The following is a 144,179-nucleotide window of genomic DNA, read 5'->3' as shown; positions in this document are numbered from 1 at the left end:
TCAATTTTTTATAATCTATATTTTTGCTATGAATATTTTTTTCAATAAAATACTTTTTGAGTTATCTTCGAAAAACCGTCCAAAAACATGTTTTTTTTTGTTAAAAATGAACATATTCACTCGCAAATAACTCGAAAATTTTTGACTAAGCGAAAAAACTCTATAGAACAAAAGTGGTTTTGAATTAGGTAGTCATTTTATTAAATTCCGGTCTTATTTTGAATGTATATTTTTAAACTTTTTCTTATATAATGATAGACAATTTCAACTACCTATTCCCAAATTTTCATCCTTCCTTTATATTTTTTGGGGTCAGATTGTTCTTTGATCAGGCTACCAGGCCTAATACATTTTAAAGTAGTAGTTGTAGTAATTTGCCTACAACTATTTAAAAATTGTTACATTACAGTCCTGTGAATTGTGGGTGCAATTAATGGGAATCTCGTTTTTTTTGTGGGAAGGGGGGGGCGGGTGCATTGAATTTCGCCAAGGGCGCACGAATGGCAAGATACGTCCCTGAGTATAAAAATATTTTCAAAACTGAAGGCGCGAAAAGTGAATTGTTTATAAAATAACTTTTCATGATTTAATAGAAAATGGTTGAATGCTCGAATATATGAGTTTTATGAAAATAATAGGCAGATATCGAGTACTGAATTTATTAAATCTTGCCCAACTACCTACACTGTTGCTTCTAGAGCATCATCGGGGTGTTTCGTCAAATTATAAAGGTATCTTTGTACCTCCATCTTCGATATGTACAGTTACGATCACTGAATAGTTTACACCTTAATTTTTAGATTGTAATACAAACAATGGTAATACTGTAAAGTTGCAGTGTCGTACGGATCTGATAAATTTCAAAGTCAAAAAATTTCAAAAAGTCAATACTTGTCAACAATTTCGCGTGTTGAAAAATAAAATAAATCGATATCAAACTCCTCCAAAAAAAACTTCTTTGTATACTTTCCATTTTGTTATTTTTTTTTTATTTAGCTTAATGCCTCGACAACTTATGACCCTTGGCATTTTTGTTAAATTTTGTAAAATATATTTATATTATTTTGATTTTTTAATTTTAATCAACCTATTCTAGGTACACCACTGGTAACGTCACTTTGACGTGAAAGGTGCGTTTAAACGAGGTGAAATTTAAAAAAATTGGCTCCTAGATACGTAAGCCTGTAAACTATTCAATGATCGTAACTGTACCTAATGTAGTACCAGCATTTGACTCTAATATGTTTGTCCTTTGTCCAGTGTGAGCTGTATATTAATTTCTGCCATTATTAATTTAAACAAATATTACGACATTCAAGGATATCTTCTAATTTGAAGAAACGCCCCTAATGATGCTCTAGGAGCGAAAGTATACTTGGGCAAGATTTAATAAATTCAGCGCTCGACATCTGCCTTTTATTTTAATAATACTTCATGTTTACCTACATCTTTACTTTTTTTGCTGTTACGCCAAATATTGTATTTTTATTTAATTATTTTAACTTTTTTTATTTTCCTATTGGATGTGTGGGAATTTTAAATTTTTTCCTTTGGTTACAATAAATAATAATTGTTTATTTTTATTCACATTGTTTTATTTAATGAAACGATTTTTAAAAAATTGCCTATTTTTGGGCGCCATTAAATGTTTGGACACAGGCGCTACCACGTGCTGACGCGGCACTGCCATGGACTATAATTGGACGTACTTTGGACGTCCCACGTTGGACGTCCTTCGGAAGGAATAAATATGGACGTCCGACGTTGGACGTCCTTCGGACGGAATAAATATGGACGTCCTTTGGACGTACGACGTTGGACGTTCTTTCGGATGGAATAAATATGAACGTCCTTTACACATCCATACTGGACGAAATACGGACGTTTTATGAACGCTTATATTGGAAACATTATACCAATTACGGGATCAAATTTTAATAGCAGAATAATTCAATAAAATATTAACTTATTTACGTTAATGAATTAGAGTAAAACCTGTCAGTAACGGCCACTAAAAATGAAAGAACTATTGGCCGATATAGAAAGGCGGCCGGTATTGCCAGTTTTTGTAGTCTAGATATATGTAATTAGTTTGGGGAATTTTTAAACTGGCCGTTAGTACAGGTGGCCCGTAAAACAGGTTTTACTGTAGTTTAAATCGAAAAGATTCAAATTAAAAATTGTATATACAATTACTTACTACAATTACAAACTATATAGTTTAATATCCAAAACATGTTTTTGTTTTTATGAGTAATGTAATAAAAATCTTATTTGTAAATTATCGGTTACAAAGTTCAATAATAGGAAATATTTAAGAATAAATAAAATAAAAGTTTAACCCTAACAACACAAAATGTTCCAGGAATTTACCTACTGTCAAAGCTCTATTAATGTTTGAATGTCCTGGACATTCAAGGAACATTCGGTAAACATCTGATTAAATTATTGGTGGAATGTTACCACAAGATATCTATGTAGCGTCGCGTGGTCATTGGTCATCACATTTCATGATAACCTAAAAATTTTGATTGGAAAATGCATAGATAAGGGGGTGGGGGAAAATGGAAATTAGTGGCTTTTTGCTGTTCTGTCTGTTAGTTTTACTCTGGCTGGATGTAAGTATTATAAAATCCGTTTTCAATTTTCTTTATTCTTTATGAAACGAATTATTTATGCATATTATTACCTGTAAATAGTACCTATTTCTTTCGATTTTTAATTGTAAAGAATAGAAAAATTACCATTCATTTTAATTTTTTTAGAATCAGCTGAAAGTGGTCTACAAAACAACCAGGAAGGAAACGTATAGCCTTGTGGCTATGAAAGGCAAAAGAAAGATATAAAAAGTGTATTGGCTAGTTGGAAGAAACTCCACATTGTCGATGCATAATAAGTTATTACTTTATACACAAATATTAAGACCTAGGAATTTAACCTGGATATAATCATCAAAAAGATGACAGGAAGTCACGAGCAACAACTTCATAAGTACGAGAATATTGAGGAATTTCAGCTCCTAGATACTACTGGGCAAATTAGAAGATTGAAGAGGACAAAGTCTTTTGAACTAGTTTGAGTGATAGCTGATAGCAACCCATATAGCACACAACGTCCGATGTACGTCCATATAACGTACATTTAAAGTCCAAACGTCCATGGACCAAAACTGGACGTACTATGTACGTACATTACGGGACGTCCATTGGACGTTGGATTTCAACGTACATTGGACATCCATTTGTGGTCCATGGATATTTTACACAAAACGCGACTATTATATTAAGTCCCAATACAAACTAAATGAGAATCTTCTTGACAACGTTGTCGCTCTTCGCGCTATCGGTCGTGAAAGGTAGTATTATACAGGTACTTTTAGGGGATTATCGCTGTTAATTGTTGTGAAATACTGAAGGATGGTTTATTTATGATAATTCACAGAATGGCAAACGCGCTTGTAATATACAACAACGGTACTGACTCTAAAAATAGTTTGGAACAGAAACAGAACAGAGATTAAACCTCTTTTAATGTGCATGCTTCCTAGGGCGTCATTATCTGAATCTCGTTTTTATGAAAATACATCCTGTGATATATTTGTGTTTTCTGTTTATCGTGCAAGTGCAGTCGTGCATTAATGAAGTTCCTAGTTCCTATAATAAAGTATATATTATAATGAAGTTATAGTAAAGAGAAATAAAAAGGTCTTTTGTGTAATATTTTTAAGTATAAGTTTAGTATTATAAGGAACTACATATTTCCTATAAAGGCTTTTTGCTATGTATTCACAAAATTATAGATACCAGATTTCTTTCTGAAAAGTGCCCTACAAATGTCCATAAGACGTACATTGAATGTACATAAGGTGTACACTGAAAGCTTCAATACAACGTACAATGTACGTTTGTAGCGGACGTTCTATGGACGTCCAATTTTGTGAACTCTGGACATTCGTTGGACGTCCATCGGATGTCCATTGTACCTTAGCGGGACGTCCATTGGACGTTCCAATGTACACAGATGTACGTCCATTGGATGTCCATAAAACGTACTTGTGCTATCTGGGAAGTGATAGTGAAAAGCAGAGCATAGTGCTTGTGTGCCTGTGTATGTTAGAATAGTGCACGATCTTGTTAGATTAGATAAAATACGCTATGGGGTAAGCTCTTCATTTTAAGGAACAGTAGTAATTTAAGTTAAATTAAAATCGCTCATTGGTCAGTTATGACCAGATTGTAATGTACAATTCAATACAATGGATCATCATCTTAGTGATGATTATGGAAATAAATATATGACAAGATTTTGTGCAATAAAAATGTTTATATTTACAGTTGAGTCCGGGAATCTTTACCCGTGCGTCATAATTTAAAGCATACGAAATAAGTCGATGATACGTCGGAAATTGAAATTTACTAAACGCAACAGCAAGTCACTTACTGTCACTTGCTGTTACGTTTAGTAAATTTCAATTTCAGGCTTATCATCAATAGTAGTCATCGAATATATAAGACAATAATTCGTCCCACAATAACGTATGGAAGCGAAACATGAACTCTGAATCAGCGGGAAACGACAAAATTACTGGTACTTGAAAGAAAGATACTGCGGACTATCTATGGGCCTTGCAGAGAAGAGACAACGGGAGAATGGAGAAGAAGGCACAATGATGAACTCCAGACAATATATGGAGATGAAAACATAGTACGCTACATTAAATCAAACAGAATAAGATGGGCGGGTCACGTGCTAAGATCAAGTGACGAAAGACTTCTGAACGCCACATTCTGGGAAAGGCTCGATGGAAAAAGGTTAGTTGGTCGCCCAAGAAAGAGATGGAAGGACGCAGTAACCAGTGATCTACGCAAAATGGGAGTACAGCAATGGGAAATAGCTGCTCAGGACCGACAACAATGGAAGAAAATAGTAAACGCGGCCAAGACTCACATAGAGTTGTAGAGCCAAATGATGATGATGATGATGATGATGATGACTTATCATCGACTTATTCCGTATGCTTTAAATTATGACTCACGGGTAAAGATTCCCGGACTCAACTATATCAAGGATGTATTATTTGGTATGGCCACATATACTTCTGGTATATCGTCGGTGATGTGAGAATACCTCCTATCTGCTTTTTCATGAATTTTGTAGAAGACGAAAACCATTTTTAGGGTCATCTCCTGTTTTTCACATGTAAATTTTGACATGTTTTGTAGTAAATAGATAGTTGAATTTACTACAAAACATGTCAAAAATATCATATGAAAACAGAAGGTGACTGTAAAAAAAGTTTTTAATCTCTTTTACAAAACTCATGAAAAAACAAATCGGAGGTATTATGTCGCATCAGCGACTATATCCAGGGAATGTCTAAAAAATATACTTTGAATTCCTAAGAACATTTGTGGACATTCATGGAATGTTCCAATAAGACATTCAGGGAATGTTCCTGGGACATTGAGACATTCAGGGGACGTTCTTGTGCTTTTGAGGACATTCCAGGAATGCTTTCAATGCCCTGTGTGTACATTCTAGGAAAATACATGGAATGTTTGGTGTTATTAGGAAACTTTGACGCCCTGTATTTCGGTTATTATTAACTTTCGAACTAAGGTAAGTTAGCCTAAATCGACCTATTTTAACCTCAGAAATCTAAGGTTAAGCTATGGCACATTCTTTACCAAACACCCTGTAGATATATAGCCCATTACGCCCACCTTAAAAATTGGGCATTTTTGATGTCTCGAATTTCCTAAACCTGTTGTCTCATCTAAGTGTTTTTTTATATAATATTATAGCCTATGCCCTAGGCTATAGGTTACCTCCTTATGCTTCTCATGCACGGAGAGCTACTGTAATATAAGGTTTGTTCGTAGTACCAAAGAATACTCCATCCAACAAGAAGCGAAAGCATCGACTATTTCAGGATCCAAATTTCTTTGCGCATGTACGATCCGCCATGTTTCATGTATTATTTCTTATTTCTCAACCTAACCCCTATGCCACATTATGCGTTTTGACCGGATGCGTTGAAAGCGCATCCGTTTCCAACGCAACCGGACCGACCTGTCACACTATGCGTTTAGTCTGGTGCAGTTTGTAAGCGCGTACCGATGACTCAAAACGCATCCGTTTCCAACGCAACCGGACCGATCTGTCACACTATGCGTTTTCACCGGATGCGGCGGAAACGCATCCGGTCAAAACGCATAATGTGGCATCGGCCTAACAACTGTTTGTTGAACCTAACAAATAATGTGAATGTATTTGTATAATTATTATTGTGTTGTTTAATCTTTTCTTATTGTAGAAAAAAGGATAATACTATTAAATATATCTATTGTTAAAATAAACTCTCATTGTGATGGCTACACGCAAAGGTGGATTTTCTTGTGTGGTTCGTAGTTCGTACTGGGATGCCCCACTAGATCGTGAACAAATAATTCTCTTTTCAGTACCGAGAAATCGTAGCAGGTAAACGATCGTAGGGCAATGAGAGAAGTTCCTTTTAAACATTATGTGATTCATTTTCAAACATTTATGTGATTTCATATATCTACGTACCTATCTATTAAAATTATTTATTCCCAGATTTTTAATAAAGAATAAAAACAATTTAAACATAGCTATTTTATTAGTGTTTTATGTAATTTGCAATAGTATTATTTTATTTCCAGTTAACAAACATTTGCTTAATTTTGTTCAGATCATTAAGTATTTGTCTTAGCACCCTATTCAAAATAAGTTTTCGTCATCGTAATACATTTGAAATCTAACAAACTTTAGTGTGTACGGTTCTAGAAATAAAAGTCATTTTGAATTTATGCAAGGCAGGTCCACAACATCAATTTTTATTTTATGTCAGCTGAGGGAAACACTTACGAGTGGAAGAGAAAGACTTGCACATAGTGTTTATTAATCTTGAGAAGGCATATAGCAAAGTTACCAGAAACCTATTGGTACGAAGTAGGAACGGAGTGTCAGCTGCATATGTGAGAGTGGCATAAGAGATGTGTCAGACGGTAACAATTAGAGAGCAGCTAATATGCAGCTGAAACTGGAAAATTTTGTGTGAAAGCAGAGCTTCATTAGGGTTAGGTTAAGTTCCGTATTAAACCCGCAGTTATTAATAACTAGAACTAGCGAATAACTAAAAAAGATAATGTTAGGAATCAGTATATACGATAAAATTAGGTGTGTATCCTATTGGAAACAAAATAAGAAACAGGTTAAGGTGGCTAGATGCTAGATCTGATATCTTCTTTGTTTCATATAGGCAGTACTGCCTGTTTTTCTTCAACGGTGCATTTCATTCTGTCCCTAAATTGTCATTACAGCTTTTCCTTGGGCGTCATATACTTCTTCTGCCTAACAGTGACCTGTCCCTGGCTATTCTTACTATCTTTGATTAAAACATCCTGCTTATATGTTGAGTCCACTCTTCTTTTCTGTTCTTTACCCAGGTATTTATATTGTCTACCCCACATATATGCTTCTGATTTCCTCACTTCTTACCCTGTCCTGTAGTCCTTTTCCAGCAATCCTTCTTAAGATCTTCATTTCGTTGGTCTCCAGATGTCTGTGTGCTTTGCTTGTATCTGGTCTTGTTTCGGCCGTATAAGTCATAACGGCCTAATAACTGACTTATTGGGGTCTTTGTTTGCACTCTTACGTGTTTGTTTCTCCAAATTGTGTCATTTAAGCATCGGGCCGTTCTATTGGCTTTAATGATTTGTTCTTTTACCTCTTCTTCGATATTGTTGTCAGCTGATAGATTAATTCCCAGGTATTAGATGCTAGATGTGATGGAATAATTGTTATATATCCAGGCAAGTTGAATTTGGTACAGTACAACCAGAGTTTCCAGAAACCTCAGATACACAGAAAGAAATCGAAGGTGAATAAAGTCATTCTAGCCTCAGCCGCAGAGTTTCCTCGTGCAGCGAGAATATGGTGGTGTTGGAGGTCAAGAGACATTCAAAGAAATTTCTCAAAAGGAAGCAAAAAAGTTATCAACATAAGACAAAGTTAATAGAAAATTTGAAAGTATAATTCTGTACTAAGTTAAAAGGTCTTGGGTCAAAAATATCTATTTTGACAAGTTTTTTAGTACGAAAAAATGTAATAGAAATCGATAGAAATTTTAATCTCTATTTTGAAATTAACTATTAAATTCAACTATGCATTAAAAATCCATCACGTTTATATAAGTTTACAAAACTTAGTCAAAATCGATATTTTTAACTTAAAACCTTTTTACTTATCAGTACAAAATTGATATATGGGTTATATTAAATTATACATAAAAAAATACAATTCATATTAAATAGATCAACTTAAAAACACTATAGTTTTAATTATTACTTTGTTTCTCAGTGTAACTCAAATTTCCTACTGTTTTGAACGAATTCTTCATTACTTTTCTCAGTGTGGTGTGAAGTATTACCCCTAGCATTCTCTGACGGATATTTCTGTCCCCTGAATATCAAAGGAGCCGACAGGTACTTTCGCTTCTTGTTGGATGGAGTATTCTTTGGTAGTACTCTCCAAACGATTAGCAACCGTTGCCAACCATCAGACGCATGAGCAGTTACCAGTTAGCGCTGCGCAGTTACCAGTTAGAGATCGTAGACTACGAACACGCATGCGTCTGATAGTTGGAAACGGTTGCTGATCGTTCTACGAACAGACCTATATATTCAGTCGTGTGATGGATGACCGAAGTTAACTTTAACGTTTGAGTTAAAGTTAAGATAACTCTCAGGAATAACGATGCCCATAACTATTTAGGTAAAATTCGGTGTGATGTATCGGTCAGAGTTATGAGATAGTTATTTGATCAACGTTATTTTAGAAATAAGGTTTGAGGAAAAAAGGTTGAAGAAACAAAGAGAACCTTATGTAGAAATAGTACAAGTTGCAGTAAACGCGAGAGATAGTTCGGAACATAGTAGATGACCGTGAAAGTAAATCTCCATCGTCGGCCACCGTCGATGACCGAACAGTGCCGAACAGCAAACAGCTGTTCGGGTTCGGTGTTGTTTCAAACCTTTCAAACAGTAAATAGAAACAGGGTTGCCAGATTGGTGTATTTTCTCACAATTTTGGGGTAATTTGAAAGCGTGGAAATTTTTGTAAGCAGAAATTGTAGTGGGATTTTTTGGGGGCGGAAAATTATGGAGTATTTTAAGGGGTCATGGTAAATTAAATTTGCGAATATACATAGAACTGCGTATATTATACCGGTGATTATACTCCCATAAAATGAAGACCATAAGAACTATTAATTATTTCCAGGGCCCTCGTTGATAAGTTTATAATTTTGGTGTCCTGTTCTCTTCATTTGACTACTAATTTATTAAAATGCGGCAAAAATTTAAATGAGGGGTATTTGAGCTTCAATTTGAGGGAATTTCCGTTTCTAAGTAGGGGATTTATAAAATATCATCTGGCAACTCTGGATAGAAAGCTCAGTAGATACTTAAAATAAAATTTCAACTTGTATCTCTCGATTTGATTTTTGTATCATTTTTAAAATTGTATTACCCTTCTATTCTTATTTATTAAATTATTAGCTTCTAAATTCACTTGATTTCTGTCTAAAAACAAGCCAAAAGATGAACCTAACCTTACATATCCTTACATAACTACAAAGTTATCTCATAATTTGAAGTTTAACGTCGCGTTATAAAGTGACAGTTGATATACCAGATAACTCAAGAACTGTCAAGAAATAACGCAAGTAGTTAAGTTACGTATGATACATCACACCAATTCGAGGATTATAACATAACTACAGGATAACTTTACGTTAACGATAACTTCGGTCATCCATCACACCGCTGATTATATCTAAGTGTTTTTTATAATATTATAGCCTAGGCCCTAGGCTATAGCCCTAATAGCACACGACGTCCTATGGACGTCCAAAATAGGTCCATTTTTGGTCCTAACGTCCATGGACTAAAAACGGACGTCCTTCGGTGCACCAAATATGTACGTCCTTCGGACGTCCGGTGTTGGACGTCCTTCGGGTGGAATAAATATGAACGTCCTTTGGACGTCCGTACTGGACAAAATACGGAAGTTTTCTGATCGTCCATATTGGACATATTATGAATTACGGGATCAAATAGCAAAATAATTCAATAAAATATTAAGTTAATTATGTTAATAAAATGGTTTAAATCGAAAAGATTATCATATTTAATTCAAAATTGTATATATAGTTTAATATCCAAAACATGTTTTTGTTTTTTTGTAAAGTGTGAAAATCTTATTTGTAAATTATTTGTTACAATGTTTTATTATTCTAGTTACAAAGATAACATAAGTTTGCTAATTATGTAATTCTAATAAGCAAAAATTTAATTTTTATCAATGTATCAGTACTACAGATGAATCTTGAGAGCATCTTTTTGCAGTTGAAGATACGTGCCCAAAATAGGTCCAGTTTTAGTCATAATGTCTATGGACTATAAATGGATGTCCTTCGGACGTCCGACGTTGGACGTCCTTCGGTGGACTAAATATGTACGTCCTTCGGGTGGAATAAATATGAACGTCCTTTGGACGTCCGTACTGGACGAAATACGGACGTTTTCTGGACGTCTGAAAATCGCCCCCACTACCTGGTTTCTTTGTTCAAAAAACTGAAACGATAGGCAATAGATTTTCGATTCACCGATATCAGTTCGAAGTTCGAGAGCTGATCTCTCAGTCGTTGTCGTCGTTAGGGCTCCCGCCTAGTGTTTTCTTCATCAACCACTTATTTTCATAATTTAAGAAATTATATTATATTTATACGAATTGTATAATATTATAAATATACTACATATTATTATGTAAAGAAATGAAGACGCTGTTTCACAGCATAACACAGCGTCCGGCCGCCTCATCGGGCTATTTAGAGCATCAATGCATAGATCCATCCAATGGATTATAATGTGCCCCTATGACATAGGCGCATAACATTTTAATCAACTACGCTGAGGATTCCTGTTCCTGGAGTTTTTCTGAAGTGCCGAACCAGTCCATGTTCCTGATTCCTCGACCGGATGAGGTGTTTTAGAAGTAATCAACCCCATACAGCTCATGGAGTTTCCCGGGGTAGCCAGTAGCCAGTAACTTTCTGGTAACTGAACGCCGAAGAAGAAGCATTCAGACTCTGCTACCACCACACCGTCTGGATATAGCCTATGGTAAACATTTTAAACAGTGATATTTTTAATTTTTGTGTTGTGTTGTCGAAACCTTATTTCAATAAACAAAAAATTTCTTTACAATTTTATCATATATCATATACAGTCGACTCTCGTTAATTCGAAACTCGAGGGACTCTTAAAATATTACGAATTATTGAGTGTTTGAAATATCAAATGGTTCGAAATGTGTGAGAGAAAATAAATAAAAGTTCGAATTATTAAGTGTTGATCAATTATTATTTATTAACTGCTATTCTATAACGATGACAAAAGTTTAGTGGTACATTCGTGTACATACATGTATGTATTCATAATGTGAATTAATAAATCTTTTGAAAGAACTCTATTATACTGCTTTGCTTCAAAGCACATTGCTGCTGCTTAGACTGCTCAATAATTTTTTTTAAGAGAAAAAGTGCCTGAAATGCTTTTTTTATCACTTTCGTTCTGTAGACAAAAGGTTTGTAAGGTATCGATTGAGAATCTTGCTTCTTTAACTGAAACAAAGGCGCGTTGAAACAAGTTTGAAAACTGTACTTACTGTACAATCTTTCCGCCTCTTTCTCTCTGCAGCTTTGAATTGTCGAGTGTTGGACGCCGATGAGTTCGAATTAACGCGTCGTTTTGTCATATAGCAATGATTTTTTTCGTTCGAATTACCAAGTGTGTCAAAATGTATTGATTTAGTTCGAAATATAAAGAGATTTTGTAGGGAACTCGTAATAGCTTTGAATTATAGAGAGTTTCGAATTATCGCAGGTTTGAATTAACGCGAGTCGACTGTAGGTACATATTTGCATTTTACCACATTTCTCGATTATTGGATACTTTTTTATACCTCATGTATATTTTCTATCCAATTTTATATATTTTTTTGATAATTTACGATCTTCACGCAGTTTCGTTGAATTTTTAATAATTTAGTTCGATATTTAAATCTCACAATATGTTTTTCCTATTTTCTGACTAAAATCTTTTTACCTGAAAGCAATGTATATTGTCTTAGTGCAAACATTTCTCGGTATTTCTGATGGAACGACCTATCCCTAATAGCACACGACGTCCAATGGACGTCCAAAATAGGTCCATTTTTGGTCCTAACGTCCATGGACTATAAATGGACGTCCTTTGGACGTCCCATGTTGGACGTCCTTCGGAAGGAATAAATAGGGACGTCCTTTGGACGTCCGACGTTGGACGTCCTTCGGACGGAATAAAAATGGACGTCCTTTGGACGTCCGACGTTGGACGTCCTTCGGAAGGAATAAATATGGACGTCCTTTGGACGTCCGACGTTGGACGTCCTTCGGACGGAATAAAAATGGACGTCCTTTGGACGTCCGACGTTGGACGTCCTTCGGAAGGAATAAATATGGACGTCCGACGTTGGACGTCCTTCGGAAGGAATAAATATGGACGTCCTTTGGACGTCCGACGTTGGACATTCTTCGGACGGAATAAAAATGGACGTCCGACGTTGGACGTCCTTCGGATGGAACAAATATGGACGTATATATACTGGACGAAATACGGACAATTCCCTAATAGCACACGACGTCATTTGGACGTCCAAAATAGGTCCATTTTTGGTCCTAACGTCCATGGACTATAAATGGACGTCCCATGTTGGACGTCCTTCGGAAGGAATAAATATGGACGTCCTTCGGACGGAATAAATATGGACGTCCTTTGGACGTCCGACTTTGGACGTCCATACTGGACGAAATACGGACGTTTTATGAACGCTTATATTGGACACATTATACCAATTACGAGATCAAATAGCAAAATAATTCAATAAAATATTAACTTGCGTTAACTTTACGTTAATGAAATACAGTCAAACCTGTCACTAACGGCCACTAAAATGAAAGAACTATTGGCCGATATAGAAAAGTGGTCGTTATTGCCAGTTTTTGTAGCCTAGATATACAGTACATTCTGTGTTACTGGCCACCTGTACTAACGGCCAGTTTAAAAATTCCCCAAACCAATTATATCTAGACTACAAAAACTGGCAATACTGGTCACCTTTCTATATCGGCCAATAGCTTTTTCATTTTTAGCGGCCGTTACTGACAGGTTTTACTGTAATTAGTGTGGGGAATTTTTAAACTGGCCGTTAGTACAGGTGGCCGGTGTTGGCAGGGGGCCGGTAACACAAGTTTTACTGTAGTTTAAATCGATTAGATCGAAAGATTAAATCTTAATTCAAAATTGTATATTAAATTATTACAATTATAAAACTATATAGTTTAATATCCAAAACATGTTTTGATTTCATGTAATGTAATGAAAATCTTATTTGTAAATTATTGGTTACAATGTTTAACAACAGGAAATATTCAAGAATAAATAAAATAAAAGTTTCCCCTAACAACAAAACATTCCAGGAATTCTACTATCAAAGTTCTATTCCGTGAACATCTGATTAAATTATGGCTGGAAAGTTACCACAAGATATTCTATGAAAAGAGTACAATGTCCTCCTGGAGGGGTAAAATTTTCCATACTCTAAAGAGAGGCCATTTACTATTCAATTTGCGTTCATTTTCAAATTTGCCGCGCGAGTATCTATGTAGCGTCGCGTGGTCATTGGTCATCAAGTCATCTTATTTCATTTTCATCATAAGATAACCTAAAAATTTAGTAAAAATTTTGATTAGAAAAAAATGCATCGATAAGGGGGTGAAAAATGGAAATTAGTGGCTTTTTTTTGCTGTACTCAACTGTACTGTTTAGTATGCTAGTTTTGGCTATGGCTGGATCTCTTAAACAATTATGTAAGTATTATAAAATCCGTTTTCAATTTTCTTTATGAAACGAATCATTTATGCATGTATTACCTGTAAATATTTTTATTTTTAATTGTAAAGAATAGAAAAATTACCGTTCATTTTAATTTTTTTTAGAATCAGCTGAAAGTGGTCTGCAAAAAACCAGATATAACCAAAATAAAGATATAAAAAGTGTATTGGCTAATTGGAAGAAACAACATTGTCCATGCATAATAAGTTATTACTTTATAAACAAATATTAATACCTAGGAATGGAACCTGGATATAATCATCAAGAAGATAGCAGGAATCCCGACAAACAACTTAAATAAGTACAAGAATATTGAGGAAATCCTCCTCGATACTACTGGGCAAACTAGAAGATTGAAGAGGACAAAGCCTTTTGAACTAGTTTGAGTGATAGGTGATAGTGAAAAGCAGAGCATAGTGCGTGATGTGGCTGTGTATGTTAGAATAGTGCACGATCTTGTTAGATTAGATAAGAGACGCTATCGGGTAAGCTCTTCATTTTAAGAAACATTAGTAATTTAGGTTAAATTAAAATTGCTCATTGGTCAGTTATGACCAGATTGCTTTTTTTATGTTTGGCAAAAAGGGCGTAAGTCAGAATTGCACATTGCTAATGTTTTGATGATTTCTGGACCAGCAAAAAACTGTTGTAGACGTAAACTGTATGTACCAATAAAAAGAGCCGATTTTTCTGGTCCAGAAATCATCAAAACATTATCGATGTGCATTTCTGACTTAAGCCCTTTTTCCCAAACATCAGAGAATTGTAATGTACAAATTCTCCTATCTGATTTTTCATGAATTTTGTAGGAGACGAAAAACCATTTTTAGGATCATCTCCTGCTTTCACATGTAAATTTTGACATGTCTTGTAGTAAATAGATAGTTGAATTTACTACAAAACATGTCAAAAAATATATGAAAACAGGAGGTAACCATAAAAAAGTTTTTAGTCTCTCTTACAAAACTCATGAAAAAACAAATCGGAGGTATGTCACATCAGTGACTATATCCAGGGAATGTCTAAAAAATATACTTTGATGTCCCAAGAACCAAATATAACCTTTATATATATACAGGGTGTAACAAAAATACAGGTCATAAATTTAATCACATATCCTGGGACCAAAAATAGTTTGATTGGACCTAACTTACCTTAGTACAAATGTGCACAAAAGAAAAGTTACAGCCCTTTGAAGTTATATATTAATAGCACCAAGGGCCTTAGAGGCCCATGGCTTGAAAAGTTTGTTTTTTCTTCATTTTCACGTTTCTTTATGTACTGAGATCTTCTCTGGCTTGATATGTGATTTTTCTCCATTCCTTCCTCTTATTCATTTTTCTTTTCTGACCCTGTAACACCATTCTTTCCAAATCTTTTTCGACCTCTTGCTTCCATCTATTTTCCGGTCTTCCTCTTCTCTTTCTTGAAGCTATAGTGTAGTTTAGTACCCTTTTCGGAGTCCTCGTTTTTAGCATCCTTTCAATGTGACCTCGTGATCTAAGTCTCTGTGCCTTTATCACTCATTTGAAGTTACAAAATGAAAAGTGATTTTTTCCAATGTATCGAAAACAATGTGCTTTTGTGCACGTTTCAATTTAATTATTATTGTAGTACCTACCATTTAAACAACGTTTTAAAAACTTTTTTGCCTCTTATTGCTTTTTCGAAAAGTCAATTTTTATCGAAATATTGTGAATATTTGTCAAATCCACCACATATTTGTATATGGTTAAGTACGATTATGGAGACTTGGTAATAATATGCAAACTTATTTATGCTTTACATTTTTAGGTATATTTTGAACCATATTAAAAAAGAAGCCAGACTCGATAAAACGTGCCTTATCGAAAAAATACAAAGAGGCAAAAAAGTTTTGAAAACACTCTGTTTAACTAATGGTACCTCAGTAATAGTTTAATTGGAACATACAACATTTGGGGGGTTTAAAGGAACAAAACCCCCATAAAATTTTTACGTGGACATATTAAAAAAGAAGTCGCAACTCGATAAAAACTGCCTTATCTGAAAAATACTAAGAAACAAAAATATTGAATTTAACTAATGGTACCACAATAATAAAATTGAATTGGAACATACACAAAAGTTTGGGAGGATTTAAGGGATCAAAACCCCCATAAAATTTTTATGGGGTGCACAAATTTCACCATAATTTTTCTTTAAGATATTCCTGCCATAATAATGCCACATGTCACATGTCCATTTTCAATAAAAAATCGCTAATAGTTTTCGATATAATCGAAAAAATCCATTTTCATTTTGTAATTTCAAAGGGCTGTAACTTTTTATGTGCATATTTGTACAAGGTAAGTTAGGTTCATTTGAACTATTTTTGGTCCCAGAATAATGTGATTTAATTTATGACCTGTATTTTTGTTACACCCTGTATATACAGCCCATTACGCACCACCTTAAAAATTGGGCATTTTTGATGTCTCGAATTTCCTAAACCTGTTGTTGCATCTAAGTGATTTTTTTTATAATATTCTAGCCTAGGCCCTAGAATATGTTACCTCCTTATGCTTGTCATGCACAGGGAGCTATACTGTAATATATATTATATCACATTACTATAGAGAGCGATATGATATAATATACATATATTACAGCATGACAAGCTTAAGGAGGTAACCTATAGCCTAGGCTATAATATTATAAAAACATCACTTAGATGGGACAACAGGTTTAGGAAATACGAGACATCAAATATACCCCATATTTAAGGTGGTGCGTTAATTTCTTGGAGAAGTGTATTGTAATTTAATGTAAATACTGTAATATCCAATAATTGTAATTTGATATAAGATGAAATATAAGTTCCTTAAAAAATATATTTTTTATTTCCCACAATACATTCTCCACAGGTCTAAATATCGTCGCTAGACGTCCACCGAATGACCTTCCAGGACGTTAGATGGATGTTCAGCAGCAAGACATTGGACCAAACTGGGACATCCTATGAATGCCCAAATGACGTCCACCGAACGTCCCCTCCGACGTTAGGTGGACCTCCATTGGACGTTTAACAACTTGGCCTTTGGACCAAAATTGGACGTCCTGTTAAGGTCCAATTCACGTCCCCTAGGACGTCCGATTAAGGTCCAATTCACGTCCCCTAGGACGTCCGATTAAGGTCCAATTTACGTCCGATTAAGGTACAATTTACGTCCGCTTAAGGTCCCATTTACGTCCGATTAAAGTCCAATTTACGTCCGATTAAGGTCCAATTTACGTCCGATTAAGGTCCAATTTACGTCCGATTAAGGTCCAATTTACGTCCCCTAGGACGTCCGATTAAGGTCCAATTTATGTCCGATTAAGGTCCAATTTATGTCCGATTAAGGTCCAATTTACGTCCCCTAGGACGTCCGATTAAGGTCCAATTTGCGTCCGATTAAGTTCCAATATACGTCCCCTCGGACCTTAGATGGACGTCCAATGGACGTTCGGTAGCGCGACATTTGGACCAAAATAGGATGTATAAAGGACGTTCCTCGGACGAAAACGGACGTCCAAAGGACGTCCCTAAAGTCCGTGAAGGACGTCCAATGGACGTCCATTGGACGTCCTTGTGCTATTAGGGATCGTTCATACAATACAATACCCATCGGTATTAACTGTTATTTATGTAGGTATAGAAATTTGCGAGAGGGTCGCCTCTTAACTCGGAGGTATAATAAATTAGTACCATTGTTTAAACAATACTATTTTAAACAATGTAGGTACATTATGTCGACATGGTGTTGTTTTGACTACGTTTAATGCAATTATTTTTTTAGTTGGATTATTCAAATTTTTTATATATTTATTATCATTGAAATATGGACACATTGTCTTTCAAACAATTGAAATATATCAGATTTTTATAGCATTCAAATTACTCTATTGCACAGTTACTCGTACTCGGAATATTCGAAATTTTTACATAGTGTTCAGTAAATCACGTGATTTAAATCACTGTTCATTTGGTCATTAGATTAGATATATAAATACAGGGCGGTTACTTCAGATGATTTGTTACAGTAGCAATATCAATAGCTTTAGGTACTATTTGAAGCAATAAATGCAAAACGTTACATTGTTTAAATAAATGTGTACTTTATTGTATTATTTTATTTTTATTTATAACTTTATATAGATAGTAATAGGTAATAATTGTATATTATGTATTTCTTTAATGCTGCATTCATGTATAATTTTGAAAGTTTGTTTGTCCCGTTTGTTATTAATAAATAAATATCAATAAATGAATATATTATAATGTAATTTAATGTAATTTGTAATAAAAGTTCCTTTAACATTTTTATTTTTTATTTACCAAAATTAAAAATACTTCTTCATTGAAGTCCACCGAAGGTATTTTTTGGACGTCCGATGAACGTCCAAATAACGTCCTCTCAGGAGGTTGGACCAAACTGGGACGTCCTATGAAGGCCCAATTGACGTCCACCGAACGTCCCCTCGGACGTTTAAGGTCCAATTCACGTCCCCTAGGACGTCCGATTAAGGTCCAATTTACGTCTGATTAAGGTCCCATTTACGTCCGATTAAGGTCCAATTTACGTCCGATTAAGGTCCAATTTACGTCCGATTAAGGTCCAATATACGTCCCCTCGGACCTTAGATGGACGTCCAATGGACGTTCGGTAGCGCGACATTTGGACCAAAATAGGACGTATAAAGGACGTTATTCGGACGAAAACGGACGTCCAAGGGACGTCCTTAAAGTCCGTGAAGGACGTCCTATGGACGTCCATTAGACGTCCTTGTGCTATTAGGGAGGTGGCCTCCTTATGCTTGTCATGCACGGAGAGCTATACTGTAATATATATTATATCACATAGCTCTCTATAGTAATGAGTGAGCCTGCACACTCGGAATCATTAGTTCCGTGTCTGCAGGCTCACTCATTACTATAGAGAGCGACATGCTATCATCATCATCATCCAACCAATTTACGTCCACTGCTGGACATAGGTCTCCCACAATTGTTTCCACACTTTACGGTTTTGTGCTGATTTTTGCCAGTTTTTACTAATCCGCCTGATATCATCTGTCCATCGTGTAGGCGGCCTTCCTCTACTTCGTTTATCTTCTCTTGGTCTCCACTCCATCAGCCTCCGTGCCCATCTTGAATCTTTCAGCCTGGCGACGTGTCCTGCCCAGTTCCATTTGAGCCTGGTGATACGTTCTACAACATCTGCGATACCGGTTGTTTGTCTGAGATCTTCATTTCTTATTTTATCCCGTAGAGTTACGCCCAGCATGGATCTTTCCATGCGCCTTTGAGCAACCCGCATTTTCGACGCTGTTGCCTTGGTTAGAGTCAGTGTCTCTGCTCCATATGTCATTACCGGTAGCACACATTGGTCAAACACTTGTCTTTTTAAACCGATCGGTATACTGCTCCTAAATATGTCTCTCAGAGCTCCGTAGGCTGCCCAAGCAAGAGTTAATCTTCTTTTTATTTCGCATGTTTGGTTATCTCTGCCAATTCTAATTTCATGACCCAAGTAAATGTACTTTTCCACTAGTTCTACTTCTTGTTCGCGTATAATCAGCTGTCCGCTAGGAATCAGATTAGTCATAAATTTAGTTTTAGAAAAGTTCATTTTCAGGCCTATTTTCCAGCAGATAGCGTCTAACTCATTTAGCATTTTCTTTACTTCTCCTAGGTCATCAGTTATAAGGACTATGTCATCTGCAAAACGAAGATGATTTAACTTTTCTCCATCTATTTTGATCCCTTTATTGTCCCAGATGAGCATCTTAAAGGCATATTCCAGAACAGTTATGAATAGTTTTGGCGAGAGTGTGTCGCCTTGTCTTACGCCGCGTTCTATGCTTATTTGTTTGGTTTTATCATGTAACTTAACACTCATTGTTGCCTCTTTATAAATATTATAGATGAGTGTACTGTAACGGTAGTCAATGCGGCATTCATTTAGAGCTTCTAAAATGCTATCCAGCTCTATCGTGTCAAAGGCTTTATGAAAATCCACGAATGCTAGGACAAGGGGTTTATTATATTCTATTGACTTCTCAATTAGTAACTTGACTGCCTGCAGATGGTCGTTTGTCCCAAAGTTTGATCGAAATCCAGCTTGTTCTTTTGGCTGGTAAAAATCTAGCTTCTTTTCTACTCTTGATGTCACTACTTTTGTAAAGAGTTTGTATAAGTGGTTTAGCAGGCTAATGGGTCTATAATGTTCTAAGTCTGTCTTATCTCCCTTCTTATGCAAAAGTATTGTTACTGCGTTTTTCCATTTTTCAGGTATCGACTTTTGATGAAGGCACAAGTTGAAGAGATTTTTTATTTTACCTATAAGAATGTGGCCTCCGTTTTTAATGGCCTCTATTACGACTCCATCTTCACCTGGTGCTTTTCCATTTTTCATTTTTCTCAGTGCTTGATGGATTTCGCTAGTGGTTATCTCTGGTAGTATTTCGGAGCCTTGGTTTATTATTTTCTTTGAAACCGCTTCCCTCAGATTATTTTGATTCAGCCTTTGGCTCCTATTTATAGTTCCAAATAAAATTCTTCTACGATATTTAGTAAATCTTCTCTGTTTGATGTTATTTCGCTGTTTTTATTTTTTAATTTATGTATTTCGCATTTTCCGTTGGTCAATCTCCTTCGTAAAACTTTCAAACTTTTATTTTCTTCTATGGTTTTCTGGATGCTTTGAGTTTTATACTTCCTTAGATCTTTTCTGATTTCCTTTGACACTTTCTTGTTGATGTCTCTTAACGCACTTTTTCAGTATTTTCGCTTCCTCTCATTTTACTTCGCGTTTTGATTAGTTCTCTAGTTTCTGGGCTTATTTTTTCATCTCTCTTCTTTTTTGGGCAGTTTTTTCGTTGACTTTCTTCAATGGCTCTAATTATGTTTTCATTTAAGTTATTTATACTTTCATCTGAAGTTGTATTTCTTTCCAAAGCAGCGTTTATATGGTGTTGGTATTTATCAATATTTAATGGGGGAGTCCAGGCTTGCAAGGTTTTCTTTTTTATCAAACGATTTCGTTCTTTTTTGAGGTCTATTTTTATTGTGGCTCTTACCATTCGATGGTAACTTCCTGTAGTAAATTTATTTAGGACGCTCACGTCTGTGATAATCTGTTTTTTGTCGCTGATAATGTAATCTATTTCATTTCTTGTTTTACCATCAGGACTTTCCCACGTCCACCTTCTATGTAGTTTTTTAACGAAAAAACTGTTCATTTGGAACAAGTTATTCTGTAGCAAAAAGCCTAAGAGTGTTTCTCCCCGCTCATTTCTACCTAGAGTTCCAAAACTTCCTAGTGATGTCTCTGCTTCGTCTTCTTTAAGGCCTAATTTTGCATTAAAATCCCCACACAGGATTGTAAAGTGGGTGGGTGTGTCTTTTAGAGCTACAGATATATCATCATAAAAGTCTTCAACTTCTTCGTCTGGATGTTGTGTTGTTGGAGCGTATACCTGGATAATTTTCAGTTTATACCTGTTGTTGAGCTTTAGGGTGACATAGGCAACTCTTGTAGACACACTTTTTATATCAACTACGTTTTTCTTATGTTTTTTATGGATGAAGAAACCGACCCCTCCAACTGATTCGGTTTCGGAGCCAATGCTACAGAAGAGGTGTCCTGATTTCAGCGTCTTTAAGTTTTCACCACGGTGTCGTATTTCGCAGACTCCTATTACGTCCCATTTAATTTCTTTGATTGCATCTTCCATTTCGAAGAATTTTTCTTCTGACAATAGAGTTCTGGCATTATAGGTGGCAACGTAGAATGAAAAGGGTTTTCGTATTTCTCGTTTCGTCAGTTTTTTGTCCCCCCCAGAATCCTTGGGACAGACTGATAAATCAGTGTGAGACTCTGGATTTATCCTACTCACCTGGGGTCTTTCCGTCTTTGTTTTAAAATCTGACATTTCGATTTATTTGAGGGGATGTTGGCAACATAAAACACCACGCTTGCCGAACGGGTTGGTGAGTCGCAGTCTAGAAGCCAATCAAACTGCTGCAGTCTTGCCTTCTACTATCCAATATTAGGCCGGTCCTGGATAAATTTCCATACGCCCCAACATGGTACTGGAAATGCTGCTTACCATTTTCAGGAATATTTATCGACCTTCCGGTCTAGTTCCGTAATGTTCTGCGTTAACAGGGGCACCTCGTGTAGGATGTGGCTCTTCACCACGCATTACGGTCTTCACTAGAGAGAGGCTAAGGCTCCACTTGGAAGAGCTATATTCGCTTCATCTAGCCCTGTGAGCTTGTGAGGACCAGTGTTCAGTCAAACCGATACAAAGGTACTGCCTCTCCAAGCTCACTAACCCCCGATAGCACGATATGCTATAATATACATATAATACTCTGTGAGCTCGTACGTAGAGGGAATATTTAAAAGTTCGTGAGCGCCAGTAGTAACAAGTCAGTGAACTTTTTCTGGAAATTTGACATAAACATCAAAGTGATTAATTTAAAACGTTAAAATTAAAAACATTAATAGGAAAAAATATTAGTTGGTCAAAGCTGTGGTATATATTTTTACCTTAAACGTACTTACGTTTTAAATACTGAATTTAAGTTTTTTTAATATTTCGTGATATGTGATATGTAATAATAAATTAATCTATTAATCTAAGCGCCATCTACACAATAATTGTGAAAGTATCCGAAGTAAGAAAGTAATATTTCATCAATAGAGCGTCAAAATGATTAGCAAAATCTCAAAAAAATCGATTACAATTTAATTACTTTTTTGCGTTTTAAATCGTTAAAAATTGCGTGACAGGATAAAAATTAAATAATAAATTTAAAAATTTTCGGCGAAAGTTGCATTAGTAATCCACTAGTTAACGACAACAGCGAAGCTCAGAGCGTGTAGCTCCCCGGGCATGGCAAGCTTAAGGAGGTAACCTATAGCCTAGGCTATAATATTATAAAAATTCACTTAGATGGGACAACAGGTTTAGGAAATTCGAGACATCAAAAATGACCCATTTTTAAGGTGGTGCATTAGTTTCTTGGAGAAGTGTAATTGTAATTTAATGTAAATAATGTAATATCCAATAATTGTAATTTAATATAAGATGTAATATAAGTTCCTTAAAAAATACATTTTTTATTTCCCACAATACATTCTCCACAGGTCTAAATATCGTCGCTAGACGTCCACCGATTGTCCTCTCAGGACGTTCGGCAGCACGACATTGGACCAAACTGGGACGTATTATGAAGGTCCAATTGATGTCCACCGAACGTCCCCTCGGACGTTAAGTGGACGTCCATTGGACGTTTGGCAACATGGCATTTGGACCAAACTAGGACGTCCTGTTAAGGTCCAATTTACGTCCGATTAAGGTCCAATTTACGTCCGATTAAAGTCCAATTTACGTCCCCTCGGACGTTAGGTGGACGTTTGGCAATGTGACTTTGGACCAAACTAGGACGTCCTGTTAAGGTCCAATTTACGTCCCCTAGGACGTTCGATTAAGGTCCAATTTACGTCCGATTAAGATCCAATTTACGTCCCCTCGGACCTTAGATGGACGTCCAACGGACGTTCGATAGCGCGATATTTTGACCAAAATAGGACGTATAAAGGACATTCCTCTAACGATAACGGACGTCCAAAGGACGTCCTTAAAGTCCGTGAAGGACGTCCATTGGACGTCCTTATGCTATTAGGGAGTAGCTTACCGAAATTTTGCGCTTACACTCTTAAAAAAGTATTAAAGTATTTTATAATTTAATCATTACTTCAAAATTGTCATACCTACTGAGAAAGTCTTCCTGCAGACTACAGAGGATGCATGGCAGCAAAAGAAATGCAGAAGTTAAAAGACAATCGAAATAAGAGAACTACAATATATAAATTGCCGCAAAGGGTGCAACAGCAGAATTCGATATACAAAACCAACGAAAACAAAAAAACCGCCCAAGCCGCTAGAGGTAATCTAGAAATTGAAAGTAAAAACCCAAAACGCAGCTGTAACATTGAGAGCGCTCTCCAAACAAATACTGAAAGCATTGACCAAAATGGATGAGCGCATTACTAGATTAGAATATAGCACCAAAGGAGCTATTCCTATAAGAACTTTAATGTCAGATAGTCTGAGGATAATGGAATGGAATGCAAATGGACTACTGCAGCATCAACAAGAATGGCAGACTGTCCTAGACATTAAAAAAATTGACATTTGTCTCATTTCTGAAACACACTTTACAAATGAAACCTACATTAATTTTAAAGGGTTTAAAGTATACCATACCTTATAAAGTTATGTGTGTGTTTTGTGTTTTATTGGCACTGGTTTTCACAACCAACTGGCCAGGCAATTTCATAATGATTTTTTAGACTATAACTTATCACTAACTCAGGGGAGTAATGTGTAGTGTGTGTGTGTTGAGTAAGTGTCTTGTTACTTTGCAAAGTCGACGTCATTGTCTTTGCAAAGAGACGCTAATTGTATCAGAACGTCTGCGGTCCCTCCGGTGAGTACCGATCCCACAAGGACAGAAACTATTTTCATTTATTAATTTATAATAAACGAAAAATTTCTGACCCTGGTGAGATTCAAACTCACGACTATTCGGACCTTTCGATCCAAAGGTAGGCGCTCTTACCACTGAGCCACAGAGGGAGTTTATAAAGTTATCAATACTTTATAAAGTTATCAAATTACCTCATATACCAAGAGTGTAAAATAAGATATATCTATGAAATTTTTATGAGACTAGGAAACCCTAATATTTTATTGATAAAATTTATTTAATATAATACATAATATGGTATTAAAAATAGGTATATATAAATATTAAAAATACTCCATGTATTTAATTAATATTATATAATACCAGTATAAGAGAACAAATTTTACATAGAATCTGTGACATACGAGAGAAAATCATTTAATTAAATGATTTTAAAAAGTTTTTTCTTAGAAAATATATTTGGAGAATGTTTTGATATAGTCGGTAGCTTATTGAAGAGTCACTAAAAACTTGTAATAATATAAGATTTCATTAACCCATGCCTATTTGTACCATAAAAATATCTATCTGGTTGATCTGATCTAGTGATATGTTCATGCAAATCTGAATTAAAATAAACAAATTCATCAAAATAAGATAGACACATAAAAATTATTTATTTATTGGTTATAAACTGTGTGTGGTTATAGTATTATGGACTAGTTCTAAATTCGTTCGCGGTGTAAATCAATCATAAACGTATTCTGAACCGCGCTTGCGTACAAACCGAGTACTAATAGAATTCGTAACTAATCCTGGACTCTGGACTAGTCTAGGATCGTTACCGCGAACGAAACTCATAAATATATTCTATCAGTTCTTAAATTGTGTTTTTATAATTTCAGTTGCATCATTGTAATTTCGTTTTGTGCAAGGATTAATTTAACATTTTTACTGGAATAATCGATAATATTTACATGTTTCATGTCTGTTGTGTTTTGAAGTGTGGAATGCGAAGTATTCGTGATAAAGTTAAGTTTTATCGGTTATCATCAGTGCTACATTTTAAGCACAAGACCAAGTGAACTAAATAAGTTATGATCTGAGAGACATAAACAATGGTTAAATATAGTATTAAAGCTATAAAATGTATTATAAAAATGCTAAATAACTATCTACTGTACCTGCTAGCAACATCTGCCAACAACTTTCGAAAATATTCACTCATCTTTATTTATTCACTGCTAACTAAATAAAGTCTTTCAAGTACTTCTACAACTAAAAACTACATAAAATCAGCAACAAAATGTTTGCAAAATACAACTGAAAAACTATTAAAGGGGTAAAAAATTTAAGAAACACAATGTCAAAAAATATAAACACATAAAATATGTTTTATACACATAAAATACGTATCAAAAATGAATAACCATTTTCAATTTCGTTGCAACACGAAACTACAGCCGCGTTATTATTCCATTTCAATCAGACAGTGCAGCAAGCACCTCTACCGGTTTCGAAACTTATTAGTCTCTCATCAGGAGGCATATATGCTGCTCTCCCTGACCCAACTAGGACAAACCCCGGCGTACAGTTACGGATTGCAACGAACGAAATAGCAGGGATGCCCTAGCGGCAACTGCGAGCAAAAAGTTAAGTTTTTAATCTAATATCACATAAAACAACATTAAAAAATGTTACTCTACATCCTACCAGATTAAAAACAATGGGAACCTTCTCTGGTAATACCTCCGAGGCTTCTACAATTTGCAAGCCATAACGGATGCTGAGACTAAGGAAGATGAGGGAATTTTACAATATAATTCACGTCCCCATCTGCTCAGCGCCGTAAAGTTCCAACGAGAATGGTTTCTTTCGTACTAAAATCAGAGTAAACATGTAAATCAAAAATGAATAACCATTTTCAATTTCGTTTCAACACGAAATTACAGCCACATAGTTATTCCAGTTTAATCAGAGAGTGCAGCAAGCACCTCTACCAGATTCAAGACTTATTAGTCTCTCATCAGGAGGCACATATACTGCTCTCTCTGACCCAACTAGGACAAACCGGGCGTACAGTCACGGATTGCAACGAACGAAATAACAGGGACCCTAATAGCACACGACATCCTCTGGACGTCCAAAATAGGTCTAACGTCGGACGTCTCTTTTTGGTTCTAACGTCCATGGACTATAAATGGACGTCCTTTGGACGTCCGGCGTTGGACGTCCTTCGGGTGGAATAAATATGAACGTCCTTTGGACGTCCGTACTGGATGAAATACGGACGTTTGCTGATCATCCATATTGGACATATTATACGAATTACGGAATAAAATAGCAAAATAATTCAATAAAATATTAACTTAATTATGTTAATAAAATAGTTTACATCGAAAAGATAATTATATTTAATTCAAATTTGCACAGTTTAATATTCAAAACATGTTTTTGTTTTTTTTTTTTTTTGTAAAGTGTGAAAATCTTATTTGTAAATTATTTGTTACAATGTTCTATTATTCTAGTTATTCTGACATAAGTTTGCTAATTAATTCTAGTAAGCAAAAATATAATTTTTATCAATTTATCCGTACTACAAATGAATCTTAAGAGCATCTTTTTGAAGTTGAATATACGTGCCCAAAATAGTTCCAGTCTTAGTCCTAATGTCTATGGACTATAAATGGATGGCCTCTGGACGTCCGACGTTGGACGTACTTCGGGTGGAATAAGTATGAATACGGTGGACTAAATATGCACGTCCTTCGGACGTTCGATGGTGGACGTCCTTCGGGTGGAATAAATACGAACGTCCTTTGGACGTCCGTACTGGACGAAATACGGACTTTTTGTGGACGTCTGAAAATCACCCCCACTACTTCAGTTCGAAGCCACCGATATCAGTTCGAAGTTGGAGAGTTGATCTCTCAGTCGTTGTCGTCGTTAGGGCTCCCGCGTAGAGTTTTATTCATTAACCACTGATTTTCATAATGTAAAAAATTACTTATATTATATACGAATTAAAGTATAATGTACTTATACATATACTATATATTACGTAAAACTATGAAGACGCTGTTTCACAACATAACAGAGTCCGACCGCCTCATCGGGCCATTTAGAGCATCAATGCATAAGTCTATCCAATGGATTATTATATGCCCCTTTGAGATAGGCGCACAACATTTTAATCTACCACCCTGAGGATTCCTGCTCCTGGAGTTTTTCTGAAGTGCCGAAACAGTCTATGTTCCTGATTCCTCGATCAGATGAGGAGTTTTCGGAGCCATCAACCCCAGACAGCTACTGGAGCTCCACGTTGTAGCCAGTCACTTCTTGGTAAGTGAACGCCAAAGAGAAAACATTCAGACTCTGCTGCTACCACCCTCTGGACATAGCCTATCGATTCCTGATGGCCTAGAGGACAAACTCGCCGAGAATGATGGACAAAACCACCAGCCAGGACAACTGATATCCAAACATTGGTATTATTTACGTTTTTTATTACATTTACATATCTTTTCATGCTCTTTGATATATTTCTTATGCTTTCTGGTATATTTTTCATACATTTTTCAATCTTATGGGTGTTTGGTAAAGAATGGGCCATAGCTTAACCTTGGATTCCTGAGCTTAAAATAGGTCGATTTAAGCTAACTTACTTTAGTACGAAAGATGATAATAACCGAAATACAGGGTGTCAAATTTAAACCTTTATTTTATTCTTGATTATTTCCTGGGCAATACATCATTTTTGGTGTTGAATTTAGATTTCTTGTCCCAAAAAACCCCCGCTTACCAAATTTCGTGATATTATCCCATGCTTGTTAGGAAATATTCAAGAATAAATAAAATAAAAGTTTAAATTTGACACCTTGTATTTCGGTTATTATCAACTTTAGTACTAACGTAAGTTAACTTAAATCGACCTATTTTACCCTCCGAAATCTAAGGTCAAATCTATGGCCTATTCTTTACCAAACACTCTGTATAAGTACATATTTGCATTCTAGCCAATCTTTTTGATTTTGTATAAAGTATAGACTTCCTTGAATTTTTACTGCAATGTAAATAAAATCAACCTTCTTGGATTTGAATTACAATTGTTATAGACGGAGCTAGAGGCGAGAAATCATCGTCATAAGTAATATGGAGTTTGGCATGTGAAATGTGTCTATTGTATATTGATAACTATGACCCCTTTCAGGCTGACACCTCAGTGGATACAGGAAGTAGCAATAAGGGATGAAAGGGGAAAGTTGGTGCAGTCATTAAATGTTTTCACCTTCTATTATGTTAAACCTCCATCGATTTGCATGAAAATTGGTGAGTAGTTAGAGCATAACTCAAGAAACAAAGCTGATATGGTGCCAACGTGCGCTTTTACCCTGGGGGTGGATGCCACCCCTTCTCGGGGGTGAAAACTATTTTATTAAAAATAACCCCACTAATCGATAGAGGGACAAATTTTAAGCAAAATTTGTTACTTCTAATTATTAAAATAAATCAATACTTTTTGAGTTATTAAAGATTAAAAATTTGAATTTTTCGTGAAATAAATGCATGATGTAAAGCGGTTTTTCGTGAATAATTCAAAAACTGTAAGTTTTATCAAAATAGTTATGATTAGCAAAATTGAAGATAATAAAAAATAAAAGAGATTTATTATTCGAAAAACCTTTGAGAATTAATAAAAAGTGAGTTATAGGTGATGGAATGTATATTTTTTTCGGCTAGTACCCAAATCCAAGTATTCAAGCTCAAATAACGGGAAAACGGTGCATTTTATAAAATATATTTACTGAACACTTGTCAAAGTACTCAAGAATACCTATCAAGTGAGCTCCAGATGAAGTTTATAACATCAAAGCTAAGCAAGTGATGATGAAAATCAGAAAACCCTTTCGAGTTTTTAGGAAAAATTGAAAATTAAAACATTCGCTATTTATATATTTATTTTGAAATTTGTTTGAAACAGAATAATTTTTAAAGGAATTTCGGGAATGAAGTTAGGATTATGATTCATTATCTAGTTCGTTTTATTACAATTTAAATATAACAAGTTAAAAATGCGAGCATTATTATAACGAAAACTTTGTTTTTTATGTATTTAAATTCCTAATATGGAAAATTGCTATTATGAAAAGTTGTTTACAATTAAAAATTATGTTTAATGTGCAATTATTAGTCCTGTCGCCAGGGGGGGTACAACGGCCTCGTTAATTCAGATGGACTTACTCAAGTTTTTTTTATGTATTTTGACCCGTAGAACACGAATTTTTTGGGTAACAGTTGATCCGGATGTCGATAAGATTGTTATAGACCAAGAACTTGAGGAATCAAATAACAGCGATTTTTGGCAAAACAAAACAATATTTTGTATTTTTTGGGCCATTTTAAGTAAAAAATATTTCTACAAGTTTTTTCGTAGGATGCACAGTTTTCGAGATAAACGCGGTTGAACTTTAAAAAAATCGAAAAATTGCAATTTTTGAACCCGAATAACTTTTGATTAAAAAATAAAATAGCAAGTCTGCTTACCGCATTTGAAAGTTTAAGTCAAATTATATCGGTTTTGATTATTTGCATTGGTAAAAATTTATTTTTTTATTGTTTCACAAAGCTATAAACACGTAGGGTTTCCCGTGCTTTTACATGCGTTTTAACGCATGTAACGTAGAAATAGTCTTGATTGCACTAGTACCTATTCTACCTACTCGTTCGATTTTAAATGAGAAATCATAGAAACATCACTCACGCACTAGTTGTTTGTAGCTTTGTTTAGCAATAACACAATAAATTTTTAGCAATGCAAATAATCAAAACCGACATAATTTGACTTGAACTTTCAAAGGCGCTAAGCAGAATTGCTATTTTATTTTTTAATCAAAAGTTATTCGGGTTTAAAAATTGCAGTTTTTCGATTTTTTGAAAGTTCAACCGCGTTTATCTCGAAAACTGTGCATCCTACTAAAAAACTTGTAGAAATATTTTTTGCTTAAAATGACCCAAAAAATACAAAATATTGTTTTGTTTTGCCAAAAATCGCTGTTATTTGATTCCTCAAGTTCTTGGTCTATAACAATCTTATCGACATCCGGATCAACTGTTACCCAAAAAATTCGTGTTCTACGGGTCAAAATACATAAAAAAATTTGGGTAAGTCCATCTGAATTAACGAGGCCGTTGTACCCCCCCTGGCGACAGGACTATATATCCTACGCTTTAAATATTGTGAGCTATAAAGGCAGTTTACTGAGCGAATTTCTTGAGCAAAATTCATATTTTTTACACATCGACTAAAATCGATACAATTTTATATAATCTTATGTTTATGATGCATCTTGGATTTTAGACCGTGCAGATCTTTTTATGAAGAATAATTTTTGTTCGTAAAATTAATAATAAAAGAGTTATAAATGAAATTGATGATTGGTAGGTATCTCTAATTTGAGAAAAAAATTAATTATTTTCTTTTTATTAGAAGAATGTAGATAATAGTTACATTATTATAATAATTATTAATTATTTAATTATAATAACAACAACTATTGCATATATTAGAACACAGTCTTTAATTCCAAACAATTTTTCGTAGTAACAATAATTTACAACAGTGTGAAAAAAGGTACTTTAATCTTGAGCGAAATTCGTATTTTTTTAAAATACCTCCTATAATATAGATAAAATTTGCTATCTGATGATTGAATCGTAGGTTTTAGACGATGCAGAACTTTTTATGAATTATAACTTTATTTCGTAAAATTAAAAATAAAAAAGTGTCCCGTAATATATGTGTCCAACTTAAGTAGACACACTGTATATTATACAATATAATATACATAATACATAAATCATTGGGTAGACAGCACCAAAAATTTGTAACCTGCCATTTAACATTACTTACATTAAAATTAATAAGTTATATTTATTTATTTGATATTTCAATTCTTTTACAGTTTATATGAAGTAATATATTTTTGAAATAATATGAAATTTTCATTAACATTTTTACGTACAGTGTCTCCATTGTAGAATTATCTCGTTATCTAAAATTGCTAAAAAATCATAAATTGCTGTCCCGAGATGCAATTTGTCTTTGAGGTCGGTTATCTCGAAGACGGTTTGAGATATCAAAATGCCGTTTTCAGATTTGGATTCAGGAGACAAAACTACATTGACATCGGTACATAAGCTCCAGATATTGCAGGGGTGGCAACGCAGGAACGAACGAACGGACTTTGCGAATTTATAAACGAAATCAATACTATTTATTTTTCACTTTCGCTGTCACATTCACTAAAATCGCTATCCTAATTATTTTCATCACCTTCGCTATTATGAATGTCATCATCAGCTTGCTCATCATCCATTTCATCGTCTGTTTCATTCTCAAAAATAATATCTCCAACAATCTCTGGCATTTGAGGCCCTTCAAACCATTTGAATTTATATGTGTTATCTTCAGCAAGTTCCCAACCATTTTGTTCAATAACCAGATCTGTTGGATTTTTTTATAGGCGTTCAACCAAATACTTGTAATGTATCGTGCTCGTAAAAGATGTTGATATAGCTCAGATTGAGATGGTGGTAAAGTTGATGCATCAAAATTTTTCAGATATTTTTTAAAAAATGATTCATTTATGTCTTTTAGCTTATATCGACGATTAAATATTGTAAGCCGTATGTCATTGACTTTTCTTTGGAGAATTCTTTTTGTAATCCCTGTACCGTATATGTGACAAATATATGTTTCTAGAATTTCAAAAACCGTCTCTTCGTCAAAATCGATATCTCCAAGAGCATAAAATGCTTCCTTATATTGCTCAAATGATTTCATAATATTGAATGGTCTCTTTTTCCCTTTCTATGAAAACATGGATTATAGTCACAGCCAGTTAGAGCGTGGAAACCAGCTAAAGCTTTGCATATTTAATCTCCAAAATGTTCATAAATTTTACAGATATCAATATAATGTTTTTTCCTGCGGTTCCAGACTGTATCCAAATGTGTAAATTACTGTTCAAGTGATGCATATTACTTAACATAATAACCAGAATATCTGTATCTCAGCACTTTATGATTACTTTGGCATCTTTCTGTAGTTGACATACGTGGTATATTATTTTAGTGTCTGCCTCCTCATGAGCTGGACAACTAAAATATCAAGCTTCGTCTTTCTGCACTTCTCCATTGTTACTAACGAAAAACTTGTGACACTCAACAAAATTAACATATATTATTTTACCTTGCAGAAAAGGTGCTATTTCGTTATCAGCTCAATAAGTCAAAAAAATCGAACCAAAGCCTCTTTGAATTTGTTATTTCGTAACTCTTTAATAAAATCGACTGGTCTCTTTTGATTGGGTCCTGATATACAGAAAACGCGATCGGCTTCTTTGTTACCTCTTGTAGATTTTTCATAGTCTTTAATTGACGGTTGGAAATATTGATCAAATATCAAATGTATTTCAGTTGCGTTGGTATTTTTATAGTATTTATATAGTACTTTTGTACTATAATTTTCGTTAAAAAGGCACGTTATCTTGTTTATTCACCGGTTGTGTTCCCTTGCCCCCCACTTTTTTTGGTCCAGAACCGCCCCTGTATAAACTGAATATGTACAGAAACAGAGGATGTCCAATAATGGGCACATTTGACATAATATTCAAATAATTTTTTGCTATATTTTATATAAATGTCTTAAAATAATTATAAAAACTTATATAAATAATACAATAATTAAGCTCCAAATTTTTGGAGCATAAACTTTAAAAAATGTTTGTAGCATAATGTTTAATGGTATCAACTTTTCCGGGAGCTCATTTGATACATATTTCTAAGTACTTTGACAAGTGTTCAGTAAATATATTTTATAAAATGCACCGTTTTCCCGTTATTTTAGCTTGAATACATAGATTTGGGTACTAGCCGAAAAAAATATACATTCCATCACCTATAACTCACTTTTTATTAATTCTCAAAGGTTTTTCGAATAAGAAATATCTTTTATTTTTTATTATCTTCAATTTTGGTAATCATAACTATTTTGATAAAACTTACAGTTTTTGAATTATTTACGAAAAACCGTTTTACATCATGCATTTATTTCACGAAAAATTCAAATCTTTGATCTTTAATAACTCAAAAAGTATTGATTTATTTTAATAATTAGAGGTAATAAATTTTGCTTAAAATTTGTCCCTCTATCGATTAGTGGGATTATTTTTAGTAAAATAGTTTTCACCTCTGAGAAGGGGTGGCATCCACCCCCAGGGTAAAAGCGCACGTTGGCACCATATCAGTTTTATTTCTTGAGGTATGGTCTAACTACTCACCAATTTTCATGTAAATCGATGGAGGTTTAACAAAATAAGAGGTGAAAACCTTTAATGACTGCGTTAACTTTCCCCTTTCATCCCTTATTGCTACTCCTTGTATCCACTGAGGTGTCAGCCTGAAAGGGGTCATAATTATCAACATACAATAGACACATTTCACATGCCAAACTCCATATTACTTATGACGATGATTTCTCGCCTCTAGCTCTTAGACTATTAAAGGAAAGTTCCGCTACCTCGGTCACCCTTTGTTCGTCTTTCTACTTACCTCTACTTGCCACTACCCATAACGGTTCTTTTGTCAAATAGATTGGGTTGGTTTATTGTACCTAGTAACATTGATTATAAATATTCCTCCTAGTAAGCAAAAAGTATTTACCTCAGTAATTTATAATCTATATAATAATGAAATATCTAAAGAGAGAAAGCGAAGGCGGATAAAAAAAATTAGACAAAAATTGAATGATTATTATAATATTATAATATAATATTACACTATATAATAAGTATACATAGATAGAATACCTTCTTTTTAAGAAATTGTCCATTATCTCCAAATGAGCAAGGTGTCGATTTGAAATATATGTATAATATACAGCCCATTACGCACCACCTTAAAAATTGAGCATTTTTGATGTCTCGAATTTCCTAAACCAGTTGTCCCATCTAAGTGATTTTTTTTATAATATTATAGCCTAGGCTATAGGTTACCTCCTTAAGCTTGTCATGCACGGGGAGCTATATACTGTAATATATATTATATCACATCGCTCTCTATAGTAATGAGTGAGCCTGCACACATGGAACCATTAGTTCCGTGTCTCCAGGCTCACTCATTACTATAGAGAGTGATATAATATAATATACATAATATATTACAGTATAGCTCCCCGTTCATGACAAGCTTAAGGAGGTAACCTGTAGCCTAGGCTATAATATTATAAAAAAAAAATCACTGAGATGGGACAACAGGTTTAGGAAATTCGAGACATCAAAAATGCATCATTTTTAAGGTGGTGCGTTAATTTCTTGGAGAAGTGTAATTGTAATTTAATGTAAATAATCTAATATCCAATAATTGTAATTTAATATATATATATATATATATATATATATATATATATATATATATATATATATATATATATATATATATATATATATATATATATATATATATATATATATATACATAGAAAAGAAAAATCATTGGCAAATAACTCGCAATGTGAATGTGAATACAAAATTAAACATATAAAAAGATGGAATGCAACTGCAGACACGTGTTTCTGACTCATTAGTCGTCATCAGTACAGTATAGCCAAGTTAGAAGAATAATAGTTTAACTTGGAAAAAGATCACTACAGGAGCAATATTACCATTTGTGACAACAATGTCAGAAGACCCTGCCTTTCAGGGCGACGACCAACACAGTCACGGAGGTAAAGCTACCTGAGGAAAGAAAAGCCAAAACCTTATACAATAAAGGATGTTAAGTAAGCGAGTACAACTATAAACATAGAAAAGAAAAATCATTGGCAAATAACTCGCAATGTGAATGTGAATACAAAATTAAACATATAAAAAGATGGAATGCAACTGCAGACACGTGTTTCTGACTCATTAGTCGTCATCAGTACAGTATAGCCAAGTTAGAAGAATAATAGTTTAACTTGGAAAAAGATCACTACAGGAGCAATATTACCATTTGTGACAACAATGTCAGAAGACCCTGCCTTTCAGGGCGACGACCAACACAGTCACGGAGGTAAAGCTACCTGAGGAAAGAAAAGCCAAAACCTTATACAATAAAGGATGTTAAGTAAGCGAGTACAACTATAAACATAGAAAAGAAAAATCATTGGCAAATAACTCGCAATGTGAATGTGAATACAAAATTAAACATATAAAAAGATGGAATGCAACTGCAGACACGTGTTTCTGACTCATTAGTCGTCATCAGTACAGTATAGCCAAGTTAGAAGAATAATAGTTTAACTTGGAAAAAGATCACTACAGGAGCAATATTACCATTTGTGACAACAATGTCAGAAGACCCTGCCTTTCAGGGCGACGACCAACACAGTCACGGAGGTAAAGCTACCTGAGGAAAGAAAAGCCAAAACCTTATACAATAAAGGATGTTAAGTAAGCGAGTACAACTATAAACATAGAAAAGAAAAATCATTGGCAAATAACTCGCAATGTGAATGTGAATACAAAATTAAACATATAAAAAGATGGAATGCAACTGCAGACACGTGTTTCTGACTCATTAGTCGTCATCAGTACAGTATAGCCAAGTTAGAAGAATAATAGTTTAACTTGGAAAAAGATCACTACAGGAGCAATATTACCATTTGTGACAACAATGTCAGAAGACCCTGCCTTTCAGGGCGACGACCAACACAGTCACGGAGGTAAAGCTACCTGAGGAAAGAAAAGCCAAAACCTTATACAATAAAGGATGTTAAGTAAGCGAGTACAACTATAAACATAGAAAAGAAAAATCATTGGCAAATAACTCGCAATGTGAATGTGAATACAAAATTAAACATATAAAAAGATGGAATGCAACTGCAGACACGTGTTTCTGACTCATTAGTCGTCATCAGTACAGTATAGCCAAGTTAGAAGAATAATAGTTTAACTTGGAAAAAGATCACTACAGGAGCAATATTACCATTTGTGACAACAATGTCAGAAGACCCTGCCTTTCAGGGCGACGACCAACACAGTCACGGAGGTAAAGCTACCTGAGGAAAGAAAAGCCAAAACCTTATACAATAAAGGATGTTAAGTAAGCGAGTACAACTATAAACATAGAAAAGAAAAATCATTGGCAAATAACTCGCAATGTGAATGTGAATACAAAATTAAACATATAAAAAGATGGAATGCAACTGCAGACACGTGTTTCTGACTCATTAGTCGTCATCAGTACAGTATAGCCAAGTTAGAAGAATAATAGTTTAACTTGGAAAAAGATCACTACAGCAGCAATATTACCATTTGTGACAACAATGTCAGAAGACCCTGCCTTTCAGGGCGACGACCAACACAGTCACGGAGGTAAAGCTACCTGAGGAAAGAAAAGCCAAAACCTTATACAATAAAGGATGTTAAGTAAGCGAGTACAACTATAAACATAGAAAAGAAAAATCATTGGCAAATAACTCGCAATGTGAATGTGAATACAAAATTAAACATATAAAAAGATGGAATGCAACTGCAGACACGTGTTTCTGACTCATTAGTCGTCATCAGTACAGTATAGCCAAGTTAGAAGAATAATAGTTTAACTTGGAAAAAGATCACTACAGGAGCAATATTACCATGTGTGACAACAATGTCAGAAGACCCTGCCTTTCAGGGCGACGACCAACACAGTCACGGAGGTAAAGCTACCTGAGGAAAGAAAAGCCAAAACCTTATACAATAAAGGATGTTAAGTAAGCGAGTACAACTATAAACATAGAAAAGAAAAATCATTGGCAAATAACTCGCAATGTGAATGTGAATACAAAATTAAACATATAAAAAGATGGAATGCCACTGCAGACACGTGTTTCTGACTCATTAGTCGTCATCAGTACAGTATAGCCAAGTTAGAAGAATAATAGTTTAACTTGGAAAAAGATCACTACAGGAGCAATATTACCATTTGTGACAACAATGTCAGAAGACCCTGCCTTTCAGGGCGACGACCAACACAGTCACGGAGGTAAAGCTACCTGAGGAAAGAAAAGCCAAAACCTTATACAATAAAGGATGTTAAGTAAGCGAGTACAACTATAAACATAGAAAAGAAAAATCATTGGCAAATAACTCGCAATGTGAATGTGAATACAAAATTAAACATATAAAAAGATGGAATGCAACTGCAGACACGTGTTTCTAATGGTGTTTCACAAATGGTAATATTGCTCCTGTAGTGATATTTTTCCAAGTTAAACTATTATTCTTCTAACTTGGCTATACTGTACTGATGACGACTAATGAGTCAGAAACACGTGTCTGCAGTTGCATTCCATCTTTTTATATGTTTAATTTTGTATTCACATTCACATTGCGAGTTATTTGCCAATGATTTTTCTTTTCTATGTTTATAGTTGTACTCGCTTACTTAACATCCTTTATTGTATAAGGTTTTGGCTTTTCTTTCCTCAGGTAGCTTTACCTCCGTGACTGTGTTGGTCGTCGCCCTGAAAGGCAGGGTCTTCTGACATTGTTGTCACAAATGGTAATATTGCTCCTGTAGTGATCTTTTTCCAAGTTAAACTATTATTCTTCTAACTTGGCTATACTGTACTGATGACGACTAATGAGTCAGAAACACGTGTCTGCAGTTGCATTCCATCTTTTTATATGTTTAATTTTGTATTCACATTCACATTGCGAGTTATTTGCCAATGATTTTTCTTTTCTATGTTTATAGTTGTACTCGCTTACTTAACATCCTTTATTGTATAAGGTTTTGGCTTTTCTTTCCTCAGGTAGCTTTACCTCCGTGACTGTGTTGGTCGTCGCCCTGAAAGGCAGGGTCTTCTGACATTGTTGTCACAAATGGTAATATTGCTCCTGTAGTGATCTTTTTCCAAGTTAAACTATTATTCTTCTAACTTGGCTATACTGTACTGATGACGACTAATGAGTCAGAAACACGTGTCTGCAGTTGCATTCCATCTTTTTATATGTTTAATTTTGTATTCACATTCACATTGCGAGTTATTTGCCAATGATTTTTCTTTTCTATGTTTATAGTTGTACTCGCTTACTTAACATCCTTTATTGTATAAGGTTTTGGCTTTTCTTTCCTCAGATAGCTTTACCTCCGTGACTGTGTTGGTCGTCGCCCTGAAAGGCAGGGTCTTCTGACATTGTTGTCACAAATGGTAATATTGCTCCTGTAGTGATCTTTTTCCAAGTTAAACTATTATTCTTCTAACTTGGCTATACTGTACTGATGACGACTAATGAGTCAGAAACACGTGTCTGCAGTTGCATTCCATCTTTTTATATGTTTAATTTTGTATTCACATTCACATTGCGAGTTATTTGCCAATGATTTTTCTTTTCTATGTTTATAGTTGTACTCGCTTACTTAACATCCTTTATTGTATAAGGTTTTGGCTTTTCTTTCCTCAGGTAGCTTTACCTCCGTGACTGTGTTGGTCGTCGCCCTGAAAGGCAGGGTCTTCTGACATTGTTGTCACAAATGGTAATATTGCTCCTGTAGTGATCTTTTTCCAAGTTAAACTATTATTCTTCTAACTTGGCTATACTGTACTGATGACGACTAATGAGTCAGAAACACGTGTCTGCAGTTGCATTCCATCTTTTTATATGTTTAATTTTGTATTCACATTCACATTGCGAGTTATTTGCCAATGATTTTTCTTTTCTATGTTTATAGTTGTACTCGCTTACTTAACATCCTTTATTGTATACGGTTTTGGCTTTTCTTTCCTCAGGTAGCTTTACCTCCGTGACTGTGTTGGTCGTCGCCGTGAAAGGCAGGGTCTTTTGACATTGTTGTCACAAATGGTAATATTGCTCCTGTAATGATCTTTTTTCAAGTTAAACTATTATTCTTCTAACTTGGCTATACTGTACTGATGACGACTAATGAGTCAGAAACACGTGTCTGCAGTTGCATTCCATCTTTTTATATGTTTAATTTTGTATTCACATTCACATTGCGAGTTATTTGCCAATGATTTTTCTTTTCTATGTTTATAGTTGTACTCGCTTACTTAACATCCTTTATTGTATAAGGTTTTGGCTTTTCTTTCCTCAGGTAGCTTTACCTCCGTGACTGTGTTGGTCGTCGCCCTGAAAGGCAGGGTCTTCTGACATTGTTGTCACAAATGGTAATATTGCTCCTGTAGTGATCTTTTTCCAAGTTAAACTATTATTCTTCTAACTTGGCTATACTGTACTGATGACGACTAATGAGTCAGAAACACGTGTCTGCAGTTGCATTCCATCTTTTATATGTTTAATTTTGTATTCACATTCACATTGCGAGTTATTTGCCAATGATTTTTCTTTTCTATGTTTATAGTTGTACTCGCTTACTTAACATCCTTTATTGTATAAGGTTTTGGCTTTTCTTTCCTCAGGTAGCTTTACCTCCGTGACTGTGTTGGTCGTCGCCCTGAAAGGCAGGGTCTTCTGACATTGTTGTCACAAATGGTAATATTGCTCCTGTAGTGATCTTTTTCCAAGTTAAACTATTATTCTTCTAACTTGGCTATACTGTACTGATGACGACTAATGAGTCAGAAACACGTGTCTGCAGTTGCATTCCATCTTTTTATATGTTTAATTTTGTATTCACATTCACATTGCGAGTTATTTGCCAATGATTTTTCTTTTCTATGTTTATAGTTGTACTCGCTTACTTAACATCCTTTATTGTATAAGGTTTTGGCTTTTCTTTCCTCAGGTAGCTTTACCTCCGTGACTGTGTTGGTCGTCGCCCTGAAAGGCAGGGTCTTCTGACATTGTTGTCACAAATGGTAATATTGCTCCTGTAGTGATCTTTTTCCAAGTTAAACTATTATTCTTCTAACTTGGCTATACTGTACTGATGACGACTAATGAGTCAGAAACACGTGTCTGCAGTTGCATTCCATCTTTTTATATGTTTAATTTTGTATTCACATTCACATTGCGAGTTATTTGCCAATGATTTTTCTTTTCTATGTTTATAGTTGTACTCGCTTACTTAACATCCTTTATTGTATAAGGTTTTGGCTTTTCTTTCCTCAGGTAGCTTTACCTCCGTGACTGTGTTGGTCGTCGCCCTGAAAGGCAGGGTCTTCTGACATTGTTGTCACAAATGGTAATATTGCTCCTGTAGTGATCTTTTTCCAAGTTAAACTATTATTCTTCTAACTTGGCTATACTGTACTGATGACGACTAATGAGTCAGAAACACGTGTCTGCAGTTGCATTCCATCTTTTTATATGTTTAATTTTGTATTCACATTCACATTGCGAGTTATTTGCCAATGATTTTTCTTTTCTATGTTTATAGTTGTACTCGCTTACTTAACATCCTTTATTGTATAAGGTTTTGGCTTTTCTTTCCTCAGGTAGCTTTACCTCCGTGACTGTGTTGGTCGTCGCCCTGAAAGGCAGGGTCTTCTGACATTGTTGTCACAAATGGTAATATTGCTCCTGTAGTGATCTTTTTCCAAGTTAAACTATTATTCTTCTAACTTGGCTATACTGTACTGATGACGACTAATGAGTCAGAAACACGTGTCTGCAGTTGCATTCCATCTTTTTATATGTTTAATTTTGTATTCACATTCACATTGCGAGTTATTTGCCAATGATTTTTCTTTTCTATGTTTATAGTTGTACTCGCTTACTTAACATCCTTTATTGTATAAGGTTTTGGCTTTTCTTTCCTCAGGTAGCTTTACCTCCGTGACTGTGTTGGTCGTCGCCCTGAAAGGCAGGGTCTTCTGACATTGTTGTCACAAATGGTAATATTGCTCCTGTAGTGATCTTTTTCCAAGTTAAACTATTATTCTTCTAACTTGGCTATACTGTACTGATGACGACTAATGAGTCAGAAACACGTGTCTGCAGTTGCATTCCATCTTTTTATATGTTTAATTTTGTATTCACATTCACATTGCGAGTTATTTGCCAATGATTTTTCTTTTCTATGTTTATAGTTGTACTCGCTTACTTAACATCCTTTATTGTATAAGGTTTTGGCTTTTCTTTCCTCAGGTAGCTTTACCTCCGTGACTGTGTTGGTCGTCGCCCTGAAAGGCAGGGTCTTCTGACATTGTTGTCACAAATGGTAATATTGCTCCTGTAGTGATCTTTTTCCAAGTTAAACTATTATTCTTCTAACTTGGCTATACTGTACTGATGACGACTAATGAGTCAGAAACACGTGTCTGCAGTTGCATTCCATCTTTTTATATGTTTAATTTTGTATTCACATTCACATTGCGAGTTATTTGCCAATGATTTTTCTTTTCTATGTTTATAGTTGTACTCGCTTACTTAACATCCTTTATTGTATAAGGTTTTGGCTTTTCTTTCCTCAGGTAGCTTTACCTCCGTGACTGTGTTGGTCGTCGCCCTGAAAGGCAGGGTCTTCTGACATTGTTGTCACAAATGGTAATATTGCTCCTGTAGTGATCTTTTTCCAAGTTAAACTATTATTCTTCTAACTTGGCTATACTGTACTGATGACGACTAATGAGTCAGAAACACGTGTCTGCAGTTGCATTCCATCTTTTTATATGTTTAATTTTGTATTCACATTCACATTGCGAGTTATTTGCCAATGATTTTTCTTTTCTATGTTTATAGTTGTACTCGCTTACTTAACATCCTTTATTGTATAAGGTTTTGGCTTTTCTTTCCTCAGGTAGCTTTACCTCCGTGACTGTGTTGGTCGTCGCCCTGAAAGGCAGGGTCTTCTGACATTGTTGTCACAAATGGTAATATTGCTCCTGTAGTGATCTTTTTCCAAGTTAAACTATTATTCTTCTAACTTGGCTATACTGTACTGATGACGACTAATGAGTCAGAAACACGTGTCTGCAGTTGCATTCCATCTTTTTATATGTTTAATTTTGTATTCACATTCACATTGCGAGTTATTTGCCAATGATTTTTCTTTTCTATGTTTATAGTTGTACTCGCTTACTTAACATCCTTTATATATATATATATATATATATATATATATATATATATATATATATATATATATATATATATATATATATATATATATTGATGTGATCTTGATTATTGATATGAGATAATATTCTTATATGTTACTTAATTTAATCAATGTATTAATACTAATCTAATTAATTAACCAGATCACATATCAATATGTTTTCAATCTCAGGGCGAATTATAAATTAATTACTTACTTCCGTGGCTTCTAAATATTTCTTAATGGTTCCTAATCGGGATAGAAAAGAAAAGAGTAAAAAAAATACACATATGGGTTACAATTATAATCAAAATATTTTTTATTTTATTTAAAAGGCAATCAATGCTTAATATTTGCTATATCTTATTATTCTTAAACATAACATTTACAAATGGGAATCTTATTTCCTTTTGGTTTTCAATTGAAAGTTTTTATTAACATTTAACTATTAGGAGTTATTAGGAACAACTCTATTTAAGTTTGATGAAGCTTTTCTGATATTATTGATTATGTTATTCAATTTTTTATGTGGAATTTAATACGAAAAACCCATACATTCATGTCCAAACAAATGAGACTGACCTTTTCCTGGTGAACTGAAAATGTCCTCACACAAGACCCGTTTCCTGCTATCCTTGGCTGCGATCAAACCTCGTCCTGGCTTCCAGTAATGTTCTCCTTTGAAAAACTAGCTCGTATAGCTCTCGTTCCTGCGTCTGTCGTGATGCTGTGTTCTACCTTTCTCGAAACTGCTATCAGCTACCGGGACACTCTTGGCTCAAGGAGGTTCTTTTACTCTCGACCTGGCCTACTTCTCGTTCCACGATAGATACTCCACTTCTCGACAGCTCAAAACATTCTGATCTCACTTTCTCATTCATTCCCCTACTTTCTAAATATCCCTTCCAAATTCACAAATCAATCTTCCACCACCAACTCTCATTCGTAATATTCCTCAAAACCAATTTTTAATCTTTCTAAATATGCTTAATGGATTTCAAAAGAAAATATTTAATTCCCATTCTAAAATACTTTCTAACTATTTACAAATTTTAATGACCTATTCTCTCTTTCAAATGAGTCTTATTTAGCATAGGCTAATGATCGAAACCTTCCGCGAAAAACGATAATGAACTATCATCTATTTCACTATCTATTTCTAGTTTTATTTAGCATAGGCTAATGATCGACCTTCCGCGAAGAAACGATAATGGTACGCGTCATTCACTTTGTTTATTCTAAGCACATTGTTCCGAGTTTCGTACGCTTATTCTAATCACTTCTTAAAATTACATATAACAATTTGTTGTATACAGGTTGTTTTAAATTTATATGCCCGTGGTTGAGAAAATTGAAAATATTTTATATTAAATTGAATTTTGTTTATAATTATCAAAATTTAATTTTCATATCCAATAGAAATATAACAAATCCCCGCCTTGTATTCGATAAAATTTATCTGCATTTTTAAATAAATTTTCTCGAGGCAAAACGAACTCCCTGTATATTTCCTTACTTTAATCTACGTCTTATATCCTAACTTACTATCTACTTCATGTAATTCTGTCTTTTATTCGTGATATTTGTATACATCGTGAATATTATAAATTCCTCGGATCTTTTCCGAGTTCCTGTGCCTCAACTCATAACTATTTATCCCATTTTCATTATTCACGATGTACGGGCCTTCGAAAACAGGCATCAACTTTGCGCAAATGCCCCCAGGAAGATTTGATACTCGTAATGCCCTCACGAGTACTTTTTCACCCTTTTGGAAAGTCACTGGTCTTCTTTTTCTATTTTGTTCCTGTCTTTGGATATATTTTTCGTTGCTTCGCCGTAATCTTCTCTGTACGGTTTCAATCACCTGTTGATATTCTTTTGGCTCTTGGTCTTCCCATGGCCTTATCGGCAATACACCCTTCATGATGTATTCTGGGGTCTCTTTTGATACTGTGCTCGGAATTGTATTTAGATACCTTTCTATTTCCGCCATTTTCCTGTCCCAGTGGCGATGTTGACCATCTGTTGCAATGCGAAGAAATTTCGTCACTTCCTGTATGAATCGTTCCGAAGGATTACTCTGTGGATGCCTGATGCTGACAAAATTTGTCTCTATTCCTCGTTCTCGAAGTTGTCCCTTGAAACGATCATTTCGGAAATACGTTGCATTGTCCAGTAGGATCTTTTTTGGTGTTCCTACTATGGCTATAAAATTGTCGATTTTTCTTAATATTTCCTCCCCCTTTGTGGTGCGGCAACTATATAATTTTACGTATTTTGAAAACACATCCACCATTACCAGAATATGTTTGTTCCTTTTAGTGGTCATAATTAGATCGCTTAACATATCTATTGCTACAATGTCTAGTTTGTTTCGGGCTTCAATATTTTTGGCAACATTTTCGTTTTTGAAATTCCGACTCTTATATTTTTGACATACATCGCACTTCTGGGTAATTTCCTTTGCAATGCGGTAATCCTGTCGGCTGATGTAATTTTCCCTAAAAACGAGCCAAACTTTTCTGCTACCGATATGCCCATTGTCCTCATGTAATTTCTTTATTATCTTTTCGGCCAATGTCTGTGTCACTAAATATAGTTCCTTTCCGTCTATTCTCTTAAAATATATGTCATTTTCTACTTCCGCTCTTCTTTTCTCTCTTTCCTCTAGGTCTTCTTGGTTTGTCCTTATCTCATTTAACGAATATATCCCTTCTTCTTGTATTAATCTATTTAGTCCCACCTGTAGAGTAATTGTTTCCTTTTTTCCCGTGTCCTCATCCCGTGTTAGAGCGTCGGCTATTATGTTGTCTTTTCCTTTTATATATCGGAACTCAAAATCATACTCCTGTAATAATAGAATGCCTCTATGTATTCTATTATTTACTAATCTATTCTTCATGATATGTACTAAAGCTGCATGGTCTGTTTCGATTGTGAATTTTGCTCCCAATAAGTAAAACCTCAATTTGTTTACGCAATATAGTACACTGGCAAACTCCAATTCTGTAACACTATATTTTCTCTCATGTGTTTTAGTCACTCGCGATATAAAACATATCGGCACTTCTTGGTCGTTTTGTATTTGAGACAGAACTCCTGCAAATTTTTGTATGGACGCATCAGTTCGGAGTATAAAAGGTAGATTGTAAATGGGGTGGTATATTTTCGTTCCTTTTGCGAATTCTCGTTTTAATGTTTCGAAACCTTCCTCCTGTTCTTCTTTCCAATTCCATTTTATTCCTTTTTTAATCAACTTTATCAGAGGGATTTCCTTTTGGCTCAAATCGGGAATCAGCTTTTTAAAATAATTAATCGTGCCAAGAAAACCTCTCAATGTTTTCAAATTCGTTGGTCTTGGGTATTCATCTATGAGCTTGACTCTGTCTTCGGATAATCTTACTGTTTTGGTGTCCAATTGAAAACCCAAATAAATGACTTCTTTTTGAAAAAATTGACATTTTTCAATGTTTAATTTCAATCCCGCTGTGTCCAATTCTTCCAGAATTATTTCTATGTGTTTCAGATGACTCTGAGTATCTTGTGAAAAAATTAATAAATCATCGATATAATGAACTATGAAATCTTCGTGGCGATTCAAAATGGTATGTAGAGCTCGGACGAGTGCAGCACAAGCACTCTGCAATCCAAACGGCACTACCTTAAACCGGTAGACAATACCATCAATAGAAAAAGTGGTGTAGTTTCTACACTTTTCAGCTAACGGTATCAACCAAAAACTGTGTTTTAAGTCAATTTTCGAAAATATGTGTGACCCGGTGATTCTTCCAAAAATGGCCTCGATGTTTAGAGGTGATTCATATTGTGATACAGTGTGCTGGTTGATATTCCTGGCATCTAAACATAATCTCAATTCTCCACTGCTTTTCTTTACTATCACAATCGGGTTAACATACGGTGAATCACATCTTTCGATGATTTGATCTTCCAACATTTTATTTATTTCTTCTTTCACCTCTTGTCGATACTTGTATGGAATCGGGTAAGTCTTTGATCGAAAATTTCCCAAGTTTTTCACCTCAAATGAATGTTCGTACTTTTTAGCCACTCTGTTTTCCTCATTGATCAAATTTTCGTAGTTTCTTAACATCAACCGCAATTCTTTTTCTTTCCCTTCTCCACATATCAATTTTCTGTCTTTTTTCTCAGATTCTTCACACATGTTTACCGTGCATTCTGCATCCTCGTTTGCATATACCTCCTCTTCAAATACCACTGTTTCAATCATATTCTTTTCACTTTCATTTTTTTAGCTTTATTTCTTCTTCTCCTGAGCCCGTCTCTTCTTTTGAGGAATCCCAGGTTTCCTTTGTTTCTGATACTCTCAAATTTTCTTCTTCTGGGCTCAACTCTTCTTTTGAGGAGCCACAGGTTTCATTTTCTTTTATCTTTTTCTGACCTTTTCTCCTTTTTCTTCTTTGTCCTTGCTTCGCTGCCAAATTCATTTCCACTGTTTGTTCTTTATCTGATTCGTCCGTATTTTGTTTCTCATGTTCCTTGTCCTGTTCTTTTTCTTTTTCTTCTGTTAGTTTCATCGTATTATTTTTAAAATCTATCACTACATGTTTTTCTGCCAATTCGTCCACTCCTACTATCATGTCATGTGACATGTTTGGCATTATTACACATTGTAGTGCATACATATTCTTGCCCAGTCGTACCATTACTCGTATGCCTTCATTTATAGTTGCCAATGTCCGTTTGTTTGCGCCCACTAAATTTACCCTAGGTATTTTATAAATTAAATTTGTTAAGTTAACTTCTTCTATTAGTTTTCTGTTGACCAATGTTATTTCAGATCCAGTGTCTATCATAATTTTAATTGGTTTCTCGTTGATAAATCCATCCACAAATTTTAAATTAACTCCATTTTTCTTTTCGTTGTTTCCTGCCAATTTAATAAACTCCTTGGGGTGACAAAAGATTCCTGTTTGATTTTTGGTTTTTAGTGAGCGCCGTCGTGAAAAGACGCCGGTTGCTCATCGTTGTTTATATTTTCGTCATAATGTCTCTCTCCGTCATATTCATCTGTCTGGGTATTATTTACTTCTCTTCTATTTTCTCTTGGTCTGTCGGATCTGTTTCGGTTTTCTCGATATCCCTGTTCATTTTGTCTACCATTATTTCTGTTTTCTTGATTTGAGCGTGTGGTGTTTCTATTCTGGTATTCTCGATTTCTGTCCTCATTCCATTGCCTATTTCTTTGTTCATAATTTCCTCTTCCGTTGTCTCTATTTTCGTTTTCCCTTCTGGGATTAAAATCTCGTCTTGTATAGTCGCTCCTATTTTGATTTCTATCTCTGTAATCTTGTGTTTCTCGGGGCCTGTAATCTTCTCGCGACCTTCTTGATTTTCTTTCTCTTAGACGTGATTCTCTTATTTGTAGGAATTGGCATAAACTATCTATGTCTTTGTAATTTTGCAATGTGATATGGTCTTCCAGCGTTTCCTCGAAATGTCTTGCAATCAGTTCGACTAATTGTTCCGATGAGTAATTATATTGTAAATGTTTTGCATTATTGTAAATTTGCAAAGCATATGTCCTTTCTGATACACCCATCCTATCATTGTATTTCCCATTTTGCAATTCCTTGTTAATTTCCAATTGTTGGACCTTTCCCCAGAAATAATTCAAAAATTTTTGTTCAAATTGTTGCCAATTGCCGAATTCTTCTTCTTTACTATCGAACCATAGGCTTGCTTCATATTTGAGATGGTTTCTGATAGTTTCTTTTGCTGTATCGAAATTTCCGATGTGTTGTATTTTCTTTTTCAGGCTATTTATGAACGGCACTGGGTGTAATCTTCTTACATCCCCGCCAAACCTTATCTTCACGTCATCTGTGCTATGTATAACCATTTCTCTTCTTTCTCCGACATTTTGTTGAGTATTGATTTCTGCAATCTTTCTTTCCACTTCTTCTATGTCTGCTTGAATAGCGTTTTGCAACTTGTTTTCCAAACTTTCCATTTCTTTTTTCTGGCAATTCGTTATCTCCTTTATTTTGCTTTTGATTTCTTTAATCTCTGTCTCTTGTTGTTGCATGTGATCTTTAATTTTCACTTCATACTTTTCTATGCGTTCCTCCATTTTCTTGTTGTTCTCTTCTATTGCTTGTTTCATTTTTTGTTGTGTCTCATCCATTTTTTGATCCAATTTTTGTTGTGTTTCATCCATTTTTTGTTGTGTTTCATCCATTTTTTGTTGTGTTTCATCCATTTTTTGATCCACTTTATCCATTTTTTTTTATGTTTCTTCCTGATTTTTATCCATTGTTCGTTTTGCTTCATCCATTTTTTGTGACTGGAGTTGCATAAGTTGTAATAGTTTATCTATTCCTGATAATTCTTGCTGTTCTGATGCCATGATTGTCGTGTCTAAAATATCTTCTTGGTCTGAATGTTCTTTTTGTTTTTTGTTGTCCTTGCTTTGGCTTCTTGTCACAGACATTTGTTTTCAAGAAGTACTGTCCCCGCCAAATATGAAATTTTACTAGTATGTTACCAAGACGACTTTTTCTCACCCAAATATTATAAATTGTCAATAAATATATCAAATGTAAATATCGTAAAAATAAAATATTAAATCAGTTATGTAAAACTTGTACCTAAAGAGATCTAAAATTTTATGTTATCAAATGTAAGTATCTCACTTTTTACCACAGGCATATAAATTTTCAAATACCGGCTTTACTCTTTCTATCCTTCAAATTTGCCACTAGAAATACTTTACAATGCTTTCCACGTTGGACGACAGTTGATGTGATCTTGATTATTGATATGAGATAATATTCTTATATGTTACTTAATTTAATCAATGTATTAATACTAATCTAATTAATTAACCAGATCACATATCAATATGTTTTCAATCTCAGGGCGAATTATAAATTAATTACTTACTTCCGTGGCTTCTAAATATTTCTTAATGGTTCCTAATCGGGATAGAAAAGAAAAGAGTAAAAAAAATACACATATGGGTTACAATTATAATCAAAATATTTTTTATTTTATTTAAAAGGCAATCAATGCTTAATATTTGCTATATCTTATTATTCTTAAACATAACATTTACAAATGGGAATCTTATTTCCTTTTGGTTTTCAATTGAAAGTTTTTATTAACATTTAACTATTAGGAGTTATTAGGAACAACTCTATTTAAGTTTGATGAAGCTTTTCTGATATTATTGATTATGTTATTCAATTTTTTATGTGGAATTTAATACGAAAAACCCATACATTCATGTCCAAACAAATGAGACTGACCTTTTCCTGGTGAACTGAAAATGTCCTCACACAAGACCCGTTTCCTGCTATCCTTGGCTGCGATCAAACCTCGTCCTGGCTTCCAGTAATGTTCTCCTTTGAAAAACTAGCTCGTATAGCTCTCGTTCCTGCGTCTGTCGTGATGCTGTGTTCTACCTTTCTCGAAACTGCTATCAGCTACCGGGACACTCTTGGCTCAAGGAGGTTCTTTTACTCTCGACCTGGCCTACTTCTCGTTCCACGATAGATACTCCACACTCACGGAACTACATCGGCTTTCTCACTCTCCGTACACTACCGTCTACTACTCAACTTCACTTCTCGACAGCTCAAAACATTCTGATCTCACTTTCTCATTCATTCCCCTACTTTCTAAATATCCCTTCCAAATTCACAAATCAATCTTCCACCACCAACTCTCATTCGTAATATTCCTCAAAACCAATTTTTAATCTTTCTAAATATGCTTAATGGATTTCAAAAGAAAATATTTAATTCCCATTCTAAAATACTTTCTAACTATTTACAAATTTTAATGACCTATTCTCTCTTTCAAATGAGTCTTATTTAGCATAGGCTAATGATCGAAACCTTCCGCGAAAAACGATAATGAACTATCATCTATTTCACTGAGTTTTATTTAGCATAGGCTAATGATCGACCTTCCGCGAAGAAACGATAATGGTACGCGTCATTCACTTTGTTTATTCTAAGCACATTGTTCCGAGTTTCGTACGCTTATTCTAATCACTTCTTAAAATTACATATAACAATTTGTTGTATACAGGTTGTTTTAAATTTATATGCCCGTGGTTGAGAAAATTGAAAATATTTTATATTAAATTGAATTTTGTTTATAATTATCAAAATTTAATTTTCATATCCAATAGAAATATAACAATATATATACAATAGCACTAAAGGCCTTAGAGGTCCATGGCTTGAAAAGTTTGTTTTTTTTTTCATTTTCACGTTTCTTTATGTGCTGAGCTCTTCTCTGGCTTGATATGTGATTTTTCTCCATTCCTTCCTGTTACTCATTTTTCTTTTTTGGCCCTCTAGCCCCATTCTTTCCAAATCTTTTTCGACGTCTTGCTTCCATCTATTTTTCGGCCTTCCTCTTCTCTTTCTTGAAGTTATAGTGTAGTTTAGTACCTTTTTTGGAGTCCTCGTGTTTGGCATCCTTTCAATGTGACCTCGCCATCTAAGTCTCTGAGCCTTTATCACTCCTATTATATTAGGTTGGTTGTATAAATGCTTTAACTCATCATTTGATCTTCTTATCCATAAACCGTCCCTTATTTTTCCTCCATATATCTTCCTTAGTATTTTCCTTTCCCAGTTCTCCAGTAAATTTTGTTCATTTTTTGTCATTGTCCATGTCTCACTGCAGTATGTTACTATTGGCTGTATAGTTGTTTTGTATAGCTGTACTTTTGCCCTTCTTGATAGAAACTTGCTTTTCAACATTGCATTAAGCGCATGTACACTTCTATTGCCTGCCATTATTCTAGCTTGTATTTCTTCTTTAATGATAGGTTTACGTGATATTATTGCCCCTAGGTATGTAAATCTTTCTACCATTTCGAATTCGTATGATGTTCCTTCTTCTACTTCTACTTTAAACATTTGTCCATTCCTAAACTGACCATCTGTCCACTCCATACATTTTGTTTTAGTTGAATTTATATACAGTCCCATTTTCTTCGCTGCTTTTACTATTCTTTGTACCATCTCCTGTAGCTCTTTCTTTCCTCTTGCCAGTAACACCACATCATCCGCAAACGCCAAAACTTGGTGTCTTCTTTGATATATGAGTCCTTCTCTATTGATTTTCGCTTCTCGCATTATTTTTTCTAGGCATAAGTTGAAGAGTAAAGATGACAGAGGATCGCCCTGTCTTAATCCTTCGTTTACTATAAATTTTTCTGATGATTGATTGTTTATTTTGACTCTGTTTTCTGTATTCTTCAGAGTAAGATGTACCATGTTACGTAGCTTTCTGCTAACTCCCAATTCCTCAAGCGCCTCTTTTAATTTCTTCCTCTTTATTCTATCGTATGCTTGTTGGAAGTCGATGAATAGTGCTATCGTTGGTAGGTTGTGTTCATAGCTTTCTGCTTGTAATTTTCTGATTACGAATACTTGGTCCGTTGTGCTTCTCCCTCTTCTAAATCCGCACTGATATTCGCCTATTATATTTTCAGCTTCTTTTTCAAGTTTGTCTTTTATGGATTTTCCTAGGATTTTGTATACGGTATCATTGATTATAAATATTCCTCTAGATAGCTCACCTCTTGGTAACCGAAAGACGTATCAACAACTAGATGGCGCTACTCGAAAACCGTATCGAGATTTCTCATTCCCTCTCTGACTTGCGAGGAGGTAGGAGTAGTGTCAGGGCCGAACTTACCCTATAGGTGTATTATCTGTGACAAGTGTTGTGACAAGTTATAGCAAAATTAAAAAAAAAGGACTCACATTTTAGATAAAATGGACTCTGTAACGCATAAGTGTGTTTACGCGGGATGTTTTGAAAGAAACGATGGAACAAATAATAATATATCTTTCTTTAAATTTCCCCTGAAAGACGTATAGTCCATTCTTTCACGGTTTTTGGTCTAAATTTTAAAGAACCGCTTGGATTGACATGAAATTTGGCATACGTATAGCTTACATGTCAAAGAGAAAAAGTGATATTGTGCCGATGTGTGCTTTTTCCCTGGGGGTGACTTTCACCCCCTCTTTTGAGTGAAAGGATATATGTCCAAAATAAGTCCGGAAATGAGTAAACTGACTAATTTTAAGTAACTTTTGTTCTATAGAGCTTTATTATTCTATTAGTTCTATTAGAGAATTATGACAGGTGATAAATAGCAGTCTGATTTTTGCATGAGAGTTTAATCTCTGTTCGGAGAGTTTAAGTCTGTTCTGTCGGACAAAATAAATGTGCCGTTTTCGTGGTCTGACCGTTCCAAATTTTTAAGCTGTTCCACAATTAAAACTGCCCCTGTTCCAGTGTTCCCATATATCAAAGTTTGTCCGACTAGACACCCTTAAGCTATTAACAAATTTTCAGCTTGCTATTAATCAACTTTTTTTTCATACGCGGGATCCAGACCTATAAGTATTTTGTCGAAAAAACGTTCTTAGCAAAAATATAGCCTATAAAAAAGTAAAAAAAATGTTGTACGCGTTGGGTCTCTGGATCTCGTAGAACTAGAGTTATAGCCAATGAAAAATGGATTCATATTCACCAAATTTCAAATAGAATATTTTGACGAGAAATATCCAAAAAATTAAGCACTTCTTGGGGAAAACCCATTATAACTTTTTTAAAGTGTTTAAAAAAAGCTTTATTTTTGTTTTTACAAAAAGTTTCTAACATTAAATTTCAGCAAGTTACGCTCAAAATAAAGTTGGTCCCTTGTGTTTTTGCAAAAAAAAAATCGGGAAGACCACCCCCTAATTAGCAACTTAAATGAAATTAATCGTCACCGCTCCAAAAATTATTTTACTTATGTTGTGTTTATATGATCTGTAAAGTAAAATTTTTAAAAATTTAAATTTTGAAAAATATACTTTTTTTCAAAATAACTTAAAAATTGTTAGAGATACCAAAAATCTCGAAAAACAAAAATAGTCAGATTTGCTTTTCTGAATATCATGTATTTTTTTGTTTTACTGTTAGACAAAAATTGATTAAGATTTGGTGTTTCTAAATTTGCATACATTCGTGATCAGTGACTCGTTCAACCCCTTTTAACTACAGCCCTTTCAATAATAAGGACTTTGAACCGATGAAACTTACAGATCATATAAACAATATATACACAGGTCAAGAAACTTGTGAAGTCGTAACGATTAAGTTCATTTAAGATGCTAATTAGGGGGTGATTTTCTCAATTTTTTTACCAAAACCAAAAGGGACTAACTTTATTTTGAGCGTAACTTGTTTAATTTTGATGCTAGAATTTTTTTTATAAAGCAAAATGAAGATTTTTAAACACTTTAAATAAGTTGTAATGAGTTTTCCCCGAAATATGCTTCATTTTTGGTTATTTCACGTTAAAATATTCCATTTTGAATTTGACGAATATGAACCTATTTTTCATTAGCTATAACTCTGCTTCTACTAGGTGTAGAGAGGTGATATATACACCATTTTTTTAAAATTTTTTACAGGCTATATTTTTGCTAAGAATGTTTTTTCGACAAAATACTTACTATTTGAGTTATTTGCGAAAAACCGTCTAAAAGCGTGCGATTATTTTGTTGAAAAAATGAACATAGTCACTGCCAAATAACTCGAAAAGTATTGACTTAGTGAAAAAACTCTATAGAACAAAAGTTACTTAAAATTAGCCAGTTTATCCATTTCCTGACTTTCTTTGGACGAATATTTTTTCACCCATAAGAGGGGGTGAAAACCACCCCCAGGGCAAAAGCACATATCGGCACAATATCACTTTTTTTCTTTGACTTGTTAGCTATGTGTATGCCAAATTTCATGTCAATCCAAGCGGTTCTTTAAAATTTAGAGGTTTTGCAATATTTTACCGTTAAAGAACGTACTAGTAGAGCGCACAAAAATTTGGCAAAAAAACTGCGGAAATATTGATATTATATTGATGGATATCAGTGACCTGAAACAGAGGGTAATTTGCCAGCATCATTATGCAGTGGAACATATTTACCAAAGTGGCCAAACAAAGTTATTAAGGAAAAATGCTGTTCCTCTAAAATTTGCACAGTTAGCAACTGATTTAGGTGAGTACTCAACTTTGGAAATATTTTTATGTTTGCCTAATGCTCTTTGCCAATGAGAATAATACTATTAAAATATATTTTATGTAAAATCAGTTGATATTGAGTGATTTATATATTTTTTATACAATTAAATCAAAAGAGATTTTTTTTAAATATGAATGCGTTGTTAGTATCACTCCAGAAATAACGAAGATGCTTGTTTTGCTTTAATTAAAATTATTACACATACATTTCAATCATTACCTATTTTAGGTGATACCCCACCAGCATTATGCTCGACATACGTTTATTGCGGTACGAAACGTAAAAAATCTACAAGTGGCGATTGTATGGTTAGGTCAACTCTATCGCCTAAGAGATCAAGTAGTAGTCTCAGTGATATTTCCAGTTTTGATATTAATTTGCCCACAAAACTTAAAACTGAATTGACGGAGAAGGTAAAAAAATTGGAGTATCAAGTAAATGCTTTAAAGAAGAAGTGCCATCAGAAGAACAGTCAGCGTTGTAGAAGAACAACAAAAAACAGAAAATCTGCAACCAAATTCATGATAGAGGTACTGTTAGAAAATAAAAGCATATACGTGCACACTTTTGTTAATATGCAGTTTTCACACAAAACTCGTTCACAATGGAGTCACAATGAAAAGGATTTAGCTCTGGCCATTTATTATAAGTCTCCTAGTTGTTAAAAATTTGTAATTAGATCTCTTAACTTAACCTTACCTTCACTAAAAACAATTCAAACTTGGTTGCGTGTCATAAAATTAAGAACTGGTTTAAACATTTCCTTAATTGACAAGTTGAAGAAAAAAGTAGAGACAATGGATGAGTGGGAAAAAATTTGTGTGTTAATGTTTGATGAAATTTCTTTGAAAAAACAATTGGAGTACAATAAATTAGATGACATTATAGAAGGGTTTCAAGATTTAGGTGCTTTAGGAAGAACAGAACAAACAAACTTGCCAACACAGGTCTGGTTTTCATGATGCGCAGCTTGCTACATAAGGCTACGCGGCTTGCTACAGGTGGTCCAATACATAGCGACAACTTAAAAAAGATTGTAGTTGAAGTTGTTTCAAAATTACAAAATATTGGGTATATACCAAAAGTGTTGTGTGATCAAGCATCTAATAATAGAGCTTTATTTAAGCTGTTAGGCGCATGTAAGGATCAGCCTGAAATAGAAATAGGAAATCAGAGGATTTTCACTGTGTTCGATACACCCCACTTATTAAAAAGTCTAAGAAATAATTTTCTTAACAAAAAGTTGACGTTTTTTGCCGATTCTAAACAAATATCGTGGCAAGATATTGAATACACATACAACATCGATAGAATCAGTGTGAGAGCACAATGCATGGTGAAAATGACAAGCGTTCATATAAACCCTAATAATTTTCAAAAAATGCGTATAAAATTAGCAGCACAAATTTTTTCCAACTCAATTGCCTCAGCAATATCAACAGCAATATCTGTAGGGCAGTTACACACCAAAACGGCTTCTCTTACTGCCGAATTTTTGAAAATTATAAATAATATTTTGATGGTCTTAACAGCAAATATTGTAGTCATAGTAATCCAAACAGAAAGCCAATGTCAACTTTAAGCAAGTCAACTGAAAACTTAAAAGCAAGTTTAGAATATTTTAAAAAAATTAAAGTTTTTGAAAATCAAAAAGAGAGAAATAATATTCACTGTCTACACGGCTTTCAGTGGACCATTTTGTCAGTTTTATGTTTGTGGGAGGAACTTCAAAAATAATATAATGTGTCATATCTTTTAACATCTTTTCTGAACCAAAATCCTCTAGAAATTTTTTCTCTATTTTGCGCAATAGAGTTAGTCTAGTGCGTTTATAAAAAACATGTGTTTTTACTTAATAACAGGCGGTTGCTGGTTTGTCTTTAGTTTCATGCGTGGAAGAGAATGATGCTAGATCAAAAGTATGTGTTTTATCTCGTCAGGTATTAATGACGCACGGGTAAATAATCGTGGACTCAATTGAATGTTAAACTACACTATTAGCTTTAGTTTATATATACAGTAGATATAGGGCTTTTCATCGATTGTCATTTGTTTCGAGCTTCTGTCATGTGTCACATAATATTAATATGTCTACGTCATACGTCTCTGGTTTGTATCATTGTTATATACCAATAACGTATGACGTAGATATATTAATATTATGTGACACATGACAGAAGCTCGAAACAAATGACTGTGAATGAAAAGCCCTATTAACAAGTATTTTATAATATCAGGAAAACAATGTCAGTATGTCTTAAAACCTTGGAATCATATGGAAACGTTTTTATTCAGTTTAGGGAAAAATGTATTATTGATAAAAACTTGCACGTCCTAAAACTCAAAATGAAAGAATCAGATGTCAAATATTATGAGTCGTATACCAAGTTTGTTAAAAAATATTAATTCTTCTCAAGAGTAATATACCTTCATTTTTAAAGTACTTTCATATAAACATGAACGTGGTTTTTAATTGTTCTCGAGTTTTAATAATAAAATGTTTCGATATTGTCAATAATGAAAGTACTTCTTGAGAACAAGAAATAATAAATATCTTTTTTTCCTAAAATTTTAATTTTACTATCTTAGTTTGAAAAGAATTAACATTCAAATATACTTATTTACTTTGTTTTGAAATATGATCTAATTAGTGATGTTTTAAACTTTCTAATCCTGTCCGTTTATCAGCTTTTACCTATTGTTCCTAGGCAGATGGCCCTCAACTATTTATATGTTGGAAATTCCCTGTCATTTTATCAAGATATATGTATACCAAATTTCATGCCAATCTAATGGATTCTTTAAAATTCGGAGGTTTTGCAATATTTTACCTGGGGTGAATGAGTAAGATCTAGAAAGAAATTCTGTATATCAACTTCAAATAGTTTATTTCGCATAAGTTCTGAAAATATCATTCTTTTAAAAAGTGCAAAAAATAATTTACATGTGAATTATCACTGCTAATTTTATTATGTATTTTCTATTTTGTTGTTTTTTTGTAGTGTATTAATAATTAAATAATTTTTAAGACACCTCTTCACTATTTTTATTAATCAATTTTTAGCGTTTTATCTGAAGTAAAATCGGAATTCCAAAATAGAGATTACAATCGCGTTAAAATTATTTGTTAAAATGCTGAATACTACCCTTATATCGTTGTCTATTACGCCAGCCAAGCGACTCAAATTTATTTTTCAATCTTGGCAAAAATTTAAATAAATGTCGCCACCGTCCAGCCAGTTAGTACTTAGACTTGAGGGGCAAAGAGGTGTATGTGGGCGGAGTTTAACACTGAATTCGGTTTTACCTAAAGGTGAGGTATCTAGGTACTTATTAATCAATGACGGTATTTAGTAATGCTATTCCTCTGTAATTACTGCATTCTGTTTTGTCGCCTTTTTTATGTAATGGGCAGATAATTGCTTCCTTCCAGTCCTCTGGTATTCGTTCTTTTAACCATATATCTTTTATGATTTTGTGTATCCAATCATTCAGCAATTTTCCACCATATTTCATCATCTCTGCTGTTATGTTGTCGCTTCCAGGGCATTTGTTGTTTTTAAGATTTTTAATTATTTCCTCGATTTGTTCTTTGCTCGGTGGATTATCTTCTATGTCTTCTACCTGTTCATATTAGAATAGAATAGAATAGAAATATGCTTTATTGTCATGAAAAATTGTACAATTTTATCGACAAAGCTTATAAAAAGTCAAGAAAACAAAACAATAACAATCCAATTTACTAAAATTACATAAATCGTCAATATATTTACAATAATAACAATAATAATGAAGTTAAACAGAAGTAATCAATTGCAAAATTTAAGTAAATTGCAAATGCATAGTCTACATAGTAATTAATAAGTTTAAAAGTTAAAAGTTAAGCTGCTGCATATGACACCCAAATATAGACAAAAAAAATGATAATAAAAATACTACTTGTGCAAAGGGTACTGTAATTTCTTAGTTATTGATTAAGAAAATCTTCTACTGAATAATATGGTCTTTCAGATAGGTAGGCTTTTGTCAGTTTACGGAATTTGGGGAAAGATGCTGCAGATTTAAGTTGTAGAGGGAGATGGTTGTAAAGTTTTTTTGCGGAATATAATATAGATTTCTTTACTAACTCAGAGGACGGGGTCGGCATATAAACGTCAAACGTAGAATTTCTCGTGAAGTAGTCATGATTAGGTCTTGGTGGAAAGACATGTAGATGTTTACGAATTAAGCAAACAGTTTCTAAAATATACAAAGATGGAAGGGTTAAAATTCTGTGATCTTTGAAGTAACTTCTGCAATGTGTTGTTCTTCTGAGGCCAAACAGATATCTAATTGCTCTTTTTTGTAATTTGAAAATAACATCGAATTGGGCAGCTGTACCAGAACCCCAAAAAGGAAGACCATAACGAAGATGTGACTCGAACAAAGAAAAATATGTTATTTTGGAAGATGCTAAATTGAGTTCATTCGAAACAGATCTTATAGCATAGCAAGCTGAGGATAGTTTCTTCCTTAACAAACCGATATGGTGGGACCATTTAAGGTTGCTGTCTAAAAAAATACCAAGAAATTTCACAGAATCAACGGTACTGATCTGGCTGTTATTAAGAGGTAAGGGTTGAAGGACTCCTTTATAAGACAATGCTACTGTTTTATCTACGTTAAACGAGAGTAAATTAGAGTCAGACTAGGTTTTTATTGTAAGTAGATCAGAAGTTATAGTAGCATGAAGAGTTGCAATATTTGAGTTGCTCCAAGTGATACTGGTATCATCAGCAAAAAGAAGGATTTTTCCATCGATTTTTAAACTAGTGATGTCATTAATAAAGACAAGGAAAAGTAGAGGACCCAATACTGAACCTTGAGGTACCCCACATACAATGTTTTTGAGACTAGAGTCTGTAACCAGTTTGCTCTAACCAGTTGTTTCCTATCATCCAAGTAAGATTGGAACCAATCTAAAGAAATACCTCGAATTCCGTAGAAATTTAGTTTTCTTATCAAAATGTTATGATTTACACAATCAAAAGCTTTGGCGTAGTCACAAAAAACGGTGGCAGTGTGAAGATTATTGTTCAGTGCTTGATAAACCTCATGTAGTACAGAAAAGATGACATCAGTGGTGCATTTATTATTTAAAAAGCCGAACTGATTTTGTGATAAAATGTTGTTTTCAACTAGAAAGGACATAAGTCGGGCTTTTATGAGTCTCTCAATAATTTTGGAGAGTACCGGTAGTAGTGCAATAGGTCTATAATTGCAGGTATTAGATATTTCATCACCCTTATGAAGAGGAATAATGATGGCTGTCTTCAGGCACTCTGGAAATTTACCTTTCTCAAAGGAATCATTAATTAGTGAGATGAGGACTTCTAACACATTTTCTGGGAGATTAGAAAAAAATTTTTATCGATAGACCATCAGTACTACAGGAGGATTTGCTTTTGATACTATTGATTGTTTGGATCAGTTCAGATTTATCGACTGGTTTTATAAAGAATGAATTCGAGACCTTTCTTGAATTAGGGAGATAAGCAATGGGATCTTGTTGTGGCAAAATAGTTAATGTAATATTTTTACTCACATTAACAAAGTATTCATTTAGATTTTCAGGGTATGGAAGGGAAATTGTTTTAGCAGTGTGGGTTTTATTTCGAAGATCGTTTATTATGGACCAAGTTTCTTTTGCAACACTTTTTGAGCTTCCCAAACGGTTATGGTAGTAGTCTTTTTTAGCTGATTTTATAAGTTTAAGATAGGTTGCCCTGTACTTGGTGATATATTCAGTGATAGAAACGTTGGTAGTAAATTTCCTGATATAGAGAAGAGAACGCATATTCTTGGAAGATATTCGGATACCTTTAGTAGTCCAGGGTTTGCGATGTTTTGGCTTAATTGCAATTAAAGGAAATGCTTTATTGAAGATACAGACAAGCTTATCCAAAAAAGCACTGAAATTATTATCCACGTCCATAGCAGGAAAGCGCCACTCAGATGTTAAGCATAAATTTTGGAAATTACGAAAGTTCCGGGTGGAAAAAATCCTGCCTAAACGTCGGGTTTTCGAGGAGGGTTTGCTCAAGATATTAAACTTCGTATAAACTGCTTCATGATCAGATAGTTCAGCATTAATAATTGTAGAGTGGACGTCAAGGGGTGAAAAATCTGAGACAGTATAATCAATTATGGTAGATGAAGTTTTTGTAATCCTTGTAGGAGAATCAACGTGCATTGTTAGACCATACGATTCAAATATGTTGACCAAGGATATTTGTGTAGCACTAGCAGCAGCATAATCAATGTTAAAGTCCCCGCATAAAATTTTTCTACTTTTATGGGGCAGGTCATCTAACAAATTTAGCAGGTTCTGAAAAAATAGTTCCACGGAAGAGTTAGGTGATCTATAAATGCAAATAATATAAAGATTAAGATTCTTATTGTAAATTAACGAAAACTCAAAGAAGGCTTCACTTAGCAGAAAGTCATATTTTGTTACCGAAGAAAAATCATTGCTCGTAGATAGAATTAGGGTGCCTCCGTAAGCTGAGCTTGGACGATCATACCTAGCAATTGTGGTGTATTTTTCTACAAAAAAAGGCTCGTTGACTTCAAGCCAGTGCTCTGTAACCGCAACTACCGGAGGAAATCCTAATTCCTCTAGGAACAAAAATAATTCATCAGTTTTGTATCTTATAGAACGAATATTAATCAGAACCATGCTAAAGTTGTTATCACTAAAACAATTTGAGGATTCTAGTCCCTCAGAACACGTCGTGATGTTTAAAAATTTCGTTTTGGAGAGGCAGCGGAATAGTAATTTCGGTGACATTCCCTTGATTTTTGCAGGTGAATAATTCTTTCAGAAGTGAGAAAGGATCTGTAAGCATCAAGATCAGCTTCCACCTCATCTGGACCAATCCCATAGGCATTGTTAAATTCCAGCAGAATTCGTCGTAGATCTTCAGTCTTAGTGGGAAGTCCCTCGGAAGCCAAAAAGAGCTTAACGCTTGTATTGGTAAATCCATCGTAAAACACTGAAGCTGGTTGGTCGTGTAGATAAGCAAGATGAAGTTTAATGGCTTTTAAGATATCCGGTTCCCTTAATCTGGCTAGAAGATATCGACTATTCGAGTTATTGGTTAATCTAACTCTTGGTGGAGTCAAAGGATCCAGATTTATCGAAGGTTCTAAAGTATCCTTCTTAATGAAATTTACAGGCGAATGGAACGGATTCTTAGATTTACAAACTTCGATGGCCTGCTTGTCTGTACGTATGTTTGTGTTTTCTACTTCATCTTTGTTCTTGCGAGAATTATTAATTGGATTTTCCAAGGTGACAGGACTTCTGAGATTCTTCGGATTCTTATGTGACTCAGATGAAAGCGTTGGTTCAGAATTGGAAGACCATTTGATGTTAACACCAGGTGGCCAAATTTCCTTATTAAATAATAGGTTAATAGCTGTTCTAGATTTTATACCTATTTTGAACGAAGAGCCAGTTGCTGTGTCGGCATCTTTAAGGAGTGTGTAACATCTAATGTATTCCTTAATGCCTAGCCTCTCTTTGATATAGTGCACAACTTGTATAGGGGTGTACGTTGGGGTCAAGTTACTAATAACTACAAAGTGACATTTATCTTCTGTAATTTTTGGCTTTTGCTCTGGACTTGGTTCGAGATGTCGGGGCTCTTCAGTTTGGGTACTTGCGGTGGCATAAGATGTATTTTTCTTCAATATCTCTTTTTTAGTTGGTATATTAGATAGATTTTTTGTAAGACTGCTCATTTGATTTGAAATTTCACCGATATTTGAAGAGAGCCTTTCTAATCCCAACTTAATCTCAGTTGAATTTGTGTCTTGGATTTCAACCTTGATAGTCTCATCTGAAGAAGAGCCGAAAAAAACTGACGATATGTTAAAAATGTCGTGTTCCATCTGCCTTACAGATTTTAAAATCTTTTCAGGATTCAGCAGGTTGTTTAGTTTGTGGATCTCGTCAATTTTTTTCGTAATATAGTCCAGTTTGCCGTCATTTTTAGTTAATAGGTCATAAGTCTCGATGAAAACAGGCAAATTGTCATTTAGTTTTTTAGTAACTTGAATTAAGGCCTCAAAGTTCTCTAAAGGTATTTGATTTTTTGATAAATTTGTAATTTTGTCATTTAAATAATTTAAACTTGGAGAGTCACATACGGTACAAAAGAATCTAAGATGAGAAGACTTTTGGTCCAATAGGGCTTTAGTGATGGTCTTGTTTAATTTTGTACATTTCATACAGAAGTTTCTTTGGCAATCTCCATTACATCTTAACTGGTTGTATTTATCCGAGTCAGAATATTGTGTAAGACAATGTTCACAAGTATACGTCATTTTCAAGGTTAGATGTGCAAAAATTAACTAGGTCGATGTGATGATGGTAATAAAAATTGAAACACTTACAGCTAGTATTCACAACACATAAATCAAAACAAATAACAAAACTTCTAAATACAAGAAAACAAATCAAAACATACATCCGCATACTTCCACTGCTGGAGAACGAATGATATTCTGTCTCTGCTTCTATGGATTCATTTTGGTTTGGCTTATTCTTGCCATTTAGTAATTCGTCAAAATACTCTTTCCATCTGTCTACTATTTCTGCTTCGCCGCTTATATTATCTCCAGCTTTGTTTTTAACGAATATGGGTTTTTGCTGGTATCCTCTTTTCTCGTTTCTGGCACCTTGATACAGGTTTTTTATTACTTTATTTCTGTAGTTCTCTTCTATTTCTTTTAGCTTATTATCTAAGTGTTTTCTCTTCTTTTCTCTCAACAACCTCTTTACTTTTTGTCTTTGTTCTATATATCTATTATGCGTCTCTGTTGTTTCTTTCTTGATCATTTCCATCCTTAATGATTGTCTTAGTTCTATTTCTTTTTGGCACTCTATGTCGAACCACTCCTTTCTCTTTTTAGTCTCTTGTTTATTACATTCTTTTGCTGCTTTGTTCATTACTTGCTTTATGATTTCCCAGTTGTTCTCCGTTTGTTCTTCTATTTGCATCTTTTTTAGTTCTCTTTCCATTGTTTCTCTGTATGTTTCTTGCTCTTTTTTTGTTGCAAACCGAATTGGTTTATTTATACATTTCTTTTCTTTTATTTTGTTTTTGTTTTCAGGTATCAGTTGCTTCATTTTGATACCCACCATGTAATGGTCGGAGTCGGCATCTGGTCCTCTGTATGTTCTAATCTTCTTTATACATTGCTGCTCTTCTTTTTCGATCAGCACGTGATCTATTTGGTTTTTAGTCTTTCTATCTGGCGATATCCATGTTTCCTTGTGTATTTCTTTTCTTTCGAAATATGTGCTCATTATGATCATATTTTTTTCTCTTGCAAAATCTATGAGGAACTGTCCGTTTTCATTAGTTTCATTGTGTTTACTATGTTTTCCTATTGTCGGTCTAAATACTTCTTCCTTCCCTATTTTGGCATTTGCGTCGCCTAAAATAATTTTCATGTCGTATCTGGGTATCCTTTCGATTGTTCTATTTAGTTCACTGTAAAAAGATTCTTTGACATCATTATCTTTTTCTTCAGATGATGCGTGAATATTTATGAGAGTGATTTTTTGGTATTTTCCCTTGATCCTGATACTACATATTCGATCTGATATTGGTTTGAATTCTACTATTGCTTCCTTTAGTTCTTTTCGTAGCATAAAACCTGTGCCTAATGTTCTATTCTTTCCGCCGCTATTAAAAAACACTGTATCTTCTATTTCTAATATATCATTTCCCAGCTGTTTCGTCTCCTGCAAGGCTACTATGTCAAATTGGAACTTTTCGATTTCTCTCGCTAGATGTTTAAGTTTACCTTCTCCATATGTGCCTCTTACATTCCATGTTCCTAAAAGTAAGTGTTCTTTTCGACATGTTCTCTTGTGTTTTTGTCCGGTTTTCATTTTTTTTCTCTTTTGTCCTTTTTTTGTATTATCGTTATCCTTTTTCTGTACTTGTGTCGTCATCGTTATTCCCATGGTACAATTGTCTGCTAGTTTTTTGATGTTGTTTTGATTATTTTTCCTTCTTTATCGTTCCACTTCCATCCGTTGTTGTTTACCCATATTTTTTTTTACTCCGATCTTGACTTCATTTCCTTTGTTTCTTTCTTCCTGAGCAATGTTTCTAATTGTTTTCTGTATTTCTCGTTCTCTTATGGTTGCATCTTCGTTAATATATACCTTCAGCCCTCTTATTTCTTTTAACTTATACTTTTTTCCATTATTTTTCTTTTTTCTTCTTGGTTTTCTAATTCAATGAGGCATGTTTTTTCTCCTAGCTTGTGAGCATTCCTTATTTTAACCTCTACTCCTAAGTGTTGTTTGATGAAATTGTTAGTTGTTTCTTTTAACCCTGCTTGCTCATATGTGTCTATCCTTAGACCGCTCATGACTACGTTATTTATTCGTCGGTGTTTTTCCATAACTTCCATGTGGTTTGTTATTTCTCTGAGTTCCTCATTGATTTCTATATTCTCTTGTTTTAGTTCCGTACTTTCTTTTCTCAGCGCTCTGTTTTCTCTAATGAGCTTTTCTATTGCTTCCTTGCTTTCTTTTTGATTTCTTTTTATTTCCTTAATGTCATCGGTGAGGTGGCTCACCATTATTAATAATTGATCAATTTTTGTTTCTTCATTTCTTTTCTCTTGATTTTTTGTTGGTGTTCTCGAGAACTTTTTGCTCTTTCTAAAAATATCATCTTCCTCGTTATCCATATATCTGTCCTTCCTTTTTGACCCTCCTTCTGACTGTGTGTCATCACTGTCTAAATTTTCCAGATACCTTTCCATTTTCCGGCGCCAAACACTGTCTTCCACCTCAACAGTGCAGAGAAGACAGCGTTTACCGTATTTATTTTGTATGTTTATTATCGGTTGTTATTTTCTGTGGTTACCTGTAAAATCTACTCACAACGGCAACGTCGCAATTTCATCGGTCAGAGTTTCGTGACTACGTTTTGTTGTTAGACAGGCTTAACAATTTTAGCGATCTTACTTTTTGTATGTCCTTGGCTCTATTTTGATGTTATTTCACCGATTTTAATGTTTTTAATTATCACTAACCTTAACTTAATGTCTTATATTGTTCACTGGATACTTTTAATAACTTATTTCCCGTTACAACTCTCAAAAATTGAGTTTATTGCAGACGGTAAATACAATATTTGTTTTCGTTTTGACTACCGTGTTGCCGCTCACTACCGTGTTGCCGCTCATTTAATATAAGATGTAATATAAGTTCCTTAAAAAATGTATTTTTTATTTCCCACAGTACATTCTCCACAGGTCTAAATATCGTCGCTAGACGTCCACCGAACGTCCTCTCAGGACGTTAGATGGACGTTCTGCAGCACGACATTGGACCAAACTGGGACGTCCTATGAAGGTCCAATTGACGTCCACCGAACGTCCCCTCGGACTTTAGGTGGACGTTCATTGGACGTTAGATAGACGTCCATTGGACGTTTGGCAACGTGGCATTTGGACCAAACTAGGACGTCCTGTTAAGGTCCAATTTACGTCCCCTCGGACGTCCGATTAAGGTCCAATTTACGTCCGATTAAGGTCCAATTTACGTCCGATTAAGGTCCAATTTAGGTACCCTCGGACGTTAGGTGGACGTCCATTGGACGTTTGGCAATGTGGCTTTGGACCAAACTAGGACGTCCTGTTAAGGTCCAATTTACGTCCCCTAGGACGTCCGATTAAGGTCCAATTTACGTCCGATTAAGGTCCAATTTACGTCCCCTCGGACCTTAGATGGACGTTCGGTAGCGCGACATGTGGACCAAAATAGGACGTATTGGCTGTGAGTTTCGACGGTAGCGCTATCTCGCGGTTTGAAACTTACACTTTTCTGATAAAATTTATGTATGTGAAATATACAAAACGAGAAAAATAGATACTTATCTAGAAAGACACAAATTATGAACTGAAATATTATTGTAACCTGATTACTAAACGAATACACAGAATTAATAGTAAAATTAATTATGTTTTTTTATTGTTTTATTCATTATAATTTTAATATTTAATATATAAGTTCGTGCGACTGGATGACTGCTTACGCAAGAGACCATTGAGAAAAAGAATAAGTTAATATGAATTATTTAACATTTTAAAGGTTACCTCTGTTTATTGTTGTGTGCTTACTGCTTTGCTTATTAAAATTTGTAATTTGTTTGAATTCTATCAAAATGGATATTAAACATTATACTGGATTCAAGTCTTATTTCCCATAATATCCAATTTCAATCAGCAACACCAAAAAAGGAAAGGATTTAGTTGATGCAGGACATGTACGCAATGTTTCCGAATATAATAACTGCATTCAGTACTGTTATATTCAATATTTTTACATGAATCAATACAACAGCTGCAATATCTTGTTTTCTTTTTGAAAAATTCATATTATCCGCCATTTCAGTTTATGAAGTTAATCAAATACACAAAACAAAACTGCCATTATCACAGCGTTGCCACATTTTATTTAGAAAATCTACTGTAAGTTTAGCTTACTAAAATCTACTTATCAAAAACTAAAATATACTATAAAACTTTATTAGCATATTTGTATATAATTTAGGACTTTTTATAATAAAAATAACAGCTGACTAACTAGAAATTTTTTTTATTTAGCTAATGCCTCGACAACTAATGGGCATTGGCATGGTAATGGTACAGTGGATTTTACCAATTAGGTAGCTAGTGTTATGTGTAATGTGTGTGTTAAGTAAGTGTCTTGTTACTTTGCAAAGTCGATGTCATTGTCTTTGCAGAGACGCTAATTGTATCCGAACGTCTGCGGTCCCTCCGGTGGGTACCGATCCCACAAGGATAGGAACTATTTTCATTTATTAATTTATAATAAACGAAAAATTCTCTACCCTGGTGAGATTCGAACTCACGACCATTCGAACCTTTCGATCCAAAGGTAGGTGCTCTTACCACTGAGCCACAGAGGGAATTTAACTAGAAATTAATATGACTGTTTGTAAACAAAAACCAAACTTTTTTATATCTTAACTGGGGAACAAAATGACCAACTATAATTAATTTTTATCAGTTTCATATTTAATATTTGTATATAATATTTTGTCATCCACTGATTTTAACATCTGCATGTCTGGATCACATTCTTCAAACAATTATTTCGCATTTTACATTAGAAACACGCAAACACAACATTTGTTGTTTTGCAAAGTTACATAATATATTATAATTAGGTCCGGTCTTTTCACCTCCGAATAAATATTTATTTTTAAGTTTATCCGGCAGATTACATGTAAATCTGTCAAATAAACCTCCGAATAACTTTTATTCGGAGGTGAAAAGAAGGGGCCTTAGATATTTTAGTTTTCCATCGTTAGCTTCTAACAGGCTCACCGAATGCCAGAACTCTTCAATAACACCTGAAATAGGTACTGATTGCACTGCTACTTGAAATCTCCAAGTTTGTTATACCAGAATCCAGTTTCATTTCTGTTTAATATCCATCATCTACGTCCTGAATCTTATTTTCGGTAATGACATTGGGAAATTGTAACAAAATGTCTAAAAATTAATTTAGAAATGGGGTAAATACTATTAAAAAGCAAATTTTATTTTAGTCATAAGAAAATGTTGAAATATACCAAAAATCTAGTAAAAAATATTGCCTACTAGAATTTTTTAAAAAATATCAAAAATCTACCAAAAGAGTAGAAATCTACTAAATGTGGCAACGCTGCACTAACAGCGCTGGCAAAAACCGTCAAATCCCCTCTCCTCTACTCATGGCGCGCCATTTAAATTTATCAGATAAATGCACAACACTGCCACTAACAGCGCTGGCGAAAGCTGTCAAATCCCCTCTACCCATCGGCTCATGGCCAATAAAGGACGTTCCTCGGACGAAAACGGACGTCCAAGGGACGTCCTTAAAGTCCGTGAAGGACGTCCTATGGACGTCCATTGGACGTCCTTGTGCTATTAGGGGATGCTATTAGGGATACATAAAACAACATCCAAAAATGTTACTCTACATCCTACCAGATTGAAAACAATGGGAACCTTCTCTGGTAACACCTCCGAGGCTTCTACAATTTGCAAGCCTTAACGGATGCTGAGACTAAGGAAGATGAGGGAATTTTACAATATAATTCACGTCCCATCTGCTCAGCGCCGTAAGGTTCCAACGAGAATGGTTTCTTTCGTACTCCAATCAGAGTAAACATGTAAATCAAAAATGAATAACCATTTTCAATTTCGTTGCAACACGAAACTACAGCCGCATCATTATTCCAGTTTAATCAGAGAGTGCAGCAAGCACCTCTACCGGTTTCAAAACTTATTAGTCTCTCATCAGGAGGCACATATTCTGCTCTCTCTGACCCAACTAGGACAAACCCGGCGTACAGTCACGGATTGCAACGAACGAAATAACAAGGATGCTCTAGTGGCAACTGCTAGCAAAAAACTAAGTTTTCAATCTAATAGCACATAAAACAACATCCAAAAATGTTACTCTACATCCTACCAGATTTAAAACAATGGGAACCTTCTCTGGTAACACCTCCGACGCTTTTACAATTTGCAAGCCATAACGGATGCTGAGATTAAGGAAGATGAGGGAATTTTACAATTTATAATTCACGTCCCACATGCTCAGCGCGGTAAACGTCCAACGAGAATTGTTCCCTTCGTACTCTAATCAGAGTAAACATGTAAATCAAAATTGAATAACCATTTTTAATTTCGTTGCAACACGAAAGTACAGCCGCATCATTATTCCAGTTCAATCAGAGAGTGCAGTAAGCACCTCTACCGGTTTCGAAACTTATTAGTCTCTCATCAGGTGACACATATGCTGCTCTCTCTGTCCGAACTAGGACAAACCCCGGCGTACAGTCACGGATTACAACGAACGAAATAGCAGGGATGCCCTAGCGGCAACTGCTAGCAAAAAACTAAGTTTTCAATCTAATAGCATATAAAACAATATCCAAAAATGTTACTCTACATCCTACCAGATTGAATACAATGGGAACCTTCTCTGATAACACCTCCGTTATGGCTTGCAAATTGTAGAAAACTCGGAGGTGTTACCAGAGAAGGTTCCCATTGTTTTCAATCTGGTAGGATATAGAGTAACATTTTTGGATGTTGTTTTATGTGCTATTAGATTGAAAACTTAGTTTTTTTCTAGCAGTTGCCGCTAGAGCATCCCTGTTATTTCGTTCGTTGCAATCCGTGACTGTACGCCGGGTTTGTCCTAGTTGGGTCAGAGAGAGCAGAATATGTGCCTCCTGATGAGAGACTAATAAGTTTTGAAACCGGTAGAGGTACTTGCTGCACTCTCTGATTAAACTGGAATAATGATGCGGCTGTAGTTTCGTGTTGCAACGAAATTGAAAATGGTTATTCATTTTTGATTTACATGTTTACTCTGATTGGAATACGAACAGTGGCGGCTCGTGATTTTTTCAATATGGGAGGCTATACCTAACTGTAAATTATCTAGAGAAATTTGCACTAGCAAAAAAAATCCGCCAAAAAAATCTAATTTAAGGCCCCATTTTTTTCACCATTTTTTATTTACATTTTATAATATCATCATAATTCATAATTATTTCATAATATCACATATCATTTTAAAAATAGTTAAGGCTGTATGACACTATGCATTTTCTTGTATCATTTCTAATATCGTTTCTGATATCGTTTTTTGTATACATTTTCTTGTATCATTTATTGTATGTACATTTGTGCCCTGTATGACACTATGCAAGTTCTTGTATCGAAAACTGTATGAAATTCGGCACGTGATTGGTCGAAATTTTGTTTGTCACCCTGTCACCTTACATTGGTATGGTAGTACTGCGTCTACAGCTGATTTTAAGGATTTTATAAAATTTATAAACTTTTAAAAACAAATATTTTATTGTTATAATAACTAGAATTTTTACGTTGACTGTTGATTATTTGTGTTTTTTATTTTGTTTTGATATTTGTGCTAAAATATTTGCATTATAATTATCTTCAGTTTGATCCAAATTGGAACTATTGTATTTTCCTCTATTAAAAAATTATGCAATATGAAACCCAAAGTTATTCTAAATATATGGTTATTAGTAGAACAGTAGTCCATACCAAACGGTATATTAAGTATCAATAAAATATTTATAAATAATACCTACAAAACACAAATAAATTTATCAAGACATAAATCATATGATCTCATTTTCAGCCGCCATTATGAGATTTAGAAGTTTTACCAGCAGGTTTTACGTTTTTGCTCTTTGCGCAGAAATTGGCGCAGTTATTGTACAAGAATCTGTGCCTGACACAAATTCTTGTATCGTTTCTGATATCGTTTCTTGTATCTGTGTATGACACTATACATTTTTTTGACATATCAGAAACGATATTAGAAATGATACAAGAAAATGCATAGTGTCATACAGCCTTTAGTATAATTGTAAAAGTGTATTACCAAAGTTTGTGTCGTTTATTTGTTAACAATTGTATCTCTGTAAGTAATTTATATATATAAATGAGGTCTTGCATAAGTGGCGCAAATCGTGTTCTGGAATGGGGATACAGCTAAACGACGACTCAACATTATACACACTGCATTTTGCTGACGATCAGGTGGTGATTGCCCAGGATAAAGATGATCTAATATTTATGACAAACCGGCTGTTTCGAGAATACAAAAAATGGGGCCTATACGTTAATATGAAGAAAACCAAATATATGTGTATAGGAGGACAGAAAAGTGAGTTACATCTAGAGGATGATATGGTTATCGAGCCAAGCTCTGATTATGTATACCTTGGAACGAGAATCCAACAAAGTGGAAGGACAGAATTCGAAATAGAGGAAAGAATTATGAAAGGAAAGAAGGTAATAGGAGCTTTGAACTCGCTACTTTGGTCAAAAACCATATCAAAAGAAAAGAAAACACAGCTTTATAATAGCATCTTTAAAAGCGTGGTACTGTATGGATGTGAAACCTGGCAACTGAATAAGCGAACAGAACAGAAGTTGCTTGCACTGGAAATGGACTTCTGGCGAAGATCGGCCTGCATCTTCAGAGTCTCACATATAACGAATGAACGGGTACGAGATGTTATGAATAGAAAAACAAACATAATTGAAGAAGTCCAACAAAAACAACTTTGTTGGTATGGCCATGTACAAAGAATGGAGGAACATCGACTCCCAAAGCTAATAATGGAATGGCAACCCCCGGAAAGAAGGAAAAGGGGCAGACCGAAAACAACCTGGATAAGTGGAATCCAGAAAGCCATGTCTGAGAGAGATCTCCGACCAGGAGATTGGACAGATCGACGCGGCTGGAGAATAGGAACCGGAAGGCGCAGGACGCTATAAACCGGTGTTATATATATATATATATCCTCTAAGGTAACAGCTGATCTGGTAGGCAAGAAGGGGTTGAAGTTATTGGGTATGCAGCTGATTGAAAGCCAAGTGATACTCTGTTCAACAAATCATTATATTTCGACAATTTTCATTGTCATCATCAGATGAGAGCTACAAATATTTAAACATGGTACATTTTTTTTTTATAATACAATTTCTTTGTTAATTATGTCTTACTTGATTGAGGTTAGTGGCAATGATCTTCAACATCAAGTACTTTGCAGTATGAGACCGTGTGGGTTACAGCTTTGGTTGGTACTATATCCATTGAATTATTATAAATATTGTATAATTTACTGTCACAATAATAAAAGAACGAGCACAATACACTTTAAAATCAAATTACACTCTCACTTTAAATTACCGTTCATACAAGACTTAACACCGAAACTTACACGAATTTTTAAATCAGTTGACGAGAATATAAAAATAGCCAATTACACAGTTCTAACAATCGGTTCCATTTTCACTAAGATCAAAGACAAAACACCTACAGACCAGTTATCGAATATCGTCTATTGTATTCCTTGTGCAAGTTGCAACAAACAATACATTGGACAGACAAATAGACATCTTAAAGGCCGTATTGCATCACATAAAAGTGACAGTAGACTATACCCTGATAGATGCTCCCTTGCAAAACACGTACATGACGAACAACATATAATCAACTATAATGAAACAAAGATCCTTGCAATGGAAAATAACCTCAACAAAAGACTCTTCCTTGAGATGGCATTTATCACCCAAACTGATTACTTGATAAATAAGAAATCAGATGTCGAGCATCTGAGTGAGATTTACGCTTATTTACTAAATCTGGAAAAACAACATAAATTAACACACATCCCAAATAAATAACTAACATAACATAAAATATAATAATAAATTTCAAAACTAAGAGACAACCGGTATAGTAAACTTCAATTAAATAAGCCTCTGTGACATTAGTGACATGGAACTAATTATTTTCTCACATAAAATAGCAACATTCGATATTTGATATTCTGGTACTTAACCTTAATGACAGTCGATTAACAAACGTTTTTGTTTTGATTTTAAAGTGTATTGTGCTCGTTCTTTTATTATTGTGACAGTAAATTATACAATATTTATAATAATTCAATGGATATAGTACCAACCAAAGCTGTAACCCACACGGTCTCATACTGCAAAGTACTTGATGTTGAAGATCATTGCCACTAACCTCAATCAAGTAAGACATAATTAACAAAGAAATTGTATTATAAAAAAAAAAAAAAAATGTACCATGTTTAAATATTTGTAGCTCTCATCTGATGATGACAATGAAAATTGTCGAAATATAATGATTTGTTGAACAGAGTATCACTTGGCTTTCAATCAGCTGCATACCCAATAACTTCAACCCCTTCTTATATATATATATATATATATATATATATATATATATATATATATATATATATATATATATATATATATATATATATATATATATATATATATATATAACAGGTATATAATATTTGCTGAACAGTTAGGAAACAAGGCTGAAATATTGGGGTAGCAGCAATCTCAAAGAAAACTCTTTATAATAGTTCCAAGCTTTCGAAAATGTTTATTTTCATCATCAGGGAAACTACAATCATAAATAGACAGTATTTAACAAATAGGCTAACTGAAATCAATAATAATTGCTATCTTTGTGTTACCAAAAATCCAGAACACCATAGTTTCCTCTCACTAAACCAGGTGTCGAGGATCCCCAAAAACACAAAAACAACAAAAAATTGTTTTGAGAAATGCAGAGTCAATACTTTCACTAAAAACACTGCACATCACAAAACAATCTTACTAAAGAGTTACTTATATGTTTGTACTTACATTATTTGAGGATGTTGAGCCTAGTTGTTAAACACTGACATATAAAACGAAATTTTGTCCTGGTACAAATCGTATATAAAAATTAAAATTAAAAACTATATATAAAAAATTGTTCTAAAAATCGAGTATAAATTGAAAAATGGTAAAATATTTTAAAAAATGATGTATGTCAAATGGCATTTTTGAAAATGTCTAACAAATGTTATATCGATTTTTATTAAATTTTGTTTGAATTCATACGGAAACGTCACTACCACTGAACCAATTATAATTATTTAATAAATGTTTTTTAAATTTTGAAATAGGAAAATTCCGAAATGAGAATAAAACAGTTTTAATCAATGCAAAGTTTTTTAAAAAGTAGATGTCTTTTTTATTATGTGATTTATATTGAAAAAATCTATAAATTATATATTAAATGAAAGAAGAATTTGAATTATTAAATTTAAATTGGTTATTTTTATCTAAGGTGAGTAAATAAGAATAAATTTCACTGAGATGTCTTACATCTGATTTTTTGTTTATTGAATTTTCTTCTTGAAAGATAAAAGCCATTTCCAAAAAGAGTCTTTTGTTATATGAGTTCTCAGAAGCTAGTACTTTAGTATATTGATAATCCATTGTATGACCCTCTTTGGAAACGTGTTCTGCTAAAGCACAACGTTCAGGATGTAGTCTAGAATCACTTTTATGTGATATTATTCGAGATGATAAAGTTCTCGAGGTGATACCTATATAGTTCATATTACAACTATGACAAGGTATACTATAAACTACATTGGAACAAGATAATGCAGGAGTTTTATCTTTCAGTCTAGTAAAAATTGAGTTTATAGATAATGTGATACTATTAGCTATTTTTATGCCACTAATTTGATTAAAGATTCTGCATAGCTTTGGTGTGATGTTTTTAATGTAAGGGAGTGAAAAATATTTAAAGTTAATGGGTTCCTGGTTTTCTGTAACATTAGGAAGATTATTTAAATTTTGGTTGTTAATACTATTATTATTTGTGTATGAGATGTCAGATGTGTTAAAAAGTAATTTCTTTATAAGGGTTTTTGGATAGGAATTGTCAGTGAATATATTAAATAATATTTTTAGATTTGTATTATGAAATGAGCTGTCTGATATTTTTAAAACCCTTGATTTCATTTGTTTTATTAAATTAACTTTTTGAGAAAATTTATGGTATGACCAATAATTCATATACCTACCTGAGCTTATTGGTTTTTGGTACCAGTCAATCATTAAGGTGTTTGTAGTAGTATTACGAATAAATTTAGTATCTAAGAAGGGTAGAGTACCATTTTCATCTTCTCTTTCTAAGGTAAATTGAATGTAAGGATCATAACTGTTGAAGATGAATAAGATTTCATCCAAGGCATTGGAAGGTAGGCTAAGTATTATGTCATCAACATATTTCTTAATAAAACAAAGGTCAAAAGGTAGTACTGGTATTACTACGTCTAACAAATCGTCCATCACATAACATGCAATAATAGGTGAAATTGTCGCTCCCATAGGAGTACCAAATTTTTGTGAATAATATTGATTATTAAAAGAAAAATATGTGTTATTAAATAAAAAGCTAATTAAATTTAAGAAGGTGTCTTTCTCAATGTTACAGAAGTTACGAATAGAAGACCATTTTTTATTAATAGCTCTTAGAGCTGCATCTAAGTAAACATTACTAAAAAGGGACACGACATCTAAGCTTGCAATAACATAATTAGGTGGAAGTTTAAAGTTATTGAATTTGTTAGTAACTTCAAAAGAATCTTTTACGTAGTAATCATTATTAGTGTCATAAGCTTTAGTCAATATATCAGTTAAAAAAGAAGCCAAAAACTGTGTAGGAGCATTAATACAAGCTACTATAGGACGTACTGATAGTGTAGGTTTATGTATTTTAGGGAGAGCATAAAATTTTGGTGAAATACCACTATAACACATAAGTTTCTTTTTTGTATTAGGATCTATTTGGTTTGTATCTACTAGTGATTTTATTAATTTATTACATTTTTGTTGAATAGAAGAAGTTGGGTCCTTTGGTATCACCTCGAGAACTTTATCATCTCGAATAATATCACATAAAAGTGATTCTAGACTACATCCTGAACGTTGTGCTTTAGCAGAACACGTTTCCAAAGAGGGTCATACAATGGATTATCAATATACTAAAGTACTAGCTTCTGAGAACTCATATAACAAAAGACTCTTTTTGGAAATGGCTTTTATCTTTCAAGAAGAAAATTCAATAAACAAAAAATCAGATGTAAGACATCTCAGTGAAATTTATTCTTATTTACTCACCTTAGATAAAAATAACCAATTTAAATTTAATAATTCAAATTCTTCTTTCATTTAATATATAATTTATAGATTTTTTCAATATAAATCACATAATAAAAAAGACATCTACTTTTTAAAAAACTTTGCATTGATTAAAACTGTTTTATTCTCATTTCGGAATTTTCCTATTTCAAAATTTAAAAAACATTTATTAAATAATTATAATTGGTTCAGTGGTAGTGACGTTTCCGTATGAATTCAAACAAAATTTAATAAAAATCGATATAACATTTGTTAGACATTTTCAAAAATGCCATTTGACATACATCATTTTTTAAAATATTTTACCATTTTTCAATTTATACTCGATTTTTAGAACAATTTTTTATATATAGTTTTTAATTTTAATTTTTATATACGATTTGTACCAGGACAAAATTTCGTTTTATATGTCAGTGTTTAACAACTAGGCTCAACATCCTCAAATAATGTAAGTACAAACATATAAGTAACTCTTTAGTAAGATTGTTTTGTGATGTGCAGTGTTTTTAGTGAAAGTATTGACTCTGCATTTCTCAAAACAATTTTTTGTTGTTTTTGTGTTTTTGGGGATCCTCGACACCTGGTTTAGTGAGAGGAAACTATGGTGTTCTGGATTTTTGGTAACACAAAGATAGCAATTATTATTGATTTCAGTTAGCCTATTTGTTAAATACTGTCTATTTATGATTGTAGTTTCCCTGATGATGAAAATAAACATTTTCGAAAGCTTGGAACTATTATAAAGAGTTTTCTTTGAGATTGCTGCTACCCCAATATTTCAGCCTTGTTTATATATATATATATATATATATATATATATATATATATATATATATATATATATATATATATATATATATATATATATATATATATATATATATATATATATATATATATATATCTGTAAGTAGATATGCATATCAAAATAAATACAGATTTGAAGTTTTGCAGTCCATACAGGTTGAAGGTTTACATAGTTTAAGATACTCAACTGAATTTTTTTAATTCTAAAAGCGGCTTACTCTGCGAATGCAAAAACACGGTAAATTACCGATATTTTGCTTTGCATTACAGATATCGGAAAAAGTTATTTAAACAAGTTGTTCCAAATATTATTCTAATCCCACATACCAAATTTCATCACAAAATTCGCACTTTTACTTTTTTCATTATTTGTAGTCAGGATCCTAAAATCCGCAGAGGAGGCTGCTGGCCGAAAAATCTCACTTGCCCGATCTCCGGGCAGCGTGTGCGTTAAGCGATGTGCACCTCTAAGGAGAAAGGGTCTCCTTAAACCATCCTTAAGCGCTGCTGGGCTACGCGGAGCATTAGCAAGTGAGATTTTCCGGCCAGCAGCCTCCTCTGCGATTTTAGGATCCCGACTACAAATAATGAAAAAACTTAAAGTGCGAATTTTGTGCTGAAATTTGGTATGTGGGGTTAGAATAATATTTGGAACAACAAAATAGCAAAGTAAACAAAACAGTGTAGCGTGTGTAAAAAATTTTATGGCGAGGCTAAGCCTCCCTTGCCTCCTCTAACCAGCCGCCACTGAGTACGAAGGGAACCATTCTCGTTGGAACTTTACCGCGCTGAGCAGATGGGACGTGAATTATAAATTGTAAAATTCCCTCATCTTCCTTAGTCTCAGCATCCGTTATGGCTTGCAAATTGTAGAAGCCTCGGAGGTGTTACCAGAGAAGGTTCCCATTGTTTTCAATCTGGTAGGATGTAGGTAGAGTAACATTTTTGGATGTTGTTTTATGTGCTATTAGATTGAAAACTTAGTTTTTTTTAATATGTCAGTTCGCGGACCCTGTCGCGGACTATTAGTCATGGCATGCTCCACTTGTCGTCAACCAGTCCCTGACTGTCTCTGCGAATACGCTTACTAAATGCAAAGATCTTATACACATCATAGATAGGGCTTTTCATCGATTGTCATTTGTTTCGAGCTTCTGTCATATTTTATATAATATGTGTATAATAACATTATACACGGATTATACAAAATATGACAGAAGCTCGAAACAAATGACTGTGAATGAAAAGCCCTATTTGGCCAACTCGGAAAAATAGCGTAAAGGTGGATTTTCACAGATCCGATGTCCGACGGTACGATGATACGATAGAAATTTCAGGGAATTTCATTGGCTGAAAGGTGACAGTTGGGTTTTCGTACGAAATTAAAAAGTCATCGGAAGAAGTTAAAATTATTTTAACTTTTGCACGAAATCGGATGAATTTTGACACTGTTGGCATTCTATCTTGAACGTCTTGAACTTGTGAAGTGTTTATGTTTTTGATATATTGAAATGGAACAACAAAATCGTAATTATAAATGGATGTTGGTCTGAAACTATTTTCTTGTGGCATTTTTGTAATTAACTATTTTTAATGAGAAATAAGCCACAATTTTAATAAAAAAAAATGATTTTATTTTTTAGTAAAATTGTGGCTTATTTCCCATTAAAAACAGTTAATTATAAATGGATGTGATGGTACTTCTAACAATAACTCACATTTTTATCCTCTTCAAACAGATAATTTGACGAATCCATGATGATCCAAACAATAATAAGAATAAAATCGAAATAAAACTATCTATCTGTTCCTGTTCAATATCCAACAGCAAACATTTGTATCAAATATCAATCCATGGAATAATCTGACATATTACACAAATGTCAAAAAATTTCGGATACGACAATCAAATATAATCGTACGAAAAAAATTCGTATTTCGTGTCTTCGGATATCGGATCTGTGAAAATTAGCCTTAACGCGGAGCAGTTCGGGTCGGTGGTCTATCTATCTCCCTCTACCGGCGCTTAGCTTTCTCTCTCTAGCATATGATGGCCGCCGCCTGTGTGTTCCATTGTAGATACGCTCACACTCGCACGACAGACAAAGATAGCTAAACCACCGTACTTATATCGACGTTACACCCTGATGCATTGAGTGGCATATCCCTAGCCAAGTCTATTTTCTTTACATGTCTCTGACTAAAATGCCTCCCAACGGTTACGTAAACGTCAAAGTGCTGAAATGGCCTATTGGATATGACAATTGACAATGACGAATGACGTGTACGTCATACGTCAAAGGTACGAAAAAAAAGAAAAATAAAAGTAATCAATGAAAAAGAATGAATATTAATATTGGTTAATTGGTTTGTTTTTTGTTTTCCTTTTATATAATTGTAGCTGATTTCACCTAATAATTTATTACATTCCTCCGTTTGTTGAAGTAATTAAACATATATTGCGTAATTTTAGTTTCCTAAACAAATGCAGAATATACCAAATTTTGAATTGAAGAAGGGATCATTTAAACACAAACAATTCCCTGTTCCCTTCTACATATCAGAAGGCAGATAATAGAGCCCACTACATTATAGGTGCAAAGTTATTTTCCAACTTAATATAAACAGTGTGTGGGTGTGGTATTTATGTCCCCTATTTCATAGTTTTTTGTTAAATTTCAATATTTCTATTCACTTGATTTGGTATAATATGGAATTTAACATCAAAATTGAAGAAAAAATTATTGAACATGACCAAAGATATATACATCCACAGCTATCCACATCAACTGATTTTGTAGACTTGAATAATGAACCAGAAGGAAATAAGTCAGGTAATAAAAATTAGTGTTAAAAGTATAATATATTATATATAATCTTTTTTGACCTTCCACCCTCTCGGGTGTAGGTATGACTTGTGCTCTGTTAACAGTGCACAAATCTCTTCCATTGCTTTCTGTCCTGTGTCACAGCCTTAGCTTCATTCCATGATATTCCTTTTTTGTCAAGAATCCTTGTCATCACGTCATTCCATGTTTCTCAGTCTTCCTCTACTTCTTTTCCCCTGCACTTTCGTTTCCCATATCTTTTTAACTGGTACTTCTTTCTGTAAATGTCATTGTAAATGCCCCCACCAACTTAATTGTCTTTTTTCAACATAACCATCATTGTCTCAATTTTCAGTTCTTCTCTTATGTAGTTATTTCTTACCCTATCCCTTCTAGTGGTTCCTTGAACTCTGTGTAGATACCTCAATTCTGCAGCCTGTATCTTACTTTTGTCTTGTCTATTTAGTACCCAGAAATCACATCCGTACGTAAGTACTGGTCTGTATATAGCCTTAAATACATTTATTTTCGTATGTTTCGATACTTCTTTCTTGTTAATAATTGTTTTTCTTCCTATTGTGTGGTACAGTCTATTCACTTTATGAATTCTTTTATTGATCTCAGCTCCATGTCTACCTGTTTCTTCAATGGTTACTCCCAAGTATTCAAATGTAATCAATCTAATTGTATCTGTCTAATCTCTGTATCATCTATCTGAACATGTACATCCTCTCTTTAAAAGTATAATGTACCTAATTAATATTTTTTTACAAATAAAAGGCATATACAGTGATGAGTGCACTAATAACCAGCAAAATAACGCAAAAGATGGAAAACATATATTAAGTTGTGAGATAAAAAGAGATGAACCTAGAAAAGTGTTAAATTTAGCGATAGTAACTTACACACTGGGGACCGCAGACGTTCGGAAACAATTAGCGTCTCTTTGCAAAGACAATGACGTCGACTTTGCAAAGTAACAAGACACTTACTCATCACACACACTACACATTACTCCCCTGACTTAGTGATAAGTTATACAATTACGTGGCTAAAGGTTTTAGTTCTAAACCAAAGCCAGAATCAGAGAAAAAAAAAACTTACACACTGACATTATATTGATTTTTTCCCACCTTTAGACATATCGGACGAGTTTGAGAAATGCCACTGTCACAGTGACAGTTTTAGTTGACATAGTCCTCTGATACGTCTAAAGGTGAGAAGCAATCAATATAATGTCAATTGATATGTTACTACCGCTAAATTTTACACCTCTACTAGTTTTATTTCCTTTTTTCTCACAATTTTATGTTTTCCATCTTTTGCGCTATTTTGCCGGGTATTAGTGCGCTCATCACTGTATAGAGCACAGTCATTTAGTAAATCTTGCCCATGTATACTTTTGCACTTAGAGCATCATCAGGGGCACTTGGTCAGAAAATGAAGATATCCCAGAATGGCATAGACATTTACTTAAAATTAATGATACAAATAACTCACACTGGACTACTGGACATAGATTAAAATATTTGAATGAGGCTACATTATTCCGAGTTTAGTGGTACAATAATGGATGTGATCTCCAAACACCTCACAAAGTAGCCTTGTTCAACTATTTTAATCGGTTTGTCATAATATGTCCAATGTGTATTTTTTGTACCTTTAATTTGAAGTAAATGTCTTCTACATGCTGGGATATCTTCCTTTTCTGTGATAACTGTGCTTGATATCAATCTGCCTATACAGGGTGATTGATTAGTGGGGTAAAGATCCGTTAGAGTAATAGATAGTGATAAAAGTTAATAACAAATAATTACACTTTTATAAAAAAGAACTTTTTTATAATAAAACGTTTTTATTATTCATTGAGAGAATATAAAATAATTTGACGATATAAAATGCTTAAAATTCCAAAAATTACACTACTTATAATAAAAAAGTACTTTTTATAATACCATGGTTTTGTTATACCGGGTGTCCACTTATATTTTCCCCCATTTTAACTGCCTATAACTTCTAAACGGCTCAAGATAGAAATATGCGGTTTTCGCTGAAATGTTTTATTTTAGTAAAAGTTTTGTCTGAATGGATTGAATTTTTTATATTGCTTTCAAATATGAAAAAAAAATGGCGGATTTTTGAAAAAAACGTTGTTGACTTTTTTTAATGGGACACCCAGTATATTTTTTTGTAAATTAAAAGAAAGGTCATTCACCTATCCAGCGATATAAAGTTTTTCAAAAATCGGTTGTCAAATCACTGAGTAATTAATTTTTAAAATAAGGGGTGCAACGTGGATATCACATACCTAAATAACATAACTGAGCAAAATGATATTATGTTATGTGATTTCCACATTGCATCTCTCATTTTAAAAACTAATTGTTTAGTCATTTGGCAACCGATTTTAAAAAATTTTATATCGCTAGATAGGTAAATGACCGTTTTTTCAAGATATAAAAAAATATACTGGGTATTTTAATAAAAAAAGTCAACAACGTTTTTTTTTAAATCCGCCATTTTTATTTATAAGCGATATAAAAAATGGTCACTTATCTAAAAACTTGAAAAAACAGTCACTTATCTATCCAGCGATATAAAAATTTTTAAAATCGGTTGTCAAATGACAGCAATTAATTTTTAAAATGAGAGATGCAATGTGGAAATCACATAACTTGGTTAGTTATGTTATTTAGGTACGTGATATCCACGTTGCACCTCTCATTTTAAAAATTAATTACTCAATGATTTGACAACCGATCTTGAAAAAATTTATATCGCTAGATAGGTGAATGACCTTTCTTTCAATTTACAAAAGAATATACTGGGTGTTCCATTAAAAAAAGTCAACAACGTTTTTTTCAAAAATCCGCCGTATTTTATTTCGTATTTGAAACCGATATAAAAAATTCAATCCATTCAGACAAAACTTTTACTAAAATAAAACATTTCAGTGAAAACCCCATATTTTTATCTTGAGCCGTTTAGAAGTTATAGGCAGTTAAAATGGGGGAAAATATAAGTGGACACCCGGTATATAGGACACAACATGTTTAGAAAGAATAATTAATTTATAAAATATGAATTTTTAGTAGGTGTATTTTGTATTGGTCAAAACGGCAAACAGGTGTATGTTTTCAAAAAACTTTTGATAGTGTGTAAAAAATATATTTTATATCAGCTAAGTACTTTCAACACATAACGTGCCATCATCAGAGCTTCATCCTCTTAAAATACCTTCATAGAAGAGCAATTGCTTAACAACACAACAAAAAACATGAATACTGGGCAAAAGCCACAGATATAGGGTAATAACCCTTTACAGTGAATAGAATCACATCTAAATTCTTTTATTAAATTATAAAGACAACATGGCTGAGTCAGACCATTTTGAGCCCAGAGCCAAGTATTTTGTATTAACTGGTATAATTATTATGATTCCAAAAATTACACTAGTATAAAAAAGTACTTTTTATAATACCACGGTTGTTTTGAAATGGTATATAATATTTATATATAATAATTACGCAACAGCTGGGTTCCAACTCGGGACCTCTCAATCTGTAGTCTAATGCCATTGAGCCACCATCAATTTGTAGATATCGATTTATTAACGTACTTTAAAATATAATTGCATTAGTCACATTTTTAAAATAGTTTGAAATTAAAAAAAAAATCGATTTATCCATACAGTGTGATTGGTTAGTGGGGTAAAGCGCCCTAGATCCGTTATAGTAATAGATAGCAATAAAAGTTAATAACAAAAATTGTAGTCAACTTTTATTACAGATTGATAATCAGTAATCGTAAATTGTCAGCTTTAGACAATTCAGTCATGGCTTACTTAAAATTTGGAAAGATTTAGACCCGTAATTAATAATTTTGCTCGGAAAAATGAAAATATCTCAAAAACTAATAAATTTAGACATAGGGAATGTTATATAAAAATTAAAGTATGGTAATGATAATGGACTTGATCGCATCCCAAATGAACATATTGATTAAAATTACTGAGAAAATGATGTACTTGTGTTTTGACTCACCCTGTATTGAATATAAAGAAAATTAGCAACATCAATCATTAACGAAAATTTTGACAATAAATAAAAAAATATGATCGCATCCCAAATGAACATACATATATACATAATCGATTATCCTCTTATACCGTAAGGTGTCGAGGTGTCTTCTTTACTTGTTATTCTCTGTGAACTTACGCCACTTTTTTCGGTCCCTAGCTAATTCTTTGGCTTCGTGCCACGATTTTCCTCTATCCTGCAATATTTCCATCACACTGGTATTCCACTTTTCCGGCCTTTTGGTCGACCTCTCCTGTTTTCCCTATCGGCCTCGTTTCCCATGTCATTTTAACCTGTCTGCCGTCGTTCATTCTGAATAAGTGCCCAGTCCATTTTAATTTCTTTTCATGATTTTTATCTTTTAATGATTTTACTTTTAATTCCCTTCTAATATCATCAAATTCTAATAATTATAGTGATAAGTATGTAAATGGTTTTAAATACTATCATTTTGGTTTTCCTTGTTATTTCTTTTTTATCTAGGAAGTTTTTATACAGCGAATGATATGTTCTTGTGGCTGCTTTTATCCTATTTCCAATTTCGTCTTCCTTTGTCCCCTTCTTATTTAAAATTATTCCAAGGTATTTAAATGTATCTACCTGTTCTATTGTTTTGCCTTGGATTTCAATATTTAGCTTAACATCTTTCTTCGATATTGCCATTACTTTTGTTTTTTCCATATTAATTATTAGATCGTAATTTTTTAATTCTGCCTCCCGGATTCTTATGTTCTCCTCCAGAGCTCTTTCTGTTCTTGCCACAATAACAATATCATCCGCAAATACACAGGCTTCGATTTTTATTTGTTGTAGATTTCTGTATCCTACGGTATATTTTTTTGTTTTTGGCCAGCACTTTTTAATTACTTCGTCTATTACACAGATAAACAGTAAGGGGCTCAATACCCCTCCTTGTCTGACTCCGTCGTTATTCTCAAATTTGCTGGAAATAAGATTGCCTGTTCTTACCTGATTTATGGTATTGCAATACAAACTCTTGATTGTGGTTATCAGTTCCATATCCACTTCCTTATTTGTCAAGCTTTGCCATATTCCCTCTCTGCTCACCATGTCAAAAGCTTTTTTCATACCTAGGAATCCCAAATATACCGTTTCATCTTTTAGTATGGCTTTTTCAGTGATCTGCTGTAGAGCGTAGATATGGTCCTGACTATGTGCTGGCCTAAACCCACTTTGAATATCTGGTAATCTAGGCTCGACTAAATTCCGGAGCTTCCGTTCTAGGATAATTTCGTAGACTTTTAATGTTGAACAGAGCAACGATATGCCTCTATAATTTCCACATTTTCTCGAATCTCCTTTTTTGTGTATAGGCAATATTATAGCCGTGTTCCAGTCACTCGGTATTTTTTTAGTTTTCCATGTTAGGTTTAACAGTTCATAAAGTTCCTTTTTGCCCAATTGTCCCAGATATTTCAACAACTCGGCATCTAATCCATCTATACCTGCAGCTTTGCCTATTTTTAGTTGGGTTAAGGCATCTTCCACTTCATTCATTTGTATTTTATTGTCCTCAATTACGTATTGTTCTTCTGTGGTTGTATTGTTTAACTTTGCTGTTTTGCTGCCTGCTGTTGTCTTGTCTTTGCTCAAAAGTTCCATAAAATGTTCTTTCCATCTTTCTATAATCTGATCTTCTTCAGTTATTATATTCCCATTCCGATCTTTAACCTGCTGCAGCTTCATTTGTGGTTCCTTTCTCATATTTTTTAGGACTCGGTAAAATAATTTTGGAATTCTGGAATCGAGAACCCTCTCAGGAATTCCCAGTACCGACAGCTATCTAGAGCTATTCAGGCTGCTTGTAGACGAGACAAAAACAAGCATATAGAGAAAATCTGCAGAGAAATTCAACTACATGCCGACACAAATAACACCAAAGAACTCTTTGATAAAGTCAGACTACTCACACGTAAATTCAAACAGAAATCTTGGTCTATCAAAGATGATGAAGGTAATGTACAGACGGATTTGGACAAGGTTATTGATGTTTGGAGGGCGTATTGTAAGTCTTTATACGCCAATACGGACCAGATGCCGGCGGACACCCCGTTTGTACCTGACTGCCAGACCTCCACTTTCCATTCTCCTTCAACAGAGACACACCACACTAGTTTTGAATCTGAACCTGACATACTTTTTTCCGAGGTGGAATTTGCTTTAAAAAGACTTAAGTTAAACAAAGCAGCAGGATATGATCTCATTACTGCAGACGTCTTGAAATATCTTCCGGAATGTGGAGTGAAAATATTACATCGATTGTGTAATGAAATATGGCACACAGGCGTTTGGCCTGAGGATTGGAGAAAGACCATAATCATACCTCTTCATAAGAAAGGTTCAACAAATAATTGTAACAACTACAGGCTATTAGCTCTAATATCACACGCCAGTAAGGTGATCCTCTACATACTGCAACGGCGTCTAGAAAACTTCATAAGTTGGCAAATAGCACCTGAGCAGGCTGGATTTGTAAAGGGCAGAGGTACTAGAGAACAAATCCTTAATGTAAGAAACATCATAGAAAAAGCCAGAGAATACCAGATCCCGATATTTATATGTTTCGTCGATTATACAAAGGCCTTTGATAATGTTAGATGGGACAAACTATGGAACATATTGACGACAATGGGTGTACCTAAACACTTGACTCACCTTATTAGCAAACTGTACCAAGATAAGCTGGCATATATTCGAATGGACGGATACCTGTCTGACAAATGCACTTTGGAGAAGGGAGTACGCCAAGGATGCGTTTTATCTCCCTTATTATTTAACATCTATTCGGAGTTCATAATGCGCAGAGTCTTGGATGGTTGGGAGGGAGGAGTAAACCTAGGTGGTGTTAAGATATCTAACTTGCGTTTCGCAGACGACACTACACTTCTAGCCTCTACTCCAGAAGAAATTATTGAATTATTAAAAAAACTCGAGGAAGAAAGTGCTAAATTTGGACTCATGGTTAACTACAACAAAACCAAAATCATGGTTATTGATCGTTAACAACAGTTTCCTGAAACCCAAACTATTGCGGGATGCGAGGTAGTCTCATCTATGATATATCTTGGAGCTCTAGTTAACAACACAGGCAGTTGTGAACCCGAAATTAGAAGACGCATTCAACTAGCAAGAGCAGCAATGAGTGAACTAAACGGGGTCTGGCGTGATCGTCACATTACTATGACAAACAAAAAGAGACTCGTTTCAACTCTGGTCTTTTCCATATTTTACTATGCATGCGAGACATGGACAGTCAAAGAATCAGATAGACGACGTATAGACGCCTTTGAAATGTGGACATGGAGACGTCTGCTTCGAATTCCATGGACGGCTCGCCGTACAAATGTCTCGGTTCTGGATGAAATTAAACCGGATCAGCGTCTCTCCAGTACCGTTTACTCTAGAATTTTAAAGTTCTTTGGTCATATCCATCGGAGTGATCACAAAATGGAGCGGTTGGTGGTCCAAGGAAGGCCTCAGACTCAACGCCAACGCGGAAGATCTCCACAGCGATGGGCGGACATTACTAAAAAGCTTCTCAACAAACAGTATACTGAGGCAATACATGTAACTGATGACCGCGACCAGTGGAGAAATATTATCAATCAAACTGTCCGAGCTGCTGAAGCCCAATTATGAACCATAACACATCTACTAAGATGTTAATGACTATGATGATGAAAATAATTTATTATTATGGGTTCTATTTTCTTCCATACTTTTCCCAAAATCGTCCCATGCATTTTGTTTTTCTTGTTTAACCATTGTTTTAACTTTGTTTCTTTGGTCTTTATATTTATCGTAGACTAACTGATTTCTGTTTTGTATATACATTTTCCCAAATAAACATATTGATTAAAATTACTGAGAAGATGATGTACTTGTGTTTTGACTCACCCTGTATTCAATATAAAGAAAATTAACAACATCAATCATTTACGAAAATTTTGACAATAAATAAAAAATATGGCATCAATAAACCATTGCCGTTGTGCTTATTTTTATTTATACAAGAAGTTGAACTTGTTACGATTTTCATATAAAATTGGTTATAACTTTGTAAATACCCTATATAACATACCAAACCTTTATATTTTTGTAATGAATAAGTTTAGATGATTTTGAATATAACATAAAATACAGGGTGTTCCATTAAAAAAAAACATAAGTTTGGTCTGCCACTATGTTATCGAACACCCTGTAACATTCTAACTAATTTTGTAATGTGAAGCTAAGTTGCCTACAATTATGATTTTTAACTTTTAACGGATCTACGGAGCTTTACCCCACTAATCTATCACCCTGTGTAATAGCAGTTAAATATTGCATTGTTAGCTAGTGCCGAGCTATTCTGAAAATTTCGGGTGTCTAGGTAGCCTAGAACTATCTATAAAATGGATTACAAAATTTGCGGATATAGTGACAAAGCCAAGCCAAGTATATAAAAACGTTTTAAAATTGTAGCCAACTTTGAGCTTCATTTTTCAAACTTAATTAGAATGTTTGGGGATGTTCGATAACATAGTGGCAGATCAAGCTTATGTTTTTTTTAATGGAACACCCTGCATTTTATTTTATATTCGAAATCTTCTTAACTTCTATATTACAAACATATAAAGGTTTGTTATGTTATACATGGTATTTACAAAGTTATAACCAATTTTATATGAAAATCGTAAAAAGTTCAACTCACTGTATAAATAAAAATAAGCACAAAGGCAATCGATTATTAATACCATATTTTTTTATTTATTGTCAAAATTTTCATAAATGATTGATATTGCTAATTTTCTTTATATTGAATACAGGGTGAGTCAAAACGCAAGTACATTATTTTCTCAGTAATTTTAAATGGAACGTCCTGTATTTTATATCACTATCGAAAAGTACCATTACCGTACTTTAATTTGTATACAACGTTCCCTATGTCTAAATTTTCGAGATATTTTTGATTTTTTCGTGGACCAGTAGCGTGGCCACCCAGATTACCAGAATTTAATAAACTGGACCAATTCTTTTGTGGTTACTTTAAGAATGAAGGTTATAAAATACCTCCAACAAAGAGATGAGATGAAAAATAGAATACAAAGTGTATTTTGAAGTGTTTTTTTGCATGGGCTGTCACCACTCAGTCACAATAAGTATATTTTAAAATCTAAATACATTTCAAAAATATAAAACAAAACAAAAATAAGAAAGAAAAGGAAACGTTACCGTAAAGGTGGTTGTTAATATTGCAATTATTGTATTCAGGAGTTAAGGTAGGAATAAGACAGGGTCACTTGCTTCTTCTCGTCTAGGGACCCTTCAAGACATAACGTTTAGACATATATAGACTAGGTCGCGGATAGGAGGTAAATACAAATGGGATAAAACAAAGGTATACTTCGTCTAATTTACTTACCGTTGCACGTCATCCGCGTCATAGCTTGTAACATGATACCAACACGAAATATTTAGGCGGTAGGTGTGAACCATAATATATGATTGATCGTATATAAGCTTTGTAGAAAAGTAATGATGTTTCAACATCTGCCCCCACCACGTTTTTGAAATTGCTTTTAGAAAATTTATTCCTTGATAACATTTGTTTAGCATAAACTCAATATGTGATTTCCATGTTAGTTTTCAGTTAAGTATCATCCCCAAATATTTGATAGAAATTTGGAAACTATACTCGTAATTACTTAATTGTAATTTATCAATATTTGGTAAGTTGTGTCGTGTGAAAATGCAAACACTCGATTTGTTTGTGGAAATTTCAAATCCATTTTGTTGGAACCAATTGTTTGACAAGTTTTGCATTTTACCTAATGTTTGTATACAATTATAATATCTTTTTGAAAAAGAGTATAAAAGGAAATCGTCATCATATTGTATAATCTTCAAAGTGCAGTTTTCAATTTGGCTATTATGTAGATCAGCTGTGTACAGATTAAATAACAAAGGGCTCAATACTGATCCTTGGGGCAGCCCCAAGTTATTGTATCGTGGACCTATGAGACCGCTGTTATGTGCTCTGAGATATATCTTTCTACATTAGTAAAAATTATATATTGTTCCTGCTAGTTGGGCTGGTATTTGGAAATTTTTGACTAATTTTTCAACTAAAATATCAAGACAGACTCTATCATATGCACCCTCTATGCCCATACATATTGCAGGTAAATAATTGTTGTCTGTAAATGTGTTTTGTATATTTACCACTAATTTTGAAAGGGCGTCTAAAGTACTTCTTCATTTTCTGTACCCCAATTGAAAGTTGGGAAGTAATTTCTTTTTTTCTAACCACCTTCCAATCTCTGTTTTATCATTCGTTCGACTATTTTAAGCAGGCATGACATACGAGATATAGGTCTATATGATTGTGCCAAGTTTCGATTTTTACCTGGTTTCGGTATTGGTATAATAATGATATCTTGAAATTGAGGAACTCCCATTATCGACCATCTCAATGAATATTTCCAACAGCAAGAGTTTAGCTGTTTTTGGAAGGTGTCGTATCATGGGATATTTAATATTATCCAAACCTGGACTTGTGTTATTCCGATTTTTAAGAGCATATTCTAATTCTGTAATGTTGAACGGTTCTAGCAAAAAATGGTTTTGTGTGCATAGCTGTAGTTTTTTGGTAGTTGGACTGATGGAGAAGCAACTTGATCAAAAATTTCGTCGACTAATGTATCATTAAGACATGTTGGATTAATGATTGGTTTTCTATTGATCTTTCTAGCTTGATTCTATAATGCTGAGGAAGGAGTGTTTTTGTTTCAGACAAAGTTTTTACAACTTTCTTTAGCTATTGCCTTTAATTTTTTTTACTTTTAGCCATGCTCCCTTATCATTTTAAGTCATTTTCAAAGTTACGGTTTTGTTTATAATTTGAAAGTGCTTCTTTTCTTTCCTTGATAATGTTATCACAATTTGTCTTCCACCACGGCGGAGAATTTCTGATTTTGTTTTTATAAGCTTTATATTGTGGAATTGATAGTTGAGCTGCATAATTTGTACAATCAATAAAAAAATTATATTTGTCCGACGTATTTTCCATTTCGTAATAGTTATTGAAAAATTGCTCTGCTGAGATTTCGTACATGGACCAATTAGCCTTTCTTAAGTTCCATTTACTTTTAGGAATTATTTCTTCAGGTAAATGAATGTCGGTAATTTCCATATAGATCATACAATGATTCGATCCCAAGGTGTCTGTATCTATAGACCAATTAATTTTATTGACTAGATCAGCCGTAGCGAAAGTAACATCAATAGCTGATTTATTTTGATCTGGTTTAGTTAAAATGGTAGGTTCTCCATTATTAATTACTGTAAAATTTAAGTCATCTGCAGTTTTAATAAGTTGTATTCCAGTTGCATCATTATAATTAGATCCCCAAATCGTATGATGCGCATTGAAATCTCCACCTATAACTACTGAACCACTGACCTGTGAAAATATATTTGCCCAATCACATATTGTACTTTTACATTTAGGAGGTTTGTGTATAGATAATAAATTGAGTTCAATATTTTTAGTTTGTTTTGATGCCACAAACTTCTACAGCGTGTCTACTTGAGTTGGAAACATATGGGAAACTTTTTTATTATTAATTTTACGAAAAAGGTTATTCTTTATAAAAAGTTCTGCATGCCCCAAAACCTAAGATTCAATTATCAGATATCAAATTTTCTCAATATTATACGAGGTATGTCAAAAAATATGAATTTCGGCTAAGGGTAAAGTACCTTTATTTCTCTCAATATCGAAAATTCTTATGATAAAAAGTTGTTTGGAATTAAAAACTAAGATGAAATATGCAATTACATGCTTCTTATTGAAAAAAAAAATATTTTTCTCAAATTTATGGATACCCAACATCGTTTTTAATTATTACAAATATCATAACTCGTTTATTATTCATTTTACGAAAAAAAGTTATTCTTCATAAAAAACTTTGCATGGTCTAAAATCTAAGACACAACCATGATATATCAACTTTTATTAATTTTATACGAGGTGTGTCAAAAAATATGAAATTCGCTCAATATTATAGCACCTTTATATTTCACAGTATTTCAATTAGAAGGATGTAATTGCATATTGACACATAGTTTTTAATTCTAAACAACTTTTTTAATAACCGTTTTCAATATTGTGAAAAATAAAGGTACTTTACTCTTGAGTGAAATTCATATTTTTTGACATAACTCGTATAAAATTAATAAAATGTCATATCTGTTGGTTGAATCTTCGGTCTTAGGACATACAGAGATTTTTATAAAGAATACCTTTTTTTCGTAAAAGTAATAATAAAAGAGTTATCGTATGTGTAATGAATAAAAACGAAGTTAGTATCAATAAATTTGAGAAAAATTTGGAAAATACTTTTTCCAATTAGAAGCATGTAATTACATATTTGAGCTTGGTTTTTATTTCCAAACAACTTTTCATAATAAGAATTTTCGATATTGAGAGAAATAAAGGTACTTTACCCTTAGCCGAAATTCATATTTTTTGACATACCTCGTATAATATTGAGAAAATTTGATATCTGATAATTCAATCTTAGGTTTTGGGGCATGCAGAACTTTTTATAAAGAATAACTTTTTTTCGTAAAATTAATAATAAAAAAGTTTCCCATATGTTTCCAACTCAAGTAGACACGCTGTATATCAGAATTAAAGTTATAATTTAGTTTTAGTTCACTGAAGGTTACTGTGTTACGGATAAGAATCGCAACGCCACCAAACCGGTCTTCTTTCCTATCTCTTCTTATTAGGTTATAACCATTAAAACTATAATGAGAATCTTTTTTAAACCATGTTTAGCTAATGAGCAGAATATCAATTTTTTTGGTTACGTATTGCATTACGTATTACTGTTTTTGTTTGACAATAGATCTAGCATTCCATTGACCAATTTTTAAATATTTTGTACAGCCATTAGAAGCTATTATTGTTTACAGTGTTTAAAACGTGTTCTAATTCATTAATTATAGTCTTATCCTCTAACATTTTTAGAATTAGAATTAGAAATATGCTTTATTGTCATGAAAAATTGTACAATTTTATCGACAAAGCTTATGAAAAGTCACAAAACAATAACAATACAATTATTTACTAAAATTACATAAATCGTCAATATAACACACACAAAAAATAATGAAGTAAACAGAAAAAATGAATTGCAAAATTTAAAATTTTAAATAAATTGCAAATTGCAAAGTCTACCTTAGTAACTAATCGCGCAAAATGTTAGGCTGCTGCATATTCCACCCAAACATAGATAAAAAAATATAGTACTCGTACAAAAGGTACTTACAGTAACTTCTTAGTTATTGATTAAGAAATTCTTCTACTGAATAATATGGTCTTTCAGATAGGTAGGCTTTTGTCATTTTACGGAATTTGGAGAAAAATGTTGCAGCTTTAAGTTGTAGAGGGAGATGGTTGTACAGTTTTTTTTGCGGAATATAATATGGATTTCTTTACTAACTCAGAGGTTGGGGTCGGTAAATAGACGTCAAAGGTAGAATTTCTCGTGAAGTAGTTATGATTCGGTCTTGCTGGAAATACATGTAGATGTTTACGAATTAAGCAAACAGTTTCTAAAATATATAAAGAAGGAAGAGTTAAAATTCTGTGATCTTTGAAGTAGCTTCTGCAATGTGTTATTCTTCTGAGGCCAAACATATATCGTATTGCCCTTTTTGTAATTTGAAAATAACATCGGATTGGGCAGCTGTACCAGAACCCCAAAAAGGAAGACCATATCGAAGATGTGACTCGAACAAAGAAAAATATGTCATTTTGGAAGATGCTAAATTGAGTTCCTTCGAAACAGATCTTAGAGCATAGCAAGCTGAAGATAATTTCTTCCTTAACAAATCGATATGAAGGACCATTTAAGGTTGCTGTCTAAAAAAATTCCGAGAAATTTTACAGAATCAACGGTACTAATCTGGCTGTTATTAAGTGGTAAGGGTTGAAGAGCTCCTTTATAAGATAATGCCACTGTTTTATCTACGTTAAACGAGAGCAAATTAGTCCGACCAGGTTTTTATTATAGATCAGAAGTTATAGTGGCATGAAGAGTAGCAATATTAGAGTTGCTCCAAGTGATGCTGGTATCATCAGCAAAAAGAAATATTTTTCCATCGATTTTTAAACTAGTGATGTCATTAATAAAGATAAGGAAAAGTAGAGGACCCAGTACTGAACCTTGAGGTACCCCACATACAATGTTTTTGAGACTAGAGTCTGTATCATTTGCTCTAACCAATTGTTTCCTATCATCCAAGTAAGATTGGAACCAATTCAAAGAAATACCTCGAATTCCGTAGAAATTTAGTTTTTTTATCAAAATGTGATGATTTACACAATCAAAAGCTTTGGCGTAGTCACAAAAAACGGTGGCAGTGTGAAGATTATTGTTGAGTGCTTGGTAAACGTCATGTAGTACAGAAAACATGGCATCAGTGGTACATTTATTATTTAAAAAGCCAAACTGATTTTGTGATAAAATGTTGTTTTCAACTAGAAAGGACATAAGTCGAGCTTTTATGAGTCTCTCAATAATTTTGGAGAGTACCGGTAGCAGTGCAATAGGTCTATAATTGCAAGTATTAGATTTTTCACCACCCTTATAAAGAGGAATAATGATGGCTGTCTTTAGGTACTCTGGAAATTTGCCTTTCTCAAAAGAATCATTAATTAAGTGAGATGAGGACTTCTAAGACATTTTCTGGGAGATTTGAAAAAAATTTTATCGATAGACCATCAGTACTACAGGAAGATTTGCTTTTGATACTACTGATTGTTTGGATCAGTTCAGCTATATCAACTGGTTTTATAAAGAATGAATTCGAGACCTTTCTTGAATTAGGGAGATAGGAAATGGGATCTTGTTGTGGCAAAATAGTTGATGTAATGTTTTTACTCACATTAACAAAGTATTCATTTAGATTTTCCGGGTCTGGAAGAGAAAATGTTTGAGAAGTGTGGGTTTTATTTCGAAGATCGTTTATTATGGACCAAGTTTCTTTTGCAATATTTTTAGAGCTTCCCAGGCGGTTTTGATAGTACACTTTTTTAGCTGATTTTAGAAGTTTAAGATAGGTTGCCCTGTAATTGGTGATATAATCAGTGACAGAGACGTTGGTTGTAAATTTCTTGATGTAGAGTAGTGACCTCATATTTTTGGCTGATATTCGTATACCTTTGGTAGTCCAGGGTTTATGATGTTTAGGCCTAATTTTAATTAGAGGAAATGCTTTATTGAAGATACATACAAGCTTATCCAAAAAATCACGGAAATTATAATCCACGTCCAAAGAAGGAAATTGCCACTCAGAGGTTAAGCATAAATTTTGGAATTTACGAAAGTTCCGGGTGGAAAAAATCCTACCTAAACGTCGGGTTTTTAAGGAGGGTTTGCTGAAGATATTAAACTTCGAATAAACTGCTTCGTGATCAGATAGACCAGCATTAATAATTGTAGAGCGGACATCAAGGGGTGAGAAATCTGAGACAATATAATCGATTATGGTAGATGAAGTTTTAGTAATCCTGGTAGGAGAATCAACGTGAATTGTTAGACCATACGATTCAAATATATTGACTAAGGATATTTGAGCGGCACAAGCAGCAGCATAATCAATATTGAAGTCTCCGCATAAAATTTTTCTGCTTTTATGTGGCAGGTCATCTAACAAATTTAACAGGTTCTGAAAAAATAGTTCCACGGAAGAGCCAGGTGATCTATAAATGCAAATAATATAAAGATTAAGATTCTTATTGTAAACTAAGGAAAACTCAAAGTGGGCTTCATTTAACAGAAAGTCGTAATTTGTTACCAAAGAAAAATCATTATTTCTGGATAAAATCAGGGTGCCTCCGTGCGCTGAGCTTGGACGGTCATACCTAGCAATTGTGATGTATTTTTCTACAAAAAAAAAGGCTCGTTGACTTCAAGCCAGTGCTCTGTAACAGCCACTATCGGGGGAAATCCTAATTCCTCCAGAAACAAAAACAATTCATCCGTTTTGTATCTTATAGAACGAATATTAATCAGAACCATGCTAAAGTTGTTATTACTAATATTATAATTTGAGGATTCTAGTCCTTCAGAACACGTCGTGATGTTTAAAAATTTCGTTTTGGAGAGAGAGCTGAATAGTAATTTCGGTGACATTCCCGTGATTTTTGTAAATGGATAATTCTTTCAGAAGTTAGAAAGGACCTAAAAGCAGCAAGATCAGCTTCCACCTCATCTGGACCAATTCCATAGACTTCGTTAAATTCTAGAAGAATTTTTCGCAATCTTCGGTCTTGGTGGGAAGTCCTTCGGAAGCCAAAAACAGTTTAACGCTTGTGTTGGTAAATCCTTCATAAAACACTTTATATCTTCAATTGATCGAATATGTTCTAAGAGGCTCATTATAAAATTTGTTACAGTTTTTGTCAACTGATTTTTATTTTCAACTTTGTTATAATTGGGTTTATGTGGATTAGCCGGTAAAGGCTGGGTAGGTCCAAATGTAAAGGGAAAGATAGGTTTATGAATAGGAGATTGTATGATAGGAGAATTTTGTTTCCTTTTCTTTCCTATGCATGTGAATTATTGTTCAATTGAGAAGATATTAGAGAGCGCGGTTTATTGGTCTGTGGACCTAGCTGAGTGGAGACAGAATTTTTATTAATTTTTGGAAGCGAAGGAAATTCTTGTTCATTATTTTCAAGCAAAGAAAAATAATTAATTCGTAACACCAGAAAATGATTGTTCACACAAATGTTTTGCCTCTAAACAAGTAGTATTTTTTTATCATTATACTTTTAAGCTTTTTTTGTTTTTCATAAAAGGGCACTTTTTTGATATTGTAACGTGATCTTTACTTTTACAATGTATACAATACATAGCTTTATCGCAAGTATGATTAGTAGTTTTAGTTTGCCCACATTAAATACAAAATTCCTGGGAGCTTTTACATTATTTTGACACATGACCGAATTTCAAATATTTATAGCATTGAACGACCCTACCAATAAATTATTCTATCGGAAAATAAACTCTATTAAAACCTATATAGTTGGGTAGAATATTACCCTCAAAGGTGACAACTATAGTTTTTTATCTACGTATTCAATTTTTTCTTTTTGGATTCTACGCTTTGACCTATAAATATTTAAAACTTTGGAAGTAGATTCAATGTTTTCCATAAGATAATTAATGTCAAATTGGATGTCTACATCCCTTACAAGCCCTTTAACTTTCAACAAGTGATTTGGAATGTAAGCTCTTTAATTTATTTTTAACAATATTATTAGCTTCTAAACGTGATGACAGCAAAACTTTTATACGATTACGACCAATGCTTTTTATCTTTTTAATATGTGTAAGTTTCAGGGTCTTGAATATCGTCATAGGATGCAATCTAGACAAACCACTTTCATTCCCAATTTTTTCAATATAAACCCAAATATTATCTAAATTGTACTTATCTGAGACCAAGTTGAAATATTTAATATCCTTTTGGTTTTCTATCGGCAAAGTAGCACTAGGTGGAAAACTATTATTTTCCATTACACTATCTTCATTATTCACATTCTTTACTATGTCTTTCGTCTGAGAGAACGTCCCTAATGAACTTTTTTCCCCCATAATGGGAGAAACAATTTAATTTGTTTATTTAAAAATTCACTATACTATAAAATGTTATTAAATTTTTAACGAGTTTTTAATAATTCAACAAAAATTTATAGGAATCCGGTTTTCTCTTTAAACGATAGCGTGCGATCGGTTTAAAGGTACGAATTATTAGACTGATTTTGAAGTGTTAATTTACAAATACTTCGTCGTGTAAGTAACTCATTCAATGACCGTTTTTAGGCATGCATAAATGTGTCATTTTGAACAATTTATGCAATTAAATATTTAAAATATTTTACTAAAAGTAGCATCTAATTTTTTCAAAAATGTTGTGTTGTATTTTGTGTTCATGTTTTTTTTGTAAAATTTTTTACTGATAAATTATGTTTCGTTCTTTATTTGTTACATTTACATACAGAGTAGTTTTTAGTTGTTTTCACAAAATGTTGTATTTTGTGTTTGTTTTTTTTTTGTAAAATTTATAACTAATAAATTATTTTTCTTTCTTTATTTGTTACACTTACATACAAAAGTAGTTTTTAATTGTTTCAAAAATGTATGTTGTGGGTGGTTGTGTTTTTTTTTGTAAAATTTATTACTAATAAATTATATTTTTTTCTTTATTTGCTACATTGTTACATTTATTACCAGATTGATAATTAGTAATCGTAAATTGTCAGTTTTAGACAATTCAGTCATGGCTGACTTAAAATTTGGAAAGATTTAGACCCGTAATTAATAATTTGATCTGAAAAATGAAAATATCTCGAAAACTACTAAATTTAGACATAGGGAACATTATCTAAAAATTAAAGTACAGTAATGGTACTCTTCGATAGTAATATAAAATACAGAGTGTTCCATTTAAATTTACTGAGAAAATAATGTATTTTCGTTTTGACTCACCCTGTATTCAATATAAAAAAATTAGCAATATCAATTAGTTATGAAAATTTTGACAATAAATAAAAAAATATGGCATCAATAATCGATTGCGTTTGTGCTTATTGTTATTTATACAGTGAGTTGAACTTGTTACGATTTTCATATAAAATTGGTTAAGTATAACTTTGTAAATATCATGTATAACACATCATACATTTATATTTTTGTAATGGAGAAGTTAAGAAGATTTTGAATATAAAATAAAATACAGGGTTTTCCATTTTAAAAAACATAAGTTTGGTCTGCCACTATGTTATCGAACATCTTGTAACATTTTAATTAATTTTGAAGTGTGAAGCTTAAAGTTGGCTACAATTTTTGTTATTAACTTTTATTATCATCTATTACTATAACGGATCTACGGAGCTTTACCCCAATAATCAATCACCCTGTATTTGAGCATTCAACCAAATCTTATTTTAATCGGTATTTGTTAGCAATGGAACTACAACTCAAAATTAAGGAAGAATTTGTTGAAGGTAGCCACAGTTATATAGAGAGTCAGCTATTTACATCTTTAGATCATAAAGAGATGACTAATGAACCAGAAGAAGGTAGCTCAGGTAAGACAAATAAAAAAGTATACTAAACAGTGTAGTGAAATAAGTACTTATTAGCTGTGAAAGTAAAAGTTGAAACTAAGGAAGAGTTTGCTGAAGATGACCAAGAATGTAAAGAAACTCAGCTGATTACATCCCTAGATCTCAAAGATCTGAATAATGAACAATGTGAAGATAACTTAAACTTAGGTAAGAGAAGTAATGTTTTTTTATATATTTAATTCAATCTATAATAGGGAATTTGCATATTTTTGTTTTATTACACAGTATTGTTCAGTTCGTGTAAAAATAGGATTTCTAAAATTTCACACCTCAAAACCTCATAATAACTTAAAAGTACAAATTTAAAATCTTCTGTATATTTAAATCATTCCAACCGATCGAAAAAGCGTGTGAACCCTTGTGACGTCATATCATAATATTTTATAATGACAATTCTCATTATGACAACATAAAAATATATACCAGTTTGTTTAGATTGGAGTTTAATACCGTTTTTGAAGAAATAGTATTGAATTGTGTGTGTGTTTACTATGGAAAATACAAGTAAATATGTACTATACGTGTTGTTTGGTACCATTGTTTAAAAGTACAACCATAAAAACCCCCAATAAAATATTTATTAGATTACCAGTTGATAAGAAATAGCGTAAGTGGTCTCAAAGTCTACCTGTACGTGAAAATAAGTTTAAGTATTTAATGTCTGGTGTCTGCTTTAATAGTTGTTTTTAACAAATTAGGTGTATTTTGAACAAAAAGAAAATATAACTTTTGGTGTATTTTGGTAGATGTAAATTACAGATTAAATGATATTTTGGTACCTATACAATATCTTTCTGGAACTGGTTTTACTATAAAATTAAAATAAACTAATAATAATAAAGATTTGTGTTCATAATGGTTGCCTCAGGTTTTCTTAACATTCTGTTTTTAGATTCATTCGCTTATGTTGGATAATAAAAAAGTTAGGTACTTTAACAACTGGCCATGTTCGTCATCAGTACAGGATGTTTCTAAATAAGTGCGACAAACTTTAAGGGTTAATTTTACATGAGAAAATAATGACAATTTGCTTTATAATCATATGTCCGCAAACGCTTCGTTTCCGAGATACGGGAAGTTAAATTTTTTTTACAAACTGACGATTTATTTATTGCTTTAAAACCAGTTGAGATATGGAAATCAAATTTGGTGGGTTTTAAGACGTAGTTATTGCACATTTTTTGACATACAATTAAGAATTTAATATTCACCACTGGCGCGCAAACGGGTATTATGACCGATAATATTACACGTACGCACGCCAATGGTGAATATACAATTTTTAATTGTATGTTAAAAAATGTGCAATAACTACGTCTTAAAACCCATCAAATTTCATTTGCATATCTTAACTGGTTTTAAAGCAATAAATAAATCGTCAGTTTGTAAAGAAAAATTGAACATCCCGTATCTCGGAAACGAAGCGTTTGCGGATATATATGATTATAAAGGAAATTGTCATTATTTTCTCAGGTAAAATTACCCCTTAAAGTTTGTCGTACTTATTTAGAAAACACCCTGTACTGATGAGGAACATGGCCAGCTGTTAAAGTACCTAACTTTTTTATTATCCAACATAAGCGAATTAATCGAAAGACAAAATGTTAAGAAAATCTGAGGCTATATTTGGGTTTTAATTTCAGTATTTTATAAATGATAGAATAATCCACAGGGTGATGCGAACTTCGAGAAAAAAGCACAGTTTGATTCGGACACCCGGTATAGAATGGAAGTTTGCCTGTCTAGCAACAATATTATTACAGCGATATTGTCAATGAATAAGGCTATAACGTGGTAAAAAATCGCTTAAATCGGACAACAGGTTTAGGAAATTCGAAACATCAAAAATGACCAAATTTTTAGTGGATCGATTTTTTTGCACCGCAGTGTAGTTCACAGCATAGTCCAGAAAGCCACTGCGCATCCGCTAGGAAAAATATTCTAATTCGGATTTTTTGCACAATCTTACTCAAAAAGGACCCCTTTTAACAAATTTGCATGTTGCCAGGACCAAAAGTTGGTAAAAAATTTTTTAAACGTTTTTTTTTTTGTTTTTTTTTCCTAAAATTATTTTTTTGCATGAAACAAACTTTTTTTAGGTTGTTTGGATCATTCCAAACAGAAAAGATCTTTAGTGACTTTTCTCTAAAGTTAATAGTTTTTGACATGTATAAGCGATTAAAAATTGAAAAATTGCGAAATCGGTCATTTTTAATCCTCAAAAACTATGTGAAAAACTGAAAATTTGAATGTTGCCAAGGTAGGTAGATATTCTTTAAACATCGATTGATGAAATCCCGAAGAGTTTTTTGCAATACAATATCAAAAACCCCTTTGCTTTTTAATTGCCAATCAAGCGTGTGCGACACTATTTTCCACCGTTGCATGTGTATACAGTATGGTGCAAATGAAAGGAATAAATTCGTTATTTCGTAAACCGGTGACTTTAAGGAAAAATCCCAAAACAGGTCGGTTTTTATTTTTAAGTTATGATATTGGGGCATATATAGTATACTAGTGACGTCATCCATCTGGGCATGATGACGTAATCGATGATTTTTTTAAATAAGAATACGGGTCGTGTGCTGGCTCATTTGAAAGGTTCTTCAATTCTCTATTCAGTAATATAAACATGTACATAATTATTTATACAGGGTGTCCAAAAAATTTTTATTAAATTAAATCATTTGGCAAATTGACAAAAAAATTAAATTATTGGACACCATGTATAAATAATTATGTAAATGTTTATATTACTGAATAGAGAATTGAAGAACCTTTCAAATGAGCTAGCACACGACCCCTATTCTCATTTAAAAAAATCATCGATTACGTCATCACGCCCAGATGGATGACGTCACTAGTATACCATATATGTCACAATATCATAACTTAAAAATAAAAACCGACCTGTTTCGGGATTTTTCCTTAAAGTCGCCGGTTTACGAAATAACGAATTTATTCCTTTCATTTGCACCATACTGCATACACATGCAACGGCGGAAAATAGTGTCGCGCATGCTTGATTAGCAATTAAAAAACAAAGGAGTTTTGAATGTTGTATTGCAAAAACTCTTCGGGATTTCATCAATCGATGTTTAAAGAATATCTACCTACCTTGGCAACATTCAAATTTTCAGTTTTTCACATAGTTTTTGAGGGTTAAATGGCCGATTTCGCAATTTTTCAATTTTTAATCGCTTATATGTCAAAAACTATCAACTTTAGAGAAAAGTCACTAAAGACCTTTTCTGTTTGGAATGATCCAAAAAACCTAAAAAAAATTTGTTTCATGCAAAAAAAATAATTTTAGGAAAAAAACAAAAAAAAATGTTTAAAAAATTTTTGACCAACTTTTGGTCCTGGCAACATGCAAATTTGTTAAAAGGGGCCCTTTTTGAGTAAGATTGTGCAAAAAATCCGAATTAGAATATTTTTCCTAGCGGATGCGCAGTGGCTTTCTGGACTAAGCAACTGTTTAAAGATTTATAAAATTGAAATACACCATAAAATGGTTATTTTACAACAAATAAACGAATATCAAACGTAATTAACACAATAATTAATTACAAATTATAATGATATGACATCATGACAAATGAGGGCGTGTTTTTGGCTGGCTGCTATAATTTGAATTTTCCCTCGATCCCTTAAATCGTCTTTAGGGACCAAACGAAACACAAAAACAACTTCGTTTTCTTTGATATATATTTTAAATTATGTTCTGGTGTGATTTATAGCATTTTTTCTTCGAATTTAAAATTTTATTCGAGTTCCCTATTATTTACTTTTAGACTAAGAAATAAAATGGTTTCGACACTCCCACTGCCTGGTCGCTGTAAAATTTCCATTGCTAGAGCCTAATCTTCAAAACTTATACCTAACATGAAATTTTCGATTTTGAGTTTTGGCAACAAATATGGTGAATTTAAACATTATAAACAATCTCACGTCACGGAAAATGTCTCCACTGATATAGCGTTGCGTATTATAGTTTGTAGCTGAAGATATGTATTTACTATCAAAAAACATACTTGTGCAAGCAGGAAGTTTTATATGTTTGAGATTATTTTTAATGTAAAAGTTTAAATTAAGCATTTTTAAGGCATATTTCAAATGTCTTATTTATCAGATGTCGTATTTTGTAAATAATATTTGTTGCCAAAACTCAAAATCAAAATTTCAGGTTATAGGTTTTAAAGATTAGGTCCTAACAATAGAAATTTCATAGTGACTGGATAATGAAAGTGATAATATATTAACATAATGTGTGTACAAATTTCCCATACATATGTATAGTGTAAAAATATTCACCTTATTTCCAACCTTGGGCCTGTCTCTTCAAACCAGTTTGTTGCACCCTGAACGAAAGACAGCAACAAGTTCCTCAAAAACTAGTAGTCTTTTAGCAACCATCGAAAAAGCGGATCGCTAAGAAAGAGCTTGCGATCCGTATAATTTTATTCTATTCATTAACATGTTTAACTACTACCTATCATCAGTGGCCAAGGTAACGTTGGCCGTTAGTGGTTATAGTGTTTAGTGTTCGATCAATTGAGAGGCTGTACCTGTAAGTACAAAAAATCAAACATATATGATAATTCAACGTCAAACTAGTCAAAGTCGCGGTGTTGCCATCCCTTTGAAAGCGGTTGACCACTCCAACAAGGTTTTTTAAAATTGCACTGTATAAACTCTATTCATACGAACAAACTGCTAACTCCTATCTATATTCCAGATTGTTATCTGTTCTTTTGATATTTTAATAAACTTATATTTTGGTTCTACATAAACAACATTGTTTTACCAATATATTTGCTATCCTTATCCCTTGTCAAGGGAAATCCTTTCAGGTTCTGTATTGCCCAGCTGGTCCTTCGAAACAAGAAGATATCTCGAAAACATGTGTGCGTTAAACTTTGATCGAACCAGCCGAGTTTCGCTACCTAAAATACCTGTTTGAACCCGTCCAGTCATGTCTAATAAGAACCTAGTTTCTAATTTTGTTTGCTAATTTCTTATTAGACAAGATTTTACCATAAAAATTTGTATCTTATTACAATTCTAACAAGAAAGTACTGTTTTTTACCACAAAATTTGTTTTATAAATTGTTTGTAAAAAATTTACATTGTACAGTTCTACTTTATTGTAAAATTATAACTACGGATTAGTTCAGGATATTTTCGTTATATGTATATATAAAAAAAAGTTTATTAATAGCAAGCTGAAAATTTGTTAATACCTTAACGGTGTCTAGTCGGGCAAATTTTGATGTACGGGAACACTGGGACAGAAGAAGTTTTAATTGTGGTACAGATTACAGGTTTCGAACGTCAGACTACGAAAACGTCCCATGTATTTTGTCTCGCAAAGCTTCGAATTGATTTGTTACCCTTTCATTAAACTCTCATGCAAAAATCAGACTGCTATTTATCATCAACATAATTCCTGTCATTTGACATGTTCTACATGTCGGACTTATTATAGTGCACAACATATTTGTAGGACAAATATTTTTTCATATATTATATAAAGTTTGCTATTGAATAAACTTGCAAACAACCTGCTAGTTTTCACAATCATAAACTTGTCAGGATGACAAATTCCACAGTTAAAATCATGTTCCACAGTTAAAACTTCCCTGTTCTAGTGTTCCCATACATCAAAGTTTGTCCGACTAGACACCGTTAAGCTATTAGAAAATTTTCAGCTTACTATTAATAAACTTTTTTTTGGTATACGTGATCCAGGATTAAGTGTAATTATACAAAAAATTTCAAAAAGAGAAGCACACAGAGTTACAGTTAAACTTTGGGAAATTCAAATGCATTAAAAAAATGTTACCAATTAGCTTGGTTTATACATGATAATCGACTAACATGGGAACAGCGTATTGTTTTGAACACATGTCAAAAAATAGCTCCAGCAGTGGGCATGCTTGGAAGAATTGTGAAATTTATTTAAGTATTCCTCAGCGTAAAATAGTCTACTACTCTTTAAAAATTCACATTTATCATACCTAAGTATGGTTTGGGGTAATGCAAATCGAAAGTAGCTTCATTCTGTTATGGTGTTACAGGACAAGGTTGTTAATATGTATTTCAACTATCAAGACTTCATCCAACTGAGGACCTGTACTATCAGAGCAGAGAGGAAGTCTTAACATTGAAATGTTCAAATGATAAAAATCATTTTTCCGGGTTATAGCGCCATCTATCTACAATTTCAAAAAAATTCTTGAATAAAAGTTACTTATTTTTACGGAAGGAATCCAAATCCGCAATAAATAATGGGGGTTCCTATTTATGATTTTAAAGTAGTCCTCTCCAACCACTACCATGGGGTGGAGTGGGGGTCGTGTTTGGTGTCATTCAATAGATTTTTGAAAAATATTGAACTCACGATTTTCAGTTTTTCGATATGATGTACATTTCGCGAAATATTCGACCGAGCGCTAATTTGGTCACACACTGTATATGGTTTTAGCTACATCACCCCATGAAAATCGTCAGATTATATCTTTTTCGTAATCCTTAAAGGATCCTTGAAATTGAAACTCATTTGTGACTCACCCATTTCCTTACGCCCCACTCAAATTGTCAGAATATTGAAATATACACTGTTCTTCATGTAAGCTCTGGTGACGTGTATGCGCTATATGACTATTTATAGATTAGTGATGTTGGACGCGTAAGCGCGCTTTGTGTGTATTATTAAAGCGGAGCTGAAAGATATAACTTACTTTGTCTTAACCTGATGTGCTCGAATTTTTGTAGGATAGATTATTTCACTATTCTGACGGACTGCCCTCAACGCAAGCCCCTGTATTAAGAGTTGACATATGGTTGGAGTACATTACAAGGTACAAGGTTTCTTCCCATGTCCTTTTTTGGTGCGTTTAAGTAACATGCAAAAGCCCCCTTGGGTTCCCCTACCATTAGGTTCTAGAAACATATTTGGACGTATGGTTTAAACTGAGTATACATTTTGGAAATGTTGGAAAAGCTGGTAGTTTTTACTTGGTTTTAACCCCTTAAAGGCGGGTTGACATTACTAGTGAATAACGGACGTAGCTCACGCTTACGTATTTTGCACGTGCTATTGTTAGATATTTTATTATCTATTTACAAATGTACTGCTCGAGTTTGAAAATAGATAATAACATATCTAACAATAATAGCACTTGCAAAATACGTAAGCGTGAGCCACGTTCGTTATTCACTAGTAATGTCAACCCGCCTGAATGTACACATTGATTTTGAAGTTTCGGTCAAAAAACGATCGAATTTTTTTAAAGTGAAAATGTTGTGTTTATGTATAATTAAATTGAAAAAAAGTATTTTTAGTGGCGTAGCACCTTTACTTTACCTGGGAATGAGGCGAGTTAATAAATTTTATTTTCTTCATAATCCTCCTCCTCTATCTGTTCTCCTTCGTAAGGATGTAGTGGCGTCATTGACTATTTCTATCCAATCCTCTCTCTCCTGTACGTGTTGTTTTGCTTCGGAGAACGAGTAACCAGGCATGTCCCTTATTTGGTCCGACCATCATAATGGAGATCTTTCTCTGGATCTTCTGCCCTCTACGTTGCCTTCAACTATCATTCGTTCCATGCCTTCTCTTCTTCTAGTTATATGTCCAAAATATCTCAGTATATTTTGGTTGATAGTTGTGGTGAGTCTAGTTTTTATGTTAAGTTCGGCTATACATATACAAATAATCCATATAAAATCTCTATATACAGGGTGTTTCATTAGCAATTGTCCATATAGTAACTGGAGAAACCTTAGCACAAAATACGAAGATTTAACCTAAAACACTTAAATAAAATGTGGTTCCTTACTGAGTTACAGGGTGTTTTATCTAAAAATTTAAAAACTATTTTTGTTCAGAATTTTGAAACTCTTCGACGTATCCTTTTCATACTTGGCAGGAAGTATAGGTAAAGTACAAACTACTAAATTATGTTAAACAAACGTTTCTGGCTATTACCAGAGGCGTACGACGGGGGAAATTGAATGGTTGACCCTTTCCAAATTCTACGCCACTGGCGGAATTGCTAATTTAGTTCAATTTTTGGATTCTCCAATACTTTCTATGAAAACAATATACTCTTCATTCGTAACGATAAAGTCATTAGTTTTCGAGATATTTGAAGTTAAAAATGAAATGGCACCGTTATTTGGCTTCATTTATGATATGATTCATATGATTAATATTTAAAAACTATTTGTACCCAGTACTTTAAAACTATTTGACGTATCCTTATCATACTTGGCAGAAAGTGTAGGTACTATACACCCTCCTAAATTTCCTTAAATAATCGTTTCTGGCTACTACAAGAGGCGTACACGACAGGGGAAAGTGACTGGTTGACCCTTCCCAAATTCTACGTCACTGACGGAATAGCTATTTTATTGTAATTTTTAGATTTTTCAATACTTTTTATGTAAATAATATACCTTCAATTAGTATCGATAAAATCATTAGTTTTCGAGATATTTGAAGTTAAATATGAAGCGACACAATACAATAATCAAAATAACTTGTGTAGTTTCATTTTTAACATCAAATATCTCGAAAACTATTGACTCTATCGTTACCAATGAAGAGTCTATTATTTACATAGAAAGTATTGTAGAATTTCATATATGTTAGTAATTCACCCAGTGACGTAGAATTTGAGAAGGGTCAACCATTCACTATCCCCTGTCGTACGCCTCTGGTAGTAGCTAGAAACGTTTATTTATGATAATTTAGTAGGATGTATAGTAGCCACACTTTCTTCCAAGTATGAAAAGGATACGTCGAATATAGGAATAAGGAACCACATTTTATTTTAAGTGTTTTAGGTTAAATATTCGTATTTTGTGCTAAGGTTTCTCCAGTTACTATATGAACAATTGTTAATGAAACACCCTGTATAAGGCATAAAATAGTTCTAAGAATAAAAAAACACGATTCACTATAGACTGCTTCATTTGCACTAACGCTTTGTATGAGAATAAAATACTGAAAATTCTACAAAATTCAATTCATATCGATTGTCAATGGTTCGGACTGCAAGTTGTTAGAAAATAAATCTTATTTTACAATGTCTTATCACTGACTGGGCAATAAAAAAGGTATCTATGTACCGCTGTTTAGTACCTACAGATTTTTAACAATTCAACAAAATTCATTAGATACAACAACAAAAGTTATTAGATAAATAAATATCATTTTACAATGACAACACAGTCTTGGCAATAAAAAAAGGTATATAGATGTAAAAGAAGAAATGTAGAAAAGATTTTACCGCTATTTAGATATTTATACGCTTGTATACAAATAATACCAACTTCGCAAGTGCTTGAAAAATTGAAAGATTAAATGGTCGCTCGTGTCAAAGTCGAGCGCGTACATTAAGAGTATGGGCGCAAATATTTTACGGCTATCCCTACTTTTTCTGTTTATACACGGAAAATGAGGTGAAGTAAAATTCTCACTGGTATGGATATGTAAACGTTACTTGATAATGTCATCACTCACTTTAAAGAGACGGCTTTTGAATGTTCTTGGATAACTGTTACTTGTTACTTTCTTAAATTATTAATTCAGTTAATTAATATGATATTTTTTTCACTATGTATTTAGTGATTGTAATAATTTATATACTGTACAACAAAAACTAATACTCAATCGAGAAAAGAGAAAAAGTGATTTTTTTAATAATATATTGTTACTATGGAACGCTTACAATTTTGAACATCTTTAACAACAAAATACTTGGATCAGAGAATACAGTGATGAGCGCGCTAATAACCGGCAAAATAGCATAAAAGATGAAAAACGTATTAAGTTTTCAGATAAACAGAAATAAAACTAGTCGAGCTGGGAAATTTAGCGATATTAACCTATTAATTTAGATCATATTGATTGTTTCCCACTTTTAGACGTATCGGACGAGTTTGGCAAACACCACTGTCACAGTGACAGTTTTAGTTGACATACTCCTCCATCTCACAACTTAATACGTTTTCCATGTTTTGTGCTATTTTGCCGGTTATTAACGCGCTCATCACTTTATATTTATATCCTGGTGTATTCTCTACTTGGATCTTCCATAAATAATAAACAATAAATAGCATTTTATTAATTTCACGTCTTAAATCAATTATTTATCAAATACACTATCAATATTATTTAATCAACAACTCAAAATATTCCCGATGCCATGTCAAATATTTGACAAATATTTAAAATTGTCACTGTCTTGTCACCATATTCTATTCGACTCAGTGCATTTATGACAAAGATAGCGAATGTTCGATTTGGAAAATATCACCACGGACATGGTGTCCATTTTTTTCGAATCCTGAAAAAACTAATAAATATTTTTAAAAAATTTAAACACAGACTGAAATACTAAATTATTATCGAGGGCCGAAAGTCCCTTAGAATAAATAAAAAGTTTCTTTTGAACGAGATATTTGAAATGAAATATCACATTGCATATTCTATTATTTTTTCACCCCTGTAACTTATTAAAATAAACATTATAGAAGTTTTCAGCCCTCGGTAAGAACATAATCTTTCATTCTGCGTTTAAATTTTTCAAAAATACTTATTAGTTTTCTCAGGATTCGAAAAAAATGAATCACATTTAAATAGCATTGGATTCGAATTATTGTACCCATCCCCTTAACGTACATTAAGGGGTTAACTTAAAAAAATCAAATTTAGGATATTTTTGTTTAACAATAAAACACTGAAAACATTTGTTTTACATACCTCCACAAATTCGAACTTAAAAAGACTTATATTTTGCATATTTCTGTATACTCTGTATTTTTCGATTTATTAATTTGCATAGATTCTCATAAAGACGGCTTAAGAACTTTATTTTGAATATGAAGAATTTGAAACTGTTCAATAAAATAATGATTATGATCTAGATCTAGAAGGTGAAGTGCGTATATACAATCCGTTTTTCTATTCTTGAAATACTTTTTGTGCTCAGCTATCCGCTTGTCAAAGGTTCTGCCAGTTTGACCAATGTAAGTTTTTGGACAGTCACCCACATGTCAGTTTGTAAACATCACTCTGTAATTTCTGTCTCTTTCTTTTTCAGTTTCCTATTTTTAACATGTACACTTGTAATTGTCAATAATTATTGTGTGCTTTTTGTGTTGTCATTCAATATTCTGTTTTGATATTACAGGTCATGTGGTGCAAGTCGACGAGTTATATAATGGAACTAGTTAGCTATTTTTTTCTAATTATTGATGTAATTAACTAACCATCACTACAAAGCATTCTCTAAAATTCATTTGATCTTTCGTTTATATTTTAGGTCTTTCTTACAAGAAGAACCGAATGGAAATTATGAAAATTTTACCTGACGATTCATTTAGTAAAAACCAGAAAAGTCTGAACTCGGAAGAAGTGACAATAAATAATTCTATTTGTTCTAAAGATTTTAATTACAAAAATGATGTAAACGAACATATGAACATCGAAGCTGGAGAAGGATGGGAGATGAACAAATGTGAAATTTGTTTTAAGCAGTTTACTACAACAGGTTATTTGAAAACACATTTGAGAATACATACTGAAGAAAAAGCTTATCAGTGTGAAATTTGTTTTAAGCACTTTAGTAGCTCAAGCAGTTTGAAACAGCATTTGAGCGTGCATACTGGAGAAAAGCAACACAAGTGTGAAATTTGTTTTAAGCCGTTTTCTCAGCAAAGTAATTTAAAACGACATATGAGAGTTCACACTGGGGAAAAACCTTACCAGTGTGAAATTTGTTTCAAATCATATACTGAAAAATCCGTATTAAAAATTCATTTGAGATTGCACACTAGAGAAACGCCTTACAAATGTGAAATTTGTTTTAAGCAGTTTGCTCAGAAAACTTTTTTGAATAATCACATGAACATTCACACGGGAGAAACACCTTACAAGTGTGAAATTTGTTTTAAACAGTTTTCTCAGCAAGGTAATTTAAGACGACATATGAGAGTGCACACTGGGGAAAAACCTCACCAGTGTGAAATTTGTTTAAGGCAGTTTACTCAAGTTGGTAGTTTGAAAGACCATTTGAGGTTGCACACTGGAGAAACGCCTTACAAGTGTGAAATTTGTTTCAAATCGTTCATTCAAGCACCCGAATTGAAAAATCATGTGAGAGTACACACAGGAGAAGAGTACAAATGTGAAATCTGTTTTAAGCAGTTTAGTGCCTCAAAGAGTTTGAAACAGCATTTGAGCGTGCACACTGAGGAAAAGCCTTACAAGTGTGAAATTTGTTTGAAAGAGTTTTCTCGGAAAGGCAATTTGAATGAACATTTGAAACTACACACTGGAGAAACACTTTAATAGTGAAATTTGTTTTAATCAGTTTAGCAAACAAAGTACTTTGAAAAGATATTCGTTCATTTGGAAGAATAAGGTTACATCTCAAATTGTTAAATTGATTGCATCAGTAGCTTCCAAATAATGGGGGCTATGATGTATCGTTTACGTAAAATGATTACATACATGTGAGTTCAGAATTAGGTAGGTACATCAGATTACAGTGCACAAAACATAATGTGTAAAACGGTATGATGTAGCAAGAAAATTGCATAAAATGTTATTTACGGTTCAGTCATGCCCTGGCTGTCTGTTAATCCATGTAAATATAACTTTTTGCTTTGTGTTTTAAGTTCAATGTTTATATTTTTAAAAGATGAATTTTGTAAATCTGTTATTATGAACTTAATGCTGTGGCAGAAAGGCATAATTTAAATCTAGAGCGACGTCAGTTACGAGATGGATTACGAGACACCAATAATCCGTTTGACCAGATATTTACAGTGAGGCAGATCCTTGAAAAAACCCTAGAGTTCGGCGTCGACACCCACCGCATATTCGTGGACTTCAAAGCCGCATACGACTTAGTCAATAGAGGTAAACTTCTACTTGCTATGGTAGAATTTAAAATACCGCTTCATCTTGTCCAATTAACTGAACTTACGCTCACAGGAGCAGAGAGCGTGGTAAAGATCCAGAACGATTTCTCAATACCCTTCCATGGACTATCGTGTCTCTTATTTAACCTGGCATTACAAAAAAATAATTCGAGAGTCCCAAATTAATACGAATGGTACTATCTTTAACAAATCAGTACAAATTGTCGGATACGCAGATGACATAGACATCATAGGTAGATCTAAAGAATCTCTAACTGAAGCATTTCGGTCGTTTAGAGCATCTGCACAGAGAATGGGGCTAAAGATAAATGTTCAAAAGATCAAATATATGTGTTGCACTAGGTCAAGCAACCCGGCACCTACAAGAATAATAATTGACGACCTAGAACTAGAAGGTGTCGACACCTTCATATACTTAGGCTCGCTGCTAACTAAAGATAACAATGTCAGTGAAGAAATTAAAAGAAGAATAGTGCTCGCCAATAAGTGCTACTATGGCTTAAGAAGACAGATGGCCTCAAAAATACCTAGAAAAATTAAATTGACTGTCTACAAAACACTAATAAGACCAGTGCTAACATATGGCTCAGAAACTTGGTCACTTACTCAAAATGACCAAGAACTGCTCAAACGTTTTGAGCGAAAAATTTTAAGACGAATATATATCGTGGCATAAAAGAACAAGGTTTGTGGCGCAGGCGTTACAACTTTGAGTTGTATAGAAATTTTGGAGAACCTGACGTTGTACAATTCATTAAGGTAGCACGCCTTAGATGGATAGGTCATGTAATCAGGCGAGAGGAAGATGCCATAGTCAGAAAAGCTTTTGATCGAAGAGGGCCGATAGGATAACGAGCAAGAGGAAGACCCAGACTTAGGTACCAAGACAACATAGAAACTGATTTAAAATCTATTGGAATTAGAGCATGGAGAAGAGTTGCCAGAGACAGAAGCGAATGGAGGATTGTTGTGAAGAAGGCTTTGGATCATGAAGAGCTGTAACGCCACTGATGATGATGATGATGAGTAATCCGTTTGAAACAGACGACCAGGTTTTTATGAAATATTTCAGTGCCAAAAACTATTACTGTGAGATAAAATTAAATAAAACATTGTAATTACTAATAGATTAAGAATCTTATTATATTTTTTATGTTTTGTGATACCTAAAGTTAAAAAGTTAATGGACTAACCTCATGTTAAGTTTTTATGCTTCTTTTATACAATGCTTTTTCGTCTTTATTTCATTGTATTTACTGAAAAAATAATACATTTATTTGAGATTTGATGAAACAAATAAATTTTGCGAAAGCTTGATATTAACAAAGAGTTTTTTATCCTGCCCTTTAACTTAATGACTGCAACCTCCAAATACAGATAACAGACAAAGAATTCAGTTACTTCATCCATTTAGTGAAGACGTTTCGTTTACAAATCTATAAACATCATCAGTTCATCTACATTCATGATGTATGCTATACTAGGATGTTTACAGATTTGTAAACGAAAACATCAGTAAATGATAAAATAGCCGAATTCTTTACCCTTATTATTCACCGTCTATATCAAATAAAGATCACTCGAAAGTGGTGGGTTTTTCGATCAACAGGTAGAGAATAAAAGACAAAGAATTCGGCTACTTCGCCCCTATCAGTAAACATCATCAGTTCATCTACAAATGAGTTTGATAAGAAACAAACATCCATAGAGATATAAAAATGCAACAGTTGTTACCTTAAAAATATATCAACTAACAAGATTTAGGTAATGTAGCTAGTCAAATGAACCATTGAAAATGTAAGATATAAACATTTATTAACGAAGAACACAAACCAAGAGTCACACTTCCAAATATTTTAATAGCATTAAATTATAATTAGCATTAAATATTTGGAAGTGTGACTCTTGGTGAACACAGTTTTTTGCAATTATTTTTTTATGTAGGTACACTTGTTCTCTTGCTGTTGAAATAATTTTTAAATGTTTACTGTACTTAGTTTTTTACAAACTTGATGTTTATATTTATATTTTCGATGTTTCATTAGACTAGCTACATTACTTAAATCTTGTTAGTTGATATCTTTTTAAGGCAAGAACTGTTGCATTTTTATATCTATATGGATGTTTGTTTCTTATCGAACTCATTTGTACAAAAACTGATGATGTTTACTAATTAGTAAACATCATCAAATATACAAGAGAAGGTTAATGAGGCGAGTTAATAGTAAAATCAAGGTAGGAAGCATATATCGGTATGTCTCGCAACAAGGATGAAAAAAACGTATGTGTTATGTATAAGACGGAATGCAACCATAGACACATGTTTCTGACTCATTAGTCGTCATCAGTACGGTATATCCAAGTTAGAATACGTGTATGTTAGCTTGGGAAAGGATCATTACAGGAGCAATGCAACCAATTTGTGGCAATAACGTATGGCCTAAAAGTTTTGGCACAAAATTCATTGGCTTTAATTTTAACAAAAACAAAATAATATCATGTTGCCTTTGAAAACAATAGCTTGTTTATATTGTCTTCTCTCAGTTAAGATTTATTTATTTTGAAATTTTCGCTTTAAGATGTATAGTGCAGTTACTGAAGGTGGATAGGAGCTATTACCTCCGATTTCGTTAAACCTCCATCGATTTGCATGAAAATTGGTGAGTGGTTAGAGGATATCTCAAGGAACAAAGGTGACATGGTGTCAACTTGCGCTTCTACCCTAGGGGTGGATGCCACCTCTTCTCGGGGGTGAAAATTATTTTATTAAGAGTAACCCCATAATTCGATAGAAGGACAAAATCTAAGCAAACTTTGTTAAATAAAGTTATTAAAATAAATCAAAACTTTTTGAGTTATTACAGATCAAATATTTTAATTTTTCTTGAGAAAAATGCATGTTTTTAACCTATCTTTCACAAATGACTCAAAAACTATAAGTTTTACAAAAAAGTTAATATTACCAAAATTGAAGCTAATAAAAAACGCAATAAACTTCTTACTAGAAAAACCTTTTAATGTTAACTTAAAGTGAGTTATACATAGGTAATTGAATGTATGTTTTTTTCGGCGAGTACCCAAATCAAAGTATTCAAGCTTAAATAACGGAAAAATAATGCATTTGAAAACATAAACTTATTAAACAGTTGTCAAAGCACTTAGAAATATCTATCAAATGAGCTCCCGAACGAGTCAATAGCATTAAAATTTATGCTCTAAAAATTTTTCAAAATTTATCTTTTAAAAATTTTTCCAAAAAATGTTATGTTTAAATGTCAATAACTCGCTTAATTCTTACGATATCAGGGTCGCCTAAAAACTGTTATACCAAGGACTATTAAACCACGTTGAACTTAATATTGTAGGCCCCTTACTTTTTTAAAAAGAAAAGGTTAAATGGCTCTGGTTACATGGTTCTCGCATCAAAATTTAAGCTTTAAACGTTTCTATCTCGGTTATTTTTTACCCTACAGAAATAGTACAAAAGATAAAATATTTGATGTAGACGAAACTAAAATTTGGTTATATTTCATTTTTTACGTATATTGAGTATTTTTGGAGTTATTAACAAAAGAATAATATGAAAATTACGATAATTTTAAAAATTCTGATTTTTTTTTTCAAAAATATGCATTCTAAACAGGTCAAAATCTTTCAAATAATTACTTATGCTAATATAAAGAAATTATTTTAAGGATTAGGTACTATAAATTTAAATTTTTGTGGAAATGGCATATGTTTTATTTTTCACTTTTTCCTAAAAAATTCTAACGGGTTCTCTTATTTTCATCATAACTTGCTTAATTTTGATGCTATTAACTTCTTCTGGAGCTCATTTGATAGGTATTTAAAAGTACTTTGACAAGTGATTAAAAGGTATATTTTATAAAATGCATCGTTTTCCCGTTATTTAAGATTGAATACTTAGATTTGAATACTCGTCGAAAAAAATATACATTCAGTTACGCATAACTCACTTTGAATTAACATTAGTTTAGTTTTTTAGGTGAGAAGTGTAATCAATTTTTTATTTCTTCGATTTTGGCAATAATAACTGTGTAAAAGCTTACAGTTTTTGAGTTATATGTGAAAAACAGCTTTAAAACATGCATTTTTTACGAAAAATAAAATCTTTGATCTTTAATAACATAATAACTCAAAAAGTATTGATTTATATTAATAACTTTGTATAACAAATTTTGCTTAGAATTTGTCGCTCTATCGACTTAAGGTATTATTTTTAATAAAACAATTTTCGCCCCTCAGGAAGGGGTGGCATCCACCCCAAGAATAAAAGCGAAAGTTCGCCTTATGTCACCTTGGTTTCTTGAGGTATCCTCTAACTGCTCACCAATTTTCATGAAAATCGATGAAGGTTCAACGAAATCAGAGGTGAAAACCTTCAGTGACTGCACTAGTAGTATAAATTGCAAATAAGAAAAAGTATCTACAAGTTGGTTGGGCGAGCACTCAAAGCTGAAATCTGTCGAATATTTCAGAGTGAAAAAAAATCACGCAGAACCATTTGAAGAGAGGAGAAATATAACGGGCCAAGTGACAAAATACACAATCGAGAAAAATGAGTTTTTATCAGGAAACGGAACACTATACTCAACGGCGGACGCTATTTCTGTTGAATTTATTTAGAGCTGTTTCCAATGCTCCAACTCTGTCACTTGGCCCATAATACAGGTTAACGGCATTATTTCATAGACTATTATAATGGAAAAAATAGAAATATTGATTTTTTGTCACTTGGCCCGTTATATACAGTATGTCCCTGTAAGTTGTATCCATATGGAAAACTTTTTTATTATTAATTTTACGAAAAAAAGTTATTCTTCATAAAAAGTTCTGCATGGTCCAAAACCTAAGATTCAACCATCAGATATCAAATTTTATGAATATTATACGAGGTATGTCAAAAAGTTTGAATTTCACTCAAGAGTAAAGTAGCTTTATTTTTCACAATATTGAAAATTGCTATTATGAAAAGTTGTTTGGAATTAAAAACTATATTCTAATATGCAGTTACATCCTTCTAATTGAAAAAAATTTTTTTTTGAAAAATTATGGATAACTAACATTATTTTCAGTAATTTTAATTCTAATAACTCTTTTATTATTAATTTTACGAAAAAAGTAATTCGTAATAAAAAGTTCTGCATGGTCTAAAATACTCTAAAACCTAAAATACAACCATCTTATGTCAATTTTATACGAGGTTTGTCAAAAAAGATAAATTTAGATCAAAAGTAAAGTACCTTTATAGTGCAAAATATTTCAATAAGAAGGATGTAATTACATACTGAAACATGGTTTTTAATTCTTAATAACTTTTCATAATAACAATTTTCGATATTGTGAAAAATAAAGGTATTTTACTCTTGAGCCAAATTCATATTTTTTGACATACCTTGTATAAAATTGATAAAATTTGACATAAGATGGTTTTATTTTAGGTTTCAGACCATGCAGAACTTTTTATTAAGAATCACTTTTTTTCGTAAAATTAATAATAAAAGAGTTATCAGAATTGAAATAACTGAAAATAAAGTTAGTTATCCATAATTTTAAAAAAAAAAATTCAATTAGAAGGATGTAATTGCATATTAGAATATAGTTTTTAATTCCAAACAACTTTTCATAATAGCAATTTTCAATATTGTGAAAAATAAAGCTACTTTACTCTTGAGTGAAATTCAAACTTTTTGACATACCTCGTATAATATTCATAAAATTTTATATCTGATGGTTGAATCATAGGTTTTGGACCATGCAGAGCTTTTTATGAAGAATGACTTTTTTCGTAAAATTAATAATAAAAAAGTTTTTCATATGGATACAACTTACAGGGACATACTGTATATCCACTCTTCATTATAGAACAATAACGGAGTGCAAACAGGAAATTCCATAGCTGAATCTACCAAAATGTGAAAGACGGAGTGCAATTACTGCACATAAGTCACAAAGATTGCTGAGAGAGCAAAAAACCTGCTTGGAATAGAGCTTGACACGTCAATACAAATCTTAAGAGTACGATATCGTTGGAATTGAGGAGGAATGGTCTTAAAAATCGAAAGAGACGCAAGTGCCCAAAATATTCTCAAGCGCAACTCTCATCATACTATTACTCAAGAGATACCCAAAACTGATTATACAACACCAAATAGCGTTTGTTCGTAGTAATTTGCGTCTAGTAGGTGGAGAAGAATGGCCCACTCCACATAATTTGATAGTATAGTTAGTTAATCATTAAGTTGTAATTTATGATAACTGTTTCAATAAATTTCTTCATTAACAAAAACATTCTATAAATATTTTGTCCCAAAACCTTTAGGACATACGTTAATGTTTCCTAGCCCTGCCGATTCCAGAGCAACAACGAACACATCCACGGAGGAAGCTACAGCTACCTGAAGAAAGGAAGGCCAAATGTTTAGAATGTCTCAAGTAATCAATGTTTAGAGTGTTTCAAACAAGGAAAGGTTAACATAGACCTATTCTAACTTGGCTCTACAGTAACTGATAATAACTAATGAGTCGGAGACACGTGTATGCCGTTGCATGCCATCTTAAACATACTGTATTTTTTCCATCCTTATTGCGAGACATTCTGATATATATACTTCCTACCTTGATTTTACTGCCAACTCGCGTTAACCATGAGGAAGTGGTTCAAGCACTTCAAAAAATAAAGAAAGAAAAAGAACCAGAGGATATATTCCTGGGGAAGTGTGGAAGGCATTAGGAGAGACAGGAACAAGTTGGCTAACAGGTTTATTTAATAGAATTATGGAAGTTAGACAAATGCTAAACGAACAGAGAAGCAGTATATTCGTACCTGTTTTGAAAAACAACAAGGGAGATATACAACAATGTACAAACTACAGGGTCATAAAACTACTTAGTCACATCATTAAAATATGGGAGAGGCACAGTAGGTACTCAGTTCTTTATACTCAATAGTTTTATCAGTAAACCAAGAAACTGCAGGGTAATATTCCCTGGTAAATACTTAATGTATCGTGATGATGTAGTGTTAGTAGGAAATAGTGAAAGCTACTTAGAACAAAAACTCATTTTATGATAAATATATTGAAGTCTATTGTTACAAAAAAATTACTAACAAATTATGTAGGTACTAAACAACCATGTACGTATAAACACAGTCTGTGTTTATACGTCCATGTAAACAACTAATTAAACTAAAAATCACTTAAAAATTAAACACTAAACTAATTATTAAACTAAAAATCAAATACAAAAATACAAGTCTAACACACAAACAACTTGGTTTCACAAATAATATAATTATCATAACACATACATAAACATAACCTATCTAAACGGCATGTAATTTTAGTTTAGCCAATTTTAAAAATTACATTTACGCAAAAGAAATTATATATGAAGGTAGGCAACTCGTTGGATATCGATGATACATCATACCGATTTAACATAAATGTGTTATTGGAGATTACAACCTGTAATTCGAGTTTACAGTATGTAATCACTTCACGTAAACGATACATCGATAGCCCCCAATGTCTTCTACTATAGAAAAACTAGTTACGTGTGTAAGTCACTACCCAGGTACACTAGTCAGAGAGATGGCAGATGCATATCTTTGGTTTTCGCTACAGAACATTATTCGTTCGTATAATAAGTTACCCACAAATATCAGAGACTGCAAGCTAGAAAGATTTAAAACTGAATTAAAAGAGTTACTTCTTACTAACTACTATACTAATAGATAACTTTAATTTAATACAATTCTTTAATGAATTTATATAAAAAATTTAACCTGCTGTGTAAAATAGTCTATTTTTTGTTATGTGATCAATTAATAATGGTCTCTTGCGTAAGCAGTCATCCAGCCGCACGAATTTATATATTAAATATTAAAATTATAATGAACAAAATAAAAAAACATAATTACTTTTACTATTAATTCTGTGTATTATTTCAGTAATCAGGTTACAATAATAATATTTCAGTTCATAATTTGTGTTTTTCTAGATAAATATCTATTTTTCTCGTCTTGTATATTTCACATACACCAATTTTATCAGAAAAGTACAAGTTTCAAACCGCGAGAGAGCGCTACCGACGAAACTCACAGCCAATACATATAGATTAGGCCAGGTCTGAAAAATGGCGTAACGCGGAGCAGTTCGGGTCGGTGGTCTATCTATCTCTCTCTAGCATATGATGTCCGCCGCCTCTGTGTTTGTCTCGTTCCATTACTCCCACCTCTTGGTAGATATACGCTCACACTCGCACGACAGACAAAGATAGCTATACCACCCTACTTGATATTGGCGTTACACCCCGATGCATTGAGTGGCATAAAATATAACTAGCCTGGTCTATTGTTAACATGTCTCTGAGCAGGCACCCCCAAAATGACCAGGTACTGACCACGGAGAGGTGCATGGCCAATTTTAGTCATACTGTATGTTATTGACAGTCCTGAAAACGAAAATGGGGTTTATTTTCAATTTTATGTGGGGGAACATTGTCAAAATCAATTTTACCCTGAATATAAAAAAAATGAAATCACGTTTTTTTGCGTTTACCTTGCTACAACTCTGTTCGATTTTAATATTTTTCTCTGAAATTTTTACAGCCTATATAGTTCTAACATTTCTGAAGACAACGGTATTTGTTTCAAGCTTTCTGTCTTATTTCGATAAAGGTTATGAATTTTTTAAAGTAAAAGGTACAGATCTGTGCTTTGCAAAGTTGAGTAACGAAATTTGAAATTTAGTTTTTTAATCACGTTTATGTTAAAATATAGAGTACAAAGAAGTTTTTTGGAAAGGTTTAGATTAAAATGTTTTATAGAAAACAAAATAGTGCAACTTTTAATATCGACATTAGAAATCCCCAAAATAACTCTTATTTTTCGAGATACTGACCATTGGTGGTGGGCTAATTTTGGTCTTATATTAGGTTTTTGACAGTGTTGAAAACGAAAATGAAATTTATTTTAAATTTTAGGTAGGGGAATATTGTCAAAATCGCAATTATACCCTAAAAATAAAAAAAAAACATGAAATCGCGTTTCTTTGCGTATAACTCGCTACAACTCTGGTCCATTTTAATATTTTTTTCTAAAGTTTAGACAGTGTACATTGCTCACTTTTCTGAAGACAATGGTATCTGTTTTAAGCGTTTAGTCTTATTTTAGTAAAAGTTATGAATTTTTTATTAAAGTACAAGATGCAAATTCGTGAATTGCAAAATTTAATCGCAAAAGTTGAGTGACGAAATTTGAAATATATCTTATTAATCGCGTTTATGTTAAAACACAGAGTACAAGGAAGTTTTAGATACAAATATTTTATAGAAAAAAAATGGTGAAACTTTTAATATAGACGTTATACATCCCCAAAATAACGCTTATTTTTCGAAATACTGACCATGGGCGGTGAATGGCTAATTTAACTCCCACCTCTTGGTAGATATAGGCTCACACTCGCACGACAGACAAAGATAGCTAGACCACCCTACTTGATATTGGCGTTACACCCCGATGCATTGAGTGCCATAAAATATATCTAGCCTGGTCTATTGTTAACATGTCTCTGAGCAGGCACCCCCAAAATGACCAGGTACTGACCACGGAGAGGTGAATGGCCAATTTTAGTCATACTGTATGTTATTGATAGTGCTAAAAACGAAAATGGTGTTTATTTTGAATTTTATGTGGGGAAACATTGTCAAAATCGCAATTTTACCCTGAATATAAAAAAATGAAATCACGTTTTTTTGCGTTTACCTTGCTACAACTCTGTTCGATTTTAATATTTTTCTCTGAAATTTTTACAGCCTATATAGTTCTAACATTTCTGAAGACAACGGTATTTGTTTCAAGCTTTCTGTCTTATTTCGATAAAGGTTATGAATTTTTTAAAGTAAAAGGTACAGATCTGTGCTTTGCAAAGTTGAGTAACGAAATTTGAAATTTAGTTTTTTAATCACGTTTATGTTAAAATATAGAGTACAAAGAAGTTTTTTGGAAAGGTTTAGATTAAAATGTTTTATAGAAAAAAAAAATAGTGCAACTTTTAAAATCGACATTAGAAATCCCCAAAATAACTCTTATTTTTCGAGATACTGACCATTGGTGGTGGGCTAATTTTGGTCTTATATTAGGTTTTTGACAGTGTTGAAAACAAAAATGAAATTTATTTTAAATTTTAGGTGGGGGAATATTGTCAAAATCGCAATTATACCCTAACAATAAAAAAAAACATGAAATCGCATTTCTTTGCGTTTAACTCGCTACAACTCTGGTCCATTTTAATATTTAAAGTTTAGACAGTATACATTACTCACTTTTCTGAAGACAATGGTATCTGTTTCAAGCGTTTAGTCTTATTTTAGTAAAAGTTATGAATTTTTTAAAGTACAAGATGCACATTCGTGAATTGCAAAATTTAATCGCAAAAGTTGAGTGACGAAATTTGAAATTTATCTTATTAATCACGTTTATGTTAAAACACAGAGTACAAGGAAGTTTTCTGGAAAGTTTTAGATACAAATATTTTATAGACAAAAATTGGTACAACTTTTAATATAGACGTTATACATCCTCAAAATAACGCTTATTTTTCGAAATACTGACCATGGGCGGTGAATGGCTAATTTTGGTCTTACTTTATGTTTTGGATGATGCTGAAAATGAAAACGAGGTTTATTTTGAATTTTATGTCAGGGAACATTGTCAAAATCACAATGGAAAAAATGGAAAATGAAATCACTTTTTTTACGTTTAACTCGCTACAATTCTGTCCCATTTTAATATTTTTTTCTGAAATTGTTACAGCATAGATTTTTCAGTGAAATGAATGTCGACTGGATTCCCCGTTAGAGGGCGTTCTAACCAAACTACGGTATAAATAGTTTTATTTTTGTACCGAGAACTACGCACGTTTTGTTAAGGTAAATAAAAGGTGCAGATTCGTGAATTGCACAGTTAAATCACAAAAATTATGTGACAAAATTTAAAATGTATCTATTTGATCACGTTTACGTTAAACTATAGAGTTCAAAGAAGTTTTATGGGAAGTTTTAAATCTAGATGTGTTATAAATAAAAAATGGTGCAACTTTTAATTTTAAGAAAAACGTGGTTAAATTTTTTTTATTTGTATGGTAAAATTGCGATTTTGACAATGCTCCTACACCTAAAATTCAAAATAAACTTTATTTTCGTTTTCAGAACCATAAAAAACATAAAGTAAGACCAAAATTAGCCTTTTACCACCCATGATCAGTATCTCGAAAAATTACCGGTTACTTTGGGGATTTATAACGTCGATGTTAAAAGTTGCACCATTTGTTTTCTATAAAACATTTTGATCTAAAACTTTCCAGAAAACTTCTATGTACTCTATGTTTTAACAAGAATGTAATTATAAATCTAAATTTAAAATTTTGTCAGTCAACTTTCGCGATTAAACTTTGCAATTCACGAATCTGCACCTTTTACTTTAAAAAATTCATTCAACTTTTATTATAATAAGACTAAAAGTTTGAAACAGGTACCATTGTCTTTAGAAAAATATATTAAAATGGAACAGAGTTGTAGAGAGCTAAACGCAAAAAAACGTAATTTCGTTTTTTTTTTTATTTTTAGGGTAAAATTGCGATTTTGACAATATTACTCCACCAACACTTTAAAATAAATTTCATTTTTGTTTTCAACACCGTCAAAAACATAATGTAAGGCCAAATTTAGCCATTCACCACCCATGGTCAGTATCTCAAAAAGTGAGCGTTATTTTGGGGATTTCTAATGTCGATATTAAACGTTGCACTATTTTTTTCTATCAAATATTTTGATCTAAAACTTTCCAGAAAACGTTGCACTATTTTTTTTTCTATAGAATATTTTGATCTAAATCTTTCTATAAAACTTCTTTGTATTCTATTTTTTAGCGTAAACGTGATCAAAAAGCTAAATTTCAAATTTTGTCACTCAACTTTTTCAATTAAATTTTTATGTTAAAATTTTACATTAAAAAATTCATAACTTTTATCAAAATAAAACTGAAAGCTTCAAACAGGTACCGTTGTCTTAAGAAATGTTAGAACTATATACTATAAAAATTTCAGAAAAAAAAATATTAAAATGGAACAGAGTTGTAGCGAGGTAAACGCAAAAAAACCCGTTTTCTTTTTTTATTTTTAGGGTAAAATTGCGATTTTGATAATGTTTTCCCACATAAAATTCAAAATAAACCTCATTTTCGTTTTCAGCACCATTAGTACAGGGTAATAGGGATTTTCTCGGGACACTCAAAGATCCAGGTAGCTGACTACTTTATTAGTTATTGTAGACCTATATGAAGAAAACCTACCTGTTTCCTGCCTAGAGTTCGCGTCCATTTTTTAATTATTAATAATTTAGTGCAAACATCGCAATTTTTTCGATTTTTTGCACTCCTTTCAAAAACTAAATAGTTGTCATAAAATTACAAAATTCAGTTTTTTAGATCATTGAAAAACCTTCAAAATGCCGATTTTTGAAAGATAAAAAGTTAAATTGTTGCTACGCAAACTGCAAAATAGGTGAAAATCGTTATTTGTTAATAACTTTTACTAAAACTACCTTAGAACTTTAGTGTTTCACCCAATATTGGATATTGGGGTACTTAACAAACCCTCAAAATTTGAGACCGATCCATTAATTAGTTTAAGAGTTATTCTATTTGTTTATCCCAGAGACCTTTATTTTGCAATAAGATAAAACAGAAAATAAAGAAGATAGAGCAATTCTGAGTATGCCAAATGAAGGTAGAAGAGTGATAGTATCAAAATGTATTAAAAAAAGATAAAAAAATAATTAACAGTGAAAAATCCTAATGCCAAATTTTTAAAATTTTGTAGTTTATAAACATTTAGAATAACTTTAAAAATGTTGTCCGTAGAAACAATATTTTTATATATTCGAAAAGATAGTATTTTAACACGAATTTTCAAATAAAAAAATTTAGCCTGGGCTAATTTGGGACAAAGTCAGCCATATGTTTTTTTTAATTCACAGCTAATTAGTTTATAATAATTAAGGAATCTCATTAATGCCATTTTAAAGAATGGGATTTGTATTTTCTCTTAAAAAATTTGCACAAACAAAAATATAGTGCAATCGATTACTAGGGGGAACCTACAAATCCAGCGAGTTAAAATACCAAAAAAGCAATTTCAAACGAATATAATTTGCTGTATCTCCGGATCAACTCAATGGATTTTGATCTTTCTTTTTTAATTGGTATGTAATTTTTACGTACATTACAAATCTGCAATTTGTTTATAAATTTATTAATTAATAAACAGTCTAATGTGTTTAAACAATTTTTGAAAAAATATATTTTTTTACAAAAATCTATTTTTTTAATCATAGTATCATTAATGATCACAGAAAAAGTTAAAGTACACTTTAATAAATAAATGATTTTTATTAGATAATTATTTATTGAAGATAATTTATTTATTAAAGTATACCTTAACTTTTTCTATCATTAATTATTTTTTCAAAAATTGTTTAAACAAATTAGACTGTTTATTATTTAATAAATGTCTAGACAAATTGCATATTTATAATGTACAGAAAAGTTACATACAAATTAAAAAAAGAACGATCAAATTATATTCAGTAGATCCCGAGATACAGAAAATGATAGTAGTTTTAAGTTGCTTTTTTTAGTTTTTGAACTCGTGCATTTGTCGGCTCCCAGTTCCCCCTTCACTTACCACGACTAGTCACCAATTGAACTACATTTTTAAAAATTCGTGTAAAATACCAGCTTTTCTAATATGTAAAATGACTGTTTCTACGGACAATATTTTTAAAGTTATTCTAAATATTTTTAAACTACAAAATTTCACAAATTTGGCATTAGGATTTTTGACTATATTAGATAATTTATTTATCGTTTTTTAGTACATTTTGATACTGCCAGTTTTGTACTTTCATTTGGCATACGCAGAATTGCCCTATCTTCATTAATTTCTGCCTTATGTTATTGCAAAATAAATAACTGTCTCTGCGATAAACAATTAGAATAACTCTTAATAAACTAAACTAATTAATGGATCGGTCTCAAATTTTGAGGGTTTGTTAAGTACACCAATACCTAACTTTGGGTGAAACACTAAAGTTCTAAGGTAGTTTTAGTAAAAGTTATTAACAAATAATGATTTTGACTTATTTTGCAGTTTGCGTAGCAACAAATTAACTTTTTAACTTTCAAAAATCGGCATTTTGAAAGTTTTTTTAATTTTCTAAAAAATTAAATTTTGTAATTTTATGTCAACTATTTAGCTTTTGAATGGGGTGCAAAAAATAGAAAAAATCGCGATTTTTGCACTAAATTGTTAATAATTAAAAAAAGGACCCGAACTCTAGGCAGGAAACAGGTAGGTTTTCATCCTTCTTCTTCTTCTTCTTCTTCTTGTAATAGGACTATATCCTGTTTCTTCTGTTACAGTCTTTGCTGCGATCCGGAGCTCCAACTCTCGTACCATCGTTTTTTGGGTCTTCCTATGGGTCGCTTGGTGTTGGGCTTCTGTGTTTTCGCCCAATGCGCCATACGTTCAGGGTCCATCCGATCTACGTGGTCCCTCCACATGCGTCGTCGCGCTCTTGTCCATCTCACTACGTCCTGAACGCCTAGCTCTCTCAATGTGTCTTCGTTTCGTACTCTATCTCTGAGTGTGATACCTCTTATGGATCTTAGGGTTTTCATCTCTGTTGTTCTCATTATCTGTTTGGTCTTTGTTGTCTCGGCCCTTGTCTCAGCTGCGTATGTCAGTACGGGTCTAACACATGTCTTATAAATGCGGACTTTGCTTTCGGTGCTCATATATTTATTCCGCCAGATTATATCCCTCAGGAAACCAGATATTCTCGCTGCTTTCATTGCCTGCTGTTTTGATTCTTGCCACAGATGCCTGTCGCTAGATATTTCCACACCTAAGTATCTGCAATCCATTACCTGTTCGATTATATGGTCGTCCACTACTAACTTACATCTAATTGGGTTCCTGGATATTACCATGTTTTTTACCTGGTTTTCATCCTATAGGTATATAATAACTAAAAAAGTAGTCAGCTAACTGGATCTTTGAGTATCCCTAACATGATCTATTTCTAGCTTATTACCCTGGAGTACATCAAAAACATATAGTACGACTAAAATTGGTACTCCGTGGTTAACCTCGAGAAATAAGCGTTTTTCTGGGGTGTGCCGCTCGTCTAATAATTATGTTTAATAAGTTACCCTTTATTGATATATTTAATTAAACTGAGTAAAAAAAGTGTCACGATGGGAATCTGTTGGGTTGTAATCCTAAAAAAGTTCAGTTTTTCATTTTAGTAGGGGGGTGTGGTGAGCTGGTACAAATTTTAAAAAATCATGTTTTCCTGTTATATCGCCATCTATCCACAATTTGAAAAAAATTCTTGAATAAAAGTTACTTATTTTTTACGTAAGGAATCCAAATCTGCAATAAATAATGGGGGTTCCCATTTAAGATTTTAAAGTTACCCGCCACCCCACCTCCAGGGGTGGAGTGGGGGGTCGTATTTTGTGAATAACTGTTTAGATGGGAAATAAGCCACAATTAAATTGAAAAAATAATTTTATTAACGTTTCGAAGCCCAAATCGGGTGAAACGTTAATAAAATTATTTTTTCAATTTAATTGTGGCTTATTTCCCATCTAAATAGTTATTCGTAAAAATACCACAAGGAAATAGCTTCAGAACAACGTCGTATTTTGTGTCATTCAATAGATTTTTGAAAAATATTGAACACATATCAATCGTCCCACTACTTTTGGCACACCCTGTATGGTTTTAGTTACATCGTCCCGTAAACATCGTCAGATTATATTTTTTCCGTAATTAAGGAGTTCCTTCAAAATAAAACTGGCTTGTGACTCGCCCATTTCCTTGTGCCCGGCTCAAATCGTCAGATTATTGAAATATACATTGTTCTTCATGTACTTAACTTACCTTGTCTTAATCTGACGTGCTCGAGTTTTTCTGAGGATAGATTTTTTTAACTAATCTGACGGACTGTTCTCAACGGAAGCCCCTGTATTAAGAGTTTTAGAGGTACATTACAGGGTACAATGTTTCTCCCCATGTGATTTTCTGACGCGCTGGAGTAACATGCAAAATCCCGGTTGGGCTCCCCTACCATTAGGTCTTAGAAACATATTTGGGCATATGGTTCGAACTGAGTATACATTTTGAAAATTTTAGAAAAACTTGTTATTGCTTTTTAACTTAAAAAAATAAAATTTAGGATATTTTTAGTTAACAATAAAACACTGGAAATATTTGTTTTCAATACTTCCACAAATTTTATTATAACTATGTCACTATAGCGGTTTCGGCAGAGTGCCTTTCTCAAGTGATTTCTTTTACTATGTGTCTGCATTTTAGTCTCTAACTGAATAGGTTGAGGAGTGGGGAGCTGTTTTTCTCAAGTTGATCATTCGGAATTATATCTCTATTTTTCAATTTATAAATTTTCATAGATTCTAATAAAGATAGCATAAGGCCTTTATTTTGAATATGAAGAATTTGACACTGTTGATTAAATAGCTGTTTACTAGTGATGTAACGAATATTCGTATTCGCATTCGCGAATATTCGCATGTTTTTGCATATTCGCATTCGCATCCGCATTCGCGAAATTTATGCGAATGTTTTGCGAATATGAAAACCAGAAAAAAAATAATTTCAAGATAATATTGGTTAATAAAATCAAAATCTATTCACTTCTCATCTTTTTTTATTAAGAAAAGGTAACTTAACTTCAAACATGCAGCTACTCTCAAATGGAAATATGCAGGGCACAACAGCAGACAAAGAGACGGAAGATAGAATGAAGCGATAACTCACTGGAGCCCTTGGGACTACAAAAGAGGAAGGGGCAGACCACAGACGAGATGGTCGAATGACCTAAAGAGATACGCAGCGACCAGATCGACAGCATTATCACTGAACCGAGAAGAGTGGAAAAGTAAGGGGAGGCCTACGTTCAACTTTGGACAAATGAAGGGCAATAGATAGATAGAACTTAACCTTGTATAATCACATTATCAGCCTTCACTTTTTTTTATTATTTGGTATTATGTAATAAAGCTTAAGATTCAGATTGATTTACACTAAATATCAATTAAATTTTCATTAAAAATTTAGGAAACATTACAAAAATAGAAACAAATTAAAAAAAAACTGGACATTCGCATCCGCATTCGCGAATGTCAGTAGCAGATATTCGCATTCGTATTCGCGAATGTTAAAAAAATGACATTCGTTACATCACTACTGTTTACTTACGATCAATATATCCACTCAGCGTAGGAAGATTCGTGAAGGTTAGAAAACGGTATAGGGTTGTTCGAGGGAGTTCCGTGGAACCAGTTTTAGCATTCCAGACTTTCCTACCGTTTTCGAGACCATAGGCGGAGCAATATAAAAGGCAGCAATTTATTTTTGTAAATTCAGTCAGTTTCGCGGTCAGTTTTTTCGCGGTCGGGCAAATATATAATATTGTAATTTGAATAAATAGTAGTCAATCGAGTAAAAATACTCATCATTCTCTTTGCCTTATCCCTATGCGGGGTCGGTTTCCCTAATTGCATTTCTCCACACAATTCTATCTTGGGTCATATCAATGTTAATCCCCTTTACCAACATGTCCTGCCTTATCGTCTCCCCCAGGTCTTCTTTGGTCTTCCTCTCCTACTCCTTCCAGGAATCTGCACTTCAGCTATTCTTCGTATTGGGTGATTAACGTCTCGACGTTGAACATGACCAAACCATCTTAACCTATGCTCTCTCATTTTGGCATCAATTGGTGCCACATCTAGATTTCCCCTAATATACTCATTTCTAATTTTATCCTTCTTTGTCAGTCCACTCATCCATCTAAGCATTCTCATTTCCGCCACATGCATTCGTTGTTCCTCTTTTTTTTTCACTGCCCAACATTCAGTTCCGTACATCATAGCCGGTCTTATGGCTATTTTATAGAATTTTCCCTTCAGCTTCATTGGAATTTTTCTGTCACACAACACACCACTCGCTTCTTTCCACTTCATCCTTCCAGCCCTAATTCTACTCCATGCATCTTCATCTATTTCTCCATTACTCCATTACCGATCCTAGAGTATACTCTAGGAGTATACCTCCTACCGATACTTGCTTTTCACAATCATTTCACCATCCAAAGATACCATTTTATTTGTAGTAACTCCATCTTTAAATGAACATTCAAAATACTCTGTTTTTGTCCTACTAGTAATCGAGTATAATATTTAGTAATCGAGTAAAAATACTACAGAATTAATATGATCTAGAAGGTACAGTGCCTATGTAGAATCCGTTTTTCTATTATTAAAAGCCCTTTTGTGTTCTGTCAACATCATCATCGAGGGCACAACTCTTCGTGAGTCTTTGCCGCCTTTACTATTGCTTTCCATGTTTGTCGGTCCTGTGCCACTAATTCCCATTATCGCACTCCCATTTTCTCTATATCTTCTTTCACTGCATCTGTCCACCTTTTTCTAGGCCGCCCTACAGACCTTCCATCTGGCCTTTCCCAGAACACATTGTTTATAAGGCGATTGTCGACGGTTCTGCCTGTGTGACCGACGTAAATTTTTGGACAGTCACCCACATGTCAGTTTGTAAACATTACTCTGTAATTGCTTTCTCTTACTTTAATTCTTTTTAAGTTTCCAAAAATTTCATACTTTTAACATGTACACTTGTAATTGTCAATAATATTGTGAGCTTTTTTGTATTGTCATTCATTATTCTCTGTTTTGATATTACAGGTCGTGTGGTGAAAGTCGACAAGTTATATAATGGAATTGTAGTTAGCTATTTTTTTCTAATTTATGTAATTAACTAACCATCACTACAAAGCATTCCCTAAAATTCATTGATCTTTCGTTTATATTTTAGGTCTTCATTACAAGAAGAACCAAATGGAAATAATGAAACTTTTACCTGAAGATTCATTTAGCATAAACCAGAAAAGTCTGAACTCCGAAGAAGTGACAATAAATAATTATATTTGTTCTAAAGATTTTAATTACAAAAATAATTTAAACGAACGTATGAACATCGAAACTGGAGAAGGATGGGAGATGAACAAATGTGAAATTTGTTTTAAGCAGTTTACTACAACAGGTTATTTGAAAGCGCATTTGAGAATACATACTGGAGACAAGCGTCACAAGTGTGAAATATGTTTGAAGCAGTTTTTTCGAGCAGATGTTTTGAAAAATCATTTGAGAGTGCACACTGGGGAAACCCCTTACAAGTGTGAAATTTGTTTCAAGCGATTTAATCAAAAAAGTACTTTGAAAACTCATTTGAGGGTACACTCTGGAGAAAAACCTCACGAGTGTCAAATTTGTTTTAAGCTGTTTACTACAACAGGTTATTTGAATGCTCATTTGAGAATACATACTGGAGACAAACGTCACAAGTGTGAAATTTGTTTTAAACAGTTTTCTCAACAAAATAATTTGAAACGACATATGAGAGTGCACACTGGGGAAAAACCTTACCAGTGTGAAATCTGTTTAAAGCAATTTACTGAAGCTTGGAGTTTGAAAGAACACTTGAGGCTGCACACTGAAGAAACGCCTTACAAGTGTGAAATTTGTTTGAAGCAGTTTTCTCAGAACAGTAGTTTGAAAACTCATTTGAGAATACATACTGAAGAAGCTTATGAGTGTGAAATTTGTTTTAAGCAGTTTAGTAGCTCTAGCAGTTTGAAACAGCATTTGAGCGTGCATACTGGAGAAAAGCATCACAAGTGTGAAATTTGTTTTAGGCAGTTTTCTCAGCAAAATAATTTAAAACGACATATGAGAGTGCACACTAGGGAAAAACCTTACCAGTGTGAAATTTGTTTTAAGCAGTTTACTGAAGCTTGGAGTTTGAAAGAACATTGGAGGCTGCACACTGGGGAAAGGCCTTATAAGTGTGAAATTTGTTTTAAATCATTCACTCGAGCATCCGAATTAAAAAATCATATGAGAGTGCACACCGGAGAAAAGTACACATGTGAAATTTGTTTAGAGCAGTTTAGTGCCTCAAGCAGTTTGAAAGAGCATTCGAACGTGCATACTGGAGAAAAACTTCACAAGTGTGAAATTTGTTTTGAGAAATTTTCTCAGAAACCTAATTTAAAACGACATATGAGAGTGCACACTGGGGAAAAGCATCACAAGTGTGAGATTTGTTTTAAGCCGTTTTCTCAGCAAAGTAATTTAAAACGACATATGAGACTGCACACTGGGGAAAAACCTTACCAGTGTGAAATTTGTTTCAAATCATATACTGAAGCATCCGTATTAAAAATTCATTTGAGAGTGCACACTAGAGAAACGCCTTACAAATGTGAAATTTGTCTTAAGCAGTTTGCTAAGAAAGCTGGTTTGAATTATCACATGAACATTCATACGGGACAAAAACCTTACAAGTGTGAAATTTGTTTTAAACAGTTTTCTCAGCAAAATAATTTGAAACGACATATGAGAGTGCATACTGGGGAAAAACCTTACCAGTGTGAAATTTGTTTCAAATCGTATACTCAAGCATCTGTTTTGAAAACTCATTGGAGAGTGCACACTGCAGAAACGCCTTAAGGTACCTACGTATACATATGCGCGCAGCATGTTTGTTATGGTTCCTCTACATAATCGGCGATTGCGATTACAATCGTGCTGGCGCTTGATTGTGTAGAGGGCATACTCGGCCCATGATCGTCCATGACTGTAGACGACCCGTGATTTTGCGGTTTTTTGGAGGCGCTTCAAAGGGAATCGTCGAGTAATAAATAATAAGTTAATGGGTAATAAGTAATAAGTTGTTTTAGTTGCGTTGACATTCCCACACGATTGCTGATCATTCATTTCCCGTCCAAAAAGATTGTGCTTGGGTTAAAAAAGGTGTTATCTTCTAGTTAGTCATACTAAAAAGTTTCTGCAAGCTTCTACAACTATCCCCAGTATTCAAAAACCTCAATGTGATGGCAAGTCGTATGTTAACTAGTATGGACTTTATGAACATTTGTTATGGGATAATAAATGTTGCGGTTCTCAAAAATATGAAAAAGGAAATCATGAATACGATTAAGATAAAAAAGTTACAGTATCTCGGCCACGTTATGAGAGCAGTTATGTGATGCTACAAACCATAATGCAGGGAAAACGAAGTATTGGAAGAAGACGCATCTGCTGGCTCAACAATCTGAGAAAGTGATATAATTGCAGTTCCGTCGACTTAACTTCCGTTCACTTTTCTAAAGTGAAAAGAACTGTGGTGATTACAAACCTCCTTAGAGACGGTACCTAAAGAAGAAGGACTTTATGAAAGTAGTGTCTTATTTTGCTACTAATGGGAATATTTTTCGTATCAAATAATTGAAATCACTCGGTGACATACGTATAAAGTTTTAGAATTCTCCAGAAGGTCCAGCCCATAATCCAGCAAACAGATTCTCCATAATTTCTATGGAAAAAAAGTATATCTAAATGCAAAGCGATGAATGGCAAATAGATGTTTATCGAATTGCGAAGGTTGATGCATCCAAACTCATTTGATTGATCTCGAACAAGCCTGACTTAAAGGTAGTTGTATAATATTTGTGGCTACTTTGTTCTATTACGATAAATAGTTCTTATAGATCTTCTTTTCCTCCATTTTTTTTCACAACTTTTCGTTGGGCCACATTGACATAGTCTGATAGATAGATAGCCACTGATCATAGACACTCATATGATCAGCCATCATCGAGGATAGTGAAGAGCAGGCATTAGATTAGTACGTGTTTTCATCACGATCCAATTTTTTTCGGTTTTTCAACGAATCCTTTGATAGTTCGCAATACGTATTTGAACGGGTTTGCGAAAGGTTTGTTGGTTTTGGCGCGCTTAAGTTGAATATTATTTCTTAGTAATGGAGTGGTCGAAAGGAAATATATGTTATCAAACTTATTGATGGTTAACGTGAGAAATCCTTAATGTGGGATCTTCAAAATAAGGACTATTTTAAATAACAACTTAAAACCGATGTCTGAATGGTTATAGTTAAAGACCACATGCAATTATTACAGTGAAGTTACCATAGTGATCTCATAGTAAATAACCAGATCCACGGAAAAGTAAAAAAAAAGGTTTTTTTTTTAAACAAAAGACAAATGTAAATGTTATTGATTGTTATGTGGATGCCGATTGGGCAGGTGAGCATTTAGATAGAAAATCTACAACTGATTATGTAAGGTTTGTTCCAACACGACCGAGAACCGTCACGAAACGGTAACGATCCTGCGCAGTAAACAAAATCCGTTCCAACAAAAATATGATCGTCATCGGATCGTCCTTCCCACTGTTCCAACAAGAATTGTGATCCTTCAGTGACGGTTTCATGATGATCATTTCAGTAATCGGGCAAATGCATGTGCTGGTTGGACTGACTTGCAAATTTTGAGCCTTTTTTCAAATCGAAAGCTGTCATCAACAAAAATGATGATAGATAAATCAGTTAACAGTCAGATAACCGTTCCAACATCGGTTTCCAAATTACCACTGGGCGATACAATTACGAACATGCGCACAACAAACGGTACAAGTAGTTTCGTGACGGTTTCTGGACCGTCCAAAAGTTCATGTTGGAACAAACCTGTAATAAGGTTATTTGGTAATGTAATTTATTGGAAATCAAGAAAGCAAAAGAGTGTAACAAAATCCCAATAGCACACGACGTACTCTGGACGTCCAACATAGGTCCATTTTTTGTCCTAACGTCCATGGACTATAAACGGACGTCCTTCGAGTGGAATAAATATGAACGTTCCGATGTGGACGATATTGGAAATAATTCAATAAAATATTAACTTAATTATGTTAATAAAATAGTTTAAATCGAAAACATTCAATCATATTTAATTCAAAATTGTATAGTTTAATATCCAAAACATGTTTTTGTTTTTATGTAAAGTGTGAAAATCTTATTTGTAAATTATTTATTACAATGTTGTTTTATTATTCTAGCTACCAAGATGATATAAGTTTGCTAATTTATAATTATAATAAGCAAAAATATAATTTTTTCAATGTATCCTTAGTGCAGACTAATTTTGAACGCATATTTTTGAAGTTGAACATACCTGCCCAAAATAGGTCCAATTTTAGTCCTAATGCCGATGGACTATTAATGGATGTCTTTCGGACGTTCGACGTTGGACGTACTTCGGGTTGGCATAAATATGAACGTCCTTTGGACGTCCGTGCTCGGCCGTCCATCATACTGGACGGACGTTATCTGGACGTCCATTAGTGGACATATTAAACTAATTTACGGGATGAACTATTAGCAAATATTTCAATAAAATATTATTAACTTATTTACGTTAATAAAATAATTCAAATCGAAAAGGTTAAATCGTATGGGTAATTGAAACTTGTATAGTTTAATATCGAAAACATGTTTTTGTTTTTATGTAAAGTGTGAAAATCTTATTTGCAGCTTATTCGGTACAATGTTTTATTATTCTAGTTACCAAGATGATATAAGTTTGCTAATTAATAATTCTAATAAGCAAAAATATAATTTCTTCAATGTATCCGTACTACAGACGGATTTTGAACGCATATTTTTGAAGTTGAACATACGTGCCCAAAATAGGTTTAGTTTTAGTGCTCATGTCTGTGGACTATATATGGATGTCCTTCGGACGCCCGACGTTGGCCGTACTTTGGGTGGAATAAATATGAACGTCCGTACTGGACGAAATACGGACGTTTTCTGGACGTCCCAAAATCGCCCCTACTACTTGATTTCTCTGTTCACAAAACTATAACGATAGGTGGTAGATTTTCGATTCACCGACCGATATCAGTTCGAAGTTGGAGAGTTGATCTCTCAGTCGTTGTCATCGTTAGGGCTCCCGCCTAGAGTTTTATTCGTCAACCACTTACAGTGGGCGATCATATTGTTAGAGCCACCTCAGAAAATTTTACTTTTGTTTAATAATGGTATGTAAGTTTTTTCTTTATACGGTCCACGTTGCCTTTCAAACTTTAGAAATGGATGCTATGTTTCTGTTGGAGTGATTAGTATTGAATATTACAGTTTTTATTTCTTCTATTTTTCTTGGTGAGATGTCTTTGGATTGCCCATGATATTCCGGTACCACTAGTGCAACGAACGCGCAGTTTTTAATAAATTCACAAAATATAGTATAGGACTGTCAGAATATCACTAGAGAGCAGTGGAAACTCACAAAGTTTATTAGAACTCTAAACACCAAGAATACAAAATAATAGGCACACGAGTTGCAAGCTAGGCTGGGCAGCACTGACAAACAATGGCATCTGAGTCACGCATTGCCACACATGCGTATTGCCACTATTGTCAGACTATTTATTGCACTGTCATAAAGTGTAACAAGACAGCCAAATGGAAACAAATGCATTAATACATGATACAGCTCAATTATATACCCTTCCTCTAAAACATTGAATTTTACTAGGTGGCTCTAATAATATGATCACTAGAGAGCGGAATATATGCAAAGTGCATATAGATGCATATATTGCATATTTTCAGACAACAAACACAACATTGCATATTTAAGCTAAACACGATTTATTTTGCATATTTTAAAAATAAATTATATAAAAGTTTAAAATTTTCCTCTCTTAGTTGGAATTTTATAACTTCTATATGAACGAGCTCGTTATTTATCTATCTATCGCTCATTATTATCTATCTGGACTTTCCCATTACTACCTGAATTTAACAATTATGGGTGTTCCCAGAAAAATATTATTTTATTAGCGTAGCAAGTCGTAGGTACCTACCTGCTTTTAAGGGTCTAATATTTATTTTGTCAGTTTCCGGCCAACATTTGTTTAAAGTAAACGTTGTATCGTATTTAGTGTTTTTGAAGTGATTGGTATATATTAAATTTAAATATGTCTACCATTCAAAAAAGTGCTTCGATAAAGTGTTTTCCCGAGTTAAAGCTAAGTGGAGACAAATTATTTTGCAAGGCCTGTTCCAAAATCGTAAGTTACATTCATTTTCACATTTCATTTTTTAAATGAGGAACTGACAAACAAAAGCATCATGTCCCACAAAAGAAATTTTTCTGGAAAGAGTGTTTTTATTCGACAAATTCGCTTTTACTTCTATAAAGACGGACATAGAGAGAAGCATCAAAATACAAAAATCCATCAAATTGTAGACAATTCCGCTGACTAGATCTAGTCGTAGATCTTACGACTTGGCAAATTAGTTTACTGCCTAAATTAAAATATTGTCCTATAACATCAGTAGATGTAGAACGAACTTTTTCTGTGTCCAAACACGTTTTTAGTGATAGAAGGGAAAAGTTGCTAGTTGAAAATTTTGAAAAATATTTGATTATAAATTCATACTATAATTTAGATTCTTAATTTAATTATAATATCAGTTTTTGTGTGTCATTTCATTTGTTTTTATGTGAAAAATAAATATGTATTAAACATAAATGTAGGTTGAATTTTTTAAACATAAATGTTTATATTTAATATATTGTTTTATTTTTGAGAATTTTTAATATGCATTTGCATATTTAGACAAATTTAGAAAAAATGCCTGCATATTTGTAGTAAAAGTAATGCATATATGCGCATATTTTGGTAATGTTATGTTGCATATATTCCGCTCTCTAATGATCACCCACTGTATTTTCATAATGTAAGAAATTATATTATATACGAATTAAAGTATAATATACACTAAGCACCAAAATTAACGCACCACCTTAAAAATGGGACATTTTTGATGTCTTGTATTTCTTAAACCTGTTGTCCGATTTTCGTAATTTTTTTAATATGTTATAGCTTTATTCTTCAAGAATATCGATGTAATAATATTGTTGCTAACAGTGGCGGCTCGTATAACTTTAGGAAGGTAGTGCCAGAATCCGGGCAGCTGCCTAAATTTTTTGTGGCGGTTTTACGATATGGTCAAAAAGGATATAAAATATAAATAAAAAAAAAATAGGCGCAGATATTTTTATCTTATATCTATATATTTACTATTTTTGGGATGCCAAAAAATGTACCAAAATTTATCAAAACAGTTCCGTAAATTAAGTAATTAGCAATAAAATAAATTCAACTTACCACCAGTATTTACTGCTGATGTACTTTTTTTTTTGTTTTTTTCATCACTAGGTGGGGAATCTGCAAACAGACGTCGGAGGTAAACATTTCCAACAGTGCTGGGTTCCTGAGCTGAAACCTCATCAGTGTCACGTCGACCAGTTTGGCCCTAAATCGGACCTCCCTGCCCTCCGTAACTCCGATGTGGCCGGGACCAGCTAAACCCCACCCCTCTCATACTAGGGCATCAGGGTGGAATCGCCCGTTAGGGCATGACTTCTCCCCGATGTCCTTCTTTTGTCCGATTCTCAGTCGCTCGTCATCACGCATCAGCTTCCGTCTCTCACACTCATCCGACCACCACGTCCTTTAATCCTATGCTGTCAATGTTTCATTCTTCCTACCACTGCTGATGTACTTGAAGTTTGTTGTTACGATATGGTCTCTAGAGCCTATTTAGAAAATTATAAAAATAACACTATTCTATTATTTACACACACGCACAAAGTTATTTAATATCACTTTTAAAGTTTACGATATGTGAAGTCCATCCTTCTTTCTTTTTTGGAGGCAAAGTTTTCAATGACTTTATTATTAAAATTGTCAATGCCATTTACAAAATGTCTTTCTGTAGACAGCATACCTAAAGCACTTAGTCGTTCTTCCTTCATGGTATTTCTGAGGAATGTCTTAATTCGTTTTAGCATTGAAAAACAACGTTCTGCTTCAGATGTTGACATGGGAATGGTTATTAATATACTTAAAAGTTTAACGGTTTCTTCAAATGTACATTTTAAACCTTCATCATTTAATAAAACAGATAACGGAACAGCCCCAGAGGTAGTACTTAATTCGTCTCGCTGATACAATACTTGTAATTCAGTTTTAAGTCGAGTTTTGTTTAAAAATAAAAATTGTGTGCATGTTTCATTAAGAAATGATTCGGGGAACTTATCCTTATAAGCAGAAAACTTCTCTGACATAAATAAATGAGAAGCAACTAAATGTCTGGAGAAGGTAAACCTTGTTTTTATTTGCAACAAAACTGCATCGCATATCTCTAAGGCTTCCCGTTTTCTGCTGGGCCTGTCCTCTTCAATTCGCGCCTTTTTTTTATTGGTTCATCATTATCGGTTTGTCTCTGTGACGTGTTTATTTCTTCTTGAATACTATCCATAATGACGTCCATTTGCTCCCTTATACCTTGAATTGCTGCTGCAAAATTCTCCAAATCTTTTTTCACTTTGACAGAATCAGTGCATACTTTTTGCAATTGATGAAAAATAATTTCTACGTGAGGCATAATTTTATTAAAAATAAATAGCCAAAATACAAAATCTTTATCCTGGAGCTTTAATTTGTAACCATTTGCTTGATTAATGGAAGACAAATCACGTGAAGTACTTTGTATAATGTCCATAACTGCAATGAGGTCTTTTCTATTTTCATGAACAGTATGAACACTTCGTGATTGAAAATTCCAACGTGTTTGGGAAGATTTTGGCAACCTGCTATTAACCACCTCATCCAAAATTTTTGTTCTTTGAGGGGACGTTGAAAAGAATGAGCACAAACCAGATAAATTAGAAAAAATATCCTAGCCTGCTTATTGATGGAACATGCACTTGTCATAATTAAATTCATTTGGTGTGCATAGCAGTGAACGTAATTTGCAAGAGGATATGTCTCCTTAATAATTTTTTGCACACCATTTAAGCCACCACTCATAACAGATGCGCCATCATAACTTTGAGCGATTAATTTGTTTGGAGTATGTTTTAACAATGGATTTAAAACATTTAAAATACATTCAGCGATTGACTTAGCATCATGTCCGCCCGGCACGTAAAATCTCCAAAATCTCTCAACTGGTCGTCCTTTACACAAATATCGAAAGACTATAACTAATTGAAATTCACCAGCAACGTCTGTGGTTTCATCGGCAATCACTGCAACATAAGGAGAATTTTCAATTTCTTTCTTAATTTCCTCGTGGTAAACATCTAACATGCACTCCAGTAGTTCATTTTGTGTTGTTTTTGATGTACCTTTAAAAGATTTGGAACTTTGAATGTGAACCTTTAAGTCGTTGTCTAATTCAGCGCTAAAATTGACCAGCTCCTTAAATATGCCTCTGTTGTCTGAATTTTTCGTTTCGTCGTGACCTCTTAGAGCTAACTCAAAAGCTCCACAAAACCTTATACAATTTATGATTTGATTCAAGACATATCGATTCTTATCTACCTGTTCATTATGTTTAATTAGAGTATCACGATAAGCTGAATTTAATTGGGTTTTTATATTTAACTTACCAAGCATTGAAAAGCTAAAAACGTTATTCATGTGCACTTTAGATTTTTCATGGGATTTCAATTTCTCCCATATCCCACATAACAATGATGTTCGCATCATGTTCTAAGCATATACTACCAACATTCGTCGGAGTATATTCTTTTTAGTATATGTGTAGTACAAGCATAGCATCTACCTTAAAAAACATTCTAAATTTCATGTTCTTTGCATATACTTCAAAGTATATTCTCGTTCCGAATATACTAAGTATATTCGTGTACGTAGGATCTCGGAATATTCGTAAAAGTTTATTCTTAGAATATACCTTTATCGAATATTCTTAACACATACTTATAAGTACATTCTTAACACATACTTATAAGTAGATACTTTTAAAATATCTTAAAAATAATTTGTATGTATAGGAAGTATAATATTAGCCTTATAGATTATCAACTTCGTTATTTTTTAGAATACATAATTAATAAAATTTATGTATGTAGGTAGTATTGGACGAATTTCATTTCAAAATTGTTGTAGGGTAAAAAAGTTTAAACATTAATTGTATTAACGTTTACATAGATACTATTAAAAATTCGTTTTCATAATTGAAATGACTTTACCATTTCGAGTTTATCATGAATCATTAGTATTTTTACATCCTTGGAATTTGAATTTAGGTACATTCAATTCAATAGGCCATTTCGCAGAACCAAAACGTGCCAAAATGCACAACCAAAGCAACCAAAGGCTTTGGCGTTGCCAACCGTCGAGTAAGCTTTTTCCGTCAACTTACCTTAAAAATTCCCACTTTTATAAAAAAACTTTCCTCCTGTTTACAAAATCTGAGAAGATATGTAGAATTATTTTCAAATATTTTGATTTTTTCTTAATATTTTACAATTTGGACTGGAACAATAATTCCCTTTTGAGTTAACTTTTTCCCTTTATCACCTTTTATGTTGAAAATTCCCGCAAAAGGGAAATTTTTCTCCGTTTGGCAACACTGACCACCGATTTTGTTATTCCACAATACATTCATAACCCCCCCTCTCCCCATCATATTCTGACCATTTCTATTCTTACCTGAATGTATCAGGGATAGGAAAAAACCGTAAAATATGAAAAAGAAAACAGGCACTATTTCATTATTTGTATCATCTATGGATCTATGCAGTGTTAAGGATGAAGGCGAATGATGTAGTACTAGGACTAAAGAACATACATAATCTGTTTATTTTGTTTGCGGTGCTTCAAAGTACATATAATCTATTTTGATAACTCAATATTACTTAAATAGGTAAGTACATATAAGTATTATATAAATTTTAGTTATTTATTATGCATAGTTTAGTTTAGCTAAATATTATATAATGATTTATATAAATAACTAAAATTTATAAATATGTACTTACTTTTTAAGTAATATTGTAGAATGTAGGTACTAACTACATTCTCATTTGCAATTAAAATATGTAAATAGATATTTGGTAGAACCAGTAGAACCTAAGATGAGATTAGGTGATGCTGAAAACATACTTCTAAGCAATATAGCACTTGATAGCACTTTCTTAGAATATTCTTAAAAATATAATATTCTTCCCATACAAAGATGTGCGGTAGTACGTTCTTAATATATAAATAGAAGGTTTATAGCACTTCTTTGGAATATTCTAAAAAGTACCTTCTTGGTATAAACTAAAAAGATGTGCGGTAGTATGTTCTAAGTATACACATAGAAGGTTTATATCACGTCCTTGGAATGTTCTAAAAAGAACATTCTTGGTATATACTGAAAAGAAGTGCGGTAGTACATTCTAAGTATATACATAGAACGTTTAAGTACTGTAATGTAGTATATACTCAGTATCTGCTCTGCACATTCGCAATGGTAATTACGCACATTCTCAGTATATACTTTTTCTGAAAAGTATGTTCTATGAATCTACTAAGAACATGAAATTGTTATGTGGGATATGTACAAGATCATCGGTGCCTTTGTTTGACCAAGTCTCGTCACCTCCAAACAAAACGCATACAAAACAGAAGAGTTTATTAGTTTGTTCGCAACCACACAACCAGCTATTTTTATCATAAATAATTTTATTAAACTTACGACAGCGAAGTTTTTGTCCATTTCCACTTTGTTTTTCAATTTTTAAATCGGGTAAAGGCCGACCGAGTTCTTTAATTTGTAGTTTTTTTTCTAACGAAAAACCACCAAAAGAGTTTTTTAGTATACTAATTTGATTCATTGTCAATAAATAAATTAAACGTAGAAAATAATCAAAATATTATTTTTATACCTACGACACCCACGATCACAACGCACTAACTAATAATTACAAATTAAAAAATATAGTAGAGTATAAACACAAATATACAATACAGTAGTAGACAATAAACACAATAGCGTCAAGCGAACGCGTAAAGAAACTAGAAATATGTAGATCTAAAACATTGTATCTTAAGATCCACTAACTTCCTTTTCGAGATTTCGAGCCTGGCACGGAGACTCCAATTTAAACGTATGTTAAAAGTGCAATACCGCTCTCTCTCTGTCACTTACACAGGATGCTCATACAATCTTTCTCTTTTCTCACGAGCCACTATGCCGTTCGGCACTGGGATTTTTATGATTTTCATCCTTTATCCGGTCAGCTGTGGGTGGCCAGAGTCGGTAGATTTGCATTGCGCTACACAGTTGCCAGATTTGATATAATTTATAAAAATAAAGAGAAATATTCACACAAAAAATAAACTGGCATTAAAATGTTTTTAAGATAAAAAATATGTTTCTGCATAGTTAGCAAGGTAGTGCCATGGCTCTATGGCACTACCTCACGGGCCGCCACTGGTTGCTAAACAGATAAGTGTCATTGTATACCGGGTGTAACAATGATACTGTGTTTTTTCCTCAAAGTTTGGAACACCCTGTGGAATATTCTGGAGTATATAAAATATTGAAATTAAAACTAAACTGTAGCCGTATGCTTTCTTAACATTATTCTTTGTGACTCATTAGCTTATATTGGATAATAAAAAAGTTAGGTACTTTAACAACTAGCCATGTTCTTCATCAATACAGGATGTTTCTAAATAAGTGCGACAAACTTTAAGGGGTAATTCTGCATAAAAAAATAATGACCATTTGCTTTATAAACATATGTCCGCAAATGCTTCGTTTCCGAGATACGGGATGTTGAATATTTTCTTACAAACTGACGATTTATTTATTGCTCTAAAATCGGATGACATATGCAAATGAAATTTGGTAGGTTTTAAGAGATAGTTATTGCGCATTTTTTGGCATACAATTAAGAATTTTATATTCACCATTGGCGTGCATTCGGGTCATATTTGACGATTTATTTATTGCTCTAAAACCGGATGACATATGCAAATGAAATTTGGTAGGTTTTAAGAGATAGTTATTGCGCATTTTTTGGCATACAATTAAGAATTTTATATTCACCA

General features: G+C 33.2%; 1 protein-coding gene and 1 long non-coding RNA gene across 4 annotated transcripts; both read left to right on the top strand.

Moving 5' to 3' along the window:
* The first annotated feature begins 13,670 nt into the window (after positions 1-13,670).
* On the top strand, positions 13,671-18,765 carry LOC126886669 (uncharacterized). 2 transcript variants are annotated; one of them, XR_007698747.1, is made up of 3 exons: positions 13,671-13,993; positions 14,123-17,338; positions 18,614-18,765. It is a non-coding gene; the product is annotated as an uncharacterized LOC126886669 (long non-coding RNA). The 2 variants fall into 2 exon arrangements; XR_007698748.1 differs by having other exon boundaries at positions 14,123-17,416.
* Positions 18,766-79,426: 60,661 nt separating this feature from the next.
* Positions 79,427-138,442, top strand: LOC114345509 (zinc finger protein 501-like). 2 transcript variants are annotated; one of them, XM_050653642.1, is made up of 5 exons: positions 79,427-79,487; positions 79,594-79,954; positions 99,077-99,202; positions 99,257-99,388; positions 131,206-138,442. In XM_050653642.1, exons 2-5 carry the CDS (start codon positions 79,831-79,833, stop codon positions 132,900-132,902), a joined length of 2,079 nt encoding a protein of 692 aa, XP_050509599.1. In that variant the 5' UTR covers positions 79,427-79,487; positions 79,594-79,830; the 3' UTR covers positions 132,903-138,442. The 2 variants fall into 2 exon arrangements, with proteins under 2 accessions (XP_050509599.1, XP_028152126.2); XM_028296325.2 differs by lacking the exon at positions 131,206-138,442 and adding an exon at positions 110,578-111,621 and having other exon boundaries at positions 79,433-79,954.
* The last annotated feature ends 5,737 nt before the right edge of the window (positions 138,443-144,179 follow it).

The sequence above is a fragment of the Diabrotica virgifera genome, chromosome 6, assembly GCF_917563875.1.
Source record: "Diabrotica virgifera virgifera chromosome 6, PGI_DIABVI_V3a".
In the NCBI taxonomy this organism is placed as follows: Eukaryota; Metazoa; Arthropoda; class Insecta; order Coleoptera; family Chrysomelidae; genus Diabrotica; species Diabrotica virgifera.
The sequence above is the reverse complement of the archived record's forward strand: the minus strand, read 5'-3'. Positions and strand labels throughout refer to the sequence as shown.

Bases quoted from the DNA above. Each gene is read 5' to 3' on its own strand.
- LOC114345509 (XM_050653642.1), top strand. From the start codon at position 79,831: ATGGAATTTAACATCAAAATTGAAGAAAAAATTATTGAACATGACCAA. The intron at 79,955-99,076 runs GTAATAAAAATT...GGTATTTGTTAG, and splicing joins ACCAGAAGGAAATAAGTCAG to CAATGGAACTACAACTCAAA. The intron at 99,389-131,205 runs GTAAGAGAAGTA...TTTATATTTTAG, and splicing joins TGAAGATAACTTAAACTTAG to GTCTTCATTACAAGAAGAAC.